The 144179-nt window shown below is 41.5% G+C and overlaps 3 protein-coding genes and 1 long non-coding RNA gene across 9 annotated transcripts in view; 2 read left to right on the top strand and 2 right to left on the bottom strand.

Moving 5' to 3' along the window:
• The first annotated feature begins 7885 nt into the window (after window positions 1-7885).
• LOC135510602 (multiple PDZ domain protein-like) lies at window positions 7886-77697 on the top strand. 5 transcript variants are annotated; one of them, XM_064931642.1, is made up of 49 exons: window positions 7886-7996; window positions 11193-11278; window positions 15135-15301; window positions 19695-19856; window positions 20307-20446; window positions 21334-21547; window positions 22103-22231; window positions 22595-22678; window positions 22893-22997; window positions 23587-23689; window positions 24011-24099; window positions 26626-26842; window positions 28802-28882; window positions 31166-31245; window positions 31582-31728; window positions 32000-32170; window positions 38515-38691; window positions 39066-39275; window positions 41281-41442; window positions 42289-42639; window positions 43214-43322; window positions 43670-43868; window positions 48096-48137; window positions 49857-49952; window positions 50169-50264; window positions 51199-51376; window positions 51606-51716; window positions 54047-54109; window positions 54643-54714; window positions 55428-55584; window positions 56870-57066; window positions 57345-57436; window positions 58101-58176; window positions 58386-58466; window positions 60073-60165; window positions 60500-60574; window positions 61398-61554; window positions 62098-62246; window positions 63087-63170; window positions 64669-64862; window positions 67058-67205; window positions 67477-67563; window positions 67856-67949; window positions 68092-68132; window positions 69012-69134; window positions 74721-74825; window positions 75281-75390; window positions 75467-75590; window positions 75771-77697. In XM_064931642.1, exons 2-49 carry the CDS (start codon window positions 11263-11265, stop codon window positions 75915-75917), a joined length of 6105 nt encoding a protein of 2034 aa, XP_064787714.1. In that variant the 5' UTR covers window positions 7886-7996; window positions 11193-11262; the 3' UTR covers window positions 75918-77697. The 5 variants fall into 5 exon arrangements, with proteins under 5 accessions (XP_064787714.1, XP_064787716.1, XP_064787718.1 ...); XM_064931644.1 differs by lacking the exon at window positions 75467-75590 and having other exon boundaries at window positions 75771-75888; XM_064931643.1 differs by lacking the exon at window positions 54643-54714 and having other exon boundaries at window positions 7887-7996.
• A 5075-nt stretch (window positions 77698-82772) lies between these two features.
• Window positions 82773-88044, top strand: LOC135509944 (uncharacterized). Its single transcript, XR_010451026.1, has 3 exons — window positions 82773-82852; window positions 86900-87023; window positions 87351-88044. It is a non-coding gene; the product is annotated as an uncharacterized LOC135509944 (long non-coding RNA).
• Window positions 88045-127839: 39795 nt separating this feature from the next.
• Window positions 127840-134533, bottom strand: LOC135510604 (leucine rich adaptor protein 1-like). 2 transcript variants are annotated; one of them, XM_064931648.1, is made up of 2 exons: window positions 133822-134533; window positions 127840-129720 (listed from the first exon to the last, which is right to left on the bottom strand). In XM_064931648.1, the coding sequence occupies exons 1-2, from the start codon at window positions 134029-134031 to the stop codon at window positions 129322-129324; spliced, it is 609 nt and encodes a 202-aa protein (XP_064787720.1). In that variant the 5' UTR covers window positions 134032-134533; the 3' UTR covers window positions 127840-129321. The 2 variants fall into 2 exon arrangements, with proteins under 2 accessions (XP_064787720.1, XP_064787721.1); XM_064931649.1 differs by lacking the exon at window positions 133822-134533 and adding an exon at window positions 132449-132837.
• Window positions 134534-135903: 1370 nt separating this feature from the next.
• The window catches only part of LOC135510603 (5,6-dihydroxyindole-2-carboxylic acid oxidase-like), an 11612-nt gene continuing 3336 nt past the window's right edge, over window positions 135904-144179 (bottom strand). The window contains exons 3-7 of the mRNA XM_064931647.1: window positions 143466-143670; window positions 139800-139967; window positions 139305-139484; window positions 138316-138462; window positions 135904-136094 (exon numbers count right to left, since the gene is read on the bottom strand). Coding sequence (XP_064787719.1) covers window positions 135904-136094; window positions 138316-138462; window positions 139305-139484; window positions 139800-139967; window positions 143466-143670 — 891 coding nt within the window. The remainder of the gene's footprint in view (window positions 136095-138315; window positions 138463-139304; window positions 139485-139799; window positions 139968-143465; window positions 143671-144179) is intronic.

A 144179-nucleotide genomic window follows, 5' to 3' on the forward strand; every position in this document is an offset into this window, starting at 1 on the left:
CGAGCACCGCCTGAACGGGCAGGAGAGCCAACTTCGGCGGAAGTCGTGACACATCTAGACAAGTGGGAACAATTTGCCAGTCCCCACAAGGAAAATGCTATTTTAGCCTAAGGGTTAATGGTGAGGGTTACAATTAGTGTTACGGTTAGAATTAGGGTTAGGGATTAGATTTTAGGGTTAGGGGTCAGTGGTTAAGTTTAGGGCTAGTTTAAGGGTTATGGATAGGGAAAGTATGATTTTGAATGGGAATCAATTGTTTGGTCCCCACAAGGATTGTAAAGAAAATAGTGTGCGTGTGAGACAGATATTTCCTACACATTACAGACCCACAAAGAATTTGAAAACAACTCAAACATTGATAAACTCCCATATTTACAAGCATTTCGCTGCACCTGCGATAACATCTACAAAATATGTGTACGACCATTACAATTTGATTTGATATCTGTTAGCCGAAATAGAGCAAAGTTTTTTTACACTTGCTTTGGTAATGTAAACATGTTTCTCATGCCGATAAAGCCCCGATGCCGATAAATTGTGTGTGTGTGTATATATATATATATATAAACAAATCAAAATATATAAACAAATCAAAATATATTTAATATTTGAGATTCTTCAAAGTAGCCACCCTTTGCCAGCTTTGCACACTCATGGCATTCTCTCAACCAGCTTCTCCTGGAATGCTTTTCCAACTGTTTTGAAGGAGTTCCCACATTGCTGAGCACTTGATGGTTGCTTTTCCTTCTCCCTATGGTCCAACTCATTCCAAACTATCTCAATTGGATTGAGGTTGGGTGACTGTGGAGGCCAGGTCATCTGATGTAGCAAGATGGCGCCGATAGAGATGGCAACTTCACTTCTAGTCCTTAGGAAACTGTGCAGTATTTTGTTTTTATATGTATTATTTCTTAGAGTTTTCTGGGCTAACAATGTAAGTGTTTTACATACAACCCGGAAGATCTTTTGGAAATCAGATAGATGTCAACTTATTAGCCCACCAGCACTACGACCAGGAATATAACTTTCCCAAAGCTGATCCTTTGTCTGCACCTCCCAGGGCATTTGAATGCTGACCCAAAACAACGCCTCCAGAGAAGAGGGTGCCTGAGCGGTCTTCTGGTGAGGCTTCGGATGCACACACACCACCCACCACTTCCGAGTATATTACTCGCTAATGTCCAGTCCCTAGTTAACAAAGTTGACGAAATCAGGACAAGAGTTGCTTTCCAAAGAGAGTTCTGGGATTGTAACATATTCTGTTTCACAGAAACATGGCTAGCTGGAGACATGCTGTCAGAGTCCATACAGCCAACAGGATTTTCAGTGCATCGCAGCGACAAGAATAAACGTCTCTCCCGTAAGAAAAAGGGCGGGGTGTATGTTTTATGATTAACTACTCATGGTGTAATTGTAACAACATACAGGAACTCAAGTCCTTTTGTTCACCTTACCTAGAATTCCTCACAATCAAATACCGACCGTATTATCTCCTCGGTTATCGTCCTAGCCGTGCAGTGGCAGTCCCCCCCCCCACCAACAAAAAAAGCACCATTCTGTGATAACTGTCATTTTTATTCAGACTTTTGGAACAACACAAATAAATAATCATAACATTTAAAACTATATAAATATAAAAATATATACAAAGACAAGACTCAAATATCAAAAAGAAGTGTCAAAGACAAAAATAACACATTTGTGTTGATTTGGCACTCGAACATCAATACATTGCCCATCCCCCAACACTGTCAACCAAGAGTCAAAACTAAACCAATTCACCTTGGTGGTGTGCAGACTGGTTTTATATTATTCTTAACGATTTCTCACAAACCAGAAAAAATGCAACAATATTTCTGTCAAACTATATTTTCACAGTATTATGAATGAATTGTGGTTCATTTGGTAGCATTTCATACTGTGACTGATTTTAAAATCGCATTAGTACTGTACAAAGTTAGAGGTGCACTATTTGATTGATTCCCCCGCTCCCCCTACCTTGGGCATCCAGTGGGGAGAACTGAGGTCAACCTACCCCCGCACTCCTCTCCATCTTGTACTTCTGAGTGGGAAACCTTCCCAGGCAGTAGCCTGCCAAGCTCACAAACTAGAATCAGGGCTCCCACTCCGACAAGGTTAATTGACCCACAGTCCCACACGGTGACATGATATCATTGATGTGACGTGCAAATGAGAGATAGAAAACTGATCTCGCAAATGTCACCAGTCGCCCCGTGCCGCCCCCATGTCGCCTATACCTAAATCCGCAACTACAGCCGTGTATATCCCCCCGCAAGAGGATACCAAGATGGCCATCAAGGAACTTCACTGGACTTTATGTAAACTGGAAACCATATATCCTGAGGCTGCATTTATTGTAGCTGGGGATTTTAACAAGGCTAATTTGTGAAAAGGCTCCCTAAATTCTATCAGCATATCGATTGCTAAACACGAGTGAGTAGCATGCTCGACCATTGCTACCCTAACTTCCGTGATGCATACAAGGCCCTCCCTCGCCCTCCTTTGGAAAATCTGACCATGACTCCATCTTGTTGCTCCCGTCCTATAGGCAGAAACTAATACAGGAAGACCCCCTGCTTAGGTCTATCCAACGCTGGTCTGACCAATCAGATTCCACACTTCAAGATTGCTTCAATCACGTGGACTGGGATATGTTCCGGGTTGCCTCAGATAATAACATTGACATATACACTGACTTGGTGAGTGAGTTTATAAGGAAGTGTATGGGAGATGTGGTACCCACTGAGACTATTAAAACTTTCCCTAACCAGAAACCATGGATTGATGGCAGCATTCGCGCAAAACTGGAAGCACATACCACCGCATTTAATCATGGCAAGGCGAATGGAAATATGGCCAAATACAAACAGTGTAGTTATTCCCACCGTAAGGCAATCAAACAAGCAAAGTGTCAGTATAGAGACAAAGTGGAGTCGCAATTCAATGGCCCAAACACGAGATGTATATGGCAGGGTCTACAGACAATCACGGATTACAAAAAGAAAACCAGCACCATCGCGGACCTCTATGTCTTGCTTCCAGACAACTTCTTTGCGTGCTTTGAGAACAATACAGTTCCACCGACGCTGCCCACTACCAAAGACTGTGGGCTCTCCTCCTCCGTGGCCAACGTGAGTAAACCATTTAAACGTGTTAACCCTCGCAAGGCTGCCTGCCCAGACGGCATCCCTAGCCTCGTCCTCAGAGCATGCGCAGACCAGCTGGCTGGTGTGTTTATGGACATATTTAATCAATCCCTATCGCAGTCTGCTGTCCCCACATGCTTCAAGATGGCCACCATTGTTTCTGTTCCCAAGAAAGCTAAGATAACTGAACTAAGTGACTATTGCCCCTTAGCACTCACTTCTGTCATCATGAAGTGCTTTGAGAGACTAGTCAAGGATCATATAACCTTCACCCTACCTGTCACCATAGACCCACTTCAATTTGGGTCTAGCGTCACACAAGGGTAAGTTCTCAGCCTCCCGTACTCCCTGTTCACCCACAACTGCGTGGCCATGCACGCCTCCAATTCCATCATCAAGTTTGCAGACGACACAACAGTGGTAGGCTTGATTACCAACAACGACGAGACAGCCTACAGGGAGGAGGGGAGGCACCTTAGGGTGTGATGTCTGAAAAATAACCTCTCACTCAATGTCAGAAAAACAAACTAGATGGTCATGTATTTCAGAAAACAGAAAAGGGAACACCCCCCTGTCCAAATCGACGGGACAGCAGTGGAGAAGGTGGAAAGTTAAGTTACTCTGTGTACATATCGCCGACAAACTGAAATGGTCCACTCACACAGACATTGTGGTGAAGAAGGGCAACAACGCCTCTTCAACCTCAGGTGGCTGAAATAAATGTGGCTTGACACCTAAAACCCTCAATAACTTTTACAGGTGCACAACTGAGAGCATCCTGTCGGGCTGCATCACCGCCTGGTATGGCAACTGCATCACCCACAACTGCAAGGCTCTCCAGAGGGTGGTGCGGTCTGCACAATGCATCACTGGGGCAAACTACCTGCCCTCCAGGACACCTACAACACCCGTTGTCACAGGAAGGCAAAAAAGATCATCAAGGACAATAACCAGCCGAGCCATTACCTGTTCACCCCGCTTCCATCCAGAAGGTGAGGTCAGTACAGGTGCATCAATGTTGGGACAGAGAGACTGACAAACAGCTTCTATCTCAAGGCCATCAGATTGTTAAACAGCCACCACTAGCACAGAGAAGTGACTGTCTACTTACAGACTTGATATCATTGGCCACTTTAATAAATGGAACACTAGACACTTTAATCATGTTTACATATCTCGCATTACTCATCTCATATGTATATAATGTATCCTTCACTATCTATTCTTTATTATCTATTGCATCTGTAATGAGAATGGGGTCGAAAAAAGTGTAGATTCACACGCCGAGCACGGTAGATGTTTATTAAGCCTTCGCTGAAGGCAGGAATTGTGGTCACAGGCAGGCAATGGACAAACACAGGTAGGCATTAAAAAACAAACAATACCTCACAAGCAAACAAACAGAAAGAATTGAACTAAATAGGGAGCTGATGAGAAACCAACACAGGTGAAATCAATGAACAAAAAGGAAAGACACGGCTATGTTCCAGAACACAAAGAAACAGGGCTACGTTCCAGAATACAAAGAAACAGGGCTACATTCAAGAACACAAAGAAAGAGAACACAAGGTTAACTAAGAAAATAAAAGCAGAACCTTACAGCCTCTTTGCTGCTCTGTCACTGCTCATCCATATACAGTATGTGAACCCTTTGGAAATACCTTGAATTCTGCATAAATCGGTCATACAATTTGATCTGATCTTCATCTAGGTCACAGCAATAGAGAAACACAGTATGCTTGAAGTAATAACACACAAACAATTATATGTTTTCATGTCTTTATTGAACACACCGTGTAAACATTCAGTGCCGGGTGGAAAAAGTATGTGAACCCTTGGATTTAATAACTGGTTGACCCTACTTTGGCAGCAATAATCTCAACCAAACGTTTTCTGTAGTTGCGGATCAGACCTACACAACGGTCAGGAGGAATTTTGGACCATTCCTCTTTACAAAACTGTTTCAGTTCAGCAATATTCTTGGGATGTCTGGTGTGAACTGTTCTCTTGAGGTCATGCCACAACATCTCAATCGGGTTGAGGTCAGGACCCTGACTGGGCCACTCCAGAAGGCGTATTTTCTTCTGTTGAAGCCATTCTATTGTTAATTTACTTCTGTGTTTTGGGTCATTGTCCAGTTGCATCACTCAACCATTGTTGAGTTTCAATTGGCGGACAGAGAGCCTTACATTCTCCTGCAAAACGTCTTGATAAACTTGGGAATTCATTTTTCCGTCGATGATAGCAAGCTGTCCAGGCCCTAAGGCAGCAAAGCAGCCACAAACCATGATGCTCCCTACCATGGACTGACCATGGACTGATGAACATCATGGCTTTTAGAGATACTTTGTAACCCTTTCCAGCTTTATTCAAGTCAACAATTCTTAATCTTAGGTCTTCAGAGATCGTTTTTGTTCGAGGCATGGTTCACATCAGGCAATGCTTCTTGTGAATAGCAAACTCAAATGTTGTGAGTGTTTTTTAAAGAGCAAGTCGGCTCTAAACAACATCTCCAATCTCATCTCATTGATTGGACTCCAGGTTAGCTGACTCAAGTTATTAGCCTAGGGGTTCACATACTTTTTCCAACCTACACTGTAAATGTTTAAATGATGTGTTCAATACAGACAAGAAAAATACAATAATTTGTGTGTTATTAGTTTTAAGAACACTATGTTTATCTATTGTTGTGACTTAGATGACGATCAGATCAAATTTGATGCCCAATCGAAAGGGTTCACATACTTTTTCTTGACACTGTATTTTATACTTATATATTCATATCCCATTCCTTAACTAGATTGTGTGTATTAGGTTTTGTTGTGGAATTTGTTAGATATTAGGGTTTGTCGTGGAATTGTTGGATGTTACCTGTTAGATACTGCTGCACTGTCGGATCTAGAAGCATAAGCATTTCACTACACTCGCAATAACAATAACCAACCATGTATATGTGACCAATAAAATTGTATTTTATTTGATTCCTCACACTCATTCTTGGTCAAATTGCCCTTACACAGACTGGAGGTGTGTTGGGTCATTGTCCTGTTGAAAAACAAATGATGGTCCCACTAAGTGCAAACCAGATGGTTTCACAGACAGGGTCACCAGCAAAGCACCCCACCAACATCACACATCTCCCTCCATGCTTCACGGTGGGAAGCACACATGCAGAGATCATCCGTTCACCTACTCTGCGTCTCACAAAGACACGGTGGTTGGAACCAAAAATCTGATATTTGGACTCATCAGACCAAAGGACAGAATTACACCGGTCTAATGTCCATTGCTCATGTTTCTTGGCCCAAGCAAGTCTCTTCTTCTTATTGGTGTCCTTTAGTTGTGGTTTCTTTGCAGCAATTCAACCATGAAGGCCTGATTCATGCAGTCTCCTCTGAACAGTTGATGTTGAGCAGTGTCTGTTACTTGAACTCTGTGAAGCTTTTATTTGGGCTGCAATTTCTGAGGCTGGTAACTCTAATGAACTTATCCTCTGCAGCAGAGGTAACTCTGGGTCTTCCTTTCCTATGGCTGTCCCCATGAGAGCCAGTTTCATCATAGTGCTTTATGGTTTTTGCGACTGAAATGTTCCACATTGACTGATCTTCATGTATTAAAGTAATGATGGACTCTCGTTTCTCTTTGCTTATTTTAGCCGTTCTCTTCTGTATACCACCCCTACCATGTAGCAGCACAACTGATTGGCTCAAACGCATTAAAATGAACTTTTAACAAGACACACCTGTTAATTGAAATGCATTCCAGGTGACTACCTCATGAAGCTGGTTGAGAGAATGCCAAGAGTGTGCAAAGCTGTCATCAAGGCAAAGGGTGGCTACTTTGAAGAATCTCAAATATAAAACATGTTTTGGTTACCACATCATTCCATATGTGTCATTTCATAGTTTTGATGTCTTCACTATTATTCTTCAATGTAGAAAATAGTAAAAAATAAAGAAAAACCCTTGAATGAGTAGGTGTGTTCGAACTTTGACTGGTACTCTATATCATTAATTTATTCGTCCAAAAATGACTGTAGCAATAGCGGATTTCCCCTTTAAGGAGTTATTTCTTAATGATTGGGATCACTGACTTTATTGATAGGCATACATACTGAAGTATATTGAGAAACAATTCTGCATCAGCTTGAATAGGTTTCAGGACCCCTACCCTGTGAGTAATCAGAATAACACAGGAGATCAGAACTTCACAATGTGAAGGACAGATGGAAAGATAAAGATGTGTTATCTATGTTTTGACAAATAGATAAGACTGGGGGTACAAGTCTTATCTATTGTTTATCATTCTCATTCTTGCCAGGGAACATTTCTTCAAGCATTGATGTTACCTGCAACATTGTGAAAGTCTGTGTTATTAAGTTACATTGCATTGCATGTTCTGCCTACGCCAGCCCCCAATACCCATTATACTTTTTATGCATGGTATTTGAATGTATGCAATAGCAGACATGCCTTTTGCAATACCCATGATTATAAAAATAGACCCTCTTATAAAATTGCCCAATGCATATGAAATAAATCACAAATTAAGTTGGTCTGAGTGCAATACCTGAGATGCAGAACAGCAGGCTGCACTTTAGGCCTAGTTGTCATGGTATCCACCAAGCGGCGCTTGTGACCTCCCAATAAACTTCCACCGTCTCTCCCATAGCTGGTCTCGATCTCAGCTCTCCGTGACGCTGTTGCTGCAAATGTCTATAGAATATCGAGTTACAATACGCCCCATCTTTAAACCCAGTCTATGCGCCGTTAGCCGGAGTACAACAGGACACGTCCTGTGTAAGCCGCCAGCCAAGGGTCAACGCCTGTGTAAGTTTTCTTCGTTCCTATAATAGTCCTTCCAATGCATTTGGCAAGATAAAAGTTAATAGGCTTTTCCGATACGTACGTAACGCTGAATTCCGAGTTTGGATTTTGAGCAACGGTGTTGCTATTGAAAAGGCTACGTTTTCTGACGCTGGCGCGGTTAATGTTTCCAACGACAACTGCATTTTCTCTCCCATAGTCTATATTATATGTTTATAGTTTTGTCTGAATGTTTCAAGCACTTGGGCGGTTTCATTACGTTGTCACAACGTTATACAACTTCCTTGGCGTCTCTGATAATGTCGAATACCTGTTGATTCAGTATCTTGAAGAAGAGATGGAGAAGGAGGGGGAGTTGAGAAAAGCGGATTGTATTCATTGCCTTCTGTTGCCGAGGCGAGGCTAGATTTAAAATAATACTATGGAAACGTATAAACAGACCGTGCCGACACTTGTACAAACACATTTCAGTTAGTTAAATATGCCTTGAGTGAGCGGTGAACGGAAACTATGCTACAGTGGTGTTCTGGATCCATAGGTAGAACTATCCCAGCTAGCACATAACGTTTCTTAGAGCTTGGTAAGAGCCAGTGGCGTGTATTGATGGAGGCCATGGGAAGCCATGCTTCCCCCCAAAAAATTACTAAGAAAAAAAATATATACAATTTATCTTTCTGCTCTGTGTTTTCATAATTGTCCTTAAATTCACAAGAGGCTGAATGTATCGCTCCAGAGAAAGCATCTGAGCGAGCGAAACAGCGCCTCTCTGTATGTGTAGCCCATGAGATCATTGCAGCCTGTAGCATTGCATGCAAGGGAAGCCAGAGAGCATTTGTCCACCCTCGATTTAAAAAAACTATAATATAATAGCCAATCAGCTTTGAGCTAAACTGAGTGAGCTCAACTGTGAATGGTCCTGGCACACCAAAAAAAAGTGTCAATGGAAGCCTGTTTTGAATTTGGCTTCGGCTTCACACTAATCACATCACATCTAGAGCAAAACATCAAATGATATTCAACAAATCGAGTTTTTTTTTTCTTGTTGTATTGTTTTCTTTTGGTGGATAGCTAGCTAAAATAGGCTCTTTCATAAATTAGCCATGGATGGAGTTAGGGATTTTGACTTGTGGATTTTACTTAATCCTCCGTACTGGCCAATGATTATAACGCCAATTATGACCCAACCATAAATTCATACTTTGTTCCCCTGAAAGGATGTAAGTTCAGTATGCAGCTAGATGTAGTAGGCTAATGTTGACCCAGCTCATCGTTGCCCATGTATTTTAACCAGGTAGCCTATGACAACAAAAACTGAAAGCGTATTGTATGACTAAGTCATAGACCATTTCGCACAACTAGGGTGAGTCAATCATTACTTTAACAGAACCTTAATAAACAATGTTCATCTGTGGGAATTTCAATACTTCAGCATAACATTTTCTGCAGGTTTCCTCATGGGGGTCCTGTGTGGCTCAGTCGGTAGAGCATGGCGCTTGCAACGCCAAGCGTCGTGGGTTCGTTTCCCGCTGGGACCACCCATATGTAAAAGTAGTGGCCCCAGCCGACTTGTAAGTCGCTTTGGACAAAAGCGTCTGCTAAATGTGAAAACTTAAACTTAACTTATATTTAGTCATGATCTGAGAACATTAAGAAAACGTTACATAAAAACCATAAGAAAACATTAGTAAAGTTGTAAGAATGTTATTTAAAACCGATACATTCCATTCTCAGCATCAACAAAACTCTATTCTCGATCTTGTTAAGTGTGTTCAGGTGTGTTGGCCACTCCCACTAATTTGCCACACCTTATCTTAATGAGTGCTTGTTTCCATTGAAATTTTCGCTTAAGTTCTCAGAACGTTTCCGTTTTTCCGGTCAGGAAACATATGATTTTGTTCCCAGAACCAATTGGAAACCAAAAACGTATGTTACCACAACTACAAAGACCAAATTTGCTAGCTGGGATCCCTAGAAAAAACAACTTCAAGAAACAATTATCCTATTGACTAGTCAAGTTGTTTCTATTTTGGTTTCAAACTCATTTTTATATTGGGTGACAAAAATGGCTATTGTCTGTAAGTTTATAGACATTTGCTGTAAATATAGCCTACTGATAGGCATATAGGCTATTCTATGGCTGATAATGCCATGAGAATCGGCTCTTCAGCATATGCACCTGCACCTGATGATTGAGCTAATATAAGATTTAAGAAAATTAAATAATTAAGATCCTCCCCATACCACTTCTCATTGATAATGGATAAATGCAATTAAAGAAACCGTTTTCTATCAATGCTTGCGTGGTTTGACTGGAGTGGGTATGACAAGGTTACAAAGCAGTTAGTAAGACGATTTACTGTACTCCAACTAAATATGCAATATTTAACTTCCAGGTATTTGTATATCGATGTACCTTTTGACGTATAAAAAATGTCCCAATATAAAAGGAAGACATTTCATTCACATTAGAACATGGACTTCATCTGCATCACTTAACCTTTCAGTTTTAAAAGCATCACTGTGCCTTGTTATAGTAACACATAACTCATTTCTTAATGTATTAGTGGATACTTGATTTACAGTAACTGAGATGTGATATGGCTATTGATTCGGCTACTGAGCATAGAAGCAGAACACCTGCCTGTTTGGCCTAACATGCATAGTAAATGACTTTGCCATGGCCACACAGATGACTGGCAGTGACATACATGTCACAAAGCCATTGCCAGTGTCAGTTAAGGCCCCAGGAATGGCAATTGACAGATGTTAATCCCTGAATAAGAGCATTAGTCAAATACAAAGGCCCCATAAACCTGCATGTGCCTAGTAAATACCTACTTCTTCTAGTAGTATTGTAGCACCTGCACGAAACCTTTGTTCTGTCGTGTAGCAGCTCTCGTCTTTAGCATAAAAAAAAATTATTCAGCATAAAAATGTGTATTTTATATTATGTCCTGTGAAGTATGACAATTCAGAGAGTCGGCTGCTTAGATGTTTTAATGGTCTGTCAGCCTTTAAGAACACACTGGTCAGAGTGTACATGGATATAAACACTGAATGACTAAAGTAGCCTATGTGATAATGATTGACAAATGTAGCATTGCAACAACACTCGTAATGGTTTCATGTTGATGTCATATTCATGTGGTCAAAGGTCAAATAGGGGGTGCTTATATGGAGGGTGTGTATGTTTTTGCAGGCCATGACTACGTGAAGAGTGGCACTCATCGGTTGATAGGCAGCTATCACATCTACCAGGAACAAAAGACATGATTGAGACAATGGGTAAGTGATCAGTCAATGTGTGTTAGAAAAGTGTTGATTGCTAGTGTTGTCCAAGGTCTCACAACATGAAAACAGGGAGAGGTGATAATGTTTTGATGAAGAGAGTAAATTAAATTGATGTTATTATTTATTTAGATAATGTTGCTCCCCATCTCCCATAAAAAAAAATCCAGACTAGGCCTCAGTTATTGTAAAATCACCCTATTTCTCTAACAAACACAGACCCTGAGGAGAATTCTTGTTATGCACGCCCGAACACTCCTCTACGAAAACAACAACAAAGTACCCCAGAAGGTACATGCCGTTAACAGAGAAATGTGTCTGTTGAGGCTCTCGTGTTATTGGTTTGTTTACTGTCTCTGCACAAAGAGGTGGGCTAGGTCTCAGAACGAACAGTGCTTTGGAACTTGTGCACGCCCTATTAGGTGTTAGTCACAGTCCGCAGGCTTTGGAAATTGCCCCGTCCTCCTCGACCGGAGGACGTCAAACCCATCCTTGGCTAACAAGCCGCTTTGAGGAGGCGAGAAGAGCTTATGCAGGGTCGAGCAAGCAAACTGTGGAGGACCTTTTTTTCTCCGGTTGCCCAGTCCGGACCTGTGCGTCTCTCGGCCGAGCCAAAGCTAACAGCAAATCATTGTTATTCTGAAAGAGAACATCATGTTGAATGGAAGTTAAGCTAAGCCTCAGGGTGGTCTCTCTCTCTCGCTCCCCCCATGAATCATTCACATAGTGCTTCACACATTAGAAAGCACGTTTGGTTCCGTGTGTCAACAGGAGCATGTGTTACTTACAGTAGATAAGACTTTTGAAGTCAATTGTATTATAGACATTCCTTCAACACTCATTCCTTCAACACTGCCCCTCGGGGTTGTATTCTTAGTCACCTCCTGTACTCCCTTTCACCCATGAATGCGTGGCCCGCACACGATTCCAACACCATCAAGTTTGCTGACGACAATGGTAATGAGACAGCCTACAGGGAGGAGGTCAGAGACTTAGAAGTGTGGTGCCTTGACAACAACCTCTCCCTCAACATCAGTAAGACCAAGGAGCTGCTTGTGGACTACAGGAGAAAGAGGGGAGAGCATCCCATCCACATCGCTGTCGTGGAGCTGGTCGAGAGCTTCACATTCGTTGACCTCCACATCACTAAAGACTCAACATGGTTTACACGCACCCTCACATTAGTGAAGAGGGCACAGCAGCCACTCTTCCCCCTCCGGCGACTGAAACTATCCTCGGATCCTCCAGAATGTTATACAGCTGCGCAATTGAGAGCATCTTGACTGGCTGTATCACTGCTTGGTATTGCAAATGCACCGCCCTGGACAGCAAAGCGCTACAGAGAGTGGTGCAGACAGTCTAGTACGGGCTGAGCCCTTTGCCATCCAGGACCTCTATATCAGGCGGTGTCAGGGGAAGGCCAGAAAAATTGCCAAAAAATCCAGCCACCCTAGCTATAGACTGTTCACTTTGCTACCGTTTGGCAGATGGTACTGAAGCATTGGCTCTCGGAACAACAGGCTCTCGGAACAACAGGCTCTGAGACAGCTTCTACCGCCAAGCCATAAAACTGCTAAATAGCCAGACTGCTAAATAGTCAATGAATGGTACCCAAAGTATCTTGCACTGACCCTACGCACACTCACTAGACTGTATATACACACCATTGATGTATTATTTCATAGTTTTGTTGTCTTCACTATTATTCTATATTGTAGAAAATAGTAAAAATAAAGAAAAACCCTTGAATGAGGTGTGTCCAAACTTTTGACTGGTACTGTACATTTTCAAACTCATCCTATGCTGCCTGCTGCTACTCTGTTCTCTATTTATTCGTATTATTGTCTATCCTGATGCTTAGTCACTTTACCCTGCCTTCATGTACTTTTCTACCTCAAATACCTTGTACCCCTTCACATTGAGCTTGTACTGGTACTCCCTGTATATAGCTTAAAAAAGTGTATTTTATCCCCCTTGTGTTACAATTTTTTCTCGCCCTTTTTTGGGGCGGCAGGGTAGCCTAGTGGTTAGAGTGTTGGACTAGTACCCGGAAGGTTGTAAGTTCAAACCCCCGAGCTGACAAGGTACAAATTTGTCGTTCTGCCCCTGAACAGGCAGTTAACCCACTGTTCCTAGGCCGTCATTGTAAATAAAGGTAAAATAAAATAAATAAATTAAATTGCATATTTGGTAAGCAGTGGAGGCTGCTGAGGGGAGCCGTCTGGAATGAGGCAAATGGAATGGCATCAAACACATAGAAACTAGAGGTCGACCGAATATGATTTTTCAACGCCGATACCGATTATTGGAGGACCAAAAAAAGTCGATACCGACTAATCGGCCGATTTAAAAAAAAAAATATATATATATATATAAAAAAAAAAACATTTTTTATTTTATTTGTATTAATGACAATTACAACAATACTGAATGAACACTTATTATAACTATATATATATATAGTATATATAATACATCAATACAAATCAATTTAGCCTCAAATAAATAATAAAATGTTCAATTTGGTTTAAATTATGCAAAAACAAAGTGTTGCAGAAGAAAGTAAAAGTGCAGTATGTGCCATGTAAAAAAGCTAACATTTAAGTTCCTTGCTCAGAACATGAGAACATATGAAAGTTGGTGGTTCCTTTTAACATGAGACTTCAATATTCCAAGGTAAGAGGTTTTAGGTTGTAGTTAATATAGTATTTATAGGACTATTTCTCTCTCTATACCATTTTGTATTTCATATACCTTTGACTATTGGATGTTCTTATAGGCACTGCCAGTGTAACAGTATAGCTTCCGTCCCTCTCCTCGCCCCTACCTGGGCTCGAACCAGGAACACATCGACAACAGCCACCCTCAAAACATCGTTACCCATCGCTCCACAAAAGCCGCGGCACTTGCAGAGCAAGGGGAACAACTACTCCAAGTCTCAGAGCGAGTGACGTTTGAAACGCTATTAGCGCGCACCCCGCTAACTAGCTAGCCATTTCACATCAGTTACACCAACCTAATCTTGGGAGTTGATAGGCTTGAAGTCAAACAGCTCAATGCTTGAAGCACAGCAACGAGCTGCTGGCAAAACGCACGAAAGTTGTTTGAATGAATTCTTATGAGCCTGCTGGTGCCTACCATCGCTCAGTCAGACTGCTCTATCAAATCATAGACTTAATTATAACATAATAACACACAGAAATACGAGCCTTAGTTTCCATATTAATGACCTATCATTTCGAAAACTAAACGTTTATTATTTCAGTGAAATACTGAACCGTTCGGTATTTGATCTAACGGGTGGCATCCCTAAGTCTAAATATTCCTGTTACGTTGTACAACCTTCAATGTTATGTCATAATTACGTAAAATTCTGGCTAATTAGTTCGCAACGAGCCAGGCTGCCCAAACTGTTGCATATACCCTGACTCTGCGCGCAATGAACGCAAGAGAAGTGACACAATTTCACCTGGTTAATATTGCCTGGCTTTCTTTTAGCTAAATATGCAGGTTTTAAAATATATACTTCTGTGTATTGATTTTAAGAAAGGCATGGGTGTTTATGGTTAGGTACAGTCGTGCAACGATTGTGCTTTTTCCGCAAATGAGCTTTTGTTAAATCATCCCCCTGCGTTGCATCTATTAAATGCAACACAGGACACGCTAGTTAAACTAGTAATATGTCAAAGGGGGCATGTCAGCCTCCTATCTAGCTGTACTCAACTTCTAAACAGTTTCAAAACACTTGCGTTGATCACCCTGCATGTTCATACTGATAACTATCCCTCTCTTCCACTCTTCTCCACGCGGCTGCCTCCCCATGCGGTCACTGGACTATGCAACACTTTTGCAGATACCCAGCGTGCCTTGCAGGCAGTGGAGCGTCTCCAGGCCAAGCTGAAGGACCGGGGGGAGGTCCCCACAGAGGAAAAGCTCAGCCTGCTCAAGTCAGTTCTCCAGAGCCCCCTGTTCCACCAGATTCTTGCCCTGCAGAAGTCTGTCCAGCTCCTCAAAGACCAGGTGGGTAAGATCAGGTTTTTCATTGGTGTTGGGATGTAGGATCACTAAGTTAGTCAGCTAACTTTGATGAACAATATCAAATATACAGTGCCTTCAGAAACTTTCCACACCCCTTGACTATTTACACATTTTGTTGCATTACAGCCTGAATGTAAAATACACTTAACAAAAATATGAATGCAACATGTTGGTCCCATATTTCATGAACTGAAATAACATTTTCCATGGCTCAAAAAGCCTATTTCTCTTACATTTTGTGCACACATGTGTTTTCATCCCTGTTAGTATTTATCCTTTGCCAAGATAATCCATCCACCTGACAGGTGTGTCATGTCAAGAAGCTGATAAAACAGCATGATCATTACACAGGTGCACCTTGTGCTGGGGCAAATAAAAGGCTGCTCTATAATGTGTAGTTTTGTCACACAATGCAATGCCACAGATGTCTCAAGTTTTGAGGTAGTGTGCAATTGGCATACTGACTGCAGGAATATCCACCAGACCTGTTGCCAGAGAATTTAATGTTAATTTCTCTACCATAAACCGCCTTAGAGAATTTGGCAGTATGTCCAACCGCAGACCACATGTAACCACGCCAGCCCAGGATCTCCACATCCAACTTCTTCACCTGCGGGATTGTCTGAGAGCAGTCACCCGGACAGCTGATGAAACTGAGGAGTATTTCTGTCTGTAATATTATAGCCCTTTTGTGGGGTAAAACAAATTTTGTTTGGCCTGGCTCCCCAGTGGGTGGGCCTATGCCATCCCAGGCCCATCCATGTGAAATCCATAGATTAGGTGCTAATATATATATTTCAATTGACTGATTTACTTAAAAGAACTGTAACTCAGTAATATCATTAAAACTATTGCGTTTGTTTTTGTTCAGTATAGTTTAATTTGAGATTTTTTGTCGCTGGCCTACACACAATACCCCATAATGTCACAGTTGAAGCCTAAATATGTTCAGGAGTAAACATGTGCTTAACAATTCACATAATAAGTTGCATGGACTCACTCTGTGTGCATTAATTGTGTTTAACATACTTTTTGAATGACTACCTCATCTCTGTACCCCACACATACAATTATCTGTAATGTCCCTCAGTTGAGTAGTGAATTTCAAGAACAGATTCAACCACAAAGTCCAGGGAGGTTTTCCAATGCCTCACAAAGAAGGGCACCTATTGGTAGATGGGTAAAATAAAAGCAGACATTGAATATCCCTTTTGAGCATGGTAAAGTTCTTAATTACACTTTGGATGGTGTATCAATACACCCAGTCACTACAAAGATACAGGCGTCGTTCCTAACTCTGCCGGAGAGGAAGGAAACTGCTCAGGGATTTCACCATGAGGCCAATGGTGACTTTAAAATAGCTACAGAGTGTAATGGCTGTAATAGGAGAAAGCTGAGGATGGATCAACTACATTGTAGTTATCCCACAATACTAATCTAATTGACAGGGTGAAAAGTGTAGCAAAAAATCAGGCACAGCAATTTACTTTTTTGGTTCAGCCTGCTTTCCATCAAACGCTGGGAGATGAATTCACCTTTCAGCAGGACAATAAGCTAAAACACAAGGCCAAATTTGCACTGCAGTTGCTTACTAAAAAAAAACTTTACAACTTGCAAACTTTGCTGGAGTTGTTAGCTGGCTAATTGTTTTCCTCTTGGATGTTTTGTTTACTATTGCAACCTTTTGATGGCAAATGTATTTTACAATTCAACATAGGCTAGCTAGTTGCTAAGGGTCGACTTTTCCAGGAATGTTTTTGCACTGCAAGAATGCGATCAAGCAGACAACGGCACTGTTCTTGCACCGCAGTATATTGTCTAGCTATGTAAATTAGAATTTAATTTTGACTGCTGTTACGTTCATAGCTGACTTGTAAATTGTTATTTTATTATACAGCAGCCTACATACTATTTGTAACTAAAATAGGCCTACTGGTTGATATGGATCAAAGGGCCCTGCAGCTGCTTATGAACTCTCAGGTAGCCTAGAATCTAGGGCATGTTATGACGTCTTGCCTCGTTTTGGTTTGTTGACCCGACAAAACAAAATATAACATTTAAACAAAAGGACAAAACTGTCACTCACTGAGTCTGGCATTAACCTCTAAGCAGTCTATGGACAAGGTATGACAGCAATCCATGCTTTGGTTGTTTTTGTACTTTGAGTAAACTATCCCTTTAAGAATGAGGGTTAGGATAGGCATCACTCTAACCCTTACAGGGGGTCATAAACATGACCCAATAAAGTAAACATAGACTTAACCTCAACCCATCTCTGGTTCCAACTCCCTAACAACTTCTCTTTAAGTTTTTGTCCACATTGTAGATAAATGTGTTAATGGCATAGCTTCAGACAGGATTGACCATGCATGGTCTTTGCTACGACAGTATTATTATGTCTGGTAGTTAGAATGAAAGAAATGACTGCTACCTATTTCAATCTTGATTTGGTCTGCATTGAATCCAATTGAATTATTAGGGCTCCAGACAGATTTAGATTTTTTTCTTCTTCTCCAATCATGTATTACTGTGCTCATATTGCAGTCCGAGCTCATCTGGGCACTTTTAATAAGGTTCCATAAGCAGACAATACCAGGAAAAGCCAAAAGGCCTCCTCGGCTTATCCAGGGCCCATGAGAAATGTAGATTTGTTTTTGCCCAAGAAAGAGCTCTGGTTAGGTCACTGTGGGAAGGGGCCAGGGTGAGTGCTTGAGACAGAAAATATGTGAGCTATGCAGTGGGAGGCAGGGGGGCTGCTACATCTTTCTTTTTTTTTTCAACCCTGAAGGAATTCAGATTATAAAATCCTTGCAGGCATTTTTTTGTGCGCCAGTGCTTTATAGCTTATTTCAGCAGTGTCACATTCCTTAGCATAATGTAGCAATCCAGTCCACACAGTATAGCATGGGTAACTGTGTGTGTGGCATGCTAAACTATTGCTCTTCCACCCTAATGTTTTCAAGCTAAAATACATGAGTAATGGAGTCTATGTTTATAGATAAAGTGAATCAAAGAAGACATTAAATAATATAAATTAAATTTAGAGGAACAGAGATTAAGCTGAGATTTTGCAATACAAATAGACTTTCTGGCTTCCTTAGGCGAAACCAATTTGTAGAAAAGCTGTAGTTGGTGTTTTTGTTGTCAGTCAATGCCTAGACCCACACATAGTCTGTCTGTCTACTCCTGCCAGTAGCGCCTAGCACTGTCAGTGTCGCTATGGCGACGGGGCCTGCTCGCAGAAGAGAGAGGCTGCCGCCGTGTGAAGTGGGGCAGAAACAATTTTTTAAATGTGCAAGAACCAAACTGGAACTTTAATCCTCTTAGCCCGGCTGGCTAACAAAGCTTGTGTATGGGACAGCAACTTGAGCGCTACGCTAAGTTAGCCGAGCCTGCAGGGTTTTTCTCTTTACAAAGGCTAAAACCTCACCATAGGCTACTGTCTGGATGATATGTCAGCTCGTGTCAAAAATGCTTCTTCAATATGCTAAGCACACAAGCACAATTTCAAAAGGGCAACCGAAGCCGAGGATGCTATATTTCAAACAAAGTGCTCATGAAGCAATGCGCTAGTCCTTTTGGATCACATTCAAATGAATCATAAACAAACATTAGAGCCAATAAGCAAATGAGATTCAAAAACATAGTTTTACACATTGTCTAATTCATGTAATCCATTAGTCACCAAACCACAGTGGTTGCGGCCCAGTTATTGACTAGCATATCAAGGCATCCAGATGGCTATGATGGAAATATTACATTGGTGGCAGAGTCATTGTTGGATCAGCTGAAAGGCTATTATCTCTGAAGGATTAGACTGCTATAGATCCAGCTAATCACGGTTGGGTAACGAGCTGGCCTGCCTCCCCCGCTCCTAGACTTAGTTTGATTTAGGGAATTCACAAAATTAGCCTTTGTTTATTTTAACAGCAGTGATGGCAGGTTTTTGGTTAGAACTTGATTGGATCGGGCTTGTGTGGCCTTATTTGGGATATTAGTGATACTCACTCAATGCATGTGCGTAACAATGTGACAAGTAAACATGGTTTGTGTTGATATATTCAAAAATAAAACTGTAATTTTGTGGATAAAGTCTGTTTCTTGCAAGATGTATAATTCCTACCATCACAACATTGAATACATTTCATTTCAAATAATTGGTTATAGTGTTTGTGATCATGTCTCTCTAACTTCAATCGAACAACTGCAACAAATTCAGTAAACAGCACTTCAAACTATAACAGCCAACAGCTTTTAGCAGCTGCTCTTTCTTATAAACAATACTGAGTTTACACAGTACACAATATATCAATATGTTGCAAAACCTAGAATTGTTGAATGCAACACTTGACTGTATTTCCATTGATGGTTTCAGGGTGGTGTCACATCAACACTTAGCGATGAACTGAGTGAATGCTACACATCAGCCCAGGCCAATGGTGGCCATCTTGCCTACCCAGAAGCCTCCACTAGTACACAGGTCAATGGGAAGCAATCGCCTGAGGATTTTGAGCACATCATTCGCTCCATGGCTCAGGTAAAGACATGTTTGGATAAAACGCAAGCATTTCATACATTTTGAGTTATTTCCTCACAACAAGTAACTTTCTTATAGATTCACATATATTAAGAGGTACATATTTCATTATATGGTTGATTGTTTTTATTTCATATGTTGTTGGTGGTACTATTTCTCCACATCCCTAGACTGTAAAACATCTCCAGAAATGTATCTTGATAATCACAGGCAAGTCTGGTTACACTCCCGGTCAATCTAGCTAAATATTCAAAGACATTCAAAGACAAGTGCGCACTACACTACGCTGTGTTCAGTGTACACTCTTGAGTGACTTCAGGGGAGAGTGTGTGACTTTGCTGCTGCTGCTGTGAGTGGGGGGGGGGGTGTGTAAGAAGGAGGGCTAACGTGGAGAGTGTGTGATGTATATGGGTACATTTTGTGTGTGTGTGTGCGTGCGTGCGTCTCTAGGGGCGCTACGTGACGCACATGGAGCTGGTGAAGCCACTGTCTGGGGGTCTGGGCTTCAGCGTGGTTGGCCTGAGGAGCGAGAACCGCGGGGAGCTGGGCATCTTCGTCCAGGAGATCCAGCCCGGGAGCGTGGCCCACTGGTATGGGAAAGTTAACAAGGGTCATCCCCAGCAGATAAATCTGGTTGAAATGACATCATTATAACCAGAAACCCAGTTTTGCCTACTGGGTCAACCGTTGATTATCTAATGTGTTAGTGATGGGCTGGAACAAAATGCATGCCCACCCTGTGCTGGGCAAATCTGGTTGTAATGAAGTCATTAAAACCAGAAACCCAGTTTTTGCACATTCCCGCTGAATCAACAGTTGATTATCTGATGTGTTAGTACTGGTCTGGAACAAAAGCCTGCCCACCCTGCATCTCCCCAAGACCATAGTTGGTGACTACTGTCTTTTTGGACCTGCATCTTTTCAACAGTGAGATTATCCTCAGTTCTAAGCCTTACAGCCCATTAGATAATCAACTATTCAATAATGAATTTAGTTGCACTGAAGCCGCGTCCGAATGAACTATTTTTGACCTCGAGTCATCAATAAAAACTTAACAATATAAGTCTTTAAAGGGATAGTTTACCCAAAATTACATATTGGACAAAACTACTAAAAAGTTACCACTTACAGCTGCAATATGTAACTTTTTGGGCGACCTGACCTAATTCACTTACAAATGTGTGTTATAGATCTCTCATTCTCATTGAAAGAAAGTTTAAGAAGCAGTAGATCTGTTCTATCTGTGCTATATCTATGCTTCAATATTTGTGATTATGGAATATTATATTTCACAGCAGTTTAGATGCTACAATAATTCTCTACACTATACTTGCTTGTTTTGTCACATAAACTGAAATTAAGTGAACTATTAGAATTTTAGCAACCAGGATGTCATACTGTAATTTTGGTGAACTATCCCTTTAATTGATGTCTTGTGGGAATATTTTTTATCATGAAAATCCTCCTGTTCCCACAGCGATGGGAAGTTGAAGGAGTCAGACCAGATCTTGGCCATCAACGGTCAACCCCTGGACCAGACAGTGACCCACCAGCAGGCCATAGGCATCCTGCAGAGAGCATCTGAGTGCGTGCAGCTCACTATAGCCAGAGGACCCATCCCTCAGCTGGCCAGCCCCGTGGTGTCCCGTACCCCCTCCGCTGCCAGCACTCTGTCTGCCCACTCCAGTGCGGTGAGGGGAGTGCACACACAGAAGCTTGTGGAAGCATACACGTATATAAACACATTAGCACACACCTTCACACTCACATTCTGTATACACACACACACACACACACACACACACACACACACACACACACACACACAAACTATATTGTCTCACATTCCTAGCGTAATGCCTGACCTCTCTAGCGTGATGAGGAACACAGACACAAAAGCACCCCTTATACACAGACGGTTGTATAACATTAGTTCACTGGGGCACACACACAGCAATATTCAAATTCCTTCTTTGAGCACTTAACATATTCCTTCTCGCTCCTTGTGGCACAAAGAGCCTCAACGATGTATCTCTATCACCCTGTTTTGTGTAGTTTTCTTTACATCCTCCCAGGTGGTTCCTGGAAGGATGTTTCTTCATTTCCTCTTCATTAGTCCTAGTTGTTCTCCTTGGACGGCATACCTCTCTTTTACCCTGAGGGTTACACCCTATACATAGTAACCGTTTTGTTGTGAATGTTTTGAGATCCGTATCTGACGCTGCACTCTCTGTGTCCCTCCTTAGGCCCACTGGAATCATGTGGAGACCATGGAGCTGGTCAATGACGGGACAGGCCTGGGCTTTGGCATTGTGGGAGGAAAGACCACCGGTGTCATTGTCAAAACCATCCTGCCTGGAGGCATTGCTGATCAGGTGACTTCAATGTCATGGATGCACCACACATTGGTATTTAGAGGATTTGCAAGCAGGAACCAACTGGGTCAAAAATGGTTTGAATCAATGTTTTTTACACGTTATTTCAACAACAACAAAAATCCATGTGATGATGTTGAATTAATGTGGAAAACTGATTGGATTTGCAAAAAGTCCTCAACGTAAGGATTTCCCTAAATCCAATGTCAGGGTGACATGTTTGGTTGAATTCACGTTAGTTGACATCTCAACCAAATGTGTATAAAAAATAAATGTTGAACTGGCATCTGTGCCCAGTGGGGAAGCTTGGTTTTTGTAAGCCATACCTACTAGTAATAACCAACTTTTCTGCATTGTACTTAGGATGGGCATCTGCGCAGTGGGGACCACATCCTCAAGATTGGGGACACTGACCTATATGGCATGGGAAGTGAGCAGGTGGCTCAGGTACTGAGTTTTGTATCGAATTGACAACTGATAATGAGACTTGTCTGAGACTTTTAGACATACAACATTGAGACTTGACTGAGTCTTGACAAAAACTTCTCAATTTTATCCCCATTGTCCTGCTTTTTCTATGGTTCTATACAGTATAGCCCGAAGTGACAAGTACAGTATTTAGTGTGTAATGTTGGTCTCAGTTGTAATGTGATTGGTCCAGGTCCTGAGGCAGTGTGGTAACCGAGTGAAGTTGGTCATCACCAGAGGCCCTCCAGAGGAGACCGCCATCGTCCCAATGGTGTTGCCCACGGTCACAGAGCAACAGGTACGACAAGACAATCGTGTGGGTGGTTGGTTGGGTGGATGGGTAGGGGGGGGGAAGATGAGGTGGTTTTATTAGGTTTGTTTCCTTAATATGTTATATCTATTAATGACTAGGATAAAGGGCACGTGGTTCTGTCTCTCTTTTGTTCCAGCTCTCTTCCCCTCAGAGATAGGTATCCAATGAGAATCATTTGTGACACGTAACATCATCTGTGACTCAGCCTCAGAGGTCACAATGTTCCAAAAGGCTAACAACTGGAATTCGCTCTCCATTATCAAGCAGTATTAACCATGAACCTTATCAACATTCCATGACTCACACTCCCAAACTAGATTGTATATTCTTCTCTGTACACAGTCTCAGTACCCCATTTCTTGATGAATTTTTAGTTGACGTTCATCAAATAGATAACATAACTCATCTGGCTGACAGAGTTGATGCATAGGTGAGGAATGCTTCTTGGTAAATTGGTAACAGCACGTGGACTTGGGGGAATTCGGCACCCGCGACTCACCCCCTCCACTGTGCTCTCTGTCGGCCATTTTGTAGAATGTAGAAGCTGACTCACTCTTCCTCTGTCTCTTCACAGGGATACGAGGAAGAGGAGGCCGAAGCGTTCGACGTTGGGCTGACCAAGAACGCCCAGGGTCTGGGAATCACCATCGCCGGCTATGTGGGGGACAACAATTCTGGTAAGACTTGGCAGCATTGTTTACTACTGGAAATAGTTTGGTTTTATTTATTTTCTAACTTATTCACTCTGCTTGTGATGGAATGAAACCACTTGGGAAGGAATTTACTTTAAAGAGTCCCATAGAATGTCTGGAGCAAAGAGCTATGTAGTGACACTGCCTCTTCTAGGGAAATTGTGAGTGTTTCTGACTTCTCTAGAACACTCAAACTGCAGATACAGTTTGACAGTTAAAGGGCATCTCTTGTACTGTATAAAGGATACTGCTTGTTTTAAGAACGTTATCCACACATGGTCATTGTGTCTATTTTGCCATTTTCAGAGCCCTCTGGTATTTTCGTGAAAAGTATAACTAAAGACAGTGCGGTAGAGCAAGACGGCCGGATCCATGTTGGGGACCAGATCATAGCCGTAAGTGTCTTAGACCATCCTCAACTTTTTTTTGTTGTTGTATTTTTTGGTTATTGTAAATTTAAAAAATAGATTTTCACTTTCTTACGTGAACAGATAGACTGATGGAGGATGACAGTGGGGAGAGATGGATAGAGATTGTGAAGTCGGACAGATTTGAACCTATGCCAACACTAGTGGCCCTAAGCGCTAGACCACCCCAAGCCACACCCTTCAGATTTTTTATCGGCTGTTATGTCAATTTAAATTCCATGCCAAAGTATAAAATAAAGTCTGCAAGGATATTTGTCTCTCATTTTGAATAATATGGAGCTTTATCTATAGATAATGTGGGGAGATATTAATCTCCCATATTTTAAAAATGTATCTTCAGCTGAGATTTATACACACGGTTCCAAAGGCCGTTACGGTGACCGTATTACCGCCACACCGGCGGTCATGACGGCAGTCAAATTCCATGTGAACATTTAGTCACGGTAATTAGGCTTCTCCAAGCTCTGATGCTGCTGATGGTCATTAGTAGCCTACCAAACTTAATAACTGCTTGGTACTCAACATTCTATTGTACCTCTAATCACTCTGACATCAATGCAAATGTAATCAAAAATCTAATCAAATACTTAATGAGAGCCCATTAGCTCATGTTGCACAACATTTCTATAGGCTATGCAATTGAGTGAGAAAACAGAGTGATGGCCTCTATTAAGAATAGTATTATCCCATCAGCTTTCTATAGGCTAGGCCTACTGTATTTATTTCTCAACTTTTCTAAATGTAAGCACATTGCTTCTCTTTACAACAGGAATATAGCCTACGTGGCTGGCATTGAAAATGAACCACAGGAAAAGCGTCCTCCATTCGCTATTTTCGAGACAGGTGCATGAAAACGGTCCATTCTAAATCAAAACAAATTTCACACATACAGTACCAGTCAAAAGATTGGGCACACCTACTCATTCCAGGGTTTTTCTTTATTAAAAAAAATGTCTACGTTGTAGAATAATAGTGAAGACATCAACACTATGAAATAACACATATGGAATCATGTAGTAACCAAAAAAGTGTAAAACAAATCAATGTATATTTTAGATTTAAAATTCTTCAAGGTAGCCACCCTTTGCCTTGATGACAACTTTGCACACTCTTGGCATTCTCTCAACCAGCTTCGTGAGGTAGTTGCATCCTGGATTTGGTCTGTCTTCAGTTGTAGCCTGTGTGAAAGACCCGATCGTGACTGCATTGGTTATTAAGAATTTAGCTATCCTAGACAGCCATGTGAGTTAGAGGTGCTTCGGAGCACGTATGCAGGAAAATGTAATTATTACATTCAACCCAAGGGCACAACAGCCACTGGATTTGTTTTAGGGGGCATTACAAAGGGGATACTGCCCGGAAATTGCTTGTCAAATTGTGAATTAGATACTGATGAAATGTGTGCAGCCTGCGCAAATAACAAAGCAGAGTTCATGCTTTACATGCAACTTTTTTCAAATCATCATTAGTCGCATAATGCAGCCTTAGAATGTGTAAAAAATACAAACGTTGGGCTATATATTTTGATCACAACTAAAGCATAAATAACTATAAATTAAGCATATAGCAAGACCTGTTGCTTTGTTAACTTCTCAACAAAGAATGTGCGCACTCCCACATGTGCGCACTCCCTCAAATCTTTTGGAGAAAACATTTTATTTTATTCAGCTATGTTAAATTGTATTCTTCATACTATAAATTAATGCCACGGAATTCTAAGCAAATCTTGTCTGTTAAATGAACTAGTGTAGCCCACAGCCATATGGCATAGCCAGATCAGGTCCTAACATAAGGACAACTCCGGTTATATTCTGTTCTTCTGAAATAGACTACATTTTCTTTATATCACGTTTCTTTAGACTTGTCTAAAATACATTATGGATTTATTGGTATGGTATAGGCTATATTACATTGATTTATTATACTTTTTTTAAATGTAGATGTTCCAAAGGTAAGAATGAGTGGCTTGTAGACAGGAAATGCAACATTTTTTTTCATATTCATTAACAGTCAATTACCGTGAGTCCGGCAGTTATTTTCTTGACAATCACCGGCTGACATAATGTCATGACCGTCACAACTCTAGTCATGACCCTAAATTGAGCATTTACTATTAATGCAAAACCCTTTCTGTGTTACATCCTGAATAAATTCATGGATTTGAAGCATTTGAAGCATTTGACCAAATCTTCCATCATGATTTATTTTCTTGTTTTGATGTAGGTTTGTCTATTGGGTGGTACTATTTCTGTGTGTATGGGTGTGCCTGGTATGGGTGTGCCTGTGAGCTTGCTTTCCTATTTGTGTGTTGTCCTGAGAATGTATCACATAGACTTGGATAGACGACTCACGTGCCACAAAGGCTGTTTAAGTATGGAGAAAGATCTCATTGACGCTTTCCATGCTGTCACAGAAGCCAACATGACAAAGATGCAGAGAGCACTCTAAGCACTCTATTCAACTCCATGATGTATCCATAATCATGACATGCAGGTGGACGGTATTAACATCCAGGGCTACACCAACCAGCAGGCCGTGGAGGTGCTGAGACACACGAGCCAGACAGTTCACCTGAAGCTGATCAGGCGAGGCTTCCGTCCAGAGGATATCCCACCCGCTGTGGTGCCCAGTGTGATCGTAGTCTCACCAACCCCAGGGGGCAGAGACACGACACTGGAGAGGACGGATGTTGTGGACGCCACCACTCGAGGTACCTGTAGTTCATTAGGGGTGGCAGGGTAGCCTAGTGGTTAGAGCGTTGGACTAGTAACCGGAAGGTTGCAAGTTCAAATCCCCGAGCTGTCCTCTTGCTCCCCCCCAAGCTGACAAGGTACAAATCTGTCGTTCTGCCCCTGAACAGGCAGTTAACCCACTGTTCCTAGGCCGTCATTGAAAATAAGAATTTGTTCTTAACTGACTTGGCTAGTTAAATATAGGTAAAATAAAAAAATTAGGCAGGAAATTGAGGAAAACTGACTTAAACAGGGAGGGACTACCTGGATTTGTCCCATTTAAAAAACACACTCTATTGGGTTTTCCGCTGCAAAGCGTTTTAAAATGTTTTGGCGTGCCCTAATGAACATGACCATGACAACTGCATATTTGATTGACAGTCACGTATACCTCCAATCACAGTAGTTTATATTCAAGCAAAACACAGTGCATATATACACTACCGTTCAAAAGTTTTGGGTCACTTAGAAATGTCCTTGTTTTTTTTAAATAACATCAAATTGATCAGAAATACAATGTAGACATTGTTAATGTTGTAAATGACTATTGTAGATGGAAACAGCAGATTTTTTATGGATCATCTACATAGGCGTACAGAGGCCCATTATCTTCAACCATCACTCCTGTGTTCCAATGGCACGTTGTGTTAGCTAATCCAAGTTTATCACTTTAAAAGGCCAACTGATCATTAGAAAACCCTTTTGCAATTATGTTAGCACAGCTGAAAACGGTTGTTCTGATTATAGAAGCAATAAAACTGCCCTTCTTTAGACTAGTTGAGTATCTGGAGCATCAGCATTTGTGAGTTCGATTACAGGCTCAAAATGGCCAGAAACAAAGACCTTTCTTCTGAAACTCGTCAGTCTATTCTTGTTCTGAGAAATGAAGGCTATTTCATGCGAGAAATTGCCAAAAAACTGAATATCTCGTACAACGCTGTGTACTACTCCCTTCACAGTACAGCGCAAACTGGCTTTAACCAGAATAGAAAGAGGAGTGGGAGGCCCGGTGCACAACTGCGCAAGAGGACAAGTACATTAGTGTCTAGTTTGAGAAACTGACACCTCAACTGTCCTCAACTGGCAGCTTCATTAAATAGTACCCGCAAAACACCAGTCTCAACGTCATCTGTGAAGAGGCGACTTCGGAATGGTGGCCTTCTAGGCAGAATTGCAAAGAAAAAGCCATATCTCAGACTGGCCAATAAAAATAAAAGATTAAGATGGGCAAAAGAACACAGACTCTGGACAGAGGAACTGATTTTAGATCAGTACTGCTATTCTGAGAAGCTTGAAACATACAGCCCGTGATCACATCCCTGGTGACGCTGCAGGGCTATGCCTACTTGAGGACAGTACACATAACCACAACATTGCCCTAACTTTAATGGCCTCCATCTACGTAAGGATGGTGAAGCTTCTCTCTACTTGTATCTTCTCACCACAACCACAGCTCCAGATTTAGAAGGCTGCGCACTCCGCCCTGCTTTAGGAAACCCTGAACTCCTTTAACCTGTAATTGGGCCAGCCTCATACGAACCCCAGTAAACATACGCGTAGGAAAATGCATGGCAAAATCAAGTCACATTTTATTGGTCGCATACACATATTTAGCAGATGTTATTGCGGGTGTAGTGAAATAACACAACAGTACACATAAATCTAAAAGTACAAACACACATGTGCATGCTCACACACACACACACACTACCCATAATAACACAACCCGTGACGACATAGCCAGCATGTTCGGAGCTGGAACCAGGACTAACGAAAGTAGACCTCTGATGTGTTTGTGTCTTTACCATACAAGACACGATGCACAACCCATGCCATCATAACCACCATGTTCGGGCTGGGAGCAAGATGACTTAACCAAGAGCTCTGCAAGTGTGTATGTGTGTATTGATGTGTATATATTGTGTACCCCGGTGCAGGTAAGAAACAGTACCAGGCATTGAGTGAGGAATCTGACGTCACCAACGTAAAGGATCAGTTAACTGAGAAGACCAGAGACGGTAAGTGAATCCACTCCCCTGTTATCTGGGGTCCTTTACTAAGTATAGCTAATGGATTGGAATCTGTTTAAAGTATGTTAATGTTGTGAGGACTGGTTTTAGGCTACTGTGCATTTGGGGCGGCAGTGTAGCCTAGTGGTTAGAGCATTGGACTAGTAACTGGAAGGTTGCAAGTTCAAATCCCCGAGCTGACAAGGTACAAAATCTGTCGTTCTGCCCCTGAACAGGCAGTTAACCCACTGTTCCTAGGCCGTCATTGAAAATAAGAATTTGTTCTTAACTGACTTGCCTAGTAAAATAAAGGTAAAATAAAGGTAAAATAAAGGTAAAATAAAATTTAAAAAAATAAAAAATTCAAAAGAATTGAACCAATGCATCTGTAGATGCTCAACAAACTATTAATGCATGTCTATAGATGTTTCCCCTGTTGTAATTCAGCAAAAATGTTGTTGACGCGGGTTTGATCGCCTGTTGATAGTTTGTTGGGCATCTACAGATGGACTATCCAAATGAAGTGTTACCACACATTTCAAATGTAATGTGCATGTAGAACATAAGGATCTGTATGTTTTCTCCATTATTTATATATATATATATATATATATATATACACAGATTTTCTTCACATTAAAGGGTAAATGAAAGATCTTTTGAAGTGGTTCTTAAAGTAACGCCTACACTCTTTCAAGTAGTGCGTTTGGAGTTGTCTAACTGTAGCCTACCGCTGTGACTCATTGAGTCTGAATCAATCAGATGGGACATAGTAGTTGGTTGAATGTACTTTATACGTCATTCTATTTAAGTCTACACTGAGTGTACAAAACATTAGGAACACCTTCCTAATATTGAGTTGCACTCCCTTTTGCCCTCAGAATAGCATCAATTCATCCGGGCATGGACAACAAGGTGTCAAACTTTCCACAGGGAACGCTTTTGACACCTTGACTCCAATGCTTCTCACAGTTGTGTCAAGTTGGAAATCTTTTATCTTGCCCATTCACCCTCTGAAAGGAACACATACACTACTGTACAAAAGTTTGGGGTCACTTAGAATTGTCCTTGTTTTTGAGAGAAAAGCACTTTTTTTCTCCATTAAAATAACATCAAATTGATCGGAAATACAGTGTAGACATTGTTAATGTTGTAATTGACTATTGTAACTGGAAATGTTTAATGGAATATCTACATAGATGTACAGAGGCCCATTATCAGAAACCATCACTCCTGTGTTGGTATGGCACGTTGTGTTAGCTAATCCAAGTTTATCATTTTAAAAGGCTAATTGATCATTAGAAAGCCCTTTTGCAAATATGTTAGCAAAGCTGAAAATTGTTGTCTGATTAAAGGAAGCAATACAACTGGCCTTCTTTAGGCTAGTTGAGTATTTGGAGCATCAGCATTTGTGGGTTCGATTACAGGCTTAAAATGCCCAGAAACAAAGACCTTTCTTCTGAAACTCGTCAGTTTATTGTTCTGAGAAATGAAGGCTATTTCATGCGAGAAATTTCCAAGAAACTGAAGATCTCATACAACGATGTGTACTAATCCCTTCACAGTACAGTACAAATGGGCTCTAACCAGAATAGAAAGAGGAGTGGGAGGCCCCGGTGCACAACTGAGCAAGTGGACAAGTACATCAGTGTCTAGTTTGAGAAACGGACACCTCGCAATTTCTCAACTGGCAGCTTCATTAAATAGTACCTGCAAAACACCAGTCTCAATGTTAACATTGAAGAGGCGACTCCGGGATGCTGGCCTTCTAGGCAGAGTTTCTCTGTCCAGAGTGTTCTTTTGCCCATCTTAATCTTTTATTTTTATTGACCAGTCTGAGATATGGCTTATTCTTTGCAACTCTGCCTAGAAGGCCAGCATCCCGGAGTCGCTTCTTCACAGTTGACATTGAGACTGGTGTTTTGCAGGTACTATTTAATGAAGCTGCCAGTTGAGGACTTTGGAGTCATCTGTTTCTCAAACTAGACACACTAATGTACTTGTCCTCTTGCTCAGTTGTGCACCGGGGCCTCCCACTTTCAAATACAATGACATTTCTAAGTGACCCCAAACCTTTGAACGGTAGGGTACATCTGAATTGTATCAATGCTTAAAAATACTAATTTAACCGCTCTCCTTCCCTTCATCTACACTGATTGAAGTGGATTTAACAGGTGACATCAATAAGGGATCAAAGGTTTCACCTGGATTCACCTGGTCAGTCTGTACTGGAAAGAGCTAGTGTTCCTAATGTTTTTTACACTCATTGTATGGTATGTTGATGTTTTTAAGAAGCAAAGCTAACAGAGGATGAGGAGTTAGAGCTGAAGAAGAAGTGGCAGGAGACTCTCGGCCCCAGCAAGGAAGTAGTGGTGAGTTAACAGAAGTAACATCCACCCAAACATAGCCTGTCTCTACTAAATGATACATGGTTGTACTTTTTACCATTTTACACAGTATATTGCAATTGTGTAGATGGAAAAGCACTGGTTGCAGAATAAAAACGTTGTATGTGTTGTAAAAAAAAAAAAATATTGTTTGTAAAAAAAAAAAAATCTACTATATTGCCACACAAGGTAAATTGAATGCTGATCATTTTAGGACAATTTCATGAGATGTGCAAAAGCATAATTTTTTTTTTACTATGAAAAAGCTTCATAGTATTTTTGTGCCAACTGAGTTGTGCCCACCTGTTGTGCCCATGACAGGTTGCCCAAGTGGAGAAGTTCAGTGAGAGCAGTGGTCTGGGAATCAGTCTGGATGCCAACAGCGGGCACCACTACATCCGCTCCGTCCTGCCGGAGGGGCCAGTGGGACGCTGTGGGAAACTCTTCAGTGGGGACGAACTGCTCGAAGTAAGGGACAACGCCAATAGTGAGAACATGATGAACAACCGTTAGCCTGGAACTTACTTAGTGCACAAATTCTTCAACCACTGATATCAAATTTGAAAGTGCCTAAATTCCTTGGATATATGTAGAGTTTACCGTGAATAGGATCTCTGCGAGCATGGGAACATTGCCTTTAAAAACAGCAATGCCCTATAACCTTTAATCGGATTGAATCCTGGCATGAGTGACTCAACATAAGTGTTGACCATTGGATGTGTGTGCCCACCCCTCTCAGGTTAATGGAATATCCCTGATTGGTGAGACCCACAAGGAAGTGGTGAGCATTCTGAAGGAGCTGCCTGTCTGTGTCCACATGGCCTGCTGTAGACCCGCCCCTCTCCTGAAGAGTGACAGGGATTCTGGCCAACCGGGGTTGGATGAATTTGCTACTGAACCTATAATGAAGGTACTTCCCCACTCTGCTTTGATGTTCTTGATCATAAGTTGTTAGTGAAAAAACTCACCTGCTATGGATTTACATTATTTGCCATCGCATGGTTGGAGAGTTATTTATCCAGTAGAACCCAGAGTGTTCTTCAATGGAAGCTTTTCTAACATCAGATATGTACAGTGTGATGTCTCTCAGGGCAGTTGCCTTGGGCCTTTCACTCTTTTATATTTTTACAAATAATTTGCCACTGGTCTTACATGAAGCTGGAATTAATATGTATGCTTATGATTCCACACTCTACATGACAGTACCCAAAGGGAGTGAGCTCACTGACCTTCTAAATAGGAAGTTATGGTCAGTATCAGAATGGGTCCTTAATAGCAAACTGGTCTTAATTACATCTAAAACTAAAAGCATTGTATATGGTTCAAAACTTTCTCTAAGACCTAAACCTCAACTGGAGTTGTGCATAAAGGGTGTGACCATTGAGCAAGTTGAGGAAGCTACCTATGTATAACATTGAATGGTCATTTATCATGGTCAAGTCATTTGACTTTACTGTACTAGTTATTCAGGCTCTGGTCTTGTCCCATCTTGATTACTGTCCAGTTATATAGTAAAGTGCAGCAAAGAAAGACCTAGCAAAGCTGTAGCTGGCTCCAAGCAGAGCTGCACGCTTTCCCCTTAACTACACATACAGAACTAACAATAACAACATACATGGCAGTCTTTCCTGGTTGAGTGTTGACGAGAGAATAACTGCAGACAATTCCAGAATGTTTGATATTCAAATAACCTACAGCTCAGACACCCATACAGTTGAAGTCGGAAATGTACATACATTTAGGTTGGAGTCATTTGGAACTTGTTTTTCAACCTCTCAACAAAACTATAGTTTTGGCAAGTCGGTTAGGACATGTACTTTGTGCATGACAAAAGTAATTTTTCCAACAACTGTTTACAGACAGATTATTTCACTTATAATTCACTGTATCGCAATTCCAGTGGGTCAGAAGTTTGCATACACTAAGTTGACTGTGCTTTTAAACAGCTTGGAAAATTCCAGAAAATGATGTCATGTCATAGGCTAATTGACATCATTTGAGTCAATTGGAGGTGTACCTGTGGATGTATTTCAAGGCCTACCTTCAAACTCAGTGCCTCTTTGCTTGACATCATGGGGAAAACAACCAAGACCTCCGAAAAAATGATTGTAGACCTCCACAAGTTTGGTTCATCCTTGGGTGCAATTTCCAAACGCCTGAAGGTACCACGTTCATCTGTACAAACAATAGTACGCAACTATAAACACCATGGGACCACGCAGTTGTCATACCACTCAGGAAGGAGATGCGTTCTGTCTCCTAGAGATGAACATACTTTGATGCGAAAAGTGCAAATCAATCCCAGAACAACAGCAAAGGACCTTGTGAAGATGCTGGAGGAAACAGGTACAAAATATCTATATCCACAGTCCTATATCGACATAACCTGAAAGGCCGCTCGGCAAGGAGGAAGCCACTGCTCCAAAACCACCATAAAAAAGCCAGACTATGGTTTGCAACTGCACATGGGGACAAAAATTGTAGTTTTTGGAGAAATGTCCTCTGGTCTGATGAAACAAAAATAGAACTGTTTAGCCATAATGACCATCGTTATGTTTGGAGGAAAAAGGGGGAAGCTTGCAATCCCAACTGTGAAGCACGGGGGTGGCAGCATCATTTTGTGGGGGTGTTTTGCTGTAGAAGGGACTGATGCACTTCACAAAATTGATGGCATCATGAGGAAGGAAGATTATGTGGATATATTGAAGCAACATATCAAGACATCGTCAGGAAGTTAAAGCTTGGTCGCAAATGGGTCTTCTAAATGGACAATGTCCCCAAGCATACTTCCAAACTTGTGGCAAAATGGCTTAAGGACAACAAAGTCAAGGAATTGGAGTGGCCATCACAAAGCCCTGACCTCAATCCCATAGAAAATTTGTGGGCAGAACTGAAAAAGCGTGTGCTAGCAAGGAGGCCTACAAACTTGACTCAGTTACACCAGCTCTGTTAGGAGGAATGGGCCAAAATTCACCCAACTTATTGTGGGAAGCTTGCGGAAGGCTACCCGAAATGTTTGACCCAAGTTAAACAATTTAAAGACAATGCTACCAAATACTAATTGAGTGTATGTAAACTTCTGACCCACTGGGAATGTGATGAAAGAAATAAAAGCTGAAATATTTCTCTCTACTATTATACTGTCATTTCACATTCTTAAAATAAATTGGTGATCCTAGCTGACCGAAGACAGGGATTTTTTACTCGGATTAAATGCCAGGAATGGTGAAAAACTGAGTTTAAATGTATTTGGCTGGGCCTCCCGGGTGGTGCAGTGGTCTAAGGCACTGCAGTGTTAGCTGTGCCACCAGAGACTCTGGGTTCGAGCTCAGGCTCTGCCGCAGCCGGCCGCAACCGGGAGGCCCATGGTGCGGCGCACAATTGGCCTAGCATCGTCCGGGTTAGGGAGGGTTTGGCCGGCAGGGATATCCTTGTCTCATCGCTCACTAGTGACTCCTGTGGCAGGCCGGGCGCAGTGCACGCTGACCAGGTCGCTAGGTGTACGGTGTTTCCTCCAACACATTGGTGCAGCTGGCTTCCGGGTTGGATGCACGCTTGGTTGGGTTGTGTGTCAGAAGACGCATGGCTCTCGACCTTCACCTCTCCCGAGTCTGTGCGGGAGTTGTAGCGATGAGACAAGACAGCAACTACTAACAATTGGATACCACAAAATTAGGGAGAAAAAGTAAAAATGATTATTTATCTTTTATTTTATGTATTTGGCTAATGTGTATGTTAATTTCCGACTTCAACTGTACATACCCCACAAGACAAAGCGAATCCAAAACAAATTCATGGCAACGCGTTTCATTATATAGTGTCCAAGTTCCTTGCTGTTCAAGACAGTCGTGAACAGGGCACGACAATGCCTATTCCTCCTCAGTAGACTGAAAAGATTTGGCATGGGTCGTCAGATCCTTAAAAAGTTCTACAGCTGCACCATCGAGAGCATCCTGACTGGTTGCATCACCGCCTGGTATGGCAACTGCTCTGCCTTGGACCGCAAGGCAATACAGAGGGTAGTGCGTACGGCCCAGTACATCACTAGGGCCAAGCTTCCTCCATCCTCTATATCAGGCGGTGTCAGTGGTATCCAATTGTTAGTAGCCCTAAAGATGTCTACCCCAGCCACCCTAGTCATAGACCGTTCTCTCTGCTACCGCACGGCAAGCAGTACCGGAGTGCCAAGTCTAGGTCCAAAATGCTTCTTAACAGCTTCTTTGACTCCTGAAAAGCCATATGACTCCTGAAAAGGGAATCAAATGGCTTCCCGGACTATTTGCATTCACCCCCCCAGCCGCATTTTCACTCTGCTGCTCCTCTTTGTTTATTATCTATGCACAGTCACTTTACCTCTACCTCCATGTACATATTACCTCGACTAACCTTTGCCCCCGCACATTGACTCTGTGCCGGCACCCCCTGTATATAGCCTCGCTACTGTCATGTTATCTTTAATTATTTATTTTTTGTATATTTATCTTCTACGTTCAATTTATTTGAGAAAAATACTTTCTTAGCACTTATTTTTCTTAAAACTGCATTGTTGGTTAATAGCTTGTAAGTAAGCATTTCACTGTAAGGTCTACTACACCTGTTGTATTTGGCGCATGTGACAAATACAATTTGATTTGACACTTTAAACCCCCAATGCAGCTTTGAGACCATTCTTTCAAAGTCATTGAGATCTCTTCTTCTAGCCATGGTAGCCAAAATAATGGGCAACTGGGCATTTGTATACAGTGCCTTGCGAAAGTATTCGCCCCCCTTGAACTTTGCGACCTTTTGCCACATTTCAGGCTTCAAACATAAAGATATAAAACTGTATTTTTTTGTGAAGAATCAACAACAAGTGGGACACAATCATGAAGTAGAACGACATTTATTGGATATTTCAAACATTTTTAACAATTCAAAAACTGAACAATTGGGCGTGCAAAATTATTCAGCCCCTTTACTTTCAGTGCAGCAAACTCTCTCCAGAAGTTCAGTGCGGATCTCTGAATGATCCAATGTTGACCTAAATGACTAATGATGATAAATACAATCCACCTGTGTGTAATCAAGTCTCCGTATAAATGCACCTGCACTGTGATAGTCTCAGAGCGCAGAGAGCATCATGAAGAACAAGGAACACACCAGGCAGGTCCGAGATACTGTTGTGAAGAAGTTTAAAGCTGGAATTGGATACAAAAAGATTTCCCAAGCTTTAAACATCCCAAGGAGCACTGTGCAAGCGATAATATTGAAATGGAAGGAGTATCAGACCGCTGCAAATCTACCAAGACCTGGCCGTCCCTCTAAACTTTCAGCTCATACAAGGAGAAGACTAATCAGAGATGCAGCCAAGAGGCCCATGATCACTCTGGATGAACTGCAGAGATCTACAGCTGAGGTGGGAGACTCTGTCCATAGGACAACAATCAGTCGTATATTGCACAAATCTGGCCTTTATGGAAGAGTGGCAAGAAGAAAGCCATTTCTTAAAGATATCCATAAAAAGTGTTGTTTAAAGTTTGCCACAAGCCACCTGGGAGACACACCAAACATGTGGAAGAAGGTGCTCTGGTCAGATGAAACCAAAATTGAACTTTTTGGCAACAATGCAAAACGTTATGTTTGGCGTAAAAGCAACACCGCTCATCACCCTGAACACACCATCCCCACTGTCAAACATGGTGGTGGCAGCATCATGGTTTGGGCCTGCTTTTCTTCAGCAGGGACAGGGAAGATGGTTAAAATTGATGGGAAGATGGATGGAGCCAAATACAGGACCATTCTGGAAGAAAACCTGATGGAGTCTGCAAAAGACCTGAGACTGGGATGGAGATTTGTCTTCCAACAAGACAATGATCCAAAACATAAAGCAAAATCTACAATGGAATGGTTCAAAAATAAACATATCCAGGTGTTAGAATGGCCAAGTCAAAGTCCAGACCTGAATCCAATCGAAAATCTGTGGAAAGAACTGAAAACTGCTGTTCACAAATGCTCTCCATCCAACCTCACTGAGCTCGAGCTGTTTTGCAAGGAGGAATGGGAAAAAATATCAGTCTCTCGATGTGAAAAACTGATAGAGACATACCCCAAGCGACTTACAGCTGTAATCGCAGCAAAAGGTGGCGCTACAAAGTATTAACTTAAGGGGGCTGAATAATTTTGCACGCCCAATTGTTTCGTTTTTGATTTGTTAAAAAAGTTTGAAATATCCAATAAATGTCATTCCACTTCATGATTGTGTCCCACTTGTTGTTGATTCTTCACAAGAAAATACAGTTTTATATCTTTATGTTTGAAGCCTGAAATGTGGCAAAAGGTCGCAAAGTTCAAGGGGGCCGAATACTTTCGCAAGGCACTGTATATGACCCTGATCCTGATGGGATGTTTTAATTGCTCAATTAAATCAGGAGCCACACTTGTGTGGAAGCACCTGCTTTAAATATATTTTCTATCCCTCATTTACTTAAGTGTTTTCCTTGTTTATGTTTTCTTTATTTTAGATGCTGTTGACATTACCATTATTGCATACTGTATTTTTTAAACTGTCAGTATTCCAGTAACTGTCATAGCAGAGTCAATGCTTACTAGCCTAAACATAATGCAATATAACATGCATGTTTGGGGTCAATGCAGATTTCAATTCAGTCATATCCTTTGTTCATTTTAGCAAGTGAATTGTTTAGGAAGTGATTTGAAAACTGAAGGTAAGGCCAGAAAGTCCTTCACAAAATGGTGGGTGTTGGACATACAGTAGCATACAGTAAACACTGTTTTCCCCCACCCCTTGATATGGAATGGCTGTTTGGGAATCAACATCAGTAAGTCCTCCTACTTCACTCCTCCACCCTCATCCATTAGTTTAACACAGTCTGTCCAATGCTCTGCCGGGCCTCCAGATTGGCAATGATGACGGATTAAGATTTAGGATTAGGAAGGACGCTGACTCTTTATTAACACCAATCCATGTAAAGTAATACCTCCGGTACTGTGACAATACATGAGATAAGGCAATAGTAGCCAGGGACACAAAGGAAACCTGCATTTGAATTTTAGAATTCTCCTCAGCTCATCCGATGCCTCAGTTCAGGGGGAAAAAATAAAACATACAGCACTTCTGCTTAGCATCCAAAGATTCCCTTTAATGTGCTGCCAAAGATCTTATGAAAAGGTACTCGTGGAATACCAGCAGCCTATGGGCTCGGAGTTGGTGAGGAATGCGTGTGCTGGGATGATATTGAGGGTTTATCTCTGCAGATACAGGGAGACCTCGGCAGTTTCCTGGTTTTCGAAGGTTCCGAGGGGGTGGCGACGAGGGAAAATGTAACGGATGAGACACTCGGAGCTCCTTTGGCCATGTGGGAGACGGAGATACAGGACATTGAGCTGGAGAAGGGTGAGAGCGGACTGGGATTCAGCATCTTGGACTACCAGGTGAGATTTCTGATTTGGAATTATGGGAATGATTATCATAGGAATGATACGCTTTTGTTGTGGGTCGTTCCTGTCTTCTTACTTTGGGAGGAAGTGGTCACGTGAGCTTTAGGGCCGTTGCCCACCTGGAAATGAAATTCAACAAATAGCATAAGTGACTAAATATACTGCAGTGCGCTGTTTTTTTTCCATGTAGATTGAAGCTCAGTTGCTTACTCTTATTTTTGTTAAAAGTAATAACTTGTGATTTACAGAACATTCAGAATAAACAAATCCTCCAAATAAAAGTGAATGATACATTTTCGTCCTTGTTGGTATAATGGATTATCTGTTGAGTGCATCCATTGACATCACTGACACAGATCTTGTCGTAGGACCCAATGGATCCTGCCAAGACGGTGATTGTGATTCGCTCTCTGGTGTCTGAAGGAGTGGCAGAACAGGATGGCAGGCTATTGCCAGGTGACCGGCTCATGTTCGTCAACAGCACCAACCTGGACAACGCCAGTCTGGAGGACGCTGTCCAGGCATTGAAGGGGGCTAACATCGGCATGGTCCACATTGGGGTGGCTAAACCACTACCTGTAAGGAAACACTATTGTGAGGTCTGTCCTATGGAGAGACTAGTGAGGTGTGTGTGTGTGTGTGCGTGTGTCCGTGTTTTATATGTACAGTGAGCTCCAGAAGTATTGGGACAGTGACCGTTCTTGTTTTGGCTATGTACTCCAGCACTTTGGATTTGAAATGATGCAATGACTACAAGGTTAAAGTGCAGACTGTCAGATTTAATTTTTGTGTATTTTCATCCATATCATGTGAACCGTTTAAAATTACATCACTTTTTGTACATAGTCCCTTCATTTTAGGGGACTGAAAGTCATTATTGCGTGCCAGGAATATGGGACCAAATACTAAACTTTTGTCTACTTTAATACACACAAGTGAATTAGTCCCAATACTTTTGGTCCCCTAAAATGGGGGGAACATGTACACAAAGTGCAGTAATTTCTAAACCGTTCACCTGATATTAATGAAAATACCCTCAAATGAAAGTTGACAGTCTGCACTTTAACTTCGTAGTCATTGTATCATTTCAAATCCAAAGTGCTGGAGAGCAGTCACAACAACAAAATATGTCACTGTCCCAATACTTTTGGAGCTCACTGTATATGCGCGTTTGTGTGTGTGTGTGTGGGTGCTCAGCATTTGTGTGCGTTTTCTCTCTGGTGTGTGGCCACCCAATAATGAGGGCTCATCTTACAGATGTCTTGAATTTTTCATGCTGAGACAGTAGAGTTAGGCTACATGCTAATGCTGACATACTCACCTCCAAGCTCCCTGGCAACAGCATAGGGCAGCACAAATATCTCTGCCTTTTGTGTCATATTGCTTTATTATTGCATTTTGAGCCACCTTGGAGTCCGTGTACATAAATGCATTGAGGCAGCTGTCAAAATAAGGGTTTTCCCACAAACATATTCACCACCTGAGGGATTGCTTGTCTAGTCTTTCTGTGAAAATTGGTTGCATTCTTTCAGCTTCAGAGTTATATTTCTCTATTGGGCTTGCCATTAGATTATGATGAGAACATACAGTAAGTTCTGGCTCTGTCAAGGTTGTTGCATGTCCAGTGGATTACATTGTTTTTGTGAATCCTCCGTGGAGTTATCGAGCTTTCCTGCAGCTCCTGGAATGTGTATTTTCTTTTGAGGGAGGGGGGGATGGCATTTTTGTTGTATTGCTTCTCAAAATTGAGTTTGACTGGTATAAGCCTCTAATAGCTTCTCCAATCTTTCCCTCTTTTCTCTATATCTCTCGCTCGCCGGGCATTGCGCTAGATACAATCAAGATTAAACGGCCCATTTAAAGCAATCTGTGGCAAACTCCAAGAAATTATCTCTTTTGAAGTCCTTTGGAAATCAAATAACCAAGTACAACTTGTCACCAAACTATTACAAAAGTAGAGACCAATCCATGGAGACCAAATCAAACCAATAAAACTCACACTCCTTTCGCTACTAACAACCTCAACTAAATTTTTTAACAACTCCAATCAAATTTGGCTTGGAATTTGTAGACAATGATTGGAATTTCCTATGTGTTTCTTTCTGAGAATTTCCGGATATTTTCCATTTACAGCCCTGTCTCCACAGCCATACAATGAAGAGGGCGGTCCGTTGTCATTCTCTAGAATCTGTTCTTTTATATTCAACGCTCTGCTGGTTAAAGAGAGCGAGGAGGAGCCAGCAGAGGGCCACCGTTTCTGGGCAGAGCCTGCATTGGTTAGTTGCCATTGGGGACAAGTCAAACGAATCAATGAAATTGAGGGACAAGGGGAAAAAAACAACCAATCAAAATTAGACACATGGTAACCATTGTGACTTCTAAAATGCGTACTTTAAAATATTCTATCAAGAGGATTGAATTTAATTTGTAACTCTAATCAAATTTGAGCAACAAAAAACAATGTATCCTTTTGAAATGGCTCTGATGGCACCCACACAGCTATCTGTGATTGGATAGCTCATCCATGGAATAGAGAGACATATTCCCCATCCAATTCACTACATTTGACATTCTTTAATGCAGATTGACTCCAATGAGGTAGACCTGACCGACGAGAGGGTGTTGGCGCATCGCTTCTCTGGCGAAGAGGATGACACCTTCCAGGCATCCATGATTGCCCTCCATGGCAGCACCTGCAGCGCTGACCTGTCCTACCAGATGATCTTGCAGTCCTCCACACCCAAGGTAGGCCAACAAACTTGCACTGTGGCTAGCTAAGTCAATTTTAAAGCCATTACAGTCAGCAATTTTAGAAAGCTTGTTTCAAAGCAAAAGCAGTATCGGTATGGTCATGACATTTGATTTGAATTTCATTGGAGCAATTGCAAGCTGCTGCCTTTTTCACTAAGAAAACTCCTCACATAATCAAAATAAGTTAGCACAGTACTTCTAATGTACTTCTATCTATAGTTGTTTACCTTCTTCAAACGGGCGGCTATATTGAAGTGATACAACGTTTATTTTGTTGTTAACCCCTTTGCATGTACTGTATGTTGCATGTTTTTGTTGTTGAGCTTTGTCTTGGAGTACTGGCCCCAGACTCCTTATGGATGAATGGTTGAGTGTTTTTTAGATTAGTATCTACCTCTATACTGCACTGCACCGTAACAAGATATGACTACCCTATTAGAATTAAATGGTCTGTTGCGTGCTTCAGTCCTGCTCTCAGCATTCCTGCTTGTTACAGTTCTCCCAAATAGTTTGCTCTCTCAGGGATTTCTTTTTCCAAGTTTTATATTGCCATCTCAGATGCTGAAGGAATTGCTAAAGAGATTCATTGCAGCACAGTCCGGGCCTCATGAAATATATCTAGGATGATAATAAAGAGATATTTGGTGCATCGCACACTCTAAAACAGGATCATCTGTAATTATCGCTATTCCCCATCTGTCACTGATGGCTTTTCAATGGCTCATTACGAGGAGTGCAGAACGGCGACCGAGGTAGACGAAATCCCCCCAGTTGGGTGATTGTGAAACTAACGAGGTGTAACCTCCATTTTGGCTCGTCTGGTTTGTTTTACCTACATAGCGGAGTGCTCATCTGGACTTGTTGACCGAACATCCCTTCGTGACGTTGTCCTGCCTCGCAGACGACACTGAACCCTTTTCCCCGGAGAAGAAGCCCGTCGCTTTCCCCCTGCCCAGGAATATTGGAAGTCACACCCTAATGATTGACAACAACACACTAGCTATCTCCGATCAGTACCTGGCGCATCAATTAACCCAATTGGAGCCGTCGGATCTGTCGAACTCGTGCAGTCCGTACACTGACCCCGAGCCCGGTTTGAATGATTTGGGGGAGCCAGTGCAGTCTCTTCGTTTTCCGGTGGAGCCCACCATGGCCGTTGCGGACATAGGGGAGATGGAATGCTTAATGAAGGTAAACTAGCCATCTAAAGAGCTGTGCCATCTGTCGGTTTGCCATCAAATGTCATTAAGTGTGCCTCATAATCAAACAATCATGTGTAAATTGGTCATCATGGACTTGAAATGCAAAAAGTTACGTTTAACAAATGTTGAAATGCAGTACGACTCTTCACAGGCCAATGTGAAATTAATTGGATTTATGAGAATAATGGCTAGTATGTTTTGTCTAACCAGTTTTAAACATTCAACTTTTTACTAGAATCGAATTTCTAGGTATTACATGCCGAAGGTAATGGCATAACAGGAGAAAAAAATAAGATAAATCCCTTCCTTACCTTGTATGTTTGATTCCCTGGCCTTTACTAATCGTTCCCACGTAACCTCCCTGGTAGATTAGATTAACTCTATTTTATTCTGTCACACTTATTTTATTTATATTTTGTACCAAAACTTCCTCCATAGAAAATATTTTATAATTTAAACTCAATGTCATTCTGTCACAATTATTTGTTTTTGGATTTTGTACCATTAGAAAATATAAAGAAATGTGATTAATGAATACTTTTTATTGAATTGTCATTCTCAAGGGGGATGAGCCATCTGTAAAGCAGTCCAAAGAGGAAGGGGACAAGATTAGAACCACTGGGAGTAATTTTGAAAGGACAATCACTGTTGTCAAGGGCAACTCCAGTCTCGGTTTGTATTAAGACTTTGGCAATATGCTGTATATTCCTATATTTCTTTTTCTAAATGTCAGCCCTGATGAGAAATTGCTGTGAAGAGAACAGCGTTCACTTTTTAATAAATCATTCCTCTTTACAACTCAAAATTTTATGTAAATAATGCAATATCTGTTGCATTATGGTCTTTCTGTCTGTTAAGGTTGTTTGATATTAACTATGATATTATCTATGTGGATCTCCAGCGCATCAACATTATTAACACATGATTAAAGATTGAACACATTACACATAAATGTGGGGGAATGTATTACGTATAGGTTCCAGGTCTTTGAGAATGTTGTCTATGTGTCTACCTGACAGGAATGACGGTGAGCGCCGTCAAGGAAGGCTTGGGGATGCACATCCGCAGCATCATCCACGGAGGCTCCATCAGCCGAGACGGCCGTCTGGGGGTGGGGGACCTCATCCTGGCCATCAACGGCGAGCCCACGGCCAACCTGACCAATACACAGGCCCGCGCCATGCTCCGGAGACACTCCCTCATCGGGCCAGACATGGGGTAAGGACCCAGGCTATGCACTACGTTCAGTGTTTTGGAACCTTGTCCTTGGAAACCTGTTATATATGGTTTCACTATAGGCCTTCGTTAAAATATCCCAACTACAGCATATACAGTTGAAGTCAGAAATTTACATACACTTAGGTTGGAGTCATTAAAACTCGTTTTTCAACCTCTCCACAAATTTCTTGTTAAAAAATCACAGTTTTGGCAAGTCGGTTAGAACTTCTACTTTGTGCATGACACAAGTAATTTTACCAACAATTGTTTACAGGCAGATTATTTCACTTATAGTTCACTGTATCACAATTCCAGTGGGTCAGAAGTTTGCATACACTAAGTTGACTGTGCCTTTAAACAGCTCGGAAAATTCCAGAAAATTATGTCATGGCTGTAGAAGCTTCTGATAGGCTAATTGACATCATTTGAGTCAATTGGAGGTGTACCTGTGAATGTATCTCAAGGCCTACCTTCAAACTCAGTGCCTCTTTGCTTGACATCATGGGGAAAAAATATAAAGAAATTAGCCAAGACCTCAGAAAAAATTATTGTAGACCTCCACAAGTCTGGTTCATCCTTGGGAGCAATTTCCAAACGCCTGAAGGTACCACGTTCATCTGTACAAACAATAGTATGCAAGTATAAACACCATGGGACCACACAGCCGTCATACCACTCAGGAAGGAGATGCGTTCTGGTGTGAAAAGTGCAAATCAATCCCAGAACAACTGCAAAGGACCTTGTGAAGATGCTGGAGGAAACGGGTACAAAAGTATCTATATCCACAGTAAAACTAGTCCTCTAGCGACATAACCTGAAAGGCCACTCAGCAAGGAAGAAGTCATAAAAAAGCCAGACTACAGTTTGCAACTGCACATGGGAACAAAGATTGTACTTTTTGGAGAAATGTCCTCTGGTCTGATGAAACAAAAATAGAACTGTTTGGCCATAATGACCATCGTTATGTTTGCAGGCAAAAGGGGGAAGCTTGCAGGCCGAACACCATCCCAACCGTGAAGCACAGGGGTGGCAGCATCATGTTGTGGGGGTGCTTTGCTGTAGGAGGGACTGGTGCACTTCACAAAATAGATGGCATCATGAGGAAGGAAAATGTATGTAGATTTATTGAAGCAACATCTCAAGACATCAGTCAGGAAGTTAAAGCTTGGTTGCAAATGGGTCTTCCAAATGGACAATGTCCCCAAGCATACTTCCAAAGTTGTTGCAAAATGGCTTAAGGACAACAAAGTCAAGGAATTGGAGTGGCCATCACAAAGCCAAATCCCATAGAACATTTGTGGGCAGATCTGAAAAAGTGTGTGCGAGCAAGGAGGCCTACAAACCTGACTCAGTTACACCAGCTCTGTCAGGAGGAATGGGCCATAAATTCACCCAACTTATTGTGGGAAGCTTGTAGAAGTCTACCCAAAATGTTTGTCCCAAGTTAAACAATTTAAAGGTAATGCTACCAAAATAATAATTGGGTGTATGTAAACTTCTGACCCACTGGGAATGTGATGAAATAAATAAAAGCTGAAATAAATCTTTCTCTACTATTATTCTGTCATTTCACAATTCTTAAAATAAAGTGGTGATCCTAACTGACCAAAGACATGGATTTTTTACTAGGATTAAATGTCAGGATTTGTGAAAAACTGAATTTACATTTATTTGGCTCAGGTGTATGTAAACTTACGACTTCAACTGTACATACATAGCAGATTTCACCTCAAATATATTATCCCTAGATTCCCTACACATGTACACACACTTTTTTTACGTTACAATGTAAAAGTCAGAGGATTTTTACATAGACACACTATTATACAATCAGATAAATTGTGCCTGACATCACACTAAATGCCTCTTGATCAAATGTGGAATTACATTTTTTTGTTATGTAAATTATTTGGTGGCTTTTTCTACAGCCTATGTGTACAATTATGATCAAGTCAAGCATTGAGTTAAGCTTCGTAGTGTTTTGCATTTGAGTAAATTGTGCCAAATGATCCCATTAATGTAATTTGTTCTGCACCTCTCGTATAAATATTATCTTCTCCTAGTACATCTCCCACACAACAGCTAACCAAAGCCATTCAAATACACATTTAATTGAACTGAATTGAGATGCATACCTCAGGAACAACACCTGACAATGAATGTGTAGTAAACATTATAATGCAGTAGAGTCGTTGAGGAGCTCAGTTTAATTTTAACAATGCACTTATTGTCGTAGGAAAGGTCATTGTAATCCAGTGTCATTGTAATCCAGTGTTGTGAGTCATAGACCACCTTAATATCACTAAAAGTTGTGCCATGCAAAGCATGATTGAATGTTCATATGTAGGATCTTAATTTGAGCCAGTTTGCTACAGCAGGGAAATACTCCTGCAGCTCCAGGAAATGTGAATTATTATGTGGATTGTAATTAATGGACATTTTTGCAGGGGTTGATACATTTCTCGTGAGGGAAAATCAACTCTGAAATTTCAAAGTTGAAATTGCAAACTTCAGAAACCCTTTTAAACCTCAAGTAAACTACAAGTTTGACATGTTCTGCCTTGCAGAAAAGTCCTCCTGCAACAGGGTGATCAAATTAAGATCCTACATCTGTATACAGTACCAGTAAAAAGTCATTCAAGGGGTTTTCTTTATTTTTTACTGTTTTATACATTGTAGCCTAATAGTGAAGACATCAAAACTATGAAATAACACATGGAATCATGTAGTAACCAAAAAAGTGTTAAACAAATCAATATTCACTACTGTTCAAAAGTTTGGGGTCACTAAGAAATGTTCTTGTTTTTGAAAGAAAAGCTCATTTTTGTCTGTTTAAAATAACATAAAATTGATCAGAAAATCAGAAATCCAGTGTAGACATTGTTAATGTAATCTACATAGGCGTACAGAGGCCCATTAATCAGCAACCATCACTCCTGTGTTCCAATGGCATGTTAGCTAATCCAAGTTTATCATTTTAAAAGGCTAATTGATCATTAGAAAACCCTTTTGCAATTATGTTAGCACAGCTGAAAAACGTTTGTGCTTGTTAAAGAAGCAATACAACTGGCCTTCTTTAGACTAGTTGAGTGTCTGGAGAATCATTGTTTGATTACAGGCTCAAAATGGCCAGAAACAAAGACATTTCTTCTGAAACTCGTCAGACTATTCTTGTTCTGAGAAATGAAGGCTATTCCATGCGAGAAATTTCCAAGAAACAGAAGATCTCGTACAATTCTGTGTACTACTTCCTTCACAGAACAGTGCAAACTGGCTCTAACCAGAATAGAAAGAGGGGTGGGAGGACCCGGTGCACAACTGAGCAAGAGGACAAGTACATTGAAGTGTCTAGTTTGAGAAACAGACGCATCACAAGTCCTCAACTGGCAGCTTCATTAAATAGTACTCACAAAACACCAGTTTCAACGTCAACAGTGAAGGGGCGACTCTGAGATGCTGGCCTTCTAGGCAGAGTTGCAAATTAAAAGCCATATCTCAGACTGGCCAATAAAAAGAAATATTAAGATGGGCAAAATAACACACACACTGGACAGATGAACTCTACCTAGAAGGCCAGCATCCCGGAGTCGCCTCTTCACTGTCGACGTTGAGACTGGTGTCTCAGCATATGTGAGAACTCCTTCAAGACTGTTGGAAAAGCATTCCAGGTGAAGCTGGTTGAGAGAATGCCTAGAGTGTGCAAAGCTGTCATCAAGGCAAAGAGTGGCTACTTTGAAGAATCTAAAATTTGAAATATATTTTGATTTGTTTAAAACTTTTTTGGTTACTACATGATTCTATATATGTTATTGCATAGTTGTGATGTCTTTACTATTATTCTACAATGTAGAAAATCGTAAAAATACAGAAAAAACATAAGTATGTGAATAAGTAGGTGTGTCCAAACTTTGGTCTGGTACTGTACATTTAATATTTCTGACGAACACCAATTGAATTCTGTAGGCTACATTAAGGTAGGATTTTCAGTACTAAAGAAAGGCTTTTGGACTACAGCGTCTGGACTGTACTAGCATAGATGCTCAATGGTGAAATTTGAACAACTCGCTAATGCCCTTCACTTTCCTAAGTTGTATTTTCTCCATGTATTCGAGGGAATCTACATTAAAGTGTGGGGCACCATTATTTTCAGTATCTCAAGTCCTGCTTGCTCTACTCTAAACTTCTCAGTACAGTATGTTAGCCCATAAAATCCTCTTCACCTTCTAGATCTGCTTGTGCACCAGAGGACGATCTGTGCCCCTTTTATGTGTGAGTATTGCTAACTCTCACGCTGACGGGTGTGCAACCATAATTTGCCATTTTAATTTGTTTCCTCACTGTCCACTCTACCTCACCATTCTCATATGGGCCTCATCGCCTGTCCATGGTTGGAAGTTTTATCCAGATCTAGAAGTTAAAACACATGCAGTATATCAACCATACTGTATATCTACTTGCACAAACCTTATCTCAGCCATATATCTACCATACACAGATCTTAAATCAACCATATATATATATATATATATATAGCTACCATACGTAAATCTTATATCAACCATATATCTTCTATACACAAACCTTAAATCAACCATACAGTATATCTACCATACACAAACCTTAGTCTGACCAGTTAAATTTGAAAAAGGGTCAAACTATTCAAATTCACTGTTACTTCTTACTCATTAATAATAGAAAATATTGTAAAATGATGTTGAAATCTGTGGCCATTAAAATTCTTCAGATCAGATAATCTTATTTGCGACATACAGCAAAGTGACTGAAGCTAATCACCGCTTTGCAGATAAAAAAATAAATAAAAATACATACATTTTTATATTGTCAAAAACCAACACAGATATATCTCCAAACCATTTTCTTTGGTGTGGCAGCTAAGCTTCTATTGGTGTCCATGCGCACAGATAGTCAAGTTAACGCAGGCCTAATACACAGTCAACGTATCTGGATAAATCTCTCACTGGACTGGACTGCACCACTAACCATTAAAATGTCACCCTTAACAATCCATTGACACTCTTTTCTGGGACTCTGGGGCTTGCAGGTCCATTTGTGTGGCGATAACGATTCATTTGGCACTTTTTTAACTTTTGCTCTATCACACACTAATCCTCTTGTTCCTTCCATCTGTTTTTGGACTGCTGTTTGAATGAACAGGGATTCAAGTACCTCAGTGTCTGCATGTCCTAATGTTGAAGTACGAATTAAGCCGTCGTTGTTAGATCTGTCATCTTCACTCAAATGTGGAAGTGTGTGTGCTTTAGAATCAACTAATCACGATGAATTACTTGAAACTGGGCCTACCAAAGCAGATATATGCTCTTTGCTGCTTCCCTTTTGTTAAATTCTTAATATTTTGGAAAGTTGTTCCTCTATTCCAGTAAATTTGGTGTTCCGATTTGATGTTCCCTTCAAACCTCCATGACATATTTTGGAAAGAATTCTGCCACTCAATTCGAGCCAACTTTATTGGCCCGGACAATTATGAACGACGGAAACATCTGTTTTGGATAGTTATGCGGGGACGTCTGCTACATTATTCATTGACGGCTCACCTTGGGCTCATGATCGGCAGAATGCATTGCCAGAGAAATGTAGAGTTAATTCCTTCCCCTCCTGCAATCTTGTGCCGCACAGTTAATTTGGACGGGGAGAAAAACAGGTGCGCTCCTGCATGTAGATTAGACGTCTATGAATAAATAAAAGTCCTTTTGTAAAAGTGCCCTTTCTGTCATACCAGGTGGCGTATGAATGCAGGCACTTCCACACTAATGCTTTGTTAAACGTTCATGTCATTCCTAATGATGAATATTGACATGCTTGCACACAAGGTTGAACTCTCGTGTCATATGTTTATGGCTAGGTTATATATTTGGGGGTATTTGCGGTGATGATGACAAATCTTGGTCAGGTTGTTATCAGGAGTGTGCCGAGGCTCATTGGTGTGTCTGTGTGTGCGTGTGTTATCAGCATCACCTATGTTCCCATGGAGTATCTGGAGGAGTACAAGGCCAGCCTGGAGCAGCCTAAAGATGACATCTTCTCTGATGCTCCTCAGGCCCCAAAGTAAGCTCAAGCGTTATACAACTTTATAGAAGTAATACATTATAGAAAGGTATTTTCATGACAATGCCCTCACTAAACTTATGCTTTTGATTTCAAGCATAGACTAACTTTCGCAATATTATTTTGTTGTACTCCTGACAGTACTAAAACAAGTCGATTACTGTCAGACCAGCTATGGTTTACAAAGGCGGCTGTTTTCTGTTTGTCTCTTTGCAGAAGAGAAATCCCAGAACTCCCAGAGAGGGAGGAAGGAGAGGGAGAGGAGAGCGAGCTACAGAGTGCCACCTTCAGTAACTGGAACCAGCCCAGGAAGTGAGTAGGAAGTTTGACTTTGGCTTGGTCCAGAACATAGCGTTGGATAGAGGGTGACCTTTCCTCAAAGCCTGTTTTAGCATGGGCAGCGCCATTGAAGGCTTTCACTATTTTAAAGTAGTCAACTGGATGTGACTTCCTAAGAGCTCATTTTAATTTTAAGCATTTATCATGGCAAAGATAGGGGACATACCCTCTTTCTATCTCTAATGTTAAGGAAACAAAATCTGATTAGGTAAATAAGCAATAAGCACAGATTTGGATGTCAAGCCAAGGTTCATGGCATTAGTTATACCACTTTGGAACTGGGCTAGACCCTGCACACATATTACCCACTGTCGGTGTTCTGCTTTGTGATTGTAATATTGTTCAAAACCGGTGTCCTCACCTCCTGTCCTCGAGAGGTGCTCTGCGCTGTCTGCTGATTCTAATCAGTGACTGATTTAGGCGAGGGAACACAAGTGTGTGTGACACTCTCCGTCCAATCAATGACAATCAAGAGGAAATCAGCAAACACTGTGGCCCTCCAGGATTATTAATAGCTGTGGCTAATTCAATGGGCTGCAACATTTAGAATGTCACAAATAGAAATGGAGCCACCTGACACAGTTCCCTAATCTAAAAGACAGAGAATCATATCAGGTCTACCTAATTTACCGACACAACACAATGCCCCGTTTATTTTATGCAACAGATAATCATTTACAATCTAAATTGTTGAACCTTCTGTAACGTTGCTCTCTCCGGAATTTGTATTTAATAGGTTCTTACACAAGCCATTTCCTTCCTTCAATGTCACATCTTATTTTTACTTTGTGTACAAATAAATCAAATTAGAACCCCAGAACAGGAGTTGGCCAGCTGTGTCCCAAGAAGTGGTACAATAAAGAACCCCCTTTTAAAAATATATTTTCTAATGCTTGTCATCTCTCAGGGTGGAGCTCAAAAAAGAAGCTGGCAAGTCCCTTGGCATCAGCATCGTGGGGGGCAGAGGGATGGGCAGTCGCCTCAGCAACGGCGAGGTGATGCGGGGCATCTTCATCAAACACATCCTGGAGGACAGCCCCGCCGGCCGCGACGGAACCCTGAAGACAGGAGACAGGGTTGTTGAGGTACACCCATCAGTATTAGGACTCCCGAGTGGCGCAGCAGTCTAAGGAACTGCATCTCAGTGCATGAGGCATCACTACAGTCCCTGGTTCGATTCCAGGCTGTATCACTTCTGTCTGTAAAAATGTTTATTGTATTTCACAGTAGAATGTATTTACTTTGACATGGCAAAATGGTTATTGCACAGTAAAAAACTATGAATTACTTGTTTGTTTCTTTGGAATGTATCAGGTGGATGGCGTGGACTTGAGAGATGCCAGTCACGAGCAGGCTGTGGAGGCCATCCGCAGGGCAGGAAACCCTGTCGTGTTCCTCGTGCAGAGTATCGTCCACAGGCCCAGGGTGAGCCTTCTAGCTCTCTGTGTTGGCACGCTAGCTCTCTGTGTTGGCACGCACGCTAGCTCTCTGTGTTGGCACGCTAGCTCTGTGTGTTGGCGCGCTAGCTCTCTGTGTTGGCACGCTAGCTCCCTGTGTGGGCACGCTAGCTAAGTGGCTAATGTCATTTCAACAACAATACTTTATTTCCTCATCTCAAACCATTAATTATCCCATTTAATACAACATTAACTTCAAAAAGCGACTTAACCATCCTGTATCCAACAAAGACTACAGTAGCTATCTATATCTCATTATTCAGTTCGTTGATAGACTCCTTGTCACGATTCATTTCACTAAAAGTTCAACGGAAACTTCAAAACATTTGGCTGACTGTATGTTTTCTGCATCATCTTCATTGGTTTGAAAGCGCCATTAGGCTCCAAAAGCATGACAAACTAATATCCTACTGAAATTGCAACCAGCTTTGCAATAGCCAACATATCTTGATGTCCGACTTACAATCATTCATTTTCATGCATGGTTGAAGCTTTCCAGACATTTTCTGTAACCTTCAACTAACCAGTCCAGCATGCACCTCTTCCTCAGCCCGAGTCCCACTGTAGCCCTGCTTCGTCACCAGTCATAGAGAAATACAGCACCGCTTTAAAATGTGTGCCTTATCACATGTGCCAGGTAATCTCTTGCTCTGTCTCGCTCTCTCTGTTTATTTGTATTACTTTCTTCCTCTCTCTATCTCTCTCTATGCCCGTCAGTAGAGTCTATGTTGCTTTATCTCTCCATCCAGACGTTTTCAGACTCTCTAATAGGCTACTGTATGTGCATGCAACAGATATGTGCAAAAAGAGACCCAAATAAAAATTGGAATCTGAGTGCATCCAGGGGGGAAAAAAGAGATCAAACGTTATATGCTACAAAGGTTAACTGCTACGGGCAGGTATGTATTGCTCTTGCTCTTTTAAATGGTGCCACTGGGACCCACCTACAGATCGTAATGATGCTTCCTAGCAGTTCCCCTTTAAGGCCTTCTACTCTTCTGTGTCAGTAGTGAATAATCCAAAAGCAGCCTTGAGGATTCTCTAAAACATTTATTGTTTGGTTCTAAGAAAGAGCACCACTTTGATTTTCTTGAAGTAAAAAAATGGGTCTCCTCGAGGACATTCATTACCAGTCACTCATTTTTGAATAATTTGACTCCAGAGGTGTTTTTCCTTTTGAACATGTTCTTGTTTATTCCCTTGTTTCCTGGACACCTGGTAACATTTTTGTCAGGGCTCTGCCTCCACACTTCATTTCCTTCAACTTCTGTATCCTTGACTTGCTGTTGATCCCCCGTGTTGCTTTTAGAAGGCGCCCCTACCCTTTCTTCTGCGGCTAAACACCCACCCCGGATCCAACCCACGACCCACTAATCAAACCTCTGCCGGCTTATTATCTCCTGCCTCTCCGCTTCAGGTTAGAGTGTGTGTGTGTGTGTGTGTGTGTGTGTGTGTGTGTGTGTGTGTGTGTGTGTGTGTGTGTGTGTGTGTGTGTGTGTGTGTGTGTGTGTGTGTGTGTGTGTGTGTGTGTGCGACCCAGTGTCCAATCTTCCTTCATGTAGACTGCTTTCTTTTGCTGCTCAATGTTTGCTTTTTGTGGCGGGTTCAATCCTACAGTGTATAATGTACTCTTTGTATAGAATATTATCTCTTTGGCCCAGTTTCCCAGACCCAGATTAATTCTACTAATGAACTCAAGAGCATGCTCAGTGGAGAATCTCCATTGAACGTGCATTTGAGTCCAGGAATAGATTGTGTCTATCTGGGATACCAGCTCATAACGTTTTGTGAACTGAGGAAGAGTCAAGGAACAGGAAAAACTAAAATGGCACAATAGCTCATATGTCACGGACCCCAAACCACAAGGTTCACTGCATGCTGCTGTGGTGGTTTCTAGTTGGCAGGCAGAATATATTAAATCAGCTCCTGGGTGAGAGGTGGTCAGGCCTGGGTGGAATATTGATAACGGGCTGCCTACCTCACTGAACACATCATCATTTTAGTTTTCCCAATGTGTATACAGTACCCACATTGACCAAGGGCAATCCATAATCTGTTGTAGCCAATACAACCACAACTCATGAAGAAAAACAATAACAATTGAAGTTTCGCTCAGGCTACTTTTTCTGTTACGTTCAAACAAACGTTTTTAATATATTTGGATGCTTTTACTTGTCCCATGCAAGCCTCACCAATTAAATACAGTATGATGCCTCATCAGTCTTTGCTGATTTTGACATTTGATGGCAATGCCTAGCAGTGTATTTTTCCTGTTTCCATCCCTCTTGTACACGACAGTCCTCAACCACGGACACCAACGAGGAGAGAGCGGCGGCCATGGCACGGCGCAATAGTGACAAGGTCAGTGTCTCTCTGCAACCTTTAGACCTATGTCAAATACTTCAGGTGCACTGGATTTAGCACAGCGTTTGCACTTTTGGGACTGTTTCATTGGTTCCACTGTACTGAAACCAAAGGAAAGTATTTTGAAGTGTTTGGGCCCTGGTTTTGTAACCTTAGGGGACAATGCCTGTAACTTGATGTTGTACTGTCGTAGAAGTCTCAACCCAAATTCCCGCAGGGCTTTGTTTACACCTTTTTCATGCCAAAATGATTTACATCCATGTACATTTTCCTATTCACCTGTCAAGTTCATGTCCCATCACGACCAGCAAATGTGTGACTGAATACACATGACCCTTCAGGAATCGAGTTTGAGACACCTGGAATAAATCTTATTTAGTTTATTAAATGAGGATTTTTAGTAGACCACTTCACTCACACTCTCCATCATAGCGGTAGAGTGAAGTTTCTGCCCTTAGTTTCACAATGTTGTCCTAGTCCTTTGTTGTCTGTCTCACTGAAAGTCTCTGACTCTTCTCTGTTCCCTGTAGGAGGTTGAGAGTCACAGTAGACTATTCCTACGCCTCTCCCCAACTAACCCTTTCACTCCTACTCCGTTTAAGGTTTGTGGGTCTTTGTGTTGTCGTGCTTTTCCCCTTCTATTTCCGTGTATGCTCGTACGGTTGTGTTATGGAATATATGTGGAGACTCATATATTGGACAGGCCTTACATGCATACATGATGCCCTAACACATTTCCACTAAACCTATCTGAGTGTCTTTCTCTTTTTTGTGTTTTGTTGGTTACAAATAGAACATTGAAATGACGAAATTGAAACTTGTCCATTTTAATCTCACACAAAAATATGTTTTGATTCTGAATCAAAATGCATTTTAATTTGCCTAAATTTATCAACATTTTGAAATTGTGTTTCAATTGCTCCATAAGGTAAGTGTCCATTTGAATGTGTTATCAGATGGACAATGGTTGAATTGAATTCTATCAATAAGGAACATTTTGTTATTAATCTCAGTCTTGAATATTGAGGTAATCTAAAAATACACTACTTCTGACTTGAATCAATGGAATGCTTTGCTTACAGCAGTTTAGTCAAATAACAGTTTAGTCATATGAACTAAAAATACATGCATAAAAAGTTGGGTGACGCCAATTTGAAATGTCCACCTGCAGATGAGTGACTAAAATGTACTTTACCGACTCAACAGTACGGCTTTAGGTTGTGGTCAGCTAAACCTGCTACGCTGAAACAAAATGATTATCTGCCATTTTGCCACACTACAAATCTATTGTACTGATACTTCTGTGATGTGGCAGCCACTAAAGAGGGAAGCGGGAAAGACATCGTCCACCACTCCTCATCTCTCGCTTCCCGTGGTTCCCCACGTCGGAGAGACAGACACCGATACCCTGACAGAGATTCCCGACAGACAGGCCCAGGCGGAGGACGAGGATGAGTTTGGCTACAGCTGGAGTGAGTTTGACTCTATGAACAGATCTAGGGACAGTTACCCTCCCCTTTATCTTAACCATTGGCCACAATAGGCAGGGGCACTCAAAACCGACCAATAAGGGCAACTTCCTCCTTCTTCATGAAAGGTCACTCATTAGACCGAAGTTGGCTACCTAATTATGTTATCTGGGTTATCATATTGTTATTATGGATCATTATACAATGAACAAGACCATGGATGGACCCAGTGCAGAAACAACTCCTAGCCCCTACTCCCTAGGGACTTGAATAGAACTGAATATATATGATAGGTGAAAGTCTTACAAATTCATCATGAGCAATGTGCAGCTACTACCATATTGTTTATACCTATCAAATCCTTTCAGATTAACATGAAGTACCACTGCCTAGTGGGTAGGCACTAGGGTTTGTTTCCATGGATTCAGCCAGCTCCCTCTTTGCTTGCCTACTCCCATGTGCTACCACCTAGCGGCCACTAGAGGGCCTCCACGTTGCATTTTGAACTTGACCTGATCTGTGCAATCGTTGTCTTGCCAGTGCATGAATTGGGCCGGAACACACCGACACACCCAAAATAGGTACAGGCACCTATTTCAGTCTACTTCAAGCGCTAAGTCTTGCTGCTAGGCTCCCAAGGCAAGTGAACTAGGCTAGCACAATCATAGAATACCTATCCAATTATTCAAAATGCAGTGCCTAGGGGATAGGGCATGGGGTGATTTCTGGGTGGTGCCTCAGGCACTTCTGATTATGGACAGTATAGTCCCTGCTGGGCCACTGGTGTGTGTGTGTGTGTGCCATGTGGGGATCAGATTGATGAGGTGAGTCAGGGAGATTAGTACAGGAGTGATGGTACAGTACAGTCTGTGGCACACAGCCCAGAACAATATGGTCTCTGAATACTAGTCATTCCACTGAGAGATAGAGAGAGAGGCCTGTCTGTCTGTCAGGATCAATACAAACCTAGGTTTGGCAGTGTCTTTGTAAGTTGAAATGATGACATTTTTGACTATTGTGAGATGTGTTGAGTATGACTTTGCATTTTGATGTGATCCTTTAGTTTAGAAGCACTGACTATGATTTCTGTTAAAAGTTGTTTAATTTCAGTTGTTTCCATTCATGGCTTGGTTGTATGAGTATAGCAAATCAAGAAAAGCTATCCAGCTCAAATCTATGCCATACACTACATAGAAAGCTATTCAGTTATATACTCAATCATTTCACATTCATCAGTATGATGTTTCAGTGGTTCGACTCATTTCAATCTATCCACTATTCTCTACAGAGAGCATCATTCAGCGCTACGGCAGCCTTCCGGGGCTGCTGCACATGATTGAGCTGGAGAAGGGGAAGACCGGCCTGGGCCTTAGTCTGGCTGGCAACCGCGACCGCTCTCGCCTGAGCGTGTTTGTGGTCGGGATCGACCCCTGTGGCGCCGCCGTCAAAGATGGTCGCATTGTGGTTGGGGATGAACTGTTGGAGGTAAGGAGCTTGGATTAGTAACTTAGTAGTCACCGACACTATAGATGGGTGGTTTTTAACCAGGAGTTGGTGCCTAGTGGGTATTACTGGGTTTTATGTACTAAATCACATTATGTCTCGATTTAGCTATTCCTCTCTGATTTGATATCCAAACTCCACAATATGATCTCAGGTTTGCAAGAAGGAAGCAAAACGAATGCCAGTTTGCTGAATTGAATAATGTGGTATGTTAGACAGTAGTAACAAATTCCATATTGTTCATTTCTGCACCCCATCAGATCAATGGGCAGATTCTGTATGGGCGGAGTCACCAGAATGCCTCCTCCATCATCAAAAGCGCTCCGTCGAAGGTCAAGATCATTTTCATCAGGTAGTGTGCAAGAAGAAGGAAATATATCACCAGTCTTTATTCCCATCCCCCACCAATTATTTTTTCAACTGATCCACCAAGTTCAACTCATTTCAGCCTTGCATAAATCAATATAATCACTCATCCCAACTCTTTACAAGGACAAAGAAAATGTACAGATTCTGTTGCTGAGCCCCTTCAATAGCAGAGGACTATTTTAAGCCTAATAACATCACCATACAAAACCCAGTAGAGGGAGCTGTGGTGTTACAAAAGTCTGATCTAAATTGATATCAGTGCAGACAGGCAACGGATACTCCAAAATGTCTCCTTCCATTGTATCCTGCGTTATTCCTGGTAAGGTCACATGATCATGGAAAACCAATGGTCCAGCTACTCATGACAGGCCTAAAGAAATCTGACCAAAATAAGGCAGGCAGGAAAACACTCTACTTAACTCAACTGACAGCCTCAATTAGACTGTGTGGTTCACAGACTCGGGATACGTCCCAAAATGGCACCCTATTCCCTACATTGTTCACTATTGCTGACCAAGGTAGTGCACTGTATAGGGAATAGGGTTCCATTTGCGACCCACTCAAGAGCTATGGGTCTCAGGCAGACAGAAAGATGTGTCCTGAAGCAGTGACTAGTGATTTACTCTTGAGTTATGACTGGTGGACAGGAACACAGATGCTTTGAACCAGATGGCTGTAGGACCAGTGAGGGAACATGGAGACACCCTGGAGCCCCAGACGGAGGTAAACGTGTCACATGCATACACACATGATATGTCCCTTCTCACACAGGAACACGGACAGAAACATATTCACACACGGTCTCCCTGTCATCCTGTCTATGTGTAGCTAGTTTCTCTGATTGAAAAAGGCCTTAGAGTATGAAGCAGCTCAATGACTGAAAAGGCTCTATGTTCTACTCTTTCAATCTCTTATTAATCATTTTCTCACAGCTGGAAAGATGTACCTCCATTATACCCTCGGCGATCGATGTCGACATGTTCAAGTATGTGCAGCACGTCATTCTGCCGAAGGTGAGTTACCTTGAGACTCTCACATGCTGCTCTGCTATTAGTTAACATAGGCTCAGACCTCTTCGTGGGGATAGGGAGGGAAAGAGGGAGAAAGGGAGTCTATTCTCTATTCTAATTGACTCGGCTGCTACAAGAGGGAGGGAAGAAAATGAGAGAGGGAGGACAGTAATATACCCTAGGAACTGAGAGAGAGCAGGATGGACAGAGAGACTAAAGAGGATGTGAACCTATTCTAGTTTAATGGGTCTTCTGACAAGCCAAACACCTGGTTGGGAGTCTCAACCTAGCTGTCTGTCCACATGGTTTATTATATAATAGTCTATTAGAGGATCACGGTGTGAAGTCAACATCTGGTATGGCCACATACCAGACACATACTTTTCTGTTACATCCTCTCAGTCCCCAGGAACAAATGATCATGCCGTTTCAAGATGCTGAGTAGAACTGGGCCGTGTTCATTAGGGCACACCCTAGCAAACCGTTTTGCAATGGAAAACTAAAATGAGTGTTTCTTATTGGTCAAGTTCAGGTTGTACCACCCTGTTTCTATATTGCCCCGGGGGCAGCATTCGGTTTTCAATGAGGTCCGGCGGGACGTAATGAAAATTGATTATATTTCCTTGCCATCAAAATTAGCAAAAGATAGTCCCCTAGCCATTGTTTTTTTCCCGATGCTCCCTGACTGTCTAGCTTTAATTTAAGTGATTATTAGCAAGCTGGACATAGTCATGAAACTGTATGAATGTAGGTCCATTACACAATTTCGATTTGGTTTTAGTCATTTAAATTGTGTGTGTGTGAGATGCTGTGACTCACCGCCCCAAGCCATGATGGGCCCTCCACCTCCAAATCGATCCCGGCTTCAGAGTACAGACCTCGGTGTAACTCGGCAGTTGTTGTTGTCATGCTGTACTTGTGATGTACCTGTGATGTGATGTTCGGATGTACCGATCCCGTGCAGGTGTTGTTACACATAGTCTGCCACTGCGAGGACGATCAGCTGTCCTTCCTGTCTCCCTGTAGCGCTGTCTTAGGCGTCTCACAGTACGGACATTGCAATTTATTGCAATGGCCACATCTGCAGTCCTCATGCCTCCTTGCAGCATGCCTAAGGCACGTTCATGCAGATGAGCAGGGACCCTGTGCATCTTTCTTTGGTGTTTTTCAGAGTCAGTAGAAAGGCCTCTTTAGTGTTCTAAGTTTTCATAATTGCCTACCGTCTGTATGCTGTTAGTGTCTTAACGACCGTTCCACAGGTGCATGTTCATTCATTGTTTATGGTTCATTGAACAATCATGGGAAACCGTGTTTAAACCCTTTACAATGAAAATCTGTGAAGATATTTGGATTTTTACGAGTTATCTTTGATAGACAGGGTCCTGAAAAAGGGACGTTTCTTTTTTTAGCTGAGTTTAGAACCATAATGTTCCAAACTGCCTCACAATTTACAAAACAAACCGTTCTTGCATTGTGACGTTTCGGGTTATCAATGGCTCGAGTTGTTCATGTTTAATGTGTCATTGTGCATGATGCACTGTGTCTATAATTATGGTTGACAGGGAGGTATTGAAGAAAATTCAAGTACATTATCTCTTTTGAACTCAAGGAGGAGGGTGGATTCGGCATCACTTTCAGTGAGGAAGACCCCAGGACCGGGGTGGTGATTCAGAGTATAACTGAAAAAGGACCAGCAGGAAAGGTATATCACTCTGTCTTACTCTCCTGGTTGAAACAGATGTCCTGTATATCACTCGTCTTCAATCCTGGTCCTGAGGACCCACAAGGTGAGCAGACTTTTGTTCCAGCCTAGTGCTAACACACCTGATTTAAACTAAGAGGACCTTGATTAGTTCAATCAAAAAGTGCTGGGTTGGAACAAAAGCATGCACACCCTGTAGCTGTCCAGGAGCAGTTTTAAAGAACAATGCTGGACAGAAAATAATATTGGACATCCTACATGTCATGCTAATTGGATGTATATATTTTAAGATGAAAAACATTCTCTAACACCAGTCCTGTATTACTCTATGCAGGACGGCAGCATCAAATCTGGAGATAAACTCCTGGCTGTGGAGGATGAACCAGTGGTGGGCTACACTGTGGAAAGGGTAAGATCTGCCTCTACAGCACATTTTAGACACACCCTACGGCCAGGGTTAATGGATAGTAATTTGATTAGTTTGTTGAGTGTTTATTAAATTACTTTATTTTTACTTTTTTTGTTGTTGTAACTTATACATACATTTTTACATAGTTTGTTGTGTGTTAATTTGACATTTATAGACCACAGGGATGGGCAAAATGTGCTGAATACATATGCAAAATACCATAAAGATCAATATATCAAAATAAACTTGTATTGAAATACAAGAATACATTTGTAGCTGGCCCGAACAGCAACACCATTCTCAGTAACGGTTACAGAAACATGTTACTTGCTCTGGCTGTTATATGTAGTGTTTAACTACCTTGATTAAGCAAGTCATTCTGTGTGTGCTAAATGACCTAAATGTATATGTGAAAATGAACATGCCAAAATGAACTGCAAAGCACACTGGGTATTGTTTTGGGGCTGAGCTCATTAGAATAATACTCAGCATGCTTTGCAATTGTTTACATATATATTAATGTTTACTTCATTTAGCAGACTCTTTTATCACACCATAGTGTGATCAGACTTCTGATACCAATGCAAGGGTTAAACCGCTATATAAAACAAAATATATAAAAAATGGTATAGAAAAGTATTTTGTGTTTTGAAAATACAAAATGCATTGGAGTATATTCAGCCCAGTGTAATTCAAATTAAACAAAATATTCAGGAGTAATTTAAATACATATCTCAAATACATGTAACAGAAGTTCTGCCCATCTCTGATAGACCATCTGTTGGGGACTATGCAATTGTGTCTTTTTCATCCTACGTTTCAGGTCCACACTCTACTGGGGAACGCCAAAGGCTCCGTGAAGTTGACAATCTGCGCGAATGAGTCATTGCCCCTCCCCCCCTACGATACTGATCAGGCCACCAGCATCCCTAGCATCTACATGGCTAACCTGGGCCAGCCTGAGTCAGAGCCAATCAGGAGTGAGTAAACAGCTTGTCATGGGTTGACATGTGTTGACATTATTAGCATTTTGGTTTATTGAACGTAAACAACTTAGCTGAAGATTTTTTTTTTACATAACTTAAATATTGGTGCTAGTTATAACTCAAAATCTGAACAAAGCATGATTCACTCAGTTAGGTAGAGCAGAGTGATATGCTTATAGGGCAAGTGCCCCCAACTTCAATACCAATCACTTGGCAAACCAATCATGTCAGTGATTGTTAGTCAATAAGTTTATGCTGATTTACACAATGAAGAATGAAACAGATACAGTATACAAATATAGTATTAATATAGGCTCTAGTTGTACAGTGACTTAATATATTCAAGTCTGATTTTAGCCTGCCATCAAATTAATAGGTGCTTTAGCCAACTCCTCTGAATATTTTTTGTCATTGCCTTATTGAATAGCATGCCAATAATAATCTGAGGAATTGGCTAAAAGCACAAAGATCTGGGACCAGGCTAGAATGAAAACATTTCTTCGATATTTTCATCTCAATTTCCCACTCTCTCATCAGGCTCAAGTCGCTCGTCCACCCCTGGCACTCTGGCCTCCTCTGACCCTGTGACCTGTCCCATCATCCCCGGCTGTGAGACCACCATAGACATCTCCAAAGGCCACACGGGCCTGGGCCTCAGCATCGTGGGGGGCTGTGACACTCTATTGGTAGGTCAGAGTGCCAGGGGTAGCTCTGTGATTACTGTGGGTTGTTGAAGTGTCCCCTTGTATTGTAGAATAATAACAAAATGTGTATTTTTGAATAATCTATGACAGAACGGTTGTTGGATCCCAATTAACAGATTCCAAACTGACATATACTGACAAAGAATATGGGTTAGTTTTCCATAGATTTATCTGAAGCTTTAAATCAGAATTTACACTGGGATTTTGTCCAATTGTACATTTTAAAACAATACATAAAACAAGGAAAAGTTCAACCACTAACATGAGAAGACCAATTCCCACTACTACTTACACAATGATACAAACTTAAAAGATATGCCACCCACTTAGAAGTCTTTGGTTCTGTGTGCTTTTAGAGCTGGCAGTATTATCCCAGGTCTGAAATAGCATTGGAGGCAGTGGAATGGCAAAGGACTATAGAAAATAATGCAGTCTGTCACACACGCACACACCCCGCTCCTCCTCTCCCCCCGTGTGCTCAGTCAGTCCTCAACCACAGGAGACAATATCCTGGAATGTGACCCTTGACCTGAGAATGAGCCCCCCCCCCATGGACACCTACACACACAGACTCTAGCTAGTGTCAACCTGTTCCACTCTGTCTCGAATCTCTCATGTATTCCTGAACTCCTTTGCGTTGTCATTTTATTCTCTTCATTTCTCTATTTGACTATATCTCTGTTTCACCTTGGTTCCTCCCTCTGTCTTCTACTTTTCCTTCTCTCTTTTCCTTGTTCCCTCCTACCGTGCCACACACCTCTCGTATTTTAGCACTTGTTTTTCCCCCTTTCTCACACTCTTCTTTCTCTGCTCTTTCTCCAGGGGACCATCATCATTCACGAGGTCTATGAGGAGGGAGCTGCCTCCAAGGATGGGAGACTTTGGGCTGGGGACCAGATCCTGGAGGTAATGCAATGTAACAGGGCCTGCATTCATCATTTAGGATCAGTTCCACCCTCCTCCTATCCCTGTAACCATATTCCTCATGAAATAAAAGGCTAAACTGATCCTAGATCATATAGACCCGTATTTCACACACTCGTATAACACTGCATTCATATCACTGTGACTCTTAAGATAGGATTTGGTTCATAGAATCTGAAGAAGAATTTTTCAAATGTTACATCTAAAATTATATAAATATAGATAACGAATGGTATATATAGTCATTATATGTATAGATGACGTCATATAGAATGACATCTTAATAGCCAGCCTAGCTCTCCACCCTTTTGCCCTTTGCTTTGTTATAGACTAGGGGTGTGACTGGGGCCGTTAGTCATGGCAACTCAGTCAATGGGGCTGGAAGCACCTCACTCACCCCCTTTCAATACATGCACGCACGCACGCACACACCAACACATACACATACTCTTATGACTTAATTGCCCCACCTCAGTAATTCATTTTGGGCCCCCCAGCTAAGCCGTAGTATTCATACTGCTCATGATAGGGTCAGGGGGAGGGTGAGAGAGTGGCCAGTCATTCTGTGGCTCAAGCAGAACCAACGTCATTAGCGACCCATTTCAGTCTGCTATGAGAAAAGCCATACATGGCTATGCTAGCGCTAATGGGCTATTTCCCGTTGATACGGACCCTTAGAGGTTGAACGGGATCTTAAGCCAAAATAGCTGATGTTCTTGAAAATCCAACGCAGGGCTTGGATCTGGTCCAGGAGTCCATAGTTCCCTGTGTTAATCTGCAACATTGTAATTATTTGCCTACCTCCTCATGCCTTTTGCACACAATGTATATCGACCCTTTTTTTCCTACTGTGTTATTGACTTGTTTATTGTTTGCTCAATGTGTAACTCTGTGTTGTCTGTTCACACTGCTATGCTTTATCTTGGCCAGGTCGCAGTTGCAAATGAGAACTTGTTCTCAACTAGCCTACCTGGTTAAATAAAGGTGAAATTTAAAAAAAAATTAAAAAAGCACTTACAAATTCTAAACATATTGTACAAATTGGAATTCGTAACATATCATACGAATTGAATTGCAGGTTTAAAAAATAGAATAACTTGCAGGACGTAACATGTAATACGACTGGATGAGGTTGTGCACAATCTTCGGGGACCCATTTTGGCTCGTGTGTGCTACTTTCAACACTAGCATCACTTTAAAATAGGTTGCAGGTCTCAGCTCTAAACTAAGTACATTGGTGTTATTATTAGAAAAGGTTTTCAAAATATAAGTATAATTATACTAAAGTACAGGCCTACCCTCAGTATAGGTATAGTATAGGCCTACAGTGTTTCTATAAATAGGAACAATATAACATGCTATCCATTGTACCCTTGCTGCCACATTTTATATTGACAAATCTGTTTGTTTCTCTCTCACTATCCGTTCCTCTTTCATCTCTCTCTCCCCCTCTAATCCCTCTCCCTCCCAATCTCCGTAGGTGAATGGCATTGACCTGCGCGTGGCCACTCACGACGAAGCTATCAACGTGCTACGGCAGACCCCTCAGCGGGTGCGTCTGAGCGTGTTCAGGGATGAGGCGCAGTACAAGGAGGAGGGCCTGTGGGATGCCTTTACCGTGGAGCTGAACAAGAAGCCCGGCCAGGGCCTGGGCCTCAGCATCGTGGGGAGAAGGTACTCGAACCTATAAGTCATATAGGGACGTTTGACTGAAAACATTTAAGGGATGGCCTAAAATGTACATCGTAAACAGGGATGTCCTAAAATGTACACAGTAAATATGGATGTCCTCAAATGTACATTGTAAACAGGGATGTCCTAAAATGTACACCGTACATTTGGATGTCCTCAAATGTACACCATAAACAGGGATGTCCTAAAAATGTACACTGTACATTTGGATGTCCTCAAATGGACATTGTAAACAGGGATGTCCTAAAATGTACACACCATAAAGATGTTGGAGAGAAGCTCTCTTTTTCTAGGATGATTAGATGAGTTTATTTGTCACATGCACAGGGTCGCAGATGTAATTGCAGGGTACAGTGACATTCTTAAGGCTTGGAGCTCCAACAGTGCAGGTCAAAAAGTGTCACGTTCGTTATAATGAGTGGACCAAAGCGCAGCGTGAGTAGAGTTCCACATATTTATTGAGGTGAAACTTCAAACAAATAAACTAAAGTACAGTTCGTAGCGTACATAACACTAAACACAAACAATATCCCACATCGCAGGTGGGAAAAGGACCACACTAAGTATGATCCCCAATTAGAGGCAACGATATTCAGCTGCCTCCAATTGGAACCATACAAACACACCAACATAGAACTAAAATAACTAGAAAACCCCCCTAGTCACGCTCTGACCTATTACACCATAGAGGACCCCGAGGTCTCTCTATGGTCAGCGCATGACAAAAAGATAAGTGAATAAAACTATTTTTAAAAAGTAATGCTAATAATATATACATATTTACAACTGTAACAATGATAAATGTCCATTGGGGGTGAGATCAGGGTAAATATCCATGCAGGGGGAGAATGTCCCCGAGGGGATGTCCATAGGAGGAGCAGCAACTTATCAGAGATGAACTACGACCCTACTACCGCGCAATGGTTCTTAGTCCCATTCACGGAGGGGGGCACATTTTTGTTCCAGCCTAGCACTAATACACTTGTTTCAAGTAATGAACTTATCTTTTTATTTATTTTTATTTCGACCACAATTAGATTATTGGACATAGTTGAAATAATGTGTTGACTCATTCTGAGTCACATAAGGTCATGCTGAGCCATCCTCAGTGTGTTATCCCAGTAAATAACAACACACGCCTTCAGGGTCTCTCAACACATGGTGTCAGAGGTGTGTGACCTCTAGCCCCTAACTCACTGGAGACAGACAGCACAGGAATGGCCCCAGCAGAGAAACCTCAGGCAACCACCAGTGTGTGTGTGTGTGTGTGTGTGTGTGTGTGTGTGTGTGTGTGTGTGTGTGTGAAACATGCTTCTCCTGTTTGCCTGAACCAATTAGACATTTGAGGAGTCAGGCCTGCAGTGACGACGGGGATTGTTTGGTGTGTGTGTGTGCATGCCACATGTTATTTAGCATTGGGGGTCAAGGTGTTTGACCTTTCCCATCTCAGTGATTAACATTGGTCATTGTATTGACTAGTTGCTATACTTGCTAAGAAACTAGTTAAATCAATGGTGACAGGGGGGAGCCAACACTTGTTTTAATATACACTTGTTCTAGTAAGAAAATGAAGAGAATATAATGAGGAAGATTAGGCATTTAAAGATGTAAATGTGTTCTTCATTCAACATAGGAAACGAAAAAGGAAACCTTCTAGAACCGGTATCGAATTGAAGAGTCTGAGCGGGAACTGGTATCGGAAAAGAAACAAATCCCAAAGATACCCAGCCCTTGTCCTAGTAGATAGATGTATAGATAAGTCCCACATACACCAAGGTAGATATACCCTGGATTTCTTTTTACCTGGGTCTGCCTTCAGTGTATTTCGGTCATCCTACCTGCTTTGGAACCTGCTTTTCCTTAACATATCTATAGATCCTGAACTGCCACACCTGAACCACAGCAGGATGCAGGCATTTGATTTGCATTTTTACCTAATAGATTGTTAGATAGATTGATAGATGTCTTATTGTCCCCAGAGAGAGCCTATTAGTTAAATACAACGTTTTAGAACAACACAAAAAAAGATCCACTTAAAATACGTCATTTGATTTGCTATCGAATCCTAGCTGCCAAATGCTCACACACAAATGACAGACACATGCACAGAGACCAAGCACTCACATTAACGCAACATAAACCCTGGTTAACTCGTGTGTTGTTTCTATCCACAACAGGAACGACACAGGGGTGTTTGTGTCGGACATAGTGAAAGGGGGCGTGGTGGAGAGTGACGGGAGGCTGATGCAGGGAGACCAGATCCTGTCCGTCAACAAGGAGGATGTCAGAAACGCCACCCAGGAGTCAGTGGCTGCACTGCTGAAGGTGAACCATGGGAAGCAGGGTCAAATAAAGCCTGGTCCCAGATCTGTTGGTGCCGTCTTGATATATTTGGGACGAGGCTGGATTTTTATTGTCTCAAATTAAAATTGTTGATATGGATAGATAATTTATGTATTTAAAAAGGAAATGTATAATGAGTGCTGTATTGGCTCTTTTCCGACCGGTTGGTGTGGAATACATCACTAGCATCTCTTCTTTGGATGGTTTGTTTAGTTGAAAAGCTATTTATATGTTTACATGTTTGTGTTTGCAGTGTGGTGTGGGACCCATAGTGATGGAGGTGGGCAGATTTAAAGCCGGACCCTTCCACTCTGAGAGAAGGTTCTCGCAGAGCAGTCCGGTATGCTCCCATTTTGTTTTCTGAACCTTAATTATATCCTGGGGCCTGTTCAGGAGAGCAATGTTACAGAATGTTCAGATAGAAATGCATCTAACAAATAGGACCCATGTAGACACCTTGTAAGCTCTATTCATTACAGTTCTATCTGAATATATTTCAGCTCACTGAATACTCCCTAGATCTCTTCCTTCCTCTATATCCTATTGGTAGTCCTTAGTCCTAAAATATAGTTCAGATAAAGGAAAGCAATTTGTCATTCATTTCACGTTTCTTTTTCCTTGTGTTTGGGTAGATAAGTGAAACGGGCAGCTGCAAGGTGACCCCTCACTCGCTGTCAGCCTCCTCTGGTAGCCTCCAGATGGACTGTGACAGCGTACAACATACAAGTCAGGAGTCTAAGACCTTTTTTAGTTGATAAACATCTAGCTGTTTGGAAAGTTAAAGCTAGCCGTCATGTCGTGGTCTCATTTGAGTCGATTCATTTTGTCTGTTTACTCTTGTTTTCTCTTGTTTACTCCTTTTATAAAGCACTGGACCACCAGGAGATCAGAATTGTTGAATTCACAAAGGTCAGCTTTCTTTTATAATATTTATAATTATATCGAAAAACAAATCTGTTTTTAGCTTGTCCTTGTATTAAGATTGATGCAACATGCCGATTTGTGTCAGTCTAAGTCACATGATAAAAAAATCCCCATCAAAATCTGTCAGTTTAAGCTAGAGGAATCTGTTTTTACATTGGATGCGTCTCGATCCGCCGATATCGCACCTCCGCATCTGCAGAGCTAGAGCACTGTTTGTCAGACCACACGTCTGTAGCGTCTGAACAGATTGACCTACAAACTATTATGACCACTATGGAAAGGGGAGACTCAGAACAGGTGGTCTCCATTTTGCACTATGACCGCCACAAGTGTCCGGGGACTCGTCCGAAGGTAACCAGAACCTGTTTACAAAAATGAATAAAAGTACAGTTTGAAGGTAGTTTTGTGCCTACCCAAAAAAAGGGTTAAATAATGTGTAAAAAACACAACATATTTCCTGAGCTTTCTTATATCTCATAGATAGGACACTCACTTCAAAACTTTGCTTCTTGTGATTCATTTTTTTACTCTTTTTTTACTCTTTTTTTTGGCATTTATGAATGTTTTATTCGGTGTGTTTCTCAGGGCTGTTTCTCACGGCCATATTCAATACTTTATCAAATAATTATTTCTATTCATTTGATACCTAAAGGGGTAACAAAATTCCAAATCAAATAGTGAAATTATCCATAGCATGACCATTTTGTAATAATCCCTATGTCAGCTTAGAATCCCCCCCCCCCCACGGCTCCAACTACTTTACACTATTTAAATATGTATTTTATTTGTCTTTGTGAGGTAACTTACTACAACTGATTATAGTGATTTTGAAGTACTTTTGTAATTGGTTGTCTTTCCTCATAGGGTCTCACTGATTCATTGGGCATCAGTATTGCGGGTGGAGTGGGCAGTCCCCTGGGCGATGTGCCCATCTTCATCGCCATGATGAACCCTACTGGCCTCGCTGCCCAGACACACAAACTCAAGGTGGGTTGGTACAGCAGCAGCCGTAGGGACCTGATCAAGAGAATATGGGTTATGTGGGTTATGTTGTTGACTTCAAGGACCCTCAAGGAAAGTCAGACTCCGCTAATCACATGGAATCTATTCACTAAATGTTCACCCAAACGAGAGAAAGATTTGTTTTGAGCTACAAATAATCAAACAGCAAGGCGTTTTATCGTATCGATGAAAGTTTGTACAAATTCACCAAATGCGAGCACAAACGTCAGGTTTAAGTCAACTTTAGAATATTTACACTTACAGTAAGTGTATGCCTCCTTTATCTGTGTCTGGTTCATTTTGGACAGTGGGCTATTCAGATTTGTACATGTAACTCTGGTCAATATTTGCGTGAAAATGTTATCTCAAGTCTAAATACTGCCTGTCTGTCACGCCTTGGTCTTAGTATTTTGTGTTTTCATTAATTAGTTGGTCAGGCCAGGGTGTGACATGGGTTTATGTTGTTGTATTTCTTATTGGGGTTTTGGTAGTTATTGGGATTGCGGCTGAGTAGGGGTGTTGCATAGGCTTGGCTGCCTGAGGCGGTTCTCAATCAGAGTCAGGTGATTCTCGTTGTCTCTGATTGGGAACAGTATTTAGGTAGCCTGGGTTTCACTTTCTATTTCGTGGGTGATTGTTCCTGTCTCTGTGTAGTGTTCACCAGATAGGCTGTAATAGGTTTCACGTTCCGTTTGTTGTTTTTGTATTTATAAGTTATTTCATGTATCGTTACGTTTTTTCTTCATTAAAGACATGAGTAACCACCACGCTGCATTTCGGTCCGACTCTCTTTCGACAAACGAAGAACGCCGTTACAGAATCACCCACCACATGGACCGAGCGGCGTGGTAACAGGCAGCGACAGCAGGAGCAGCGAAGGGAGGACGTTATGGACAGCAGAAGTATGGAGTATACGACGTGGGAGGAAATAGACAGGTGGGCGGTCGACCCAGAGAGAGTGCCGGAGCCCGCCTGGGATTCGCTGGAGCAGTGCGAAGAGGGCTATAGGAGAATGGAGTTGGAGAGGCAATCACGACGGCGCAGAGGAAAGCCCGTGAGTCAGCCCCAAAAATTTATTGGGGGGGCTCAGAGGGAAAGTGGCTGAGTCAGGAGACAGACCTGAGCCAACTCTCCTTGTTAATCGTGAGGAGCAGCGATCAAAGGACTTCTGGACTTGGGAGGAGATATTAGACGGAAAAGGACCCTGGGCTCAGCCTGGATAATATCGCCGTCCCAAGGAAGAACTGGAGGCGGAGAGGCGCTGGTATGAGGAGGCAGCACGGCGACGCGGATGGAAGCCTGAGAGTCAGCCCCAAAAATTTATTGGGGGGGCTTACAGGGAGTATGGCTATGCCAGGTAGGAGACCTGCGCAAACTCCCTGTGCTTACCCGGGGGGCTAGAGAGACCAGGCAGGCACCGTGTTATGCTATGGAGCGCACGGTGTTTCCAGTGCGGGTGCATAGCCCGGTGCGGTTCATACCAGCCCTTCGTATTGGCCGGGCTAGAGTGGGCATCGAGCCAGGTAAGGTTGGGCAGGCTCGGTGCTCAAGAGCTCCAGTGCGCCTGCACGGTCCGGTCTATCCAGAGCCACCTCCACACACCAGTCCTCCGGTAGCAGCTCCCCGCACCAGGCTTCCTGTGCGTGTCCTCGATCCAGTACCACCAGTTCCAGTACCACGCACCAGGCCTTCAGTGCGCCTCGCCTGTTCAGCGCAGCCAGTGCTTTCCCCCTCTCCTGCGCTGTCGGAGTCTCCCGCCTGTTCAGCGCTTCTAGAGCCTTCCTCCTCTACAGCGCTGCTGGAGTCTCCTGTCTGTTCAGCGCTATCAGAGCCTTTCTCCTCTCCTGCGCTGTCGGAGTCTCCCGCCTGTTCAGCGCTTCTAGAGCCTTCCTCCTCTACAGCGCTGCTGGAGTCTCCTGTCTGTTCAGCGCTATCAGAGCCTTTCTCCTCTCCTGCGCTACCAGAGTCTCCCGCCTGTTCAGCGCTTCTTTTGCCTTCCTCTTCTACAGCACTGCCGGAGCCTCCTGCCTGTTCGGAGCAGCCTGAGCTGCCAGTCTGCATGGAGCAGCTAGAGCTGCCAGTCTGCATGGAGCAGCCAGAGCTGTCCGTCTGCATGGAGCAGCCAGAGCTGTCAGTCTGCTTGGAGCAGCCAGAGCTGCCAGTCTGCATGGAGCTGCCAGTCTGCAAGGAGCTGCCAGTCTGCAAGGAGCTGCCAGTCTGCAAGGAGCTGCCAGTCTGCAAGGAGCTGCCAGCCTGCAAGGAGCTGCCAGAGCTGTTAGTCTGCATAGAGCAGCCAGAGCTGTCAGTCTGCAAGAAGCCGCCAGAGCTGTCAATCTGCATGGAGCAGCCAGAGCCGCCAGTCAGCATGGAGCAGCCAGAGCCGCCAGTCAGCATGGAGCAGCCAGAGCCGTCAGTCAGCATGAAGCAGCCAGAGCCGTCAGTCAGCATGAAGCAGCCAGAGCCGTCAGTCTGCCAGGATCTGCCAGTCAACCAGACTCTTCCAGATCTGCCAGTCAACCAGACTCTTCCAGATCTGCCAGTCAGCAAGACTCTTCCAGATCTGCCAGTCAGCCAGACTCTTCCAGATCTGCCAGTCAGCCAGACTCTTCCAGATCTGCCAGTCAGCCAGACTCTTCCAGATCTGCCAGTCAGCCAGACTCTTCCAGATCTGCCAGTCAGCCAGACTCTTCCAGATCTGCTAGTCAACCAGACTCTTCCAGATCTGCCAGTCAACCAGACTCTTCCAGATCCGCTAGTCAACCAGACTCTTCCAGATCCGCCAGGATCTGCCGGATTCAACTGCCTGGCTGGGCTTCATCTCAGTACTGGGCTTTCTCTCAGTGCTGGGCTTTCTCTCAGTACTGGGCTGCCCCTCAGTTCCGGGCTGCCCCTCAGTCCCGAGCTGCCCCTCAGTCCCGGGCTGCCCCTCAGTCCCGAGCTGCCCCTCAGTCCCGAGCTGCTCCTCAGTTCAGTGGGGTTCTGGGTGAGGACTATTAGGCCATGGTCGGCGGCGAGGGTGGATTATCCCAGGACGCGAAGGGGAGGAACTATGACATTTATGGAGTGGGGTCCACGTCCCGAGCCGGAACCGCCACCAGCGGTTTTCAATCAGAGTCAGGTGATTCTCGTTGTCTCTGATTGGGAACCGTATTTAGGTAGCCTGGGTTTCACTTTGTATTTCGTGGGTGATTGTTCCTGTCTCTGTGTAGTGTTCACCAGATAGGCTGTAATAGGTTTCACGTTCCGTTTGTTGTTTTTGTATTTATTAGTTATTTCATGTATCGTTCCGTTTTTTCTTCATTAAAGACATGAGTAACCACCACGCTGCATTTCGGTCCGACTCTCTTTCGACAAACGAAGAACGCCGTTACACTGTCGTCAGTCTCAAGTCATCACGTAGGTTGGTTCTATTAGTGTCGAGGGCCTTTGCAGCTGAAAGCAATGGCCTCCTGCAGAAGGACAGACAAACTGACCATTGTAGCCCCCACAGACAGGCTGGCAGCAGACAATAGTGGAGCAGTAAGCCATAGGAGACCATAAATCTGGTTATACTGCACTGAGCCCATAAAATGTAACAGAATAGAGGGACTGTGTGGATGTCTTGAATAGAATATCTATGTTGGTATCCCTTCTAAAGAACAAGAAGAATGGGTGAACTAAAACAGGCGAAACACAAAGCAGTGGTTTAGAAATACTGGATATGGTTTGATTGCGTTAGATTTAGCCTACATTAACTTTATCAGTAGTTTTCTTATTTTATCATTACTAAGTCAGTATTATTATAATATATTGCTTTATGATTCCTGGCTGAAGGCCAGCTGATGAGCGGTAATGCATGATCAATAGTCTCTATCAGCACAAACCACTATCTTCCTTCCGCTAACCCCTTCAAATCAAATTTTAGGTGTGGACTAACAGTGAAATACTTACTCAATGACCCTTCCCAGCAATGCAGAGAGAAAGAAAATGGAGAAATAATATAAAAGTAAAACACATAGTAGTAATAATAATAGCTAGTGGCATACACTACTATTCCTTAAATATGTCTGTTAGTTTACACTACTATTCCTTAAATACATCTGTTAGTTTACACTACTATTCCTTAAATATGTCTTTGTTAGTTTACACTACTATTCCTTAAATATGTCTTTGTTAGTTTACACTACTATTCCTTAAATATGTCTGTTAGTTTACACTACTATTCCTTAAATATGTCTGTTAGTTTACACTACTATTCCTTAAATACGTCTTTGTTAGTTTACACTACTATTCCTTAAATACGTCTTTGTTAGTTTACACTACTATTCCTTAAATATGTCTGTTAGTTTACACTACTATTCCTTAAATATGTCTGTTAGTTTACACTACTATTCCTTAAATACGTCTTTGTTAGTTTACACTACTATTCCTTAAATACGTCTGTTAGTTTACACTACTATTCCTTAAATACGTCTTTGTTAGTTTACACTACTATTCCTTAAATATGTCTGTTAGTTTACACTACTATTCCTTAAATATGTCTGTTAGTTTACACTACAATTCCTTAAATACGTCTTTGTTAGTTTACACTACTATTCCTTAAATATGTCTGTTAGTTTACACTACTATTCCTTAAATACGTCTTTGTTAGTTTACACTACTATTCCTTAAATATGTCTGTTAGTTTACACTACTATTCCTTAAATACATCTGTTAGTTTACACTACTATGCCTTAAATACGTCTTTGTTAGTTTACACTACTATTCCTTAAATACGTCTTTGTTAGTTTACACTACTATTCCTTAAATATGTCTGTTAGTTTACACTACTATTCCTTAAATACGTCTTTGTTAGTTTACACTACAATTCCTTAAATACGTCTTTGTTAGTTTACACTACTATTCCTTAAATACGTCTGTTAGTTTACACTACTATTCCTTAAATACGTCTTTGTTAGTTTACACTACTATTCCTTAAATATGTCTGTTAGTTTACACTACTATTCCTTAAATATGTCTGTTAGTTTACACTACTATTCCTTAAATACGTCTTTGTTAGTTTACACTACTATTCCTTAAATATGTCTGTTAGTTTACACTACTATTCCTTAAATACGTCTTTGTTAGTTTACACTACTATTCCTTAAATATGTCTGTTAGTTTACACTAATATTCCTTAAATACGTCTGTTAGTTTACACTACTATGCCTTAAATACGTCTTTGTTAGTTTACACTACTATTCCTTAAATACGTCTTTGTTAGTTTACACTACTATTCCTTAAATATGTCTGTTAGTTTACACTACTATTCCTTAAATACATCTTTGTTAGTTTACACTACTATTCCTTAAATATGTCTATTAGTTTACACTACTATTCCTTAAATACGTCTGTTAGTTTACACTACTATTCCTTAAATACGTCTTTGTTAGTTTTATTCCTAGGAGGTATGGGGTTGGAGAACGATTAAGGGATTGATTTAGTATTAGTTGCTGTCTCTAACCCATATGTACCGGTATTACAAACATTGTGACCAAGGGGTTAGCACATGCTGTAACCTCTAACCTTGTGATCTCTCTGTGACCCTTCCAGATCGGTGACATGATCGTCAGTATCTGTGGTACCGCTACTGAGGGTATGAGCCACGGTCAGGCTGTCACCCTGCTGAAGAATGCCACCGGCACCATCGAGCTGCAGGTCAGTGAAAGACTAACATCATTCTCCCAACTACAGTAAGATTGTACTGGTATTTTAGCAGTAATGCATTTACAGTACAACGCATATCTGAAAACCTCTACTTCATCAGTGATAACTGTGAATACAGGTATACTGATGAAGTAGAGGTTTTCATATATACGTTGTATATGCATTGTTGCTAAAAGATCAGTATAGTCTTGTATCCAAGGTTGCGTACTGTGGAGATTGAGATACCCTTAATTGATATATTATCCATTATCGGTAGCTTGAGCATGTACAGTATAAAGCTCTGTTTTGTTTTATGTGCTTGCTGTCATCTACGTCAAGTTGTCTGTAAATGTTGATGATGAAATTGTTCTATATTGCAGTGCTCGAAAATGAGCTGATGAACTGAACAAACTAAACTAAATTACCTTTTCATGTATCATTTGTCTTGCAACAACAAAACCCAACAGGTGGTAGCAGGGCGTGATACCACAGTGACCGGCCCGTCTCAGGAGCAGACAGCTGCCGGACTCTCAGTCTCCAGCCTTACTGCTACTAGCATCTTCCACGACGACCTGGGGTATGTACGCGCACACACACCTGTTGTTTGTCGAAACCCGTACAAGGCCTGAGAAACATTTCCCTCCGTTCTACAGACCTCCTCAGTATAAGACCATTACCCTGGCCAGGGGCCCAGATGGCCTGGGCTTCAGCATTGTTGGTGGCTTTGGAAGCCCACATGGAGACCTGCCCATTTATGTGAAAACCGTGTTTGGGAAGGTTAGGGGAAATCTAATTTTCTTCGCTAAATGATGTTTCATAGAGAAAGTCAGTATTAGTATGTTATATCGATTAAATATATTCCTTTTGAATGTACATTTATGACAGTTGTAATTGTGGTAACCTGTGTGGTAACCTGTGTGGTAACCTGTGTGGTAACCTGGCGTGTCTGTTCTCCAGGGGGCAGCGTCAGAGGACGGGCGTCTGAAGCGGGGGGATCAGATTATGGCTGTTAACGGACAGAGTCTGGAGGGGGTCACCCACGAGGAGGCCGTGGGCATCCTGAAGAGGACCAAGGGAACAATTGCCCTCACTGTGCTCTCCTAGACACACACACACACACCTCACCCTACACGCATAGACAAAGCCTTGGATCTTGGTGTAGACACACACTCACCCTAATATACTGTATATGTATTGAAATGTGAACACACCCATTCCTAAACTCTAACATGCTGACCAAACCGGACGCGCGCAAATTGATTTTGTTCACCCACACCAGAAGCGATCAGAACACACAGGTTGAAATATCAAAACAAACTCTGAACCAATTATATTAATTTGTGGACAGGTCGAATAGCATTAAACATTTATGGCAATTTAGCTATCTCGCTTGCTAGTTAATTAGTTAGTTTCTCGTCATATCTCCTCCTTTCTTTTGGCTTCTTTTTCTTCATTGGACTTTATATGGTGGTTGGCAACCAACTTTACGGTGCATTACTACAACCGACTGGAGTGGGGACCTCAGTTAATCTTTCAATCACCCACGTGGGTATATGCTCCTAAACACCGATGAGGATAAAGAGGCAGGACTTGCAGCGCGTTGAGCTTGACAAATAGAGCCAACTTCTATTTTAGCGCCTGGCCACGCAGACTCTAGCTGTTGCGCGCAAGCAGGGTGGGTGCATTGATTGAATGAACAGGTATGTGTACATTTATTTTGCAACCTTCGCAAGAAGGTTACAAGAAGCTACTGCAGGTAGACTGAAATATTCACTGGACAATGTGGCTCAGATCTATTATACTCTAGTTTTCTATGCTCAGACATGGACTGTGTTATTATGATATTTAGGGTTAAGGGCCCTTTTAAGCAATATCTGAAAAATATTGGTAGAATAAGACCATTATTTAAAGCTTATGCTACTGTAAACTGCTGTCCATCCTCTTCTATAGTGAAGTCACTGTCGTATTTAAGTCTAGACTCTAGACTGATTTAACATTTGAATAACGTTTTGTTTGTGACGCAAACCACCTTTTCAGGTGTGAAATGATCTTAAAGCTTTGGTTTCTTGGTCAGACGTTCTACAGACCAAGTATCTAAGTGTGTGTACATGGTCACACACTCAGGGAACGGAGAGGGTGCGTATGAGACGTAGTGTAGTTTTACTAATGCAGATGTGAAGTATTGTTTCACAGTATTTTACCGTTCAAGTATTACCTATTTTTATGGTCATTGTCTGCCATGACCGTACTTTATCATAATATGATAGTAGGTGAAGAAAACCAGTTAATATGGTCCATCTCAGCTGTCTCCAACCTGGAGAGTTATTGCAGCCTTTTACTCAAACCTAGCACTAAGCACAGCTGTTTCACATACTCAACCGTTGACAGTTTTCAGTATGGACAACAATTAGCCGAATCAATTGTGTTGGGCTGGAACAAAAGCCTGTACACCCGGTCACTCTCCAGGAAGTTGGAGCTTCCTAATTAATTTCAAACCATTAGCTAGATACCCCATGTTCTAGTTTCACAACAATGAATCCCCTTTTTAACATGGCGTCAGTCACTCTTGCAGATGTAGGGTCTTAATTTGAGCCAGTTTGCGACAGCAGGAAAATAATCCTGCAGCAACAGGAAATGTGAATTATTATGTGGGATTATAATTATGGACATTTTTTTTAGGGGATTCCAAGTGGAAATAACACACTTCAGAAGCCCTTTTAAACCTCAAATACACAACATGTTTAAAATGTCAGGACAGTTCTCCAGCAACAGGGTGATCAAATTAAGATCCTATATTACAAAACATGTGTACCTAGTTAAGTACATCCAGCACAGTATTGAGTTGTTCAGAGGCTGAATTAATAAAAGTTACCTTCAAGCCCCAGTTATTGATTGGTTTTATTTGAGTAATGTCATAGAGTCCATAGGCTTTTCATTACTGTGCCTAACTGTTTTTGTAACAGTTAACAGGCAATTCTATTGAGAATATCCACCAAGCGGTGGTTGTTATTGGAGGCTTACGGCGTCACACAAGACCTGCACATCTGACTAATATATCATGTGGATTCAGGATTTATGAGGATGTGAGGTGCGAATGTGGCTCATGCAGCTGATATATTATTAGCTAGAGGCTATACCTACTGTAAGATTAAAAGGAATGGCTCCAAACCCACACATCTAAGCAGAAAATGTACAGTATATAAAATCTGATACTTTCTTAGATATCTAAAGGATAGTAATGTCATACATAATACAGTTAGTTCATCCTTAGTCATGTTCTTTAGGCACCAAATGGAAGAAATTTGACTACTTAGACCTTTCCAATGTGAAACGAATGTTCCTTTTCTGTTGCAAAATGTAAAGATTTTTGGATGAGAGCCCAAATGAACAAACCCAGGTTGTTCTATGGAGCTTTTTCAGAGTGAGAGTAGAGAAAGGATCTCTGTTTAGATTTACTGTAGGATGTCCACACAGACAGCTGTTTCACAGTATAGCATGTGGTCTGTGTGAGGTCCTCCTACACATGAAATCCTTTTCTTAAGCTACAGTAGTTTAAAGAAAAAAAACAGAAGTGTTCAATTACCATGGGAAGTCAAGCGGACCGGTTGAAAGGGTGAAACCCAGGGCAGCATCTTTCGCTGGGGACGGGAGGGATGTGACCCCCCCCTCCCCATGTTCTGAAATTGCATTTTTGTCCACCCAAGTTTCATAATTGCACTATGATACAAAAAGAGGCATCTGTGTGCTTTTGGACCATGCGGACGCCTCAGAGCAGTCAGGTAGGCTGTTTGGTGTAATGAGCTGGCTGGATTTAGGAACACATGTACACCTGCACAGAGCGTGCAAGTTGTAAAAGCAACTCGTTTTCACCAGTTGGTGTACCATTAGATCTAGCCAAAAGTTGGCTAACATTAGTGAGCTTTAGCCATTAGTTTTGCCTCAATCACACTAGATCTGAATCAAACAATGAAATTGAAGACTGATATTCTGATGTTTTTATTAGAGTCAGTATAGCAATATAAAGTTATTGTGCTTTCAGTTTCACTAGCTAATTCCCTACTTTTCACACTGACAAGGTATAAACAGCTCTACAGGCTTCACTGTCCTGGTGCACAGTCAGTACACAACACTATGCTCATCATGTCTTCGCAGGATCAGATTGTGACCAGTGTCCCAGCAGGGTCAGACAGCCAGGGAAGACCAGTCTACGGAGCTCAGGTGAATTTTGCAGTATATTATAACAACCAGTGAATGGATACAAAGTTCCATCTTGAGTTGATGGATGGGCTACAGTTTGGGATCCGGGAATAATGGTCATTTCAATTATTGAACCATTAATACTATTCTTGGATCATTTAATGTTTAAATGTATACCAAGGTAATTCTTTGTCATGCCTCATCTGAGCAGGATCAGATGGTAGCAGGCATCTCAGCAGGGTCAGGCAACCAGGGAAGACCAGTCTGTTATGGCGCTACGGTGAACATTTGCAGATGCAACACTATTATTTCTGTGCAGCAAACACTGGACAAGCCAGAAGCGTCCAAGAATGAAACTACTGTACTTTATTAAGGCAGTCTGACAAACCTCTAAAGTTGATTTTGGGGCAGGGTAGCCTAGTGGTTAGAGTGTTGGACTAGTAAACGAAAGGTTGCAAGTTCAAATCCCCGAGCTGACAAGGTACAAATCTGTCGTTCTGCCCCTGAACAGGCAGTTAACCCACTGTTCCTAGGCCGTCATTGAAAATAAGAATTTGTTCTTAACTGACTTGCCTAGTTAAATAACGGTTAAATAAAGGTAAAATAAATAAAAATAAATAAAAAATCCAAACTGTATCAAGGGTTGGAGGCTTTTCCTAATGACACAAAACATGTAAAACAACAACGTGACCTGGGAGACTATTGATGATGATGTATGAACACATATGTTAGAATGCCCAGTCATGTTCATATCATCTCAGACATACATTACTGCAGTTTAAGACCATCCATAGAACGTACTAGATGTCCGTCAAACTGAATATCAGGCACTCAGAAATGTTATTCCTCTGCTGGAGGTGTAAAACACAAGAGGACATATTTTCATTTGTTACGGTCTTGTAATGAATTCTGGCAAAGAGTATGCTATTTTATCTCAGCATGTCTACAGCTTCTCCCTTCTCCCTGTTTTTCTTTGCTTGGAAATGTTGATACTGGAGACTTATCAGAAAAAACTGTGTAACCTTGCATTTATAGCAGCTAAGAAATGCATTGCCATTAATTGGAGGGTTGGTTATCCTCCTGCGTCAAAATTGATGTCAAGGTAATTATCACAGAATTGTATTTATTACAAGATTAAAAGTGTACTGTGCAACTTCCATATGGTCTGGGTGCCTTATATGGAATGCTGTACGACAAATGGAGTTTGTATTGAAGTCATGCTCATGTCAGGGGATATACCTATTTAGGCAATCTCTAGCAGCTGGGCTGCTCAGTCCTGGCCCTGGGAGTCTGCTGTACTGTTGGTTGTCACTCTGGCCATGGCCTAACACACCTGAAACCAATAATGAATGTTTCACTAAGATCCTAAAGATGAGTGAGGTGTGTTGTTGGGGCGCTGCAGGGCGGTGGACCCCTAGGGGCAGGATGGGGCAATCCAGCTATATTGTGTGCAACTAAAAATATCTCTACATTGCTATTAAGCCTATGATAGGAATTACAGTGTCCTCTTTAATTATTCGGTCAGTGAAGCATTTTTTTCTTCTTTTGCCCCTATACTCAAAGTTTGGATTTGAAATCAAACAATGACTATGAAGTTAAAGTGCAGACAGTCAGCTTTAATTTGAAGGTATTTTTATCCATATTGGGGGAACCGTTTAGAATTTTAGAGCACTTTCTGTACATAGCCCCCCCCCCCCAAAAAAAAGTATTGGGACAAATTCACTTGTATGTGTATTAGAGTAGAAAAAGTTAAGTATTTGATCCCACATTCATAGCACGCAATGACTACATCAAAATTGTGACTCTAGACATTTTTGGGGTGCATTTGGTGTCTGTTTTGGTTGTGTTTCAGATTATTTTGCCCAATAAAAATTCATGGTAAATAAAGTGTGTCATTTAGGAATCACTTTTATTGTAAATAAGAATAGAATATGTTTCTAAACACTTACAGATAATCCTGAATAAATCGTGAATGATGATGAGTGAGAAAGTTAGATTGACAAATATCATACCCCCAAGACATGCTAACATTGCACCATTACAATAACGGGAGGTTAGCATTTTTTGGGGGGGGGGGGGTATATGTGTGCGTCTATAACTTTTTCACTCATCGTTATTCACAATCCATAATCATGGTAGCATCCACATGCATGTAGAAGTGTTTAGAACCTTATTATATTCTTATTCATAATAAATGACCCAAAATTGACCCCAAACAGGTCATTAGATTGTTAGAATTAAAAAATTCTGAGGGAGGACCCCCTGCCAAGTTATGTCCCAACCACCTCTAAAACCAAATTTTCGCCCCTGATGAAACCTTTGTAAGAGGTCTCTGGCTGGGTTTTTCTCTTCACAGTGTTGGAGTGTCAAAAAGTGTGACTTGTTACTGTGGCTAGAGCTGTGTGTGTGTGTGTGTGTGTGTGTGTGTGTGTGTGTGTGTGTGTGTGTGTGTGTGTGTGTGTGTGTGTGTGTGTGTGTGTGTGTGTGTTGTTTGCTGTCATGCTATTGCTAAGCTAAGGCATTGTCTGTGCTTACTGACTCAGAATTCAATGGAAGAACCACCCCAAGACACCCAGAACTAAGTAATCTCCTACAAAACCAAGTGACATGTTTCCTTTTTCAAAACAGCCAAATGTAAACAAATACTCCAATCACCAATTGTCTCTTTCCAAGTGGAAAACTTCCCTTTTTTGCTATCCAAATCATTTTATTGTCAATTTGGTTCTTCTGTATCTTGGAATCATAACCATAGATAGCGCCATTCAAAAAAGAACAATGCTGCCTTAAAATTCAATCAGAAATTCTGGAATATGAGGTTCTGACTGGAAGTAATGATTTGTCATTTCATCACTGACTTTTCACATTTTCAACCTAAAGATAAATCAAAGCCATTTTTGACCATATAAATCTTTAACCTTGTTGATATATAGTAGGTAGCTGGTTTGACCAATTGTCAACATTAGCAGACTATTGGTCCGAGGAATATTTGAAGGCCTCAACAATCGCCTTTACCACCACACAAACGTGCAATACATCACATTGACTTTACAATAGTCAAAGCGACAATAGTGTAAACGTGTGAATTTGCAGCATGATTAGGACCTTTCCTCGCTGTATTGCTAGCTAGTATTGTAGCCTACAGCTGTTAGCCCAGTGCCACAACTCAAGAACCCGACACATGCAATAGACAGCTGAGCTATCCCAAGCACCTGCTGTTTTAATTGCCTGTGGGGTTGTGTGTTAGTTACCTAACCTCTCCAGACTCAAGAAACATGAGCTGGCTGACGAGAGGATTGGCTTGTCTGGGCTAGTTCCTGAGCAGTGAGATCAGATGCGGGCGACCAGGTTACGCTTAGCTGAGCAAGGTCAGATTTCATTAGTTAGTTCTGTCAGGTGTTTTCAGACCTCTAATCTTGAGGAGTACAAGCCCTGTGCTATATTTTGTGTAGATCCAGTGTCATCAAGAAGGGAATAGGGAGGATTAGACCATGTGAAAATTAAGCTAGACGTATCTCGACATGAGACCACTTATGATCCAGAAAAGTCAGACAAAGTTTGAATTTGGAATGAAGTTAGAAGGGTACAATAGGGTCAAAACTATAAATAATAGTCAATAGTCACTTCCACATATCCCCCAACAGAGAATCGTCAACCCCTGACTAATGCTTCCACCCCTGGGCTTTAGTCTTTGGTTGTGAAGCCAGGGTTTGCCAGTTGTTCAAACACCTACTACAGTATCATGTTGTGGTGTGACTATGCGTTGGTCATTGAGAGGTTAAGCAAACAGAAACCAGCAGCCACTGCCAACAAGTGGTTCATGATGACACAACTAACATGCCAAGGTAGGGTATCTCACGCTACATCACCCCTTCTCATGACATTTCAGTTTATTGCCACTGTATGAGTATTTCCTTGCATAGCTGGAATACCGAGGGCATGTGGTGGGATGGTGGAATGGATAGAGAACAAAGAACTATGCTTTCCATTGTTACAGCAGTTTGGTTATGGAATTCAATCATTTCATGGGAACCCTGTAGCTGAAGGGTGCCTTCACAAGGTTGTCAGGAGCATTAACATAATGATAGAATATTTTTGTCATGACACAGTAGTCATTCATGTAGCAAGTATTTACCTATGACATCCACGTCGTCTTATTGACTGCAAAGACATACTGTTCAGTTTTCAAATCTGTTTTCACACTTTTCACACCCTGTGTTTAGTCTTATGAAAAACTATCCTTATAGATGTTAGTGGCTAAATTCAATGTTTGGAAAAGGCTACATTAAATCAAGATCAGCAGTGTGGAGTCAGCATGTCAACAAACATAGCAAGATTGATGTTTGTTTTGTCCTGTTTGAGAGCAAAATGTATAATTCAGAAATATAAAACGGCATAACATTTGATCTGGTTAACCAATAAGTGGATGGGGTAGACAGTGGATCGGCACAGTCTATGCTGACAAGCAGCCAAAGTTTTTAATTGATGGCATTTAGTTGTTGAAGAGGCCAGTACAGACAATGAATCAAGAGGGCAATTAACTTTAGCTCCATAACAAATGGTTTCTCTACCGTTTCCTGTAGTGTAGGCATTTCCTCATTTTAAAATGTTGTCGTCATAATGGTATTCTGGAAACACTATACTTGAAGGTTGTTAGGAATCATACTGCAACACTCGCTGGTTCCCTAAAGGAACTTGTACCATGCTTCAAGTAAAGTGCTACTTGCCTGCTACAATAGACAAATAACTTTTGCAGAGCGTGAGACACTAATTTCATTGAAACCTGAGCGTAAGTGTGCTGGCTCCCTAGTCACTACTCTGATACAAAGCACATTTTCATGTCTGCGTGATCTCAAAAATGTCGTAACGTATAAAAAAAACCTGCCACTCGGAACACTGATACATGTTTGCACACAGGGACATGAATGATTGAACAAATGCCTAAACATGGTGTGAAAAGATTAAACGATGGGCGCACTCATGCACAAGGAAGCGGTTTCTATCTTGTGCATGGATCTGACTTCTACATTACATAAAAGGCCTTATTGTGTCGGCTACACCGAGGGAGACAGTCTACCAACCGGTTGATCAAGTTACACCTTCCTGGGTTGACACTTTCAAAGGGTCAAAGGTCATCGCTTACTGAGCCATAGTTCATTCTAATATATGAACAGACAAACTAACGAACATACACAGAAAAAATATATAAATATGTAATGTTTTGGTCTCATATCTCATGAGCTGAAATAAACGATTCCGGAAATGTTCCATATGCACAAAAAAACGTTTTTGTCTTTTGAGCTTCTAGTCATGAAATCTATGCAGCCTATTCAATCTCTTTTTATAGCTACTGTTTACAGGCCTCCTGGGCCAAATACAGCATTCCTCACTGAGTTCCCTGAATTCCTATCGGACCTTGTAGTCATGGCAGATAATATTCATATTTTTGGGGACTTTAATATTCACATGGAAAAGTCCACAGACGTCATCGACTCAGTGGGTTTTGTCCAACGTGTCTCCGGACCTACTCACTGCCACAGTCATACTCTGGACCTAGTTTTGTCCCGTGGAATAAATGTTGTGGATCTTAATGTTTTTCCTCATAATCTTGGACTATCGGACCACCATTTTATTACGTTGGCAATTGCAACAAATAATCTGCCCATGACCCCAACCAAGGACCATCAAAAGCCGTGCTATAAATTCTCGGACAACCCAAAGATACCTAGACTGCCCTTCCAGACTCCCTCCAGCTACACAAGGAAGTCAGAGTATAAAAATCGGTTAACCACCTAACTGAGGAACTCAATTTAACCTTGCGTAATACCCTAGATGCAGTCGCACCCTTGAAAACAAAAAAAAGATTTGTCATAAGAAACTTGCTCCCTGGTATACAGAAAATACTAGAGCCCTGAGAAGCAAGCTTCCAGAAAACTGGAAATGGTGCTACACCAAACAGAAAGTTTTCCGACTAGCTTGGAAAGACACTGCTGTGCAGTATCGAAGAGCCTTCACTGCTGCTCGATCATCCTATTTTCCCACATTTATATCATGATCATTAGAAAGCAAATTACAGTCTCTTTAAATCTGCGTATTTCTCCAAAGCTCAATTGTCTTGAGTTTGGACAACACTGCCAGGACCTAGTATCAAGAGAGATACTCAAGTTTTTTAACACTATATCTCTTGACACATTGATGAAAATAGTCATGGCCTCTAAGCTTCAAGCTGCATACTTGACCCTATTCCAACTAAACTACTGAAAGAGCTGCTTAATGTGCTTGGCCCTCCTATTTTGAAAATAATAAATGGCTCCCTATCCACCGGATGTGTACCAAACTCACTAATGTGGCAGTAATAAAGCCATTCTTGAAAAAGCCAAACCTTGACCCAGAAAACATAAAAAACTATCGGCCAATATCGAATCTCCCATTCCTCTCAAAACGTTTTTAAAAAGCTGTTGCGCAGCAACTCATAGACTTCCTGGAGACAAACAATGTATACGAAATGCTTCAGTCTGGTTTTAGACGGCATCATAGCACTGAGACTGCAATCGTGAAGGTGGTAAATGACCTTTTAATGGCGTCAGACCAAGGCTCTGCATCTGTCCTCATGCTCCAAGACCTTAGTGCTGCTTTTGATACCATCGATCACCACATTCTTTTGGAGAGATTGGAAACACAAATTGGTCTACACGGACAAGTTCTGGCCTGGTTTAGATATTTTCTGTCGGAAAGATATCAGTTTGTCTCTGTGGATGGTTTGTCCTCCTGTAAATTTTGGTGTTCCTCAAGGTTCCGTTTTAGGACCACTATTGTTTTCAATATTTATTTTACCTCTTGGTGATTTCATTCGGAAACATAATGTTAACTTTCACTGCTATGCAGACAATACACAGCTGTACATTTCGATGAAACATGGCGAAGCCCCAAAATTGCCCTCCCATGAAGCCTGTGTTTCAGACATAAGGAAGTGGATGGTGGCACATTTTTTGCTTTTAAACTCAGACAAAACAGAGATACTAGTTCTAGGTCCCAAGAAACAAAGAGATCTTCTGTTGGATCTGACAATTAGTCTTGATGGTTGTACAGTCGTCTCAAATATAACTGTGAAGGACCTCGGCGTTACTCTGGACCCTGATCTCTCTTTTGAGGAACATATCAAGACTGTTTCAAGGACAGCATTTTTCCATCTACGTAACATTGAAAAAATCTAAACCTTTCTGTCTAAAAACGATGCAGAAAAATATATGCATGCTTTTGTCACTTCTAGGTTAGACATCTGCAATGTTCTACTTTCAGGCTACCCAGATAAAGCACTAAATTAACTCCAGTTAGTGCTAAACACGGCTGCTAGAATCTTGACTAGAACCAAAAAAAGTGATCATATTACTCCAGTGCTAGCCTCTCTACACTGGTTTCCTGTTAAGGCTAGGGCTGATTTCAAAGTTTTACTGCTAACCTACAAAGCATGACATGGGCTTGCTCCTACCTATCTTTCCGATTTGGTCCTGCCTTACATACCTACAGGTACGCTATGGTCACAAGACACAGGCCTCCTTATTGTTCCTATAAATTGTAAGCAAACAGCTGGAGTCACGGCTTTCTCCTATAGAGATCAATTTTTATGGAATGGTCTCCCTATCCATGTGAGAGACGCAGTTTCGGTCTCGACCTTTAAGTCTTTATTGAAGACTCATCTCTTCAGTAGGTCCTATGATTGAGTGCAGTCTGGCCCAGGGATGTGAAGGTGAACGGAAAGGTACTGGAGCGACGAACCACCCTTGCTGTCTCTGCCTGGCCAGTTCGTCTCTCTCCACTGGGATTCCCTGCCTCTAACCCTATTATGGGGGCTGAGTCACTAACTTACTGGTGCTCTTCCATGCCATCCTTAGGAGGGGTGTGTCACTTGAGTGGGTTGAGTTACTGACGTGGTCTTCCTGTCCGGGTTGGCGCCCCCCTCGGGTTCATGCCGTGTGGGAGATCTTTGTGGGCTATACTCGGCCTTGACTCAGGGAGGTAAGTTTGTGGTTTGAAGACATCCCTCTAGTGGTGTGGGGGCTGTGCTTTGGCAAAGTGGGTGGGGTTATATCCTTTCTGGTTGGCCCTGTCCGGGGGTATTGTCGGACGAGGCCACAGTGTCTCCCGACCCCTCCTGTCTCAGCCTCCAGTATTAATGCTGCAGTAGTTTGTGTCGGGGGGCTAGGGTCAGTCTGTTATATCTGGAGTATTTCTCCTGTCTTATCCAGTGTCCTGTGTGAATTTAAGTATGCTCCTTCTCTCTCTCTCTCTCTCTCTCTCTCTCTGTCTCGCTGTCTCTGTCTCCCTGTCTCTCTTCTCTCGGAGGACTTGAGCCTTAGGACCATGCCTCAGGACTACCTGGCCTGATGACTCCTTGCTGTCCCCAGCCCACCTGGTCGTGCTGCTGCTCCAGTTTCAATTGTTCTGCCTGCGGCTATGGAACCCTGATCTGTTCACCGGATGTACTACCTTGTCCCAGACCTGGTGTTTTTCGACTCTCTACCGCTGTCTCTAACTGAATGATTGGCTATGAAAAGCCAACTGACATTTACTCCTGAGGTGCTGACCTGTTGCACCCTGTACAACCACTATGATTATTATTATTTTACCTTGCTAGTCATCTATGAACATTTGAACATCTTGGCCATGTACTGTTATAATCTCCACCCGGAACAGCCAGATGAGGACTGGCCACCCCTCAGAGCCTTGTTCCTCTCTGGGTTTCTTCCTAGGTTCCAGCCTTTCTAGGGAGTTTTTTACATCTGCATTGCTTGCTGTTTGGGGTTTTAGGCTGTTTTCTGTATAGCACTTTGTTACATCGGCTAACGTAAAAAGAGCTTTATGAATAAATTTGATTTGATTTTTAGTTGATTATATGTTATGCACAAATTTGTTTACATTCCTGTTAGTGAGCATTGCTCCTTTGCCAAGATAATCCATCCACCTGACAAGTCGGGCATATCAAGAACCTGATTAAACATTATGACCATTACACAGGTGCACCTTGTGCTTGGGGCAATAAAAGACCACTTCAAAATGTGCAGTTTTGTCACACAACACAATGTCACAGATGTCTCAAGTTGAGGGAGCATGCAATTGGCATGCTGACTGCAGAAATGTCCACCAGTGTTGTTGCCAGACAATTTAATGTTAATTTCTTTACTATAAGCTATCTCTAACGTCGCTTTAGAGAATTTGGCACTACATCCAATCGGCCTCACAACAGCAGACCAAATGTAAGCAAGCCAGCCCAGGACCTCCACATCTGGTTTACTCGCCTTCATCTGAGACCAACTACCCGGACAGATGATGAAATTGAGGAGTATTTATGTCACATGTATGACGTCGGATGGTAGAGTGGTTTGCTGATGTCAACCTTTTGAACAGAGTTCCCCATGGTTGCGGTGGAGTTATGGTATGGGCAGGCATAAGCTACGGACAACAATCACAATTTCATTTTATCGATGGCAATTTGAATGCACGGAGATACAATAATGAGGCCCATTGTCGTGGCATTCATCCACCGCCATCACCTCATGTTTCAGCATGATAGTGCATGGCCCCATGTCGCAAGGAACGGTACATGATTCCTGGAAGCTGAAAATGTCCCAGTTCATGTTCATTGAACAACCGTCCTGTCTGGTGAAGCAATCGTTTGTCCTTCCTACGCGGTGCCTATATATTGCCTGTGGGTTTATTACTCAGTGCTCTTAATGAAGTACCGTCTCAGAGATTAGTGGAGGCACGTGCTTGCACAATCCTTCGTATTGTTGAAGTCGGCATACATTTTTTAATCTGAAAGGTCTTGCTCACTCAACACAAAGGACTAACTGTGTACAGTTCAGGTGACGACTGTTGACATATGATGCATGAACCTAGTCATTTTGGATGACATACGTACCTATTACACCATGCTTTGATAAGCTTTTGACAAGGTAAGTATCAACATTGTTTAATGAATGTATTCAATGACTAATAAAGTCAGACAATGAGGATTTATGAGTACTTATCATTTCTGTTGCCTACATTGACTGTCATTGGTAAACAAGTTGGCGGTTTCTAACAACTTCTTCAGTGCAAAATCCTCAGCAGTACACTGAACCCCATTACACTGGCTAAATAACATTACATGACAGTACATCTGCAAAACAGTTCTTTATGGGTTCATGTCCTCATTTTCCCACCCCGGTGTCACATTTCGACCCAGACAGAGCGAAGAAAGAAGAGGAGTAAAATACACTTTCTTTGTGTCCTCATTTTTTATTCTAATAACATAGATGATATAATATGTTTCAGTGAGGCATCGTAATAAACAAACACAGTTGTGAAAGCCATACTTGACAAGGACATTAAATGCTATGATTCATGATTTTACAAAAGCTTATTTCTACTTGGGATATGGTTTAAAGGGGTGATCTGGGATTGGTACATACATTTTTTGACTTTTATATACAGAATAGCCATTGATTCTTGAAAAATGTACGTATAATTTGATTAGCTTGTTTGAATCCCAGATTCCCCCTTTCAGCTCTGCTAGATGTACGTGTCTTGCCTGTTAAATAGAGATGGGAGGTAACCAAATGAACCACAACATCACTGAGCGGCCTTGTCCCCTAACCTATGTTTACTAAACATAGCGGGTTGGAGGAAATTTGTTTAGAAAGACAAAGCCCTCCCAAGTCCTCCCATGTGTACTAATATATTTGTCTTATATAATACAATGTGTGTGTGTGTGTGTGTGTGTGTGTGTGTGTGTGTGTGTGTGTGTGTGTGTGTGTGTGTGTGTGTGTGTCAAATATTGAGTTGTCTGGGCAGGTTCTGTTTGAGATGGTTAGTGTTTCATTAAGGTGTTGACAAAGCATTATGTTGCAACAGGACCAATGTTTGCATGAAATCTCTGTCTTCAACATGAATAGTATTTCAATCTGGATTTCTACCTATAAAATAATCTTCAAACATCCCATGTGTACAACATATATATTACACATCAAAGTGGGTTTGTTTGAAAATGGGAAACATGCACAGGCCTATGCAGGTGCTTATTGGGTAAAAACAATAAACCTTTAACACAACACAAACAGGTAATACGATTAACAAGTGAGCTTGTTGTTAGTAATGACACTGATTCAGATGAGACCTTGTTGACAGTATGAGCATCTGTGGAGCATCTACAGATGGACTATTCAAATAAAGTGTGACCTTACTTCATCCCAAACTATCTGTTGATTAGCACTTGCTTGCTAAGGTTACGGTTAAGGTTAGGTTTAAAATAAGAGTTAGGGTAAGTGTTAGGGCTAGGATTAGGATAAGAGTTAAATCAAATCAAATTGTATTTGTCACATACACAAGGTTGGCAGATGTTAATGCGAGTGTAGCGAAATGCTTTTGCTTCTAGTTCCGACCATGCAGTAACATCTAACAAGTAATCTAACAATTTCACAACAACTACCTTAAACACACAAGTGTAAAGGAATTAATACGAATATGTACATTTAAAAATATATATGGATCAGCGATGGCCGAACGGCATAGGCAAGATGCAGTTGATGGTATAGAGTACAGTATATACATATGAGATGAGTAATGTAAGGTATGTAAACATTATATAAAGTGGCATAGTATAAAGTGACTAGTGATACATTTATTACATCCAATTTTTTATTTTTAAAGTGGTTAGAGATTGAGTCAGTATGTTGGCAGCAGCCACTTAATGTTAGTGATGGCTGTTTAACAATCTTTAACGACCCAGGGTCTCGAGCTTAATGACGAGTTTGGAGGGTACTATGGTGTTTAAATTTAAAAAAATATACAGATGGCTTTAGAAAACAGAAGCTGGGTTACAAAAATGTAGCATGTGTGTCAGGGAGGGTGGGGTGTAAGAGACAGTGTAATGTTGTGCTCAACATAAATAACACACACACTTGTACCTTGTTATTATCTCATGTTTCTTAAGGATATATACTTTATATATCAAGCAGTGCTTTATATTTTTGAATGTGTCATACATACACATTTAGTCAGTTAAGGAAATAGACAGGCGATGGAAAAATGTGTTTGTTTCTCCGCCAACTTTCATAAGATACAATCTCCCTTTTCGGGTTTGTTCTATTGAAAAATAGTTATCCACCAGGAGGATCTCAAATGACACATCCATTCAGTCAGTAATGGTTCACTGTTTTAGCAAGATGTCTGAAGATCATATTACCTACAGCAACACATCCATTCCTATGCCAAGAAGACTGGACAAGTTGTGGAGTGATACATTGTGACAGGTTGAAAACCCCTCTCTACATCTATACATTGGAATAGTCTAAATACAGATGGCAACCTATTAGTTACAGTACAGAGATATGGAGTAAATTGAGACTTGACAAACTGGATTGTTATCTATTGTACGACTATGATTTATATTTCAATGAATTGGCAAATGTGGAATATACAGTATATTTGAATCATCCCTATGGTAAAGAATCATCCATCAATCCTATTTATTTTTGATGACACACCCCTTGCTTCAGTTAAACATGTACAGCTTTGGTTCATATACAAGAAAATTCAATTTCTTAATACAAATTCACAAGGATTACATTCAGATTCAATTTCTGTTGGTACTAATATCACTCCATCCCCATGTAGCTGCAGTCTCCCATTCCCATGGGCCTCTCATTTCACAACTGATAACTGTCAGGTCAGCCTGGTTTCATAGACTAAATGTAGCATAGTAAACAAAAATCCGTAATGCTGTAATTAGTATGATATGTTACTGTCACGTTCGTCATAGTGAGGAGACCAAGGCGCAGCGTGGTATGAAAACACTAAACAAACTAACAAAATAACAAAACGAATGTGAAGCTAATACAACAAGTGCTGACATGCAACTACACATAGACAATAACCCACCAAACCATAAAAGGACCAAGCAGCGTGTTAACTTTTTATGGCTGCAGGGGCCGTATTGAGTAGCTTGGATGAAAAGATGCCCATTGTAAATGGCCAGCTCCTCAGTCATAGTTGCTAATATTTGCATATTAGTATTATTATTGCATAGAAAACACTCTGAAGTTTCTAAAACTGTTTGAATTATTTATGTGAGTATAACAGAACTCATATAGCAGGCAAAAACCTGAGAAATTCCACTTCCTGTTTTTTTCTGAGGTGGCAGATTTTCAACCAAGCTCTCATTGAAATTACAGCGAGATATGGATGAGTTTTCACTTCCTACGCCTTCCACTAGATGTCAAAGGTTAATAGAACTTTGACTGATGATTCTAATGTGAAGGGGGGTCGAATGACACAGGAAAGAGTCACCACTGCCACGAGTTGACCATGTATTCACTAAGCGCGTTCACAGGGGAAGGACTTGCATTCCACCACTCATCTGAAGTCATTTTAATTCTCCGGTTGGAACGTTATTCAAGATATATATAAACAACATTCTAAAGATTGATTCAGTACATCGTTTGACATGTTTCTACTGACTGTTACAGAACTTTTGGACATTTTGTCACGTTATAGTGGACGCTCTTTGTGACTTTGGAATTGTTTACCATACACGCTAACCAAAGTAGCTAATTGGACGTAAATAACGGACATTTTCGAACAAATCAAGCATTTATTGTGGACCTGGGATTCCTAGGACTGCATTCTGATGAAGTTCATTAAAGGTAAGGAAACATTTATCATGTATTTTCTGGTTTCTGTTGACTCCAACATGGCGGCTAATTTGGCTTCTGTTCTGAGTGCCATCTCAGATTATTGCATGGGTTGCTTTTTCCGTAAACCTTTTTTGAAATCTGACACAGCGGTTGCATTAAGGAGAGGTATATCTATAATTCCATGTTTATAACTTGTATTATCATCGACATTTATGATGAATATTTCTGTTGAAACGATGTGGCTATGCAAAATCACTTGATGTTTTTGGAACTAGTGAATCTAATAAACCAATGTAAACTCAGATTTTTTTTATAAATATGAACTTTATCAAACAAAACATGCATGTATTGTGTAACATGAAGTCCTATGAGTGTCATCTGATGAAGATAATTCAAGGTTAGTGATTCATTTTATCTTTATTTCTGTTTTTTGTGAATGCTATATTTTGCTGGAAAATGGCTGTGCTTATTGTGGTTTGGTGGAGACCTAACATAATCGTTTGTAGTGCTTTCGCTGAAAAGCCTATTTGAAATCAGACACTTTGGTGGGATTAAAAACAAGATAACCTTTAAAATGATATAACATGATATATGTTTTAGGAATTGTAATTATGAGATTTCTGTGGTTTGAATTTGGTAGTTGTCTGGTAGTTCACTGGTAGTTGTCATATCGATCCCGGTATTGGGATTGCAGCCATTACAAGTTAAGGAGGAATGGACCGGGGCAGAAATTTTGGACGGAGCAGGACCCTGGACGCAGGCTGAGGAGGCGCCTAGGAGCAAGAGAGGACAGCAACGACATCGGGGAGGTAGGCCACAGAAACCCCAATAAAAACATTTTTTGGGGGCAGGGACATGGAGCGGTCGGCGAAGTTTAGGGGTGAGTCAGAGATTGTCGAGGAGTTATTGGACAGATTGGAGGAGAGTGAACGGAGGGGAGATTATGAGACCTTCGAGGAGTTGTTGATTAAATTGTAGGAGAGTGAAGAGAGAGAGCTGATGGTTTGGCGTAGTATGCACGGCATTCGCCCTGAGGAGCGTGTTAGCTGTCCGATGCCACCTGTGTCAGTTCCTCGTACTCATCCTGAAACGTGTTAAAGTTTCGGAAAAATTTATGCCGGCTATACACACCAGGTGTCCAGTGTACTTTCACAACCCAGTGTGTCCAGTTCCTACTCCTCGCACTCGCCCAGAGGTGCGTGTCCTCAGCCCGGTACCACCAGTTCCGGCACCACGCACCAGGCCTCCAGTGCGCCTCCAAAGTCCAGTACGTCCTGTGTCTCCTTCCCGCACTAACCCTGAGGTGCATCTCCCCAGCCCGGTACCACCAGTTCTGGACCACGCACCAGGCCTCCAGTGCGCCTCCAGGGTCCAGTATGCACTGTTCCTGCTCCTTGCACTCACCCTGAGGTGCGTGTCCCCACCCCGGTACCACCAGTGCCGGCACCACGCACCAGCCCTCCAGTGCGCCTTGGCAGTCCAAAGCGTCCAGCGACGGTCCCCAAACCGGGGTCTCCGGCGACGGTCCCCAGCCCGGGGTCACCGGCGATGATCCACAGTCCAGAGCCTCCGCCGATGAGCCACGGTTCAGCTCAACAAAGGCGGAGGGACCAGTGTAAAGATGGGGGGCGGTGTCCAGAATCAGAGCCACCACCGAGGGTAGATGCCCACCCGGACCCTCCCCTAAAAGTTCAGGTTTGCGGTCGGGAGTCCGCACCTTGGGGGGGGGGTACTGTCACGCTCTGGCCTTAGTTTTATATGTTTTATGTATTATTTTGGTCAGGTCAGGGTGTGACAAGGGTGGGTATGCTTGTTTGTCCTGTCTAGGGTGTTTTGTATATCTATGGGTGTTTGTTAGTCTAGGTTTATTATAGGTCTATGATGGCCTGAATTGGTTTCCAATCAGAGACAGCTGTTTATCGTTGTCTGTGATTGGGGGTCCTATTTAGGTTGCCATTTTCCATTTTGGTTTTGTGGGTTATTGTCTATGTGTAGTTGCATGTCAGCACTGGTTGTAGTAGCGTCATGAGCGGTTTGTTATATTGTTTAGTGTTCTCCGTTAATTAAAGAAGATGTATTCATATCACGCTGCGCCTTGGTCTTCTCACTATGTCGAACGTGACAGTTACTGTAGGTTTGAAGGTTACTTAATGAAAGAAAAAGGAACGTCTATCGACCCACAGGTCGCGCATTCAAATCTCATCAGGGACAACTTACTACTTTATTTAATACTTACTACTATTTGCTATTTGCAACTAAATATCATATTACCTAACCCAAACTGCATGATAACAGTGCCTGAAACTAGTTGATTCATCACCATTGTCATTTTCTGTGGATTATTTGGCTGCTCTATCAAGGCAGGGAAAATATATGTTTACAGATTCCCCGCAATCATGAAACACCATTGGTGACACCAATGAGATAAGACTTAAGAACTGTCAGAAAAGCAAAGAAACTGTTTTGCCCGTCAAGACCAGAACCCAGACAGCTGTCTGTAGAGGGTATGCTATGATCATTTCATCACTGGTAAGTCAAGTCTGATGGATTTTGAGTTTAGTTTAGCTGTTATGCTAATCAGGTGTTAACAACAACACTTAGTTAGTGAAAATTAGCTAGATAGCTTGTAGTGTAGCCATTAGCATGTGTCCAGTGAATTTCAAGTTTTGCGGGTGCAATTATTTTCACCATAAAAAGGCACCTTTATAACAAATGATTGAATGCCTCTATCATTTCAGACTAATGTAAGCCTACTATTCCTAATGTGATGAGAAGATTTGGATAATGATAATTTAGGCTTTTAATAAGAGCGTAGTGGCATAGGCTTATAGGCTATATCAGAGAAGTTTCTTTACTTTGGCCGGGGGAAATTATTGTATTTGATAAACATTTGATGCAATTCTACCACACTTTATATGACTGGAGACATTATCAGAATTGTTTTTGATACAATAGCCTACTCAGATCAATACAGATCAATACAAACAACCTTGTCTTAATGCAACCATGTAATCTAGAATATGACGTTCATTTGACAAAAGCTGGATCTCTTCTAGCCATGACCATGAAATGGGGAAACGCAAATTGTACAATATGATGTCCATATACACTGGAGGACATTATTGTCCCAAAAAATATAACTCAGTGGTTATATTATATTCATATGATAACCCAATGATAATTTGTTGAGAACTATATTGATAAGAGGAGGGGAAAATGTATGGACATTACAGCATAGGAGGCCTCAATGGGATAGGACAACCGGCTGTGTTGACTATTGGTTGTTCCAGCCCAACATGTCACAACCTGAACTGTTTCACCTGTCTTTGTGCTTGTGTCCACCCCCTCCAGGTGTCACCCATCTCCCCCATTATCCCCTGTACATTCATGACCTAGCAGACTCGGACCAGCTCCGCAACACCCTCTCCTCTGAAGGAGCCACAATTGGAAGGCACGAGGAGTTGCTTCGTGGCCTTATGGAATGGTTCCAGACCTTGGCCGAACATCACAACCAAGCATTAAACACATTGCTGGAACAATTCCGTGGGTGGTCTATTATGCAGCCTACCACGACGGTAACCTCTCAGCCCCTCACTAACACGGCTGTTAGCAGCGCCGTCACCCCGGAGCTGCAGCTCTCCACCTTCCCCCCGGACTGCTCTAAGATAGCGTACCTCATCACGCTGATTTCCGGGAGGGCTCTCGCCTAGGCTACGGCGGTATGGGAACAAGACTCGGCTATATGAGTTTGTGGCAGAGGTAAAGAAGATTTTCGATAATCCATTGTCCAGGAGAGAGGCTTCCCGGAAGTTACTCCAGCTTCAGCAAAGCTCTTGCAATGTGGCAGTCTACACAGTGAAGTTCCAGGCAGCTGAGAGTGCCTGGAACTCGGAGGCACTGTTTGAGTCTCCCAAGGCTGTCAATTCACCTCTTCCTGAGCCCATGCAACTAGGCAGAGCTAGGCTGTCTCCAGCTAATTGCACCCCTTTTTATGTCATGTTGCTGTGGGTGAACCAGTCAAAATCTCTCCGGGTCCTCATCGACTCTGAGGCCAATATGATCTTTATGGATGCTACCCTGGCTTCCGAGCTGGATATCCCCACTCAGCCCCTCTCCATTCCCATCGACGTTGGAGCACTGGATGGGTGCTCTATAGGCTGGGTCACCCACAATACCACCCCCATCAACCTACGTGTGTCAGGGAACCACAGCGAGATGATCCAGTTCCTGCTCATTAAGTCTCCTCAGGTTCCTGTAGTATTGGGATTATCCTGGCTCCAGCGACACTATCCCCTCATTGACTGGTCTGCCGGGGGCACCATGGGCTGGAGTCTGTTCTGCCACGCACGTTGCCTGAAGTCAGCGCAGCCTGTGCTGGGATGTCTTCCTGGGGCCTTGGAAGTTGCCCCGGACCTCGGTGCCATTCTCGCAGAGTACCAGGACCTCCGGGAGGTGTTCAGTAAGGCTCGGGCCACTTTGTTGACACCGCACTGACCATATGACTGTGGGATTGATCTTCTCCCAGGCACCACTCCGTCCCGGGGACGACAGTACTCTCTGTCGGGTCCTTAGACCAAGGCTATGGAGACCTACATTGAGGACTCCCTAGCTGCTGGGTTCATCCGTCCTTCTGCCTCCACCGCCAATGCATCGACTACCGAGGTCTCAATGACATCACAGTGAAGAACAGCTACCTCTCATTTCCTCGGCTTTCAAGCCACCCCAGTGGGCAACCGTGTTCATCAAGCTGGACCTACGGAACTTCTACCACCTGGTGCGGATACGGAAAGGGGACGAGTAGAAGACTGCCTTCAACGAGTACCTGGTCATGCCCTTTGGCCTTACCAACGCCTTACATCTGCCCCTCCAGGTGGAATCCCACAAACTCTCTCCCCGGTTTACCTGCCTGCTTCCCATCTCCAAAATCATTAGCCCCTCTGCTGTTCGTCTTCTGTTGCCCCGTAGCCTTCATATACATCCCACCTTTCATGTGTCCAGAGTTAAACCCATGTTTCACAGCCCTTTGTCTCCTGTAACCAATTTTAATTCCTTGCAATAAAATGGGGACGATGGCCAAATACCAAGTATCCTGTTTCAGACTCAATGTATAGACAATTTGGACCAATGAGAACTTGCCACATGTAGCTATGAGTCCCGGACTGAAATTCCTCCTGTGTCTCTGACCCATTAATCATTAATTTCCCATTATAATAAGTATTTCTTATAGCCCAACTATTTTCTTTCTTTTACAATTTAAACACATTCAGCATAGACAATGTAATTGTTGTGGTCGTCTTAGGAAACCCATCTTTGTTATCACAGTAGTATCACTTAGACCTTCTGGGAGAAAAGTACTGTATCTGAAAGTTGAACTTGGTGGTAGTAGTTGTGTGTATGTTTGACGTGAAGGATCCCATTATTCTCTGCTTCCAGACATTTCAGCACAAGGCATGTACAAAATCTAGATCATGTACATCCAATACATTGTCTACCGGTATCGTTTTAAAATTGAGAACATATTGTTTACATATTGTTGAACTATGTGTGAGTGAAGCTATTCTCTGCTTCAGATGCACAATGTCAAGGGGTGCATTGCAAATGCCCATAAGGCTAGTGCTGTCATACTGTAGGCTAATGGTTCCCAACTCTGGTCCTCGAGTACCCCCAACAGTACAGTTTATTGTTGCCCCGGACAAACACACCTATTTCAACTCGTCAATTAATCATCAGACCCTTTGAGTTGAATCAGGTGTGTTTGTCCGGTGCTACAGCAGAATTCTGTGCTGTTTGGGGTATTTGTGGGGCTGGGAACCATGGCTGTAGGCCTATGGCTGCATTGGCATTGCATGTAATTATCAGCTGCAAAATTGGGTTTACATTGCTGATATCCTGAAGGAATTATGACAATCAAATAAAACTAATTGGAGAGCTTATGACTGAACAAACAGGTTATGTTAATTTGAGAATACGACACAAAAAGACTTCCCCTCTTTATTGCAGGATTGTGATCTGTGATTAATCAACATCGACAGTAGTTCATAGTTAGTTTAAATTAAGTTGAAACACTTCATTTCAAAGAATCAACACTTATGTGAGGGGGTTCCAGGGAAACAGTAACCTGGCTGCTACCAGCCGGGTTACTGTGGGGCTGGGAGGTTACCATCATGGTAGGCTGCTTAGTAGGCAATCCACGAATTTGCTTCCCAGAATGCGTCCAATGCTAGGTTGTGACGTTAATCCATGGCCTGGAACCCTTCCATCAGACCGCGAAGCAAATCCTCGTGCCTACCAATGGTGACACCTCGGTATGGGATGGCGTTGCGGAGCTGGTACAAGTCTGCTGGGTCAGTCATGGCCAGTTCGTCCTATCACGGTTCAGGTAAGACCCAGATGCAGACTGTGTTGAAGTAACAATGTTTATTACAGCAACAGGGGCAGGCAAACAAAAGGTCAAGGCGGGCATGGGTCGATAATCCAGAGTGGTGGGGTAAAGGTACAGGACAGCAGGCATTCTCAGGGTCAGGTCAGGCAGAGGTCGGTAATCCAGAGTAGTGGGGAAAAGGTACAGGACGGCAGGCTCGAGGTGAGGTCAAGCAGAGATCGTTAATCCAGAGTAGTGGGGAAAAGGCATAAGACGGCAGGCAGGCTCAGGGTGAGGTCAAGCAGAAATGGTCAATACCGGGAACAAACGAGACAGGAATAGAGGGGGAAAATGCTGGAAAGCTTGACGAAACAAGACAAACAGACAAACAGAGAACAAATGTATAAGTTCCCAGGGGATAACGGGGAAGATGTCCAACACATGAAGGGGGGTGGAGACAAGCACACGACAGGTGAAACAGATCAGGGCATGACATTCTAATTTACTTTATTCAGTGTATTTATAGTACTACTGATTTGATTACTACATTATTGGGAAAGAGCAAGCAGTAAAACCATTTCACGGCACGTGACAATAAAAACTTGAAACTTGAATTGTAATTTGTAACATATCATATGAAATATAATTTGTAACATCATATGAAATGGATGATGGAAATCCACAAATGAATACATACCATACCAAACATAACCTATCATACTAAATGGAGTGTCACTGATTTTCAACTACTATGTGTCCCTGATTTTCATGTGTAGGTTTGTCAGGTAGTTATTCCTTGGAAGGGAGGGTGGGTTTATCTTTAAATACACACATTGTATGCTGCTTTTGGTACAGTATGTTTTCTTTCTAACTAGAGTTTCCAACTTATTTTGTCACATCAGCCCGGCCTGATAAGTCAACCTTTTATGATCCCTGTGGAAAGAGACGCAAAGACACAGCGAGTGCCGGTATGTTTGCAGAGCTGAAGTTAGGGAAACCACAAGGCTAAGCACAATATAGACATGTGCTGCTTAACCTTGGTAAAGGACCATTTTTCAACCTGACAGAGTTTAGCCGATACGTTGAGATAGGTTACCTGGGATATTGGAACGAATTACGAACAAATGGTGGTCCAAGCAACATTTTAGAAAGAGAGCCTTTTGAGGATCCTTTTCAATTCAATTTGATGAAAAAGTGCATTCGGACTCTCAAATTCAGAGACAGAGCTGTGGATGCAAGGACTGACCATCGCTGACATCAAAATGGTAGTTTTAACCATGTTTAGAAGCTATACATTGTTTGCAAACAATGTAGGGAAAAAATATATATTTTGGGTTCTGATGGTGTAAGACACCATTTTGATATACACTAGATGACTGATAATAGCAGCGTGTTGAGTCCATCGTGCCTTCCATCTTGGCACTCCTCCACCATTGTAAAACATATTTTGGAAGCTATAGAAATGCATTTATTAATGTCTACATTGGTTTCTGCCACATTTATTACATTACAGACACCCTTAACGCATACTTTTTAATTATATTATGTGAGCTAAATAAAATGAAAAAATATATGAATACATTTTTTTCCTAAAAGTATAACTTTTGGAGATGACTCATCTTACTGTCCCCACTACAACAACAAAATATTTAAATACATGTAATTTTGTCCTTGAAACATTTGATTGAAATACTGTTGAATTTCATTGGAGGACTGCTCCTACTGTGGAGTGCCAATATGGCTGACAGGCGGCTTCAAGGCCTGTCAATGGCCAATACGTAGCATCAGCATTCCAGGGTTTATATACATCATTGGTCAAACAGTTGAACTAAGCTCATGAGGCATTTATAACTTACACTCTAACAATCAATGGCTAAATATCATTAATTAGTGGCAGTGGCTAGGTAAATAAAATACATCCGTAGATTGCAGTCTCTCCTGGTTCATATACTGTGAATTGCGTATTAGTAGTAACCACATACATAATGGTGTAATTTGGGTGAGCTATCCCTTTATCAAAGATAGAACATTGTGTTACATAAGGGACCTAACTTAGTGACGCAAGCTTCTCCATTACTAGGGTCTATCATATGTTTGTGTTTCAGATTGCTAATAGACTTACTGCATTATTGACTGAAATGTCTCTGCCATGGATGTAAAAAAAAAATCTAGTCCATTGATTGAGTGAGAGGAATAGGCTTGGTTTTAACAAGCTATGCATGTTTTGAACCATTTCATAGAAATGCACTCGGATTCAGATTAGGTCCTACAATATGTATCGTCATCAAGTACGATATATCTTCTGAGGAATATGTCACGCAAGGAGTCAAGCAGGTTTCTTCAAGCTTTGATCTAAATGTCTATTCATATCTGTTCAGGTATAGCTTGGGGAGGCTTCTTTGTCAATATGTAAACACTCAAATCCCTTACATAAAGAAGTGTGAACCAACCCTAAATGTATAGACAAATAGGTTTTTTAGGGTTAGTAATTTCAAGTATTAAAACTACATATAACCATTGCCGTTCCATGTTATTGTCAGTCATTGCATTTGTCAACGGCAGTCAAAACAGCCATTGTCTTTCATCTTGTTATGAGGTTCAATTACAGGACCAGTCAAAAGTTTGGGCACACCTACTCATTCAAGGGTTTTCTTTATTTTTTTAAACTATTTTCTACATTGTAGAATAATAGTGAAGACATCAAAACCATGAAATAACACATGGAATCATGTAGAAACCAAAAAAGTGTTAAACATCAAAATATATTTTATATTTGAGTTTCTTCAAAGTAGCCACCTTGATGACAGCTTTGCACACTCTTGGCACTCTCTCAACCAGCTTCACCTGGAATATTTTTACAACAGTCTTGAAGGAGTTCCCAGATGAAACCTATGGTGTAATATGTAATAATTGTGTCATCATAACAATAGCTTGATCCAAGAGTCCTAAAAATCTGTCTCTCTAATGTTGCTTCCCAGACAAAACCCCTCATTAGCTTTTTTATGCTATTATTGTCTTATCAGCCGAGCAGTGTTCCAGTGATGGTTATAAGAAGTTAAAGAGAGAAAATTGGTGAGGTGTCACACTGGAATTCCAGGACATTCTTGAAAGTTTGGGCACTCAGAAGGATCTAGAAGAAAAAGAAACGCACACCTATTAAGACGAGGTGCTGGCTAGCGGAGTAGAAACTTCAAAATAAAAGAGAGCCGCACACTCTTGGAGCTCAGATGCAAAAATTCAATACCAACGTTTCGACAGCCATACCCTGATGAAGACAGCTTGGCTGTCGAAACGTTGGTATTACATTTTTGCATCTGAGCTCCAAGAGTGTGCGGCTCTCTTTTATGGGCACTCAGAAGGACCTATAAAACGTAAAAACAACCCACAACAGACTGGTTCCCACACTCCAAAGGAGCAGCTATACATGTTATTGAAATATATACGTATGTCTCTCTACGTTCAAAGGTGTTGCACATGTTCAATTCACTCTGGCTTTACGTTATATGCCAATGAGATTTAAGAAATATGATAACACAGACGTAATGGAGGCCACAGAAATGAATGCCATTGTCATAAATTGTGTCAAACCACAGGGACTTTTTTGCTAACAATAGTCTACTGTATCCTAATACTGTACTGTGTATTGGCGTACGATGACCTACCAGCGTTTCATAGTAGCTGTGCGTGTGCAGTGCTTTAAATTCAGTTTTCCCCATTTGACTTACGAGCATATCCTGGAGGGGTAGCAGTAGCGTTATGTCCCAAATGGCACCCTTTTCCATTCTTAGAACTACTTAGGTAATAGAAATGCACTATGTAGAGAATAGGGTGCCATTTAGGACGCATTCTAGTAAGAGCTGCCATATGCCTTTAAAACAGAGGTGACGTGCAATATAACCTCCTCAACGGGGCATTAAAATGTGTTTACACTCCCATTGCCAGATGAGCGTTAACTCCCTATCAAATTCCGTTAAATATGTAGCCCCATAAACCTTGGCTGCTATTTGGCTTTGATGACTCACTGGTATTGACAGTGTTTCGTTTGTTGTATTATTGTGCAGAGGGTTGTGGGTTATGTCCAGTATGAGACAGAATATGTACTGTTTTACTTTGTCAATTGTAGAATCTGCGTTGCGAGAGAACGTGGGCGGATGGAATCACAGAATCCAGCCATTCAAATAGCATTCAACAGTATAATTGTTTTATAGTACTTAGTAGGAAATTAAGTAAATGTACTGCTCTTATTCGAAAAATGCATTAATTTCCTTAAGATTATCATAACATGTTAACAAAATGCATTAATTTCCTTAAGATTATCATAACATGTTAACAAAATGCATCAATGATTTGCATTTTCCTTCAACTTTCTGAAGAGGCAACAGCACAGGAATGCCCCTGTCTGTGTGTGCATGTTTGTCTACCACATTGTGTATCCATTACCGATGATGCTAACGTAATGAAAACAGTTTTCTGGTAGATGGAAAGACTTTCCCAAAAACCTTCTCACTTAAATGTTAAATACAAGTAGACTGTGCATTCATTGCAAAGTAGCTAAAAAGTAGTTGAAAATGTGTTAAAATTGTCCAGGATGAGATTTGAACACACAACTTTCAAGTTGGTAGACATTCATATATGCCCACCCATCCTCCTTGACCAACCTCCTGCCGATGGTTTCTGTCTTAAGTAACCTACGGCCTATATCTGTGATTGAAATGCACTATGTACAAAATCATGTACCGCACACAAAAAGTGTAAATGTTTTTGTGCGCCTGTCACAAATTTCCAAGAAGCAATTTATGTCTATTTCACAACAATCTGTAATAATGGGTTGCTCTGGCTGTTGCACAGTTGAATTAAAGGGTAACTATACCCAAATATAGGAATTGTATAGATTTTTCCCAGACCTCAAAAGTGGCCTCCTGATGTGGTTTAAGCATTGTTGTGGACTCAGAACATTTAATTGTATTATTTTTCTATTATTAAAAAATTGTGATTTTGAAAGACAAAAAACGGAAAAAAACACAACCTGGAGAAACAAAACGGAGAAAATGAAATTTGGGCATGGTATCATGTAAAAAAATATATAACAGACTTTATAGAGCCCTAGCCACTGTACCAATCTATTATGTACTTAGCCAAATACAGAAGTAAACATTGAAGGTATAGGTTACATACTGCTGCTGATTAAGAGTAGCATACTCTGTTGCTCTCTTCTTGGAAGTGGATTTCATGGTGGTCATTTTGTGACACAAATGCTGTCTTTCACCTTTGCACCGTGGAGAGAGGAATGTCGCCCGGTGCTGTTGCATGTCTCCAGGCGATAATTACCGCAGAAATATGTTCACGCCGTGGATCCCTTATAGTCTGTTTTAGAGCATGCCATGGTAGAGGCTAGAGGCTAAAGTGTTTGAACAAGCATGTGAGACACGCCACAAACCTCGCAATTGGCCACAGAAAATGTCCAGTTTGGTGTGACAAAAAACATGGATATAATTAATGGCACATTAAAGCACATAACATAGACAAAACTCAGACAAATGTCTGTCTAAAGTACAGGCAAAGGTCTTCAGATTTTGAAGTGTGGTCAGTTCAGTACTTTCAAAATATTGCACTTATGCCACTATAGGGCCAACCCGGACTGTACTGTGCTGGTTCTTTTACAGATTGTCCTGGCTTGGCTCGGTTTGACCCTATAGTTTAATTTTGAACCAGAAAATGAAAGATAGCTCAGGGAGTATATCAAAACCTTTCTTGCCATTTGGTACCTACTGAACAAGACACTGGTTTGCAATGCCCCAACTGTGGTAATCGTTTTCGATAGGTCTTTCTTGGCTGCATTAAGCATCCGACACTGATGAGGGAGCGTCTTCATTCACTGAAATGTTCTTCATTTTTCAATCAAACATGTATGAACTTGTTCATTGGAACGACAGCTTTGACATGTGCTCATACCTCATGTTAACTACTGTCCTACAAGCAATTATCAAAGAAAGAATGATAGATGATAATTCACAAGCATACTATATATTACATATATTTTATAGCCAGATTAGATTCCGTAGAAGATCAGACATGTCTACATGGGTTTCTGAGCTCTCACTTAAACACCATTATTACCCAAGTGTCCCTGTTGTGAAATCTGTAGAGTCAGCACATTGTGTGTTGACATGCATAGACAGTGAACTGTTGACAGACATCCCCGCACGGCTATGCTAACACACAGTATCGATACGATATGCTTTCTCATTTACTTAGCACTACTCACATTTGTCTACATATGTCTACTCCAAGGCTTTTGTTTTGAAATTTGAGAGCGTTGAAAACAAAGTGCTCAGACCCACTCCACAGAAAGGCTGTATAAAGATGAAGTATTTTTGTTGGTGCACTTCACAGAACATCACAGCATGCCACACTTGCCTGGATCGAAATCTGTATGTACAAAATAATCACCAATGTGGTTCATGATTAATGGTGATGTGATTCAATTAACAGGTAATCCTCCCATGTGTTGTTTTCTGTGAATGGAAGTGCGTCCGCTCACTGCTGCGCAGAAGTACTGCCGCTCAGAAGAAATGCCATGCTGCGCAGAGATGCATGACGGGGCATGTTCAGTAGCAAGCGGTAAATTGCCCCGTTGGCAGCATATGGCAGGATGTTCGATTGTGCATCAAGAATTCAGCATAGAAAGTTTGTATGAAGGTCTGGTTATTAAATTGGTAAACAGTTCAATAGTAATATGCTCTAAAACGCTCTGGTGGGATAACGTATTAAAGTCAGAAAAAATACATTTGGAAAATGTAAAAAAAAGAAGGTATTATTAGCGAGTTAGCTACAGTGCAGTCTAACTCAAATTAGCTGCTAAATGAGCAAGCTAGTTGGGTAGCTAGCTATCTAGCCAACTTTACATAATGTATCGATAGCTACCTAAGTGAATTAAGTATAACCAGCTGCCTAACTTCATTTTAGCTAACTATCTTGATGTATTCATCACTGTAAAAAACAAACTCCAAATGCATTTGTAGGTAGCGAGCTAACAACCATGGAGGAGAGTGAAAGGAGAGCAGCCCCAACTGTCAAAAGTGAGAGAGTAGGCTTATCACAACACAAGGCGAGACCCAGATGCAGATGGTTTGAGCTTTGGTATGTATTATAATCCAAGGGATAGACAAAAGGCAGGTCGGGGACAGGCAAGCGTTCATAGCCAGGGCAGAGTCCAAAATGGTACAGGGCGGCAGGCAGGCTCGAGGTCAGAGGCAGGCAGGCGGGCTCAGAGTCAGGACAGACAAGGGTCAAAACCAGGAGGACGAGAAAAAGAGAGACTGGGAAAAACGAGCTGAGAGAAAACCGCTGGTTGACTTCGCAAACAAGACAAACTGGCACAGACAGAAAACACAGTTACAGTGTAGGGCACTGCAAGGTTGGGTGACCAGAGCCATCTGGGACTGCCTCCTGGAGGAATTCAGGTGTGTGAAGGCTACCTGTATCCTGCATAACTTCATGAGAATGGACACGAGGACCAGGAGGGGATCTGCAGCTTGCCGCCGTGTGTCAGAGGAATAGTCTGCTGCTCTGCAAGATGTTTCAAGGATGGGGTCCAACAACGCAGCAAGAGAGGCAATCCTTGTGCAGGAGATCTTCACCTCCTACTTCTTTGAAGAAAATGTTATGGGATTCACGCCATTGGTTTTGTTTGTAGTCTCTTTTGGCTACTGTCTAAAACTGTAAGGGTACAATGTCAGCGTTGACTGTAAACGCGTGCCGTGCCGGAAGTTGCACAAAATTATTATAATGTTCAAGTTTCTTCTTCACAAGACCTAAAATTTGCTCAGTGCCCCACAAAAATTTGAGGGAACATTGCTTGGGGGCTAGGTCTGTTTGCATTTTAATAGATGTCATTCCAATGTCATTTCAATCCACTTAGGTGAAACAGCCTGATACAGTAGGAGAACATGTCCCTTTCAGTCAGCTCTTTTGAACGTGTGTGATTCCAAACTTGAAGTTTGATGGTTATCAATCACCAACCATCTACCTTAATGTTCCAGTTTTGCTAATAGGCTAGTTACTGGTTGGTATATCTGGTTGGCATAGGGTGCCCTCGGAAAGTATTCAGACCCCTTGACTGTTTTACACATTTTGTAAAATTACAGCCTTATTCTAAAATACAAAATAAAATTGAAAAAATGTCAGTAATCTACATACAATACCCCATAATGACGAAGCAAAAAAATAAAAACAGAAATATCCTATTTACATAAGTATTCAGACCCTTTGCTATGAGACTCGAAATTGAGCTCAAGTGCATCCTGTTTGCATTGCTCATCCTTGAGCTGTTTCTCCAACATGATTGGAGTCTGCCTTTGGTAAATTCAATTGATTGGACATGATTTGGAAAGGTACACACATATATATATATATATATATATATATATATCATACATTTTAGAATAAGGCTGTCACGTAAAAATGGGGGTCTGGATACTTTCTGAAGGCACTGTATCTGCCCTGCTCTGTACATTAGACATTAGTCCTTAGTGGCAAATATCCATGAGAAAAATATTGAGTTGAAAATATAACTGCGTATTCCACTAAAATGCTAAATGCTTAAATTTGAATAAGTAAAGGCTAACACAGTAAATGCTAACATTTTAGCCAGAGTGCTACCGACAATAGCCCTTTTCTGACCACAAACAGGTCCCTCAGTCAACCAGTTAGTTATGGGAATCTATCCTCCTACTGTTTTCACTGGTGGGCTTTAGAGGAATTCCTGCCATGTGACTACACTAGCCAAGATTCAGAGATTTCCCATGCTTTTTTTCTCCTTCAGTCATCACCAGCAAATGGCTACTGTCAGCTACTAATCTGTGCTTATGCCAGAATTACTTTTATTTGTACAAACATTTACTCTGCTACAGACGGGAAGACTTCCGGCTCCATTTGAAAAACCTCCATATCCACAGAGAATGAGCAGCATTCTTCATTCTTTCGTCAGGCAATAGAAGGCTTCCTTTTTCAGAGTAACACTAAGGGAATATCTTAGTGTGATTTCTGACATCCCATTCTGGCTATTCTTTTGGGATAGTCTCTGAAGACACTAACAAGAGATGTTTCAAAGAGATAATTTAAACGAGGAAATACAGTGAAAGCTATGAGAGAGCTACTTTCAAATGCTTTTCACCAACATTAAATAAACTTCTACAAGGTTCAATAGGGACAACGTGCCATTGATTTCAACGCCAGTGTATACTTAACAGACTTTGACTCTGAGGACAGGAGAGAAATTCTCAAATGATAGACCTACACAAGAATGTATGCATTCACACATCAATGACCATCGTCATATCTGACAACTAATTTGTCTTTATCAGTCTTCGCAGCTGCACAATGTGTCTCTCTATCCAATGACAACAGTAAATGAGGACTGTGGCAAGGGTTAGACATCAATCTCAATGAACAGACAAGCTCCCTGTCAGTGAGTGGCCCACCAGTGGGATGCATAATGATTAGCCTGCCTAGAGATAATCATTAACAGTCACTGCTGATTGCCTGACTGCAATTACCTCACCTGTTGGTCGCTGCAATGCACAGCCAGCTAGGTCATCATGTAATTAATAGCAATGGCTGTGTCCCGAATGACACGCCATTCCCTATATAGTGCACTTTGTAGGGAATAGGGTGCCATTCGGGAAGCAAACATTGTCTATCTGGCGTGCATTTCAGATGACGTCATTGTAAATTGGCATAGAGCTTGGTCAGTGTCCTCAGGTAATAAGAAATCAAACACATTTACAATGTGTTGTATAAAATGTTAAAGTTGCAATTGTCCAATCAGGCCTTGTGGTAAGGACCAATGACAAATAGGTCAAGGCAGTGTAAGGATGTAGGTTGAAGTGCAGCTACTTTATGTGTCTGGTAAAGTAATCAGGCATAGGGGAGGTTCAATGGCTTTAACTGCAAGTGATTCAAATGACTCCTGGCTCTTTAACCTCAGTTCACCGTTATTTATAAATGTAGAAATTCATTCAAGTGGAACTGAGTAGCAATGATAGCTAAGCAAGAGCGACTAAGAGCAACTTCAATTCCTTAATGCATTGCCCCCGAAAAGCATGTATTTGTTAAGTAAAAACCAAACCATAGAAACTCACGACAGCAGATTGAACAAACGGCGTTGTACTTCCTCTTTGAACAGAAGAGGCCCTCTTGAGTCCTATCGGTAACAGGCTGCTAAGAGGATTTTATCTTCAGCACAAAGAGCTTTCTGTTAGGCCGTGGAGATCCTGGGATCCCTGGAGTCAACTGGGACAGGTGGCTATCCCCACGGGGAGTGTATGTGGGGGCTGGGAGGGTGGTTGATGGGCGGCTGTTAGTGTAATCAGAGACCAGCCTGAGACATAAGCACTGTGGTGGTGTCGGCTGGTGTGTGGTGTGTTTCTTGAACGGTTTCTAAATGTTGAACAACATATTTACCATGGTTGGGTCAAAGGTATTCTGTTCACGAACGCCCACTCAACCAGAGAGGAAGTGTGTATATTAGCAGTGATAAACATTGGGGCAGTTCAAAATGGCCGCTAAGAGGTGGTTACAAGGTTAAAGAAGGGTTAAAGAGGTCAAATGTTTTTTCCATGCTTAATTGCTTCCCTCAACAGTAGGCAATGACTTATGGCCACTTAATAGGAGAAGATTTAAAGTAGTTATAACCGACTTGATTTGCACAAATCCGCTTAGTTATCTATCAGGCTCGAGTATCATGGTGCATATGTACAACTCATTTGAAATATGGTTCTTTTTGGAAAAACAGAAGCCAAGTAACATGAGAGTCTACAATTCAAAGTCTCAGTGTCCTTTTGAGATCTGACCCTACTGGGGTCCCACACCACAGAGGTCGTAGATGGGTCGTTGGTAGGTATTTGAACCTACAGACATTACGCTGCTTCTGAGGTGGACACTCCAAATCCCCTTCAAGTGGAAACAATCTTTTTCTTTCTTTTTGAAGTGTCCCATTTGAATGAGGAGGCTTTAGACCGTGCCAAATAACCATTGCAAGTATCAAGGCCTAATCTGTAAGGACATTAGAGGTTCCTTACCTCTTGAACCAAAGCACTCGAGAAGAAATAGCAAAGGTCCTGTTACACATAGAGAGTCTTAATGGTTGAGTGAGGATCAGACCTGGGTTGAAATAATACTTGAAATCATTTAAAATACTTTATTTGTGCTTTATTGAACTTGTCTGGCTTAATGGACCAATAGAATAGTCTCAAAACAGTAAACCCTGCCCATCTGGCACTCTAAGCAGGCTAGAGCAAACATTCAAAGTATTTGAAAGATTTCAAATAGCATTTGAACCCAGTCCTGGTGAGGATTGGACGCCAGGGTAGCTTTTTTTTATATACTACATCTGTCAGAAATGTCTAGCGATAGAAGGGGATTTTGTTGCAATCTAGCCTCAAATTTGATGAGTGAATTCCTATTTTTGGCACCATAAGCCACACCAGGGGCAGCGGGATGGACAATCAGACCTTTGTCTGTTTCGCGGCGTCACATCATCAGACAGTAACAACTGGAGGTCTATGAAAGAGGAAGACATATACTAATCCGATGGAGTTAGTTACACGATCACACCAAAACCGCTCAGCCAGTAGTGCTAAGAGGATTTAAAACTTAAAGACACTTATATTGCCTCCTAGGCCTAAAACAAACCAGCTCCCATCTGATATGATTGGGAACAACTGTGGTGATGTAATGATTGCAAACACAGAAAAATGTACAATCCACAATTTACACTACATCACCAAACAGATCTGAATATGTGTAAAATGTTCGTACTGTCCATACAACTTACAACTAAGGTGAAATGATATCAGAGGTATCAGCCATCGGTTGGAAGAAAATCCTGAAACACATCCTGTGATCGAGATCAGAGGGAGGGATCTTGTTGGGAAAGACAGTGAGAGGGAGTGTAGTTTGTGCATCTTCCCAAGGGGATCATATCCCGCCAAGCGCTGTCAAAACGTTCCCAGGCAGGGAGATGCTTTTATGAGGTAGTGCAGACAGACAGCTTGAAACAGAGGATGATGGGTGCCCCATAATGACCTACCTGGAAATCTTTCAAATACATTTAGTATTTGGTATAGCCTACATACAGTGCCAGATTTGTGGGCTTTGCACTTTTCCAACAATTCTATTGGTTCCATTGTGCAAGGCAAGCTCAATCAAGCCCAGCACAAGTACACTGAAGAAAAATGTAACATGTAAAGTGTTGGTCCCATGTTTCATAACCTGAAATAAAAGATTCCCGAAATTTTCCATATGCACAAAAAGCTTATTTCTCTAAAATGTTGTGCACACATTTGTTTACATCCTTGTTCGTGAGCATTTCTCCTTTGCCAAGATAATCCACCCACCTGAGAGGTGTGGCCTATCAATAATTAAACAGCATGATTATTACACAGGTTCCCCTTGTGCTGGGGACAATAAAAAGGCCACTCTAAAATGTGAAGTTTTTTCACACAACACAATGCCACAGATATCTCAAGTTTTGAGGGAAAAATTGGCAGAACATCCAAGCAGCCTCACAACCGCAGACCACTTGTATGGCATCGTATGGATGAGGGGTTTGCTGTTGTCAACGTTGTGAACAGAGTGCCCCATGGTGGCGGTGGGGTTACGGTATGGGTAGGCATAAGCTACGGTAAACGAACACAATTGCATTTTATCTATATCAATTTGAATGCACAGAGATACCACGAATGAAGAGATCCTGAGGCCCATTTTTTAAGGTGTCTTTGACCAACAGATGCATATCTGCATTCCCAGTCATGTGAAATTCATAGATTAGGGCCTAATGAATTCATTTCAATTGACCGATTGCCTCATATGAACTATAACTCAGGAAAATCTTTGAAATTGTTGCGTTTATATTTTTGTGCAGTATATTTAAATCGATTTCAAAGAGTATTTGAACCCATTTCTAAGTGACAATAAGAAGACTTGATCTCCTAGTCCGAATGAACACATTAATACAACAGCACTTACACAAGACCAAAAGAGTGACAGAACTAAAATGAGGTTGTGCAGTCTTAAACTGCATATTGTTCTTTCCACCATGCAGAGACAAGAGCCACAAAATGACAGTACAATATATAGTTTAATGAGAAGCATTACTGTAATGAAAATTCCAGATTCTCTGCATAATCAAAGAACATTCAGCTCAGACACCCATACATACACCACAAGACATGCCACCAGGGGTCTCTTTAGTCCCCAAGTCCAAAACTACAGTGCCTTGCGAAAGTATTCGGCCCCCTTAAACTTCGCAAACTTTTGCCACATTTCAGGCTTCAAACATAAAGATATAAAACTATTTTTTTGTGAAGAATCAACAACAAGTGGGACACAATCATGAAGTGGAACGACATTTATTGGATATTTCAAACTTTTTTAACAAATCAAAAACTGAAAAATTGGGCGTGCAAAATTATTCAGCCCCTTTACTTTCAGTGCAGCAAACTCTCTCCAGAAGTTCAGTGAGGATCTCTGAATGATCCAATGTTGACCTAAATGACTAATGATGATAAATACAATCCACCTGTGTGTAATCAAGTCTCCGTATAAATGCACCTGCACTGTGATAGTCTCAGAGGTCCGTTAAAAGCGCAGAGAGCATCATGAAGAACAAGGAACACACCAGGCAGGTCTGACATACTGTTGTGAAGAAGTTTAAAGCCGGATTTGGATACAAAAAGATTTCCCAAGCTTTAAACATCCCAAGGAGCACTGTGCAAGCGATAATATTGAAATGGAAGGAGTATCAGACCACTGCAAATCTACCAAGACCTGGCCGTCCCTCTAAACTTTCAGCTCATACAAGGAGAAGACTGATCAGAGATGCAGCCAAGAGGCCCATGATCACTCTGGATGAACTGCAGAGATCTACAGCTGAGGTGGGAGACTCTGTCCATAGGACAACAATCAGTCGTATATTGCACAAATCTGGCCTTTATGAAAGTGGCAAGAAGAAAGCCATTTCTTAAAGATATCCATAAAAAGTGTCGTTTAAAGTTTGCCACAAGCCACCTGGGAGACACACCAAACATGTGGAAGAAGGTGCTCTGGTCAGATGAAACCAAAATTGAACTTTTTGGCAACAATGCAAAACGTTATGTTTGGCGTAAAAGCAACACAGCTCATAACCCTGAACACACCATCCCCACTGTCAAACATGGTGGTGGCAGCATCATGGTTTGGGCCTGCTTTTCTTCATCAGGGACAGGGAAGATGGTTAAAATTGATGGGAAGATGGATGGAGCCAAATACAGGACCATTCTGGAAGAAAACCTGATGGAGTCTGCAAAAGACCTGAGACTGGGACGGAGATTTGTCTTCCAACAAGACAATGATCCAAAACATAAAGCAAAATCTACAATGGAATGGTTCAAAAATAAACATATCCAGGTGTTAGAATGGCCAAGTCAAAGTCCAGACCTGAATCCAATCGAGAATCTGTGGAACGAACTGAAAACTGCTGTTCACAAATCCTCTCCATCCAACCTCACTGAGCTCGAGCTGTTTTGCAAGGAGGAATGGGAAAAAATTTCAGTCTCTCGATGTGCAAAACTGATAGAGACATACCCCAAGCAACTTACAGCTGTAATCGCAGCAAAAGGTGGCGCTACAAAGTATTAACTTAAGGGGGCTGAATAATTTTGCACGCCCAATTTTTCAGTTTTTGATTTGTTAAAAAAGTTTGAAATATCCAATAAATGTCGTTCCACTTCATGATTGTGTCCCACTTGTTGTTGATTCTTCACAAAAAAATACAGTTTTATATCTTTATGTTTGAAGCCTGAAATGTGGCAAAAGGTCACAAAGTTCAAGGGGGCCGAATACTTTCGCAAGGCACTGTATGTCACGACCGTTATAAGGAGTGGACCAAGATGCAGAGTGGTATGTTTCCATCCTTTATTTGTGGAATAGAAATCTTGAAATAACAAAACAACAAAAACAAACCGTGATGCTACTATAAAGCTCACAGGCAACTGTATATAGACAAGATCCCACAAAGCACAATGGGAAAATGGCTACCTAAATATGATCCCCAATCAGAGACAACGATACACAGCTGCCTCTGATTTGGAACCATACTTGGCCAACGTAGAAATATAATTCACCTAGATAACCCACCCTTAAATCACACCCCGACCTAACCAACATAGAGTTTAAAAGCTCTCTATGGTTAGGGCGTGACAAACTAATTCATGGCAACGCAGAGTCGTGATAACATGGAACTCCCTTCCATCTCCAATTACTTAAGCAAACAGAAAAATTACCTTAAAAAAAAGATTAAACAACATCTCATGGAACGGCATGGACTGTGAGGAGACACACAAAGAAACACACACACCCAGACACACATAATTTTTGTTTGTTTCATGATTATCATTATATTTTTGTTGTTGTATAGTTTGTGTATTATTGTATTTTAAATTTGTGTTACTGTCCTTGTCTATCAGTGTATGAGTGTTTTGCTACTTGTCATGTTTTGTGTTTTTTGTGGACCCCAGGAAGAATAGTTGCTGCCTCTGAAAAAGCTAATGGGTATATGCATAAACAAATATGGCATTCTGGAGGAATTCTCGGATGGAATGAAATAAAATAAAAAATACACAAATGCAATGAAGGTATGTTGAATTAGAAACACATAACATTTCATATTTGTATGTGTAATGCGTTTGCCACACGGGAACATTCTAGAGTTAAATATAATTTATTTACCATATCAGTACAAGAGTCACAAGTGCAAGCCCCTTGTGATTCAGAGGGGTGGTCATCTTCTACAGATGTAGCATCTTAATTTGAGCCAGTTTGCTAAAGCAGGAAAACAATCCTGCAGCAACTGGCAATGTGAACAATTATGTGGATTATGGACATTTGTTATAGGGGTTAATACATTTTTCATTAGTGCAAATCAAGTCGTACATTATAAAGTGAAAATTACAAACTTTAGCAGCCTTTTTAAACATCAAATACACACAAGTTTGCAATAACATTTTCATCGACAAAAGAGTGTTAGTGCAGGAGAGATGACTCAATTGAGTTCACCCGGGAAACTGTCAAAAACCTGATCAAATTCACTTGATCTGTGTAAGCCTGTCTTTTTTTTGTGGTGTCTGGCCTAATTTCACCTTAGGTTCAAAGGTCAGTGTCTGTGGTGTTGGGTGGAATCCTCAGCTCTTTACACTAATGAACTTACACCTTTCTGCATTTGTCGTACTGGGCATGAGAACATTTCCAAGATCGTGGAAATAATTGGCAGAAATTAGATGTGAAGTAGGTCTAAACCATCTTCAAGTTCTTCAAAGTAAACAAACATCCCCCCTCCCTTCTCTGCAATCTATTCCTACTCATGACACATAAGTTAGCTTTCAAAGAACAGACAGCAAAGTCTAAAGATCTGAAGGGGCTAAAATCCTTGAAACAGTCTTTGATTCCGAATATAGCCATGTAAAGGTTTCCGGGCCTGATATATTTTTTTTTAAGATCAAATGCAACCGGGAGTTTGTTTTATTCTCTATATTTTTGACAGTTGAAGCATCCTGGCTGATGTCCCACTATGTTAAATCTACACAGTTCAGTGGATTGATCCTCTGGCTGTGTACTAAATGGCAGTCTTTTCCCTTTAGAGTACCGTTCTTTTGACCAGGGCCCATAGGCCTGTGGTCTAAAGTAGTGCACTTTATAGGGAATAGACTGCCACTTGGAACAGAGCCTCAGTACAGCGTGGTAGAGGAGAGAGTGCATCTATCCCAGACAGAGTTCAAACAGGACAGACACAGAGGGTGTTGGGAGGTGACCTGACAAACATCAAGGTGAAAGAGGTTGGAGAGAGGGTCGGGAGGGATAAAGGGGTGGGGGTGAGAGAGGCAGAGCGATAGGGAGAGGGTGAGGTGAGGGACTAAAAGAGGAGGAAGAGGTGAGATAAGAGGATGAGAGAGGGAGGAATAAGACTATATGATAGAGATAAGGGAATGAGAGAGGGAGAGAGGATGAGATTCTCTGAAAAAATAGGGAAAATGGGAGCGAGAAATAGAGTGGGAGGAATAAAACTACACAAGAGTGAAAGACAGGGGGAAGGCCATGTAATCATTTATCTTTTTTACCTTGACAGAGATGTATCACAACATATTCCATACTGACTCAATCAGACGGAGATTACCTCTTTGTCCGATATTTCTGACTGTCTGTCCACTTCAGTGCACTTTGGGGTTGGGGACATATAGATTTTAATCAAATGGATGAGTACTTCAGATGACCAGGGGCGCAACTTTGGTTTTAGTAGTGGGGGGACATAATGATAAACTCAGCAAAAAAATAAATGTCCTTTCACTGTCAACTGCGTTTATTTTCAGCAAACTTAACATGTGTAAATATTTGTATGAACATAACAAGATTCAACAACTGAGACAAACTGAAGAAGTTCCACAGACATGTGACTAACAGAAATGGAATAATGTGTCCCTGAACAAAGAGGGGGTCAAAATCAAAAGTAACAGTCAGTTTCTGGTGTGGCCACCAGCTGAATTAAGTACCGCAGTATATTTCCTCCTCGTGGAATGCACCAGATTTGCCAGCTCTTGCTGTGAGATGTCACACCACTCTTCCACCAAGGCACCTGCAAGTTCCCAGACATTTCTAGGGGGAAGGGCCCTAGCCCTCACCCTCCGATCCAATAGGTGCCAGACGTGCTCAACGGGATTGAGATCCGGGCTCTTCTCTGGCCATGGCAGAACACTGACATTCCTGTCTTGCAAGAAATCACACACAGAACAAGCAGTATGGCTGGTGGCATTGTCATGCTGGAGGGTCATGTCAGGATGAGCCTGCAGGAAGGGTACCACATGAGGGAGGAGGATGTCTTCCCTGTAACGCATAGCGTTGAGATTGCCTGCAATTTCAATAAGCTCAGTCCGATGATGCTGTGACACACTGCCCCAGACCATGACAAACCTTCCAACTCCAAATCGATCCCGCTCCAGAGTACAGGCCTCGGTGTAACGCTCATTCCTTCAACGATAAACTCTAATCCGACCATCGCCCCTGGTGAGACAAAACCACGACTCGTCAGTGAAGAGCACTTTTTGCCAGTCCTGTCTGGTCCAGCGACGGTGGGTTTGTGCCCATAGGTGACGTTGTTGCCGATGATGTCTGGTGAGGACCTGCCTTACAACAGGCCTACAAGCCCTCAGTCCAGCCACTCTCAGCCTATTCTGGACAGTCTGAGCACTGATAGAGAGATTGTGCGTTCCTGGTGTAACTCAGGCAGTTGTTGTTGCCATGCTGTACCTGTCCCACAGGTGTGATGTTTGAATGTACTGATCCTGTGCAGGTGCTGTTACACATGGTCTGCCACTACGAGGACGATCAGCTGTCTGTCCTGTAGCGCTGTCTTAGGTGTCTCATAGTACAGACATTGCAATTTATTGCCCTGGCCACATCTGCAGTCCTCATCCTTGCAGCATGCATCACACAGATGAGCAGGGACACTGGGCATCTTTCTTTTGGTGTTTTTCAGAGTCAGTAGAAAGACCTCTTTCGTGTCCTAAGTTTTCATAACTGTGACCTTAATTGCCTACCGTCTGTAAGCTGTTTTTAAAAATATATATTTATCCATTATTTTACCAGGTAAGTTGACTGAGAACACGTTCTCATTTGCAGCAACGACCTGGGGAATACTTACAGGGGAGAGGAGGGGGATGAATGAGCCAATTGTAAACTGGGGATTATTAGGTGACCGTGATGGTTTGAGGGCCAGATTAGGAATTTAGCCAGTACACTGGGGTTAACACCCCTACTCTTACAATAAGTGCCATGGGATCTTTAATGACTTCAGAGAGTCAGGACACCCGTTTAACGTCCCATCCGAAAGACTGCGGCACCCTACACCGGGCAGTGTCCCCAATAACTGCCCTGGGGCATTGGGATAAAAAATACATTTAGACCAGAGGAAAGAGTGCCTACTCCTGGCCCTCCAACACCACTTCCAGCAGCATCTGGTCTCCCCATCCAGGAACAGACCAGGACCAACCCTGCTTAGCTTCAGAAACAAGCCAGCAGTGGTATGCAGGGTGGTATGCTGCTGGCTAATGTCTGTTAGTTTCTTAACGATCGTTCCACAGGTGCATGTTCATTATATGTTTATGGTTCATTGAACAAGCATGGGAACAGTGTTTAAACCCTTTACAATGAAGATCTGTGAAGTTAATTTCATTTTTACAAATATTTATAAAAAAGACACGGTCCTGAAAAAGGGACGATTCTTTTTTTGCTGAGTTTGTACAGTACCAGTCAAAAGTTTGGACACACCTTCTCATTCAAGGGTTTTTCTTTGTTTGTACTATTTTCTACATTGTAGAATAATAGCGAATACATCAAAACTATGAAATAACACATATGGAATCAAATCAAAATCTTTTTTTTGAGATTCTTCAAAGTAGCAACCCTTTGCCTTGATGACAGCTTTGCACACTCTTGGCATTCTCTCAACCAGCTTCATGGGGAATGCTTTTCCAACAGTCTTGAAGGAGTTCCCACTTATGCTGAGCACTTGTTGGCTGCTATTCCTTCGCTCTGCGGTCCAACTATTCCCAAACCATCTCAATTGGGTTGAGGTTGGGTGATTGTGGAGGCCAGATCATCTGATGCAGCACCATCAGTCTCCTTCTTGGTCAAATAGCCCTTACACTTCCTGGAGGTGTGTGTTTTGTGTCATTGTCTTGTTGAAAAACAAATGATAGTCCCACTAAGCGAAAACCAGATGGGATAGCGTATCGCTGCAGAATGCTGTGGTAGCCATGCTGGTTAAGTGTGCCTTGAATTCCAAATAAAGCTTAATGGTTTTTGTGACAGACCTTCATGTCTTAAAGTAATGGACTATCGTTTCTCTTTGTTTATTTGAGCTGTTCTTGCCATAATATGGACTTTTACCAAATAACCCTTCTGTATACCACCCCTCCCTTGTCATAACACAACTGATAGGCTCAAACACATTTATGAAGAAAATAAATTCCACAAATTAACTTTAAACCAAGCACACCTGTTAATTTAAATGCATTCCAGGTGACTACCTCATGAAGCTGTTTGAGAGAATGCCAAGAGTGTGCAAAGCTGTCATCAAGGCAAAGGGTGGCTACTTTGAAGAATCTCAAATATTAAATATATTTTGATTTGTTTATCACTTTTTGGTTATTACATGATTCCATAGGTGTTATTTCGTAGTTTTGATGACTTCACTATTATTCTACAAGTAGAAAATAGTAAAAAATAAAGAAAAACCCTTCAATGAGTAGGTGTGCTCAAACTTTTGACTGGTACTGTACATTTTTTTATCCAGTTGGAAAAACACTCCAAACAGCCTACCCAACCTCTCTGAGGCATCCGCATGGTCCTAAAGCACACCCGCACCCCGTTTTGGCAGAGCTAAACCCGAATCAGCGTTTTTTCGGCTGTTTAACTCCTATATCATCTCCACATTGAATCGAAATATGAAATTACAAATTCTGAAAAGTTTATGGAAGTATTGCTGGCTATTTTCAATGCAGAAGGCCTTATTGCATGTCATTTTGAATATGGTTGGGATTAATGTTGCTGCTACTCTAATGCATTACTAATCAAAGCCATGCATTACTAATCAACACTTTCAACCAATGCTTGAGACGGGCTTTGCTTGTGCTGCGCTTGAGCACATTCATGTGGTTTCTGTATATTCATGTGCTACTGCTTGCTAAACTGCAGATAGGTCTAGGGCTCAGATTAATTATAACACAGTATCTGGTCTTAAATGTTTACCTTCTATGTGTTTACGTTGCATGAAGGGAGACGATATTTAAACCCAATGCTCCTATAGTGATGACACATCTGTCATTCACACATGGCCATTGTCAATTCAAATCTGGATAACCACATCATTATGGCACACAGTAAAGTCACCTTCAGGGCCACGTAGCCAAACATTGTTCAACACTGCAGATAGAAATGTCACAAAGAGCCAACATTTTTCATTATTCTACATGTCAGAGAGGCAAGTTTTTTTTCTACATAGCATGTTTCTATCTGAACATTCCAAATCATTGAGTCCTGCTGTACGTGCCCCAGATTATAGTTTAAAAAGAGTCAGCTGTCTATATCTATTGGCCAGAGTTCACATCCTAGGCCTAAATTGTGTGACTAATACTGACAAATTAGCCCATCCCTAGTCCCATAGAAACGTACCAGAACGGCTATGTCTCCCCAGAAATGTTCACTTTACTTTATGTCATACACTGGTTCTCCAGCTGAGGATGGAGTGAGTAGGCACATCAGAACCTGGATTTTACATGTGTGTCTTGCGTAATAGTAAACATGATAAACTAGTAGTGGGGGAAAAATGCCTATCATCAATTATATTTCCTGCATAGTATAATGTCACATTTGATCCGTACAAGTGTATAATTAGGTTGAAATTATAAATTACCATCACTGTGAAATATTCAATATGCTGCTGATTAAATTCCTATTTTCTCGCTGCATGCTACACTACTACTATTGTTATGGAGCACCATATCCCACACTATTTGTAATGAGCACAAATTGCACACAGTAAATGAGGCAAGCACTACTGATCATGTTAATTACAAAGTAAATGGGTGAATAGGTAAATAAATATACTTAACAACTCTCAACTAGAGACCTTAAGTTAACCTTAAATACCAGAGGGGAAGAATTGACCTTTAGCATTTCCTATGTCCTTCCCTTGGGAATGTCTATAGTACTCAAGCAAAAATTACCCACTCTAAAATCTGATAAATGTCTGCTTGTATTTTTTTGAAATAGTCTCACAGAAAATGACTGTGTCCGGAATTCACCACGGCAGATTTGAGGGTAGAATGATCTCAGGGTGGTGTGTACTTGTATACTTCAGCTTCCCATAACTTTACACAATCTTGTTTACAAAAACGTACCAATGGTAATTGTAGTAAACCTCAAAGAATTTATGGTCCGAGTCTCAGACCCCCATTGTTAATCTCGCTTGTATTGCAAAAGGGCGATGGATGACTATACAAGAAAGTATTTTGGGATGATTTCTGCCATGCTTGGTGAGACAGTTCCCCAGATGGAGTAATGGGACTACAGCTTGGACAGTGTCCAACTGGGGCTGTACTCTATATTAGAGATGCATTAAACAGCCCAAATGCTTGTGGGCTTGGCTGTAAAGTTGACTGGTATCGTCGGGCAGAAAATTACATGACAAACATAACACTGTGAAGTGTGGTTAACCTTGACATTCAGTAAGTATTTTTCCAAGTAAGAAATAAGATATTATTGGTAAAAGACATACCACAGCTTGATACATCTCCCAACATGCACTCCTTTATGTCTGGGAAAGCAGAATGGTTGACACGGTGGATCCGATTCACTGCGAGGATTGCGGTTGCAAAAGAATTAGCCAAACCAAGACCTACGGAATAAAATGTGTTTGAGCTAGGCATTGACACTAATACCTTGTTCAGATATTACAAATATTCATCCAGAAATAAATGTTCTACCACTTTCAAAAGTCTCTCAATGCTGGGATAACACTGCCCCATTAATGTAGCAGAGCATACTGACAGGCACCTAATTAAATTGACTTTGGATTCTTGTTTGAGTAGTCTATATCTGTGCCTTCCTTCCTGTTTTCAGGGGCCCGTACCTTTGCTGTATGGAAACCCTTGTCCTGTTGATCCCCATACTCCACTAACCCATATCATGTTGACCCCCCTACTCCACTAACACCATATCATGTTGATCCCCCTACTCCACTAACCCATAACCTGTTGATCCCTCTACTCCACTAACCCACATCCTGTTGATCCCCCTACTCCACTAACTAATTTCCTGTTGATCCCCCTACTCCACTAACTCATATCCTGTTGATCCCCCTACTCCACTAACCCACATCCTATTGATCCCTACTCCACTAACTCATATCCTGTTGATCCCCCCTACTCCACTAACTAATTTCCTGTTGATCCCTACTCCACTAACTCATATCCTGTTGATCCCCCTACTCCACTAACTAGTTTCCTCTTGATCCCTACTCCACTAACTCATATCCTGTTGATCCCCCTACTCCACTAACCCACATCCTGTTGATCCCCATACTTCACTAACCCACATCCTGTTGATCCCTACTCCACTAACTCATATCCTGTTGATCCCCCTACTCCACTAACTAATTTCCTGTTGATGCCTACTCCACTAACTCATATCCTGTTGATCCCCCTACTCCACTAACCCATATCCTGTTGATCCCCATACTCCACTAACCCGTATCCTGTTGATCCCCATACTCCACTAACCCACATCCTGTTGATCCCTACTCCACTAACTCATATCCTGTTGATCCCCCTACTCCACTAACTAATTTCCTGTTGATGCCTACTCCACTAACTCATATCCTGTTGATCCCCCTACTCCACTAACCCATATCCTGTTGATCCCTACTCCACTAACCCATATCATTTTGATCCCCCTACTCCACTAACCCATATCATGTTTATTCCCATACTCCACTAACTCATATCCTGTTGATCCCCCTACTCCACTAACCCATAACCTGTTGATCCCTACTCCACTAACCCATATCCTTTTGATGCCCCTACTCCACTAACCCATAACCTGTTGATCCCCATACTCCACTAACACATATCCTGTTGATCCCCCTACTCCACTAACCCATAACCTGTTGATCCCCATACTCCAATAACCCATATCCTGTTGATCCCCCTACTCCACTAACCCACATCCTGTTGATCCTTACTCCACTAACCCATATCATGTTGATCCCCATACTCCACTAACCCATATCCTGTTGTTCCCCCTACTCCACTAACCCACATCCTGTTGATCCCCCTACTCCACTAACCCATAAGCTGTTGATCCCCATACTCCACTAACCCATATCCAATTGCTCCCCCTACTCCACTAACCCATATCCTGTTGATCCCCCTACTCCACTAACTCATATCCTGTTGAGCCCCCTACTCCACTAACCCATATCATGTGATCCCCATACTCCACGAGCCCATATCCTGTTGATCCCCATACTTCACTAACCCATAGCCTGTTGATCCTCATACTCCGCTAACCCATATCCTGATTATCCCCATCCTCCGCTAACCCATATCCTGTTGATCCCCACTAACCCATATCTTGTGGGTCCAGTGTGTCACTTGGTGACAGTTTCCCATATACCACATGCACAATACCGTGTCTAATTCGCTAATGGATCTCCTCTGGAAGCCCTTTTTCTTAGACACATGTCGGTGTTATTAATTGCTCCGGAGGAAACTAATTGGGACTATGCCAACTTAAATGAATAAATAATTATATTGGACTTGTGTGATCTTTTTGACTTGGGAAATGGCTAGGCCCCCTGTGTTTGCTTCCCATGCGTATCTTTCACGTTCGGATGTAGTTCAGACAATGGCATGACTTTGGAACTGAAATGCCCTATGAAATTGTGTATTTTTCTTCAGTACAAATATGTCTTTTGGAGGAAGGATCTTTGACATATACTTGGCATTTCAATTCAAAATTATTATGGAGACACACTACCGGTCAAAAGTTTTAGAACACCTACTCATTCAAGGGTTTTGCATTATTACATACTATTTAATACATTATAGAATAAAAGTGAAGACATCAAAACTATTAAATAACACATATGGAATCATGTAGTAACCAAAAAAGTGTTAAACAAATAGCAAAATCTATTTTATATTTGAAATTCTTCAAATAGCCACCCTTTGCCTTGATGACAGCTTTGCACACTATTAGTGATCGAAGTTAGGATATCCCAGAAAAAGTGGCCTTACCAAAGCCTTAAAAAAATGAATACGGAATGATTCTTTGCCAAACAGGTCTGATTTATGACTTGTGGCATCCAAAACAATACTAACTTATATACGATCTGACTGACCGCATGGTAATCATACCATTGTATGGCATGAAGAGGAAAAACAGTACATAATACAACAGTCAGGACATGACAGCACTGAAGGGAGATGATTATTAAGATAATCTATTCAACCCCCTGGCGAGATATAATGTGGTTCTTTAAGAACACTGGCCTACAATTTGAGCTGAATAACACATTATTGATAGAACAGAATACTCAAGATTACAGAGCAGAGGTGCCAAGAAAAAAGGTTCTGTACTTTTCAGTCGTTCTTAGCTCAAGGTTCGAGGGGAATTTATTAAGGAAGCTTTCATAAACCATATTCAGTACTGACCTTCTTGAAATATAAATTCCTTCTGTGTTTACAATCTTTAAAACTATATTTTTTATCCTACAGGCCTTTTTACACAAACACAATATACCAAGTAAGATATGCCTTTCTTTAACATCAACTTTTCTGTTCACATTAAGTTTTGCTCAAATAGAAGGGGCATATGTATGTCCCTTGTGATTCATTGGGTTGGCGCGCCTCTGCTGAAGGTGTATACTTAATTAACAAACTGTATATAAACTGCCACGCCCCACTCTGTGTCAAAGAAAGCCCTTGTCTTTGCATTGTTTACAAGAGCAACCAAGACGATGTTTAGCTGAGTCAGTATTTAAAGAGAGACTTGACTTGGTGAATGATTACGTAAAAGAGAGAGCTTTAGAATATTTTGTCACAAAGGTGCTTAAGGAATATGAGCACATGGAGAGAAAGTAAGCCTTTAATCTTCGTCTTGGAAAGAAAAAATAGCAATGACTGTACATGGGTATTATACCCTGTCCTTTTCTCAGAAAATCCAACACATAGAAGGGTTATTAGCAAATCAACCTGTTCTTGTTTATTGAAATCTTCCAATTACTTTATGGGCTAATAGGTCTAGTCATGTATTTTTCCTGAAGGGGATAGTCAAAGAATTGCCAATGGCGACACAGTTAAGCTTGTTCGACAGGAAATGATGAGCAAATAATATCTGTTTTAATGGAAGATAGTCAACCAGAAGTCACACTGTCATTCAACACTGTCATTCAAGGCTTTATGGCTTTCTGGGGTGGTTATTTTGGCTTTGTTTAGTCTTGACAGGTGGCTTAAGTGTGCCAAAGACACTAAGAATGTGAATTATACCTAATTCACATAGGATATTTGGTGTGTTGCCTGAAAAGATTATTGGGCATAATTGGTCCCCTTAGAGTTTTTTTTTACCACAATCTTAGCATTCATCTTTTATATCGCCATTGCTTGTCACAGCTGATCAAGAGACCTTTAAAGATGCACTAAATCACTCTGCCATTTTCTGATTGCTAAAATTATACAACAAAACAAGCAGTCATTGTGTCATTTATTCCTCTTATGGTGAATAAAAAGTTGGCTCCAGTTAAACTCAAACTGTTGTCAGATAGGTTCTGGTAATTTTATTGGGTCTGTGAGAGCTTCCCATGTCTGGAATACACTGCCATCAGACACACATAACTGCACCACATATCACACTTTCACAAAATGCTTGAAGACATGGCTAAAGGTCAATCAGATTTGTGAACATGGTCTCTAGCTGTGTGTTGCCGCTTTCCATGTTGTCTGTTGTCTGTAGCTTGTGAGGTGTGGAAACACTTTGTTGCTTTTATGAATTTTGTCTTGCTACTTTTTGTTCTATGTTGCTCTGTCTGTATGCTACGTCTTGCTTGTCCTATGTTGCTCTGTCTTGCTTGTTCTATGTTGCTATTGTCTATATTGTAATTGTTTTTAATAACCTGCCCAGGGACTGCGGTTGAAAATTAGCCGGCTGGCTAAAACCGGCACTTTTACTGAAACGTTGATTAATGTGCACTGTCCCTGTAAAAATAAAATAAATAAACTCTTTTTGTGCAAAAAAAAATAGCACGTGATTTTGCTATTTGGACCAGGTTGCTGCGATGTCATGCAGACTGCCATTTTGTTTATGCTTTTTCATAATGAAAAGGACAAGTATGATGTCTGACAACAACAGCAGAATGTTCATGGTTTAATGCATGCCAAAGATGGTAAAACGAAAAGTGATGTTTATACTGAGGGGTTGACATTACCGCAGTCATGACTACAGGCTTTGTTGTCTGCAACACCTTTCTGATTTAAAGACAAGTTGACAAAAAGCTGGTGGGATGCTAAAGTTGGCGGAAAAACATCTTGGTTTGAAAGATATATTAGCTAAGGAAATTAGTTGGAAAATTAGTTAGTTAGGGGAATCAACAGTATTCTCAATTTGACCCTGTGTGGTTTCAGACAATAAGGTATGAGGCTGAAAAATATGAAAGAGCTATATTAAGTGATAAACAGTATGTGACCAATACGTTTGACACCCAACAATTTAGTACACAAGGCATTTACTTTACTGCAGCTAAATCAATACAAATCCTTGTGGTATTGACTGAGATATGTAATTCATACACATTCATTTAACAATTCTATGCATTTCCTATTTCAGTTTATATGGTGAATCTCTGCACCTTCAATGCTAAGGAGAACATGTCATTTGAACCAGGAAACGTTATCATGCCCCGTGCAAGGGTATTTGTATTTATTTTGCATGCTAACCATCCTCAGAATCATCTATGACTCAGAGGCATATGTGACTACAATGGCTGGCATTGTAGTGTGTCATTTATGCAAAAATAAAGGGAGAAGTGTCATAGTATGCAGAGTTAAATAGAGTACTGGAGAGGAATGTCCTGGGGCTGCTCATTGTACCACAAGGGCCTCTGCTTTCCAGTCTTGAAATGCACTTATCCCTGTAGAAAAGCAACAAGCCAGTGAGAATAATTAAAATGGACATAAAAAAGCACTGTGGTTAGCATTCCTTTTCTGTTTCCGTCTTCTCTCTGGCGTACATTTGTTTTGATTTACATAATCCGGCTATAATATTTTGTGATGAATACTCCCAAGGTTTATGTATAGTAACATGATGCCTCGTCTATGAGAAGTTATGTCATGTCAATCTTGAGTGTAATCCAAAATGGGTTTCCTTCCACTAATAGTTCAAATGTTTTAAAAAAGAAAATGTACTTTCATTTCATGAATTGAGAAGATGTAATAGCCCTCTTTGCTTTGTGTTTTTTCCAAGTAAGGTCTAGATTTAATCAGATCAAGCGTTAACCGGCAATAGCATACACCCGCATGCATAGCTGATGTTTTGACTGTGTCGGAGGTGTTCCTGCGTTGAAGCTATCCAATCGGTGAGCAGCTGCTCGTGATCATTGTTACAAAGCCACACCCACCCCACTTGCATTAGAAGTTTAGAACGATAAAGAGTAGGCTATATAGAAATAATGATGCTCAGATTGAAAATCATTCAACAAAACAAGGGGGATTTATATCAGCCTAATCGAGGTGTAGATTATGTCTCACATTCCAAAGTTTAAACTTGTAAACAAGGCTGCATGGGATTTCTCTTAATGCGATTGCGTGCAGCAAAGCTTTAGGTATAATGCTGGGAGAAGCTTGTAGCTCTAACACAGTTGTCAGCTAGTGTGAAATCTGATAGAATCTAGCCCAAACTGAGCACAATTTTCCATTGTACATTTTTCAAACTACCACGTTGGAACTTCACTAGTCTGACAAAAATGGAGCAAGACTGTCTCAGCATAAAAATGTGCATATGAGCGCTTCTGTGGTCTTACTGAATAATCCAAAATGGAGTCAATTTCTCTCCAATAATTGCATGTTACCACAAATAGACTATTAGCTGGCAATCATGCGAACCAGTGTGTGTGTGTTAGCGTGTATGTAGATTAAACTAAACAGTACACAGAAACTGAGAAAGAAGAAAATCACAATATATTATTTTCCCCAACAGACTTTTCAACACCAATAAAAACAATAAGTTACAATGTTAAAAAGTAGGCAACATGAAGGGCACAACACACACAGGTCATGTGAAGACACAGAAAGTGGAATTTAAAGCAAAATCATCTTTATACAGAAATGAATGGCTTTACTTTTGTACTTAACTTTGTCAGTTAGCAGTCATTAAAGTGTTGACTAGATTAAAAATTAGGTTATTAAACGTAACCAAAAAATACCATCTAGTAATTCAATTAATTAAGTGTTGTGAACTTCAAGATTTCCGCTTTGGAACTTCTTTGCAATTAATCTCTTGTGGTAAAACAAAACAAAAATAAATTGTTGACCTGGGCATGGCAATGTTGACTGCAATCTGTCTAAATAAAAAAAGTAAGAAAGAGCAAAGTACCTGTCCAATGTTTAGCATGTAAGCACATAGCTGTCAAAATCTATTTTTTATTTCAAATTGCACTTGGATGCTATAGCCTGAAAGAAATGTAGTATTTTTGCCCCACTAAACCACTCCAGCCGATGTCTCAGCATGGAACCGCTAATGCTCCAAATTACCACTAATTCCTTATATACTACATTACCTTAGTTCTGATGGATGAATGGCTAACCAAAAACATGGTATCTAAGTGAAAAGGGAAACAAGACACTGAGGTATCAGATTCTTCAGAGTACAGTCAGTGTGCACTGAAAGAAAATTGTGAAAAATTCATCTAACTTTTGCCAAGTGAGCTGTGTCAATAAAAATAAAACAAACAGCAAAATTATTATTAAGAAGGTGCAATTCGTAAGTTCGATTTTCTGTTAAAAAAAGTGGACTCCAACGCTCCTGGAGAGCACTGCAAGTAACCACCAAGAATGAGGAGGAAGAGGGTGCACTACTTAGCATTATTTTGTATTTGTTTTAGGTTGATTGTGGTTGCAGTTCCTCTTGTTGGGACAGATAACTTACAAATTGCACCTTTAACCTCCTATCAGTATGACAATTCAATCCATAATTATGTTTAAAGCTCATCCTTACTTGTTTTTGTGAAGGGACAAGTAGCTAAGGTTTAGTGAGGTGTACATGCATTAGACAAAAAATAATTTGGTTTTAAGATACAAAATAGCACAACTGTGAATAGTTGCCCTTTGTAAAACCACTTATGTCACTGTGACATCACTGTAGAACACTTAGCAGCTGGAAAATAATGTAGGTCATCAAGGGAACAAATCCATGTTCTATATTTCACACAGTAACTCAATGAACAAGCCACCTTATGAAACATTTCTAAACTACTCAAATTTCAACCAGTTGAAGTCCTCGTTCATAATTTAAAAATGTTATCAAAGTTACCATGCCAACTGTATTTGATTTGATATGAATTTGAAATCTTGACAACGCTAGGCAAAAATAACCCTCTGGTCTTTGTCTGCGTTTGTATTAGCCTCATAGCCACGCAGAGCTATCCAAAGCAGTAGTACTCATCGGAGTCCACTCTGAGTCGCATTGTTGGCTTGCTGAAAGTCTCGTCCTCTATAACAGGTTTATCAGAGAATAGATCAAGGTCCGTCGGAGAAGTGTGTTCCGAAAGGTCTTCGGCTAACTCATCCAACGTATCCAGATAACTGCCCACGGATATCCCGTCCAATCCATCACTGTGTCCGTCGTGCAGACTGGTGAAGCTGCCGCGTGAAGAGGTGTCATCTTGGCTGTCCAATAGGCTGTACAGGCTGCCTGTCAGGCTGCTTTCACGACTGGCTAGGCCCTCCTTGTCCTCCATTACCCATTTGATGGATTCGATGCCGTCGTTGATGGACATTAGCTGCTGCATCAGCTTGACATCGATGGCACGGAGGTGGGCCTGCGTTTGGTGTGAGAAGGAGATACATTTAAGGCCTTTATCGTTATAGATTTGGACTAGAAACTGGACAACTTGAAACCCACATGTATTAGTCACACAATAACACACTTCCAACAAGTAGGCCTACAATATTGTTTTTTAAATATATATTGCTTTCCTATTCCATTTTTGTGAGCTGCCAACACCAGCATGTCTTTTGGTAATGGTGAAAAGCAAATTGCCCCTGGGGGATAGTAAAGACACCACTCTACTCTTTGGAAATGTCATGTAGACAAAGACAAACAGAACAGGATGCCACAGGAAATCCTTCCATCCTTGGCATGTAACAGTAGTGGCCTGTGACTGCATAGAAGGACATTCTCGCCCAGATGCCTATACAGTACCACCATTGATTTACCACCGCAGCTTGACAATCCCCATAGAGTCGGGGTGGGGGGAGGTTGTCTATGGTCTCATTCTGAAAGATTCTCCCAGGCTACCAGCGACAAATAGCCAGCCTTTTACGCCAATGGATAGATAGTGGCATTACGCCTGATGTCTGATACAATGTTCCCGAACAACTGGCTTTATAAAAAAGAGCCCTTTCTTGGGAGTGGATCGTGACAAGCCCCGTTTAGCTCATAATTCTGCCAGTGTTTGCTTTGCTGATATAACCCGTCCTCTATGTGTGCACACATGTTGAGCTGGAGCATAGTGGAATTTTACAACAGTATTAGCAGTGTCAATTAAAGTTGGTTCGAATGGGGTATTGAATCACAAGATAGGTCTAGCTAATGTGATTTACTGCTGCTTGCTTTTTAGTTTGTTAGTCATTAAACTTTATTGATTTAGCCACCCTCCAACAATACTTACAAGCGTTAAGTTTAAGATATTTTCTGAACTTCGCTTAAAACAAGTTTCATTATTCTGGGCTTTTGTCTAAAATGGGGCTATAGGCAATTTTTTTTCAACAAAATGTTTTTATTCCTATGTTATAACAATATACATTATTTTAATGCAATATTTGTTGAGTAATACACAAGATATACATGGATACAGACAACTGGTTGAGAACCACCATATGAGTCATAAAACCCGGAAAAGGTTCCATTCTGGGGTTTTTTACCATTCATTTTTTCATGTGGGACTGCTTCATATAAGGTCTGTGTTTAGTGTAGGCTTACCCTGGCGTGACCTTTTGATAAATGCGCAAATCTCTCTCGGCCAAGGTAACTTTTATCAATAATTAGCATTGTGAATTTTTTGGGAGTAAATTGAGGCAAATATATTGATAAAACTCACCTTGTCCGAGAGAGAATTACATGGCTATCATAAAGTCACGCTAAGGTAAGCCTACACCGAAGAAACAATTAATTTGAATATTTTGTAAAATTCACAATGTGAAAAATGAATGGCTGAAAAACCATTGGAACCATTTCTGTGTTTTTATGGGTATTATGATGTGTCCACTGTGGCGGACTATTGTGAAGTGAAACAGCCAGCTGGCCAGGAGAGAAGCAGCCTGATTGGATTAAAGAATAAATTGAGATTGTAAGAGGTGAAAACAGCACAAAAGCCTTAGATGGCCCAAATGGGGCATTCGCTATCGTAGGGAGGGACAGCAGAGTACTCTTGTAGTCTTACAGTGCAATTAGAAAGTATTCAGAATCCTTGACTTTTTCCACATTTTGTTATGTTCCAGCCTTATTCTAAAACTGATTAAAATATCCCTTTTCTCGTCAATCTACACACAATTCCCCATAATGACAAAGCAAAAATAGGTTTTAATCCATTTTAGCAAAAGAAAACTGAAATATCACATTTACATAAGTACTCAGACCCTTTACTCAGTACTTTGTTGAAGCACCTTTGGCAGCGATTACAGCATTGAGCCTTCTTGGGTAAGACAGGTGTGTGCCTATAGACAGGTGTGTGCCTTTCCAAATCATGTCCAATCATTTGAATTTACCACTGGTGGACTCCAATCAAGTTGTAGAAACATCTCAAGGATGATCAATGAAAACAGGATGCAGTGTGTGAGCTCAATTTTAAGTCTCATTACAAAGGGTTTGAATACTTATGTAAATAAGGTATTTGCCAATATTTCTAAAAACCTGTTTACATTTGTCATTATGGGGTAGTGTGTCGATTGATGAGGAACATTTTTTATTTCATGCATTTTAAACAAGGCTGTAACGTAACAAAATGTGGAAAAAGGGGAAGGGGTCTGAATACTTTTCGAATGCACTGTATATATATATATATATATATATATTTCCTGCGGATATGAAAGATATGTTCCTTATGTTTCCAGAACCGTACCGCAAGCGATGCGTGTTAACATTTATAGTAAGTGTCAGGGCTCTTAGCAAATCTCCCCCAGCCAGAAGATACTACCATCAAAAGGTGCTAAAGGTAGTTAGCATCTATGAATGGGCTAACATGCGATCACATTATAAGTAATCCATAAACGTCTGAGAAGACAAAAGTATAGCCTATGAACACAAGGGCAATAAAGTTGGATTGCCATCAGAGGCGTCTGGAAGTTATTGCATAACATGCTGAGTTAAGATATCACAGGTCAGTGAACGTTCAATATTGCCTAAAGCAAACAGCTGCAATAACCTTGGACAACAACCAGACTACTGCAGCTAAAAGCTCTTTTGTTAGCTTGGGTAAATTAATATACATTAAAACCAGTAGACAGTGAAAGCCCTGACAAATCCACGTATTCCTCTGGAAAACTCACGATTGCGCATGAAAACCGGTAGTACTTGAATTTGAAGCACGCCATATTGTTGAATGGCAAAAATTTGCAAAGGTGGCTGTAACTAGCAAAGGATCGTGGTCGATGTAGTCATTTTCATCCTGCTTAGAGCCGCTAGATAAAAAAAAAAAAAATGATTAGAGCTGCTAGATGCAGCCCCTTTAGGTGCACGTGCAATGAATGTGACTGTTCTGTGTCAGCACATGGTCCTGTGTGACGTCAACTGTAGTAGTATAATGGATCACTATTTCATTAAATATCTTGATTTGTTGTGAAATAATTCACTGCGAGGATAGAACTTGATCATAATAAACTAATTTTAGAGCCCAAAGTGGCCATCTATTATTTATTTATATATTCATACACCTTTCTAGCGATCCTAATTTACATATTCTTTCTAGGAAGACCAGGGCTTTTGGCACCACTCCGTTGCAACCAATAATTTATATACACACTAGATGACTAATTGGGAGCGCTGTGTTGAAGCCACCATGCTTCCATCTTGGCACTCCCTCACCGGTGTTAAAAATATTTTGGAGGCTATAGAAATGCATTTACATTCTACATTTGTTTTTGCCTAATTTATTTTATTACAGACACCTTTATGTATATTATGTGCGCTAAACATACAAATAAAAAATGAAATAATATATTTTAAAATGTAATTAAAGTAGAATTATTTTAGATTACTAATGTTACTCTCTCCACTACACCAACAAAATGCTTAAATACATGTTAATTTAGTCTTTAATTGAAATACTGTTTAATTTCTTTCATTCCTATGGAGGTCTGCTCCTACTGGGGAGTGCCAATATGGCTGACCAGTGGTTCAAAGCCTCTCAATGGCCAACACATATCATCCGAAATCCAGGGTTTATATATATCATTGGTTGCTATGCAGTAGCCAGATTAGCAGAGACTTCACGCTCCAGACCAGACATTGGGGGGCTGGTGTAAATTGCATTTAATGCAATGCATCACTGAATATAAAGAAAGGTTTCGAAAATGCAGTGAACTGATTTGAAAAAGCCTGGTCGAATTGCAACAGTACCTGTTTTGGATGTCTGCTTCGGTAGTCAAAAAACGTTATCAAATGCTTACTGTATGAAGCACAGGAGGCTGGTTAGGGGAGGATGTTTCAAATAAATGCTGGAACGGTGCCAATGGAATGGCACATGAGAAATATGTGTTTGAAACCATTCCACTAATTCCGCTCCAGGCATTACCACGAGCGAGTCCTCCTCAATTAAGGTGCCACCAACCTCCTGTGGTATGAAGCAACTCACTGATCCAAACCGACAGGGACAGACTGAATTAAATATATTTGGAGACGCATCTTTGGGACAATCACTTACCATTTCCTGTCTCAAAAATAACATCTTGCTCTCCAGTCGTTTCAAATCAGCAGAGTTCGACTGGTTTTTCGGTGTCGCCAATTTTGTATCCTCATGTTTGTCATGATGATTATTTCCTCCTGCAAGGGAACGAATGAGACTTTCAGGAACTTTGCGACCCAACTTTGTCTCAATATCTTTAAAATCGCGTAAAACGTGTTCCCCGTCCATTGTAGAATTACAGTAAGACTAGGCCTATAAACGAAAAAAATAAATATATGCTACGTTTTTCAAAATGTGCAATAGGAACAACCAAGAGAGCAAATTATAGGGTTCCGTGGCTTGAGGACTCGCGCTGACTTCACGTTCAAAGAAAATAAAAGGTCATAGCCTTGATGGTTTTAAACTTTCGAAAAGCCTTCTTATCCGTATGCGTCTATGAATGTTTTAGGATGGTCTGAGATCCGAGGTTGAAAGCGACTTCTATATATCTATAGGCACACAGTTGCAGAGAAAAGTAATTCAAAAACAAAGTTGCCCCATCCGATTATTCTCACCAATTCAAAATATAGTGTGCAATCCACAACAAAATAGATACATATCCCGTTATGATGCCTACTGCAAAGCCACTACACTCATCCGTGAAAATTATCGTTTTTGAAGTCCCGTACGCCGGTGTCAGTCGTGTCCACTGAAACAATAGTCGAACAGCACAGTTGGATAACAGCCACAGAGACACCCATATGGAGCTTATGAACCCAGACAGGTGGGACTTTGAAACCACGCCTGTTTGCTGTAATCGTAAGGCAACTGTCACAGCATATGTTTTGGTTAATTGTGCACAAAATACATCCATATGTTAACCTACAGTAATTTACTAATCATCAGTTCAATCATACAAACGACTAAATTGACATTTTGTGCTAGCAAAGTAGGTTACAGTAAGCGGTCTTTCGTGCTGAATGTATTTTAATTCAAACCAATAGGCCTGTAGCCTATTTGCATAGTTGTATGCTACATCGTCATTAGGCTACAGTTTTATTATACCAGCATAATAAAATCAATACATTTTAAAAGCTATCTTTTAAAAGCAAACTAATTAACCTAAGCTTGATCTACGAAAAAAGTATTAAAATGTCTGCACTCACTACTGTAAGTCACTCTGCATAACAGCGTCTGCTAACTGACTAAAATGTTAATGTAAAATCTAATTAATGATCATATATGTATTCAAAGCAACACATTTTGCCTTGATTGGCACTGTCCTCTCCCTCACTACTCTGTTCAAGTTGTATTCAACTTCACTTCTACCACCTTGTGGCAATTCATGGAAATTTACATTGCTTACACCAGAGTGGGAAACTAGGCTATTCAACTTTTTAGATATGACCCTGTTGTTTTTCTATTCTTTAAATTATATTTAAGGAGAGTGCTTATGTATGAATTATGACATTAAACTCCACATGTGTTCCAGAAATTATAATACAATAAAAAATCTTAATCTTTTATTTTCTTTAATCAACTCATATTTTCAATGGAATTAAAAATGTTCCATTTTGAACCAAAATGATTAAAATAAAATGAAATATGTTTACACATTTACAGAAAATCATTGTTATCCTCAGAATCTATAGTTATACAGGTCAAAGAACTCCGTAATAGTAATAGTAGAATGAGTGACAGGGTCGATTAGATTCCATATTATGAGTAATACAGTCAATTAGATTCCATTTTATGGACTACGGCAGTTGTGTTCAAACTTGGCCATGAGAGGACGGGCCGCTGTGTGCAGGTTTTTGTTCCCGACCAGCATTAACGCACCTAATTATACCCACACTGCCACGCTCCATTGCCAACATTTGACCACTCCCGGGAATATAGTTTGTGACGCATATTATACGGCATTTGAAATGATAAAAACATTCATTTGTAATCTAATTACATAACTGCAAACAATACAAAAGTATGTAAATATGTGACACTCAGCTAAGCCTGAATCAAGTTCATTAGTCAATAAACAAAAGAAAACGGACAAAAACAGGGAACGACTACACATTTTCTGCTGTGCCCTAATGAGCATGACCCTGTAGTTTCACATTCAGCTCAGACCACGGATTGGCTTTTGTCGTTGTCATAGCGTTGGTATTGTTCACCCAGCAGGGGCTGGCGGCCCTCCAGTTTGCTGTAGGAGCGGGCGCGCACAACACATGTGGTGGCAGCAAAGATTACAGCCACGATGACCAGGGCTGCCACCATGGCAATGGTGATGATCTCGGTCAAAGTGAAAGGAGCAGCTATAGTGAGGAGACAAGATTTATAACAGTTACATTTGTAATTGTATGGAATGTGACACTAGCAAAGAGTCACACACAGACAGACAGAGGGACTCTCACCGTGGTAAAAAAAAATATATATGTACCAGTCAAAAGTTTGGACACACCTACTCATTCAAGGGTTTTTCTTTATTTGTACTATTTTCTACATTGTAGAATAATAGTGAAGACATCAAAACTATGAAATAACACATATGGAATCATGTAGTAACCAAAAAAGTGTTAAACAAATCTAAATATATTTTAGATTTTAGATTCTTCAAAGTAGCCACCCTTTGCCTTGATGGCAGCTTTAGACATTCTTGGAATTCTCTCAATCAGCTTCACCTAGAATGCTTTTCCAACAGTTTTGAAAGAGTTCCCACATATGCTGAACACTTGTTGGCTGCTTTTCCTTCACTCTGCGGTCCAACTCATCCCAAAACTTCTCAATTGAGTTGAGGTCGGGTGATTGTGCTGGCCAGGTCATCTGATGCAGCACTCCATCACTCTCCTTCTTGATCAAATAGCCCTTACACAGCCTGGGGGTGTGTTGGGTCATTGTCCTGTTGAAAAACAAACAATTGTCCCACTAAGCACAAACCAGATGGGATGGTGTGTCGCGTAGAATGCTGTGGTAGCCATGCTGGTTAAGTGTTCCTTGAATTCTAAATAAATCACAGTGTCACCAGCAAAGCACCCCCACACCATCACACCTCTTCCTTCATGCTTCAAGTTGGGAACCACACATGCAGAGATCATCCATTCACCTAATCTGCGTCTCACAAAGACACGGCGGTTGGAACCAAAAATATCCCATTTGGACCAAAGGATAGATTTCCACCACTATAATGTCCATTGCTCACTTTTCTTGGCCCAAGCAAGTATTTTCTTCCTATTGGTGTCCTTTAGTAGTGGTTTATTTGCAGCAATTCTCCCTGAAGGCCTGATTCACAGTCTCCTCTGAAAAGTTGATGTTGAGATGTGTCTGTTTCTTGAACTCTGTGAAGCATGTATTTGGGATGCAATTTCTGAGGCTGGTAACTCTAATGAACTTATCCTCTGCAGCAGAGGTAACCCTGGGTCTTCCTTTCCTGTGGCAGTCATCATGAGAGCCAGTTTCATCAGAGCGCTTGATGGTTCTTGAAATGTCCGCATTGACTGACCTTCATGTCTTAAAGTAATGATGAACTGTCATTTCTCTTTGCTTATTTGAGCTGTTCTTGCCATAATATGGACTTAGTCCTATTTGGTAAAATACTATCTTCTGTATACCACCCCTACCCTATTGCAACACAACTGATTGGCTCAAACGCATTAACAAAAAAATTGTCATCAAGGCAAAGGGTGGCTACTTTTAAGATTCTCAAATATAAAATATTGTTTAACACTTTTTTGGCTACTACATGATTCCATATGTGTTGTTTGATACTTGATGTTTTCTACAATGTAGGAAATAGTACAAATAAAGAAAAATCCTGGAATGACTAGGTGTCCAAACTTTTGTCTGGTACTGTTTAACACGTGGACCACATTGTTATATACATAGTAGATAAGACAAATATCCATAATGAATTTATTTTGACAATACACATCTGGCCATCCAGCCTGTATTTATATTGGCAATACACATCTGGCCATCCAGCCTGTATTTATATTGGCAATACACATCTGGCCATCCAGCCTGTATTTATATTGGCAATACACATCTGGCCATTCAGCATGTATTTATATTGGCAATACACATCTGGCCATTCAGCCTGTATGTACATTGACAATACACACCTGGCCATTCAGCCTGTAGTTATATTGACAATACACACCTGGCCATTCAGCCTGTATGTATATTGACAATACACACCTGGCCATTCAGCCTGTAGTTATATTGACAATACACACCTGGCCATTCAGCCTGTATGTATATTGACAATACACACCTGGCCATTCAGCCTGTAGTTATATTGACAATACACACCTGGCCATTCAGCCTGTATGTATATTGACAATACACACCTGGCCATTCAGCCTGTATGTATATTGACAATACACACCTGGCCATTCAGCCTGTAGTTATATTGACAATACACACCTGGCCATTCAGCCTGTAGTTATATTGACAATACACACCTGGCCATTCAGCCTGTATGTATATTGACAATACACACCTGGCCATTCAGTCTGTAGTTATAATGACAATACACACCTGGCCATTCGGCCTCGTAGGAGTAGCCAAGGTTCTCAGGGGCTGTAAGAAACATCTCAGCGTTGGTCACTGGAGGCCAGAAGGGAACCATGTTGTACCCCCTGTTGTGACCAATGGGGGCATTCTCTGAAGGATAGACTGCAGAATCTGCAAAATATATCAGCTAAGAGTCAGCTTCTGAACAAATGGCCCTGACGTACAACAAAAAAAGCCTCCCAGAGCTAAACAAATGTTGCATAGTGGTGTGTGTATTATGAATCTTAGTTTACAACGTAATCATGTAATTGATGTGTAATTACAATTTTACCATGTAATTTAGAAGTAACTACAAGGTATAAAGCAACCTGTAAAATACAGCATATTCAACAAACACATACAGTGAGTGTACAAAACATTAGGAAATCCTGCTCTTTCTATGACATAGACTTTCCAGGTGAATCCAGGTGAAAGCTATGATCCCTTATTGATGTCACTTCACTTCAAATTCACTTCAATCAGTGTAAATGAAGGGGATGAGACCAGATAAAGAATGATTTTTAAGCCTTGAGACAATTGAGGCATGGATTGTGTAAGTGTGCAATTCAGAAGGTGAATGGGCAAGACAAAATATTGAAGTGCCTTTGAACAGGGTATGGTAGTAGGTGCCAGGTGCAACAGTTTGAGTTAAGAAATGCAAAGCTGCTGGGGTTTTCATGCTCAACAGTTTACGGTGTGTGTCAACATGGGCCAGCATAAATGTGGAATGCTTTCGACACATTGTAGACTCCATGCCCCGACGAATTGAGGCTGTTCTGAGGTCTAAAGGGGGGGGGCTGCAACTCAATATTAGGAAGATGTTCTTAATATTTTCTACACTATATTTTTAGTTGGCAAAAGGATGGAAGAGCATCATATTTTCAGACAAGCAAGCATAGACAAAGATACTAGCACAAGAAGACACAATGATCAGGTCTTGAACATGACATCAGTCGTAGGATGGGATCTATTACCTGGGGCGTGCCTCCTGAGCCACTCGTCAAAGATGGCATCGGTGAAAGTGTGGAGGAGCACGAAGATGGGGTCGTTAGGCGAGAGGTGGGTCTGTCCGCCTGTTCCATTCAGAAACAGGTGGGCCAGGTTGTGAAGGCTCCGTACCACAGGGTCGTAGTTTCCCTGGGGGGCACTATAGCCTGCGCACACAACACAAGTAGTTTGAGATTAAATACAGGGAATCATCCTTAATTGATGTGAAACTCGCCCATAGCATTTTGGCTGGAGTACATCAGCGACATCACACCTTCCCGGAGATCTAAAGCTCACGGAGTGACAGATTTGCCTCTTTCTCTGTTGGCTAAGACGGTTGTGTATGTCAGCATTCACAACAACCCTCAATGTTCAGTTGAGGGTTGTAAGCATATGTACAGTATGTGTAGGTGTCTGTGATATCTGTGTGCATCAATGTGAATGACTGCATCTATTGGTGTAGACCAGCAATAGCCACTCACCCTCAATGGTGTTCCTGAAGCTCTCTGAGGAGGTGGAGTAGTAGGGAGGGGTGTCGAAGGTGTTCACCTGCAGGCAGTCTGCAACATCCTGGGGCTCAGGGAGACGCTGCACCATGGGGCGGGCCACGTTACCTGCTGGGTTCCTCCTGATGGGGGTGGTCTCAGTGTCTGGGGGGGAGAGAGGAGAGAGTTAAGAGGGGTCTCAGTAACCTGGGCTAAGAGGCGATAGTAAATAGGCTTGGGAAGTTTGCAAGTGCTAAAGGACACACCCGGGCCCAGTTTAAATACTATTTAGATGCTCCTTTCTTTCAGTCTTCCTTCCATTCTTTCTTCCTTCTTTCCTTTCTTCCTACTTCCAACCTTCCTTCCAGGAATCACCCTATTGGAGAAGAAGGTCCAAGGCCCCCTCCGCTTTGAAACCCTAGTTTCAAGTTTTACTGTCACATTCACAAGTACAGTGAAATGCATTTCTTGAAAACTCAAAACCCATCAACGCAATAATCAATAACAATGTAATACTCGGAAGACCACACAAGAAAGAAGAAATATGAAGAACATAATAAGAAAGTAAACATAATATATACAGTTCCTGTACCATATTTACAATGTGCTGGGATACTGGTGTGATGGAGGTAGATATGTATAGGTGTAAGGACTATGCATCAGGATATAAGATGAGCAGAGTAGAAGAAGCTTGTATGGTATGTGAGTGAGTGTGTGTGTGTAGAGTCAGTATAAATGTATGTTAATATTATGTGTGAGTGAGCAGATGATGGAGTGAGTGAGTGTGTGTGTGAGTGTGTAGGGCTCTGTGAGTATGCATAGAGAGTGCAAAAATGTACATAAAAGGTTAATAAAGATACACGATTTACTCAGTCTGTGTAGCTATTTTGTTAGCTATTTATCAGTCTTATTGCTTGGGGATAGAAGTTGTTCAAGAGCAAGTTTGTGTCAGACTTGATGCACCGGTACCGCTTGCTGTGTGTAAGCAGAGAGAATAGTCTTCGGCTTGGGTGGTTGGAGTCTTTAACGATTTTCCGGGCGTTCCTCTCACACTGCCTGATATAGATGTCCTGGATGTCAGGGAGCTCGGCCCCAATGATGTACTGTACTGTAGCGCTATTCGATTGAGGGTGGTGCTATTGCTATACCAGGCAGTGATGCAGCCAGTCAAGATTCTCTCAATGGTACAGTTGTAGAACACTTTGAGGATTTGAGGGTTCTTGACAAACTTTTTCAACCTCCTGAGGGGAAGAGCCGAGCGTGTTTGGACCATTTTAAGTCTTTAGTGATTTGGATACGGAGGAACTTGAAGCTCTCGACCTGGTCCACTGCAGACCCTTCGATGTACCCGTTTCCGGTAGTCCACGATCAGTGCCTTGATCTTACTGATGTTGAGAGAGAGGTTGTTGTTCTGGCACCCCACTACCAGGTCTCTGACCTCCTCCCTGTAGGCTGACTCATCGTCGCTGGTGATCAGGCCTTTCAAACAATTGTGTTGTCAGCATACAGCATTCACCCAGTCGTGGGTGAACAGGGAGTACAGCCTGGCGGTGAACAGAGAGTACAGTGTGGCGGAGGTGATGTTGCCTACCCTCACCACCTGGGGTCGGCCTGTCAAGAAGTCCAGCATCCAGTTGCAGAAAGAGGTGTTCAGACCCAGAGTCCTAAGCTTGGTGACGAGCTTGGCGGGGACAATGGTGTTGAACACTGAGCTGTAGTCAATGAACAACATTCTCACATACTGTAGGTATTCCTCTTATCCGGGTGGGTGAGGGCAGGGGAGGGGAGGGGAGGGTGGAGAGCAATTGAGATTGCGTCATCTATGGATCTGTTGGGGTGGTATGCAAATTGGAGTGGGTCTCGGGTGAATGGGATGGTGGAGTTAATGTGTGCCATAATCAGCCTCTCAAAGCACTTCATGATTACAGAAGTGAGTGCTACAGGGCAGTAGTCATTGTGGCATGAAGCCTTAGAGTTCATGGGGACAGGAATGATGGTGGTCATCTTAAAACATGTGAGGATTACAGATTGAGACAAGGAGAAATTGAAAATTACAGTGAATATGCCTGCCAGCTGTTCTGAGAACGCACTCTGGAATAACGTCGGGCCGCACCGGCCTTGCGGGTGTTGACCTTATTAAAGACCTTTCTCACGTTGGCCTTGGAGAGCGAGATCACCCAATCCTCTGGGTCGGTCACAGCCCTCACACCCGGCACAGTGTTGTTGTTAAAGCGTGCAAAAAATGAGTTTGTCTGGTAGAGAAGCATCATCGGGCAGATCACAGTTGGGTCTTCCTTTGTAATCTGTAATGGACTGTAGCCCCTGCCACATGTCTGTGTAATATGATTCCACCTTATTCCAATTGTGTCCTGTTGCTCATTTGATGACTCTGTGGCAGTCATAGCGAGACTTGTACTTGTTCATGTCCTCAGCCGTAGCCTCAGGGTTGTCTACAATAGCTCTGTGTGCGGTAGCCATGTCCTTTGGTTTAGCTTCAACCTTGGTGTTAATCCAGGTCTTTTGATTGGGGAAGCAGCAAACCCTCACCGTGGGGACAATGTCGCTGATGCATTTCCTAATGAAGCCAGGGATAAAGGTGGTTAGCTCGTCAATGTTATCGGTGGAGTCTTGAAACCTATTCCTATCAGCGCTAGCAAAGCAGTACTGTAGCTTAATCTCTGATTCTGGTGACCATTTCTCAACAGAGCGAGTTACGGGTACTTCCTGTTTGAGTTTTTGCTTGTAAACAGGAAGCAGGAGTATGGAATAATGATCTGATTTTCCGAATAGCGGACAAGGGAGGGCCTTGTATGCTTGCTTGTGTGTAGAATAACAGTGGTCTTTATCACCCCTAGTGGTGTTGAAGTGTTGATGGAAGCTGGGCGTAGATTTTCTTGCTTTTTTCTTACTTTGTACAGTTTGTTAAATGCCAGCTTGTTATGTTTCTTGTTCTGAGGTGGAATGTAACCAACAGTCACAATAATAGCTGAAAACTCCCTTGGGAGGTAGAATGGTCGGCATTTGATCATCAGGTATTCCAAGATGGGTGAACAGTGGGTTGAGACTTCCACCGAGCTGGTGTTAGCACACCAGTTGGTGTTGATATAGAGGCAAACCATTCCCCCCCTCAATTTCCCCGACTCCACTGTCCTGTCTGCCAGGTGAATGGAGAATCCATCGAGTTGGATAGCCATGGGGGGTATCTTGTCCGACAGCCATGTTTCCGAAAAGCAAATAATATTGCAGTTTCGAGATTCCTGTTGGTAGCAAATCCTCGATCGGAAAATAAAGTAAAAATAAAGTACACAATAATCATATATAAAATAGCTAAATTGGGTCGGAGCTTGCCAAATGGTGGCCATCCAGTACAACGCCATTTTTGTCTTGTTGTCAGACAAGGTGTTGCGCCAATAGCACCAAAGTATGAATAGTGAACCGGGCGTAAGCAATGATAGTAATGATAGCAAACAAGTATCACAATATGGAATGGTGACACAGGTGTCCCTGTGAGCATGTTTCTATAATTTCAATGACTTTTACATATTTTAACATTTCAGGAGGGTGAGCTGATCCTAGATCTGTGCCTACAGGCAACTTCTACCCACCATATAGGGTGTTTTCTTTAAAACTTGGAAGGATATAAGCGCACTACTGACTGCTTACTGTTGCAGATGGTTCCCAGTGTGTCATAGTCCTCCACACTCTCACAAATCACCCTCCAGTTGGAGAAGATGGAGTTGGTGCTGATGGAATTCATATTGAGGTTGCTCCTCGCTCCCAATAGGTCATCTGTGCAGATGTCACAGGTGCTTCCACCAATGGCAAAGTTCCAGTAGGGCAGGGCAAAGGAAGGGTCTTGCAGCATATCCTAAATTGAGAGTAGGGTTAGAATGAATTACATAAAGGGCACACAATTACAATCATTAGTTTGTGCAATTAGAAACCACAATAATGAACTGCAAATAAAATTGTTACAAATGGTCATGGAGAAGTATATTGTGCCTGCATTATTTTAATCCAGCAACATACAGCTGTATCACAATCTCAATATTTAGCTGCACCTTATTCAACTTTTTCCATTGTATGAAATAATGATTTGTCTTTATTGCTGAGGCCAAATATAGCTGGCCTACTGACATCCAAGATAAAGATCTTTGAAAACAATAAACAGTCATTTGTCAGTAATGCCAATTAGTAATGCATAATTCAAGAAATAACTTGGGCAACAGATGCTCTTTTGTGCCCTATTAGATGGGAAATCTAGGCTCAGACTAGTAAACGCTTAAGCACATTTTCTGCAAAGCTTGCTTGATTATGGTACAACATTGCTTCATCTCTAAATATATCCTCACGCTTAATGCGGCACTAATTCAAGCA

Source organism: Oncorhynchus masou, chromosome 23 (genome assembly GCF_036934945.1).
Source record: "Oncorhynchus masou masou isolate Uvic2021 chromosome 23, UVic_Omas_1.1, whole genome shotgun sequence".
In the NCBI taxonomy this organism is placed as follows: domain Eukaryota; kingdom Metazoa; phylum Chordata; class Actinopteri; order Salmoniformes; family Salmonidae; genus Oncorhynchus; species Oncorhynchus masou.

Excerpts from the sequence above, each read along its gene's own strand:
- LOC135510604 (XM_064931648.1), bottom strand. The coding sequence starts at position 134,031 with ATGGACGGGGAACACGTTTTACGCGATTTTAAAGATATTGAGACAAAG. Across the intron at positions 129,721-133,821 it reads TATTTTTGAGACAGGAAATG|GCCCACCTCCGTGCCATCGA; the intron begins GTAAGTGATTGT and ends CACCAAACGCAG.
- LOC135510602 (XM_064931642.1), top strand. Across the intron at positions 22,679-22,892 it reads GAAGTGAGCAGGTGGCTCAG|GTCCTGAGGCAGTGTGGTAA; the intron begins GTACTGAGTTTT and ends TGATTGGTCCAG. Across the intron at positions 43,323-43,669 it reads CAAGGGCAACTCCAGTCTCG|GAATGACGGTGAGCGCCGTC; the intron begins GTTTGTATTAAG and ends TCTACCTGACAG.